The 144,179-nt window shown below is 44.3% G+C and overlaps 1 protein-coding gene across 1 annotated transcript; it reads left to right on the top strand.

Moving 5' to 3' along the window:
* Positions 1-50,867: 50,867 nt before the first annotated feature.
* SAMTOR (S-adenosylmethionine sensor upstream of mTORC1) lies at positions 50,868-143,564 on the top strand. The gene is made up of 5 exons (XM_073573306.1): positions 50,868-51,178; positions 101,057-101,198; positions 104,312-104,461; positions 139,373-139,484; positions 141,658-143,564. Exons 1-5 carry the CDS (start codon positions 51,001-51,003, stop codon positions 142,282-142,284), a joined length of 1,209 nt encoding a protein of 402 aa, XP_073429407.1. The 5' UTR covers positions 50,868-51,000; the 3' UTR covers positions 142,285-143,564.
* Positions 143,565-144,179: the final 615 nt, after the last annotated feature.

Below are 144,179 nucleotides of genomic sequence, written 5' to 3'. Positions count from 1 at the left end.
ACATTGGAGCAGGTGTAAAACCGCTGCGGATTCCGCACAAAGAAGTGACATGCTGTGGTTTTGAAACCGCAGCAAATCCGCGCGGAAAATTCCTCAGCATGTGCACAGCGTTTTTTGTTTTCCATTGATTTTAATGGTACTGTACAACGCAACAAAAACTGCTGTGGATCCGCAGGACAAAAATTGCTGCCGATCCGCAGCAGAATCCGCAGTGTGTGCACACACCCTAAGGCCGGCGTCACACTAGAGAGGAATACGGACGAATGAGAGGCGGTAAAAAAACGCATTGCCCATGGACCAATGATTCTCTATGGGGTAGCTCCCATCAGTCTTATTTTTCTCTCGTATTTTCTATGGTCCATGCCAATAGCAGCATGCTGCGATTGTCAGCGTATTATGACCGTAGTACGCCAATGCAAGTCTATGGGTGGGCAAAAAAAATCGCATTACACACGGACCACCCGTGTGACTTGCGAGAAATACGCAAGACTTTTCCTGGTCACAGGAAATGGACCAATCCATCATCAGGAAGCTTAGACATGAAAATTAGCTCAAATAGCACTCCAGACATCCAGGAAGTACGCCTCCACGGAGTCCTGCAGCGTCATGTCTGGCCACATTAATGTGGAGCTCCTAATTGTGTTGGTACAGGAAAGGCCCGAACTTTGGGACCAACGGGATGCCCATTATTCTGACTGGGGCCGCAAAGAGGTGGCATGGAGGTGCATCTGTGTGCACATGTTCCCAGACTATGCCCAACGACCACGTGAGGAGCAACAACACATTCGTAAGTAAATGTCATTTTTACCAATCAGCTTAAAGGCCAGAAGTGAGCTTTTTTAAATGTAGCCCCTACAATCCTAGACTGTGTATGTAGGTATCCCTGTTTGCTAAAGAAAAATTTACATCAAAACCACCCCCTATTAGGCCACGTGACTATGTGAAATGTTAGGAATATTGCTTGGCACAATTCCCAAAGGTTACAGTCCCTTTTCACTTCACATTGCAGTTGAGGATGTGATGAGACACTGGCGCAGCATCTGCGACCAGTACCGGTGGGAAAGACAGCAGAGGGCCTATTTTGACCGCTTGGCATTTTTGGCACCCAGTATGGATATCAGACCGTAAGTACAGACATCACATCACATAACACATATGCTTTTTAGGGTCAGAGCTACATTTGTTTTTTTGTACATTTCCAAACAGAACACAGTCCAACCTCACAGAGAGGGAGACAGGGTCGGATACTGAGCCCATTACAGACCCGGACGGGGGATGTGAAGAGGTTGCTGGCCCATCTTCTGACCAGAGCTTTTGCAACCCCCAAGCTCCACCAGCATCAGGCCCAGCATCAGGTTCTGCACCTGGCCCAGACCCAGCAGAGCCACCAGCAGCCAGCAACTTAGAAGACCCTGGCAACAGCAGCAGCCCTACTGGCCGTGTTGAGGGGTCCCCCCCAGCCTGCAGCCGTAGGCCGCCGTGGGAGACGGAGAAGGGACAACACTGCCACTGATACCCGGAGGCATGTAGACACATGTGTCCTAAATTACCTGTCCAGTGCTGCCCAGGATGAGGGTGAAGAAGCATATCCCCAAAGTCTGGCCCGGTACCTCAGTCCCCTACCCCGTGAGGTGTGCGCGGATCCATTCAGATCCTAATTGATGCATGCACACACGCCAATGACCCATATGAGTTGTTTGAGTATCTTGAGAGGTGGCAGCTCTCAACCCGTAACCATCTCCGCCTTGTCCAACAACCAGCTGTGCATGCTCAATTAGGATCTGAGTGTCCGCCTGCACGTGTGCCTACACCTCCACCCATTCCCCCCCAAACCAACCTTGGCCACAACAGGGCCAAATGGCAGTCTATAACCAACCTGCCCAATATGACCACTTGTACAGACCTGGTGTTGGAGGCTGGCCCCAACCTGGGTTTGTGGTCATATTGGGGGGTTATGATGGACGTGGCTACAATCAGCCACAGGATTATAATCGACAGTATCCTTATGATCTCTTTGGTGCGCAGCTGCAGGAACATGGCCACGTCTTCCCACAGGGCCAAGATCATCCACCCCAACAGGATGATGGTCAAGCTGGGCACCCCAACCCCCAACAAAGAGATGAAGGCCTCCCGCCATCACCTCCGCCAAGCTACCAGCAGTTATAAAATAACTAATTGATTTGTAAATTTTTTTTGTTGGTATTTATAATTTCTTGTTACCTCTTTGTGTGTCAAAAAATGACAATGTTATATACAGAAAAGGCTAAATGGCCTGGACAATATCTGCCATATGACAAAAATATGGTACACCGTATTATAAGCTATTTTTTTAATTTATAAAACCTTTGAAATGCATCTTTGGCCTTCTTCCTGAATTAATTTAGGCATTCGAATAAGTATGTCAACTTTATCACATATAAACAGACAACACAAATCAGAGAAGACCAAACATAAAAAATTATATACACACACATAAGAACATCACAACATAGATACAGCCTGATCTTGCCAGGTAGTAGAACCATGAGGTGGAACAAAATACTGGGTGAACACATCACGTACTTTGAGTCCTGAGAGAGGACGCCGTAAAGGGAGCACATGTGGCGTAGGCCTATCCCCATTGTCTACCACACCTTCAGTCACATCAGATGAGGAGCAATCATGCAGTCTAGTGAAGTTATGGAGGACCACACAAGCTTTGATGACCTCATTGATGTTGGCTTCACTCAGCTGAATGGCAGACTGGAGGACAAGCCATTTGGCACAAAGAATGCCGAAGGCGCACTCCACTAGTCTTCGGGCACGTGAAAGGCGCACATTAAAAATCCTGCACCTGTGGTCAAGGTTTCTACGCGGGTATGGCCTCATGACATGCCTGGTCAATTGGAAGGCTTCATCCCCCACTAGGACATAAGGCACCACTTCTTGATTTGAGCCTGGCAGCTGACGTGGTTGTGGTAGGTACAACAGGTTATTGCGCAGCCGCCGACCGATAATGGAAGAACTGAAGACTCTCCAGTTCTTCCATAAGCCCCAATGTCTACAATTATAAACCTGTAGTTGCTGTCAACCAGAGCCAACAAAACTACAGAAAAATATTGTTTATAATTATAGAATTGGGACCCTGAGTTTGGCGGCTTACGCACACGGATGTGCTTCCCATCCAGGGCTCCAATACAATTGGGGAATTGGCAGTGCAACTCAAATCCCCTGGAAATCCTCAACCAGTCTACCATCTTGGGCTCTGGTATGACCAGATGATGAACTCTGGACCAGATTTCCGAACATGTAGCATGAACGATGCCGGATATTGTCAATCGTCCAATCAAAAACTCCAGATGGAGTGCTGCATAAGAAAGGCCAGTTGAGAGGAACCTACAATTAAAAAAATGTAGAAAATATATACATTAAAATACATGCTCAAGGATGCACACATTACATATAGATCACCAGAACAGTGTGTAAGTAAGAAGCTAGGTGAACAATACATATACACATGTCCCACAGCTATGTAATGTGGAATAACACATCAAAGTGTTCTACGTTTCAGAGCATATATTTGGTACCAATACCTAATTTTTCTTGGCCAAAAAGGGGTTACTGAGTAAGAGAATTAGTTGAGAAAATAATCATCTACATACATTCTGTAGCTGAGAAATACATACCGTAACGTAAGGAGAAGGCGCTCCTCCGCAGAGAAACATTTGCGCATCCGGGTGTCCTGGAAGGTGATCCCTGGGTGCACTGTCTCCAACAAAGCATCAAAGGTAGAAACAGTCATCCGACAATAGAGGAAAACCTTGTCAGGATATGTCCTCAGAGCTGCATAAAGCCTGTGAAAATGGCCTTTATTGAGGCACTGTCTCAAATGCGGATGCACCCACATGCGTCTCCTCCTCCTCGGATCCACAATCACTGGGTATGGCCTGGACAAAATCCAGTTGAAGAGAACACGGTCAGTTGGGGTGAACTGAAGTGTGTCAGACATGTTTGCTAACAACCAGCAAGACACCCACACAAGCAGAGCACCAAAATGGGCAGATTGGAGGCTGCCACCTGATGTTGCGGCAATAAATAGGGTTGGTGCTGATTATTTAAATTATGTGCAGGCCTCAAAACCGTTAAATGTCCATTTTGTGTGTGACTCCAGCCTTACTCTAATTCTCCTTCTGTGGCTTCTGCCCTGACTAGCGCTGCTGTGTAATGAAAGACACAAGTGTGGCCACCATTGTACACAGATCCTCCATTGGTGAATAATACTAGATAACATCCACCTTAGACATCCTATACAATTACTATTAGTACCTGCTGATTTGGTCAACCATCAATGGCCAGTTTCAAAATTTGTTTTAGAGGTGTACATGACATATCTGTTTGTACTGTAAAAAAAATACTAAAACAGACACCTTTTCATTTACATAGAATTCCAGTAAAAACATATATGGAATGGGTATCAGTATGACATACAGTACATTTGGGAACTTATCCCTTGGTGAAAAAAAAAGTCTGCTGCGCTTTTTCATCCTTTAAAAAAAATCTGTGTAACACCCCTTCATGGCTACCACTGTACCCTGGGTGTTATGGGGGGTCTCCCCTCTTCTGTACGCAGTGCCTCCACCCGAATCTTGATCGGAGCTCTGTCTCTGGACTGCAGAAGGACAGTTATCTTCTGCCAGGGGCTGATTTGGGAAACCCCTGCCACAGCTCGGTACACACTCAGGAAGCAGGAGTAAAACAGTTTAACAGATTTATTGCTATAAAGCAGAATTAAAATGGATTTACAGGAATAAACATACAATGCGATTAACTGTGCTCTATAATAGTCACAGACTAATTAAACCCCAACCCTGCAAATATAATGTGGACAATTCCCCCTCTTTTGCATTTACTCAGTCCGACCATTGGGGCCCAGTTGCCGTGGATGTTGGCGCGCAAAGGAAGGTTGGCGCGCAAAGTAGAAAACGTAGGTGCACTTAAATGAATGTTGCTGTTAATAGTGTACTCACTATAAGTCGCGCTGATAGAATCACAAGTCTCAGCAGAACACTCACTGTGTCTCCAACAATCGGAGGATTCTTTAGACTCCAGCTGAGGGCTGCAGGATTTATCCGATGGGAGTGGCGGCAGAACTCTCTGGATCTTTGCTCTCTCCAGCAACACTGGTATCTCCGCGGGGTCCCCCACACTCTGCAACTTAGGGGAATCAAGATCCACACCGCTCTGTTTCTCATAACCAGCAGCAGCCACGTTTTCTCTCCTCTCCCTCTTTACTTTCACTTTCTCCTCAGAGTCCTCCCCCAAGTCCCTCCTACTCCCTTCTTCAATTATCTCACTGGAACAAGGATCCCTGGGAGTTGTAGTCTTCTGCCACTCAGGAGAAAAACGATTAGTGTCTGTAGGCCCCTGTTTAACAGCCACTGCAAAACTCTTCTTAGAGTCTGTAAGCTCCAGCATGCCGGTAGATGCTCTGACAGTTCCCTGTGCATGTGTTACACTTGTTTGTATAACATTGCAATTTATAGAAGACATATACAAATGTACAGGTTATGTTTGCCTCCTTTCTTTGAGCCATCTTTTTTTACCCATAAAACCAGTCACGTGATCTTCTGACACTCCTTCCTATGTATTAAAAAAAAGATCTCTTAAAATAAAAAGCAAAAAAACAAAACAAATGCAAATTGGTGCAATGTACATGTGGAATAAAACAGATATTTGATTCAAGGCACACCCCTTTAGATCAGTTTTACAACAGATCAGGTTATTTTTTTTTATTTACAATATAAAAATGTGTAGCTTCCAAATATTACAAAAACTTGGTGTGAAAGAGGAATAATATGCATAGGAACGACTGGGCTTCCACCCGATGGCAGATGTTGGAGTGGGATCAGGCTGTTAGATTACAACATGCTCAATCCTTTTATTGCCAGGAAAGACAAGTTGCCCTCAGAGTTGCCTGACAGTGGCTTATTTCACTCTCCACCTTCAGAAGACATGCAGACTCAGCCGAGCATGCAAAGGGCCCGACTCATCAAGGTGTTTTCTACAGTTTTCTGGAATCAGGCCGGGATAACACTACCGTGTGTGATGCGTGAAACTCGCACGAATCTCTCGCATTAACATCCGGCGCTACCGCTGGCACTCAGGACCGGAGCTGCGGCTGCATAGAAATACATGCATAGAAATACATGCAGCGGCAGCTACGGTCCTGAGTGCTGGTGGCAGCGCCGGGTGTTGATGCGAGAGAGTCGTGCGAGTTTCTTGCATCACACACGGTAGTGTGATCCCGGCCTTAACGTGATTTTTGGAACTTAAATATTGGATCAGCAATGCATCACTTATCTTGTGGCTATGTGATAAATTTCTCTTGTAGGATATTCCCCTTTATATTGTACACTCATGTTAGGTGGTGGTGTCCATGATTCAATGTCTGCTGTGATTCCCTCGTTACATTTCATTTGCCACTTCTCTTTTCAAGCCTTCGACTTCCCCAAAGTAATTTCTAATATAAGAATGTTCTCTTCTGGATTTGTTCTACACAGCATAATATTGTCTGCATACTTTTATATCTTAGGGTCCATTTATATGGCTGATCATAGGGGAACGCTTGTGTAGTGTAAACAGACTGCCAATTAGCAGATGAATGAGCAAAACATTCCTTCATTGGGCGAAATGATTTTAAAGGGACTCTGACAGCACCGAATTACTGTTCAAACCAAGTAAAGGCACTTGTTGCTTCACGACGGGGCCAATCATTTATTATACACCTTCCCACCTGCTTTGTTTCCATTTATCTCCACCGTTCTTTGGCCCTATGTAGCCAGAGCTGTCAATCAAAGAAGATGGGGGTTGGGAATAGAGGGGAAAACAAGCAGGTGGGGAGGTGTATTTAAATGATTGGCCCCGCCATGGAGCACTGAACAGCGGTACTTAGTTTGAACAGTCATTCTGTGCTGACAAAGTCCCTTTAAGCTTGCATAAAAATCATCATTCTCGAGAACATCAGCAGCCTATGCACACTGAACAAATTATACTGATTGTGTGCATGAGAAGTGCAAGTGGTCTGCATAAACAATCGGTTGTTTATCGCCCACCCTCAGTCATGGTAAAAGCAGTTTTACGCACCCTACAACATATGTGTCACGATTCCTCTGCTCAGAGTGTCTGGGACTCTGTGATGGACAGCTCTGTCATCCTATCCTGTGCTGGGGGCATGCTGAGCTGTCTGCCAGTGCTTTGATTGACAGCTCGGTTGACCCATCTGACTGGGAGGTGCAGAGATTTCCACAGGTGCTCCCTCTTCTTGGTAATTGCCCTGCTATTCAGGTGAGCTGTCTAGCCAATATCACTGCCAGTGAGCAACATTATTCTTTGGGTTTTTCTGTTTGGCTGCTGTCACACACTAAAAAACACTTTTTATTGCAAAAACTAATTTTTCCCTCCCCATATTTTGAGAGCTATAATTTCTCCATATTTGGCTGACAGAGTCATGTGAGGGCTTGTTTTTTGTGGGACAAGTTGACATTTTTATTGGCACATTCTCAGACACATGACATTTTTTCATTGCTTTTTATTCTGATTTTTTGGGAGACAGAATGAACAAAAAGCTACATTTCAGGAATTTATGTGGTTAAATTGATAAGGCAGTTTTATTCTTCGGGTCAGTACGATGACAGCGATAGCACAGTTATATCTTTTTTATGTATTGGCATATTTACACAATAAAAACTATTTTATAGAAAAAATAATTATTTTTGCATTGCTTTATTCTGAGAGTTATAAATTTTATATTTTTTTGGTGATGGAGCTATATGGCTTGTTTTTTGCGGGACAAGATGTCATTTTCAGCGGTACCAGGTTTATTTATATCCGTCTTTTTGATCATGTGTTATTCCACTTTTTGTTCGGCGGTATGATGAAGCATTGCTTTTTGCCTTGTTTTTTATGATCTTCACTAAAGGGGTTAGCTAGTGGGATAGTTTCATAGGTCGAGTTGTTCTGGACGCAACAATACCAAATATGTGTACTTTTGTTTAGATTTTTTTTCACACAATTATTTATTTAGGGTACAATATATTTAGATTTTTTATTATTTTTTTATATTTTTACAATTATTTAAAAACTTTTTTTTTACTTTTTTACTTTGTCCCACTATGGGACTATTATTTTTTGTCGGCTGATTGCTTTGTATAGCATGGGAATGCAGCAGCATCCCCTCTCTAGCTCTCTGGGCTAGTCCCAACTCTTAACTCTATCTATACTTACTACCTGCTGCTGGGCAACAGTTGTGGCAACAGTTTTATTGTCCTCTGATTGAGCTCTGGTCCAGGGTTCTGATGCCCCTACAGATCTGAGGAGCACATTCCTTTGAAATAAAAAGAAATAAATCCATGCAACACACTCATTCTTGCTCTCAATGTGTCAAAGCTCATCATAAGTTTGTACTCCTACACTCTTCTGTCTATCTGGGATATGAAGTTACCTTTTAAATGTCAGCAATTTCATGTCCATGATGCTGTGAACAGAGCTACAAAATGTTTGGCCACAGGTAGATCTACTTTTTTTCTCTTCAATTATGTGGAGATGAAAATTCATCGTTCTAAGTTTTCGTCCCGTCTCCTCCACATACAGACCCCCAGCTGGACATTTGGTAAGTATAATTATGCACACATTAGATGTGGTGCAACTGAAAGTACCTGGCATCTTGTGATCCTGATGTGAGTTGGGAATCTTGATCTGGTTCATTGCCATAAAAAATTGACTGGTTTTATTTTTTTTGTAAACAAAGCCAAAATCTGGCAACTTAGACAACTAGAGTTGAGCGAAACAGGTGGGTCAGATTCAAAAATCGCCGATTTTCGCCAAAGTCGGGTTTCGCCGCTCGAAACCCGACCTTAGCGTGAGGTCGGCCATGAGGTCGCCGATCAGCGCGCCAAAGTCGCGTTTCAAATGATGCTTTCAGCGCCTTTTCTCACCCAATGATGCAGGACACACACTGTGGGCAACACGATGACATGCGCAGCGGCCAGCACCATCTTAGAGAAGGGCATTGAAGTGATTGGCTGGCTTTGTGTGGCGTCACAGTGGGTATAAAAGGCTGTGAACGCCGACCGCCATCTTACTTCTGCCGATCTTACAATAGGGTGCAGTGCTGCTGCTGATTCTGAACAGGGAGAGCGTTAGGCAGGGAAGAAGAAAAAAAAACTGCTTCTGCTGATAGCGCTTTTCACTGTACAGTTGGTGTGCAGTGAAAGGGGAGGATTTTTGTTGTGTGCAGCAGCGCTGGTGGTGATTAGGCTGCCTTTTAAGGCTGCCTGCTAGCTGCATTGCTGTGTGCACACTGCTGTTCAAACTGCTTTTTTCAAAGCACTCCAAATTTTATTATTTTGTCTTGGTGAGTTACTGAGCGTTCATTTTTTCACACACCATCTAGCGGTGTACGCTCCTCACACACTACCGTGTACCGGCTGGTTTCACGGACAAATAGAAGCTATCTGGGTGTGACTCTGGAAGAAAAAGCCGAGGAGTCTGTCCGTTTTTCCAGACCTACACCTTAGAGTTGTGTCCGTTTTTCAAACAGTTTCGTATATCTGCTGTTTGATTACAGTCAAAACTAGACAGAGACAGCGTGTGTCAGTCCGTATACAAATACACGGAGCTTGACAATTTTCCATACAGACACCGTCTAGCGGTGTACGCTCCTCACACACTACCATGTACCGGCTGGTATCACGGACAAATAGAAGCTATCTGGGTGTGACTCTGGAAGAAAAAGCCGAGGAGTTTGTCTGTTTTTCCAGACCTACACATTAGAGTTGTGTACGTTTTTCAAACAGTTTCGTATATCTGCTGTTTGATTACAGTCAAAACTAGACAGAGACAGCCTGTGTCAGTCCGTATACAAATACACGGAGCTTAACAATTTTCCATACAGACACCATCTAGCGGTGTACGCTCCTCACACACTACCGTGTACCGGCTGGTATCACGGACAAATAGAAGCTATCTGGGTGTGACTCTGGAAGAAAAAGCCGAGGAGCTTGTCTGTTTTTCCAGACCTACACCTTAGAATTGTGTCCGTTTTTCAAACAGTTTTGTATATCTGCTGTTTGATTACAGTCAAAACTAGACAGAGACAGCGTGTGTCAGTTCGTATACAAATACACGGAGCTTGACAATTTTCCATTCAGACACCGTCTAAGCGGTGTACGCTCCTCACACACTACCGTGTACCGGCTGGTATCACGGACAAATAGAAGCTATCTGGGTGTGACTCTGGAAGAAATAGCCGAGGAATTTGTCCGTTTTCCAGACCTACACCATAGAGTCGTGTCCATTTTTCAAACAGTTTCGTACATCTGCTATTTGATTACGGTCTAACTAGACAGAGACAGCATGTGTCAGTCTGTATACAAATACATGGAGCTTGACAATTTTACATACACACACCGTACAGCGGTGTACGCTCCTCACACACTACCGTGTACCGCCTTCTAGCACGGACAAATAAAAGCTACCTGTGTGTGACTCTGGAAAAAAAAGCCGAGGGCTTTTTCCGTTTTTCCAGACCTACACCTTAGAGTCGTGTCCGTTTTTCAAACAGTTTCGTATATCTGCTGTTTGATCACGGTCAAAACTAGACAGAGACAGCGTGTGTCAGTCCGTATACAAATGCACGGAGCTTGACAATTTTCCTGACACACATCGTATAGAGCTGTCCGATTCTCCAACAGTATTGTATATCTGCCGTTCGCATTACAGTCACTTTTATACCTAGTCAGCGTGTGTGTGTGACACTCCGTAAATACATATATGGAGATTGTTAGTTGCACAAAAATCGTATACAACTGTACACTTCTGATGTAGTTCCGTATATCTGCTTGTTGGATTACAGTCCAATACATACTATGAGAGCGTCTGTTACTGACATAATATATACGTTGAATTAATTTGTTTAATACACCTTACACAGCTGGACCTTCCTCATACAGTACCATCTCTCTGCTGGTATTTTTGGTACATTTTCCCAAACATGAGGAATTATGGTGGAAGAGGCCGCGGGGGCACAGCTGGTACTGATGGTGGTGGTGCATCGACTGGTTCTGGCAAAAGCACAATAGCAACTAAGGCAGAAGGTGTTGAGCCTGCGTCATCCTCTGGCCCAAGAAGGCCTGTAAGGTTGCCTTTTCTTGGAGTAGGAAAACCGCTTTTAAAGCCGAAGCATGAGGAACAGGCTTTGGCGTACATTGCCGAAACAGCCACCAGCACTATTGCCTCCTCTTCTGAACGGTCGAAACCTGCAAGCACGGAGTCGTTAGTGCAGGGTTCTGGTCATAAAAAAACCCCTTTCCTTGTGTCGTTCACCCCCACCAAAAGTTAAGGATGCGGCAGGCAACACTTCAGATTACTCTATGGAGCTCTTTTCACATACCATGCCTGGGTTATCCAGTCAAATCCTGAATTCCCCTGTCCAAGATGAATTTTACAAGAAGTGCACTGATGCACAGCCACTGCTAGATGATTCTGCTGGTACATTGACCCACAGCACTACATTGCCCTCGCAGTCTATTGAGCCAGAATCTGACCCTGATGAAACCCAGGTGCCCCTTCCCGCATACTATACCACTTTCCACGGTGACACAGAGGAAGGTAAAGAGGAAGGTGCAGATGACTTTGAAGAGGAGGTGATGGATGACCCAGTTCTTGACCCGGATTGGCATCCATTGGGGGAGGAGGGTGGTGCTGGCAATAGTTCAGATAAGGAGAAGGATCCGCAGCAGGCATTGACATCGCAGCAGCGGTTATCTAGCAGGCCCGTAGCTGTCCTAAAACGTGGAACAAAAACTAAAAAAGTTGCAGGACAGCTTAACCAGACGGTCAACTTAGCACAGCGTGCAAGGCCAGAAAATGTTTACCATAGTAGGAAGAGTGCAGTGTGGCACTTCTTTGTCCAAAATCCTACTGATGAGGCAAAGGTTACCTGTAAGAAGTGCGGAAGGACCTTTAGCCGAGGTAAACAACTCAGAAATTTGAATACCAGTTGCATGCTTAGACATTTAATCAACATGTACTTGCAAGCGTGGACGGACTACAAAACCTGATGTAGCACATGTGCACCTGCTCCGACTGAAGGTGGCCAACCACGCTCCATCGCTACCCCCACTGTAAGACCACCTCCACCATTAAGCACACCACCAGCACTAAATGTGGAGGTGTTGTTGCAAGGCCAAAGCACTCGGAATCACAATGGTTTTGCAACACAACACTGAATCTAGGCCATCACCAACAAAACCATCACCAACCCCCTCTCACTCCATCCGCTCCACCGCTACTTCCCCCATATGCAGCTCTCCAGTCCAGCTCACCCTACCAGACACTCTGAGTAGGACAAGAAAGTACTCATCCTCTCATCCGCATACACTGTATTTGAACGCCTACATTGCCAAACTAATCTCATTAGAGATGATGCCCTACTGTTTGGTTGAAAGCAAAGCTTGTCACATCCTCATGGCCCACGCTGTCCCACACTATGACCTACCCAGTTGGCACTTCTTTTCTCGAAAAGCCATCCCTGCCCTCCACCGGCATGTGAAAGACCGCATTGTCCATGCACTAAAACAGTCAGTGAGTGGAAAGGTGCACCTCACAACGGATGCATGGACCAGTAGGCATGGCCAGGGCTGTTACGTGTCCATCACTGTGCACTGGGTTAATGTGTTGGATGCAGTCTCCACTGGGGACAGCGGCGGTGGAACAGTGCTGCCTAGCCCACGGTATAGGAAACAGTTGGCTGTAGGCTTTCGCTCCTCCTCCTCGTCTATCAGCGAAAGCTCATCCACAGAGCGCAGTCGCACGAGCACTACATCCGCAGCTGGCAGTGTTGCACACGAGGTGTCCCACTATCAAACAGCTAGTGGTAAGCGTCAGCAGGCTGAGTTAAAGATGATGACTTGGGCGACAACAGACACACCGCAGAAGTACTGGCCGACTACTTGCAGCGACAAACAGAGTCATGGCTGGGCAGTCTACATCTTGAGGCAGGCAAGGTAGTCAGTGATAACGGCCGTAATTTTGTGGCAGCCATAGCCCGTGCAAAACTCACACACATACCTTGCCTGGCTCACACTTTGAACCTGGTGGTGCAGTGCTTCCTTAATAATTATCCGGAGTTAACATCCCTGCTCCATAAGGTGCGAAGACTGTGCTCGCACATCCGTCGCTCGGCCGTACACTCCAGTCGTATGCAGAAGCTGCAGCGATTGCTCCACCTCCCCAAGCACTGCCTAATCATAGATATTGCAACAAGGTGGAACTCCACCCTGCACATGGTTGAGAGGCTGTGCGAACAGAGGTAGGCTGTAATGCATTTGTGGGAGGATACACGGGCAGGCAGTTTGAGGGAAGACATGGAAATGTCGGGTGTGCAGTGTCAAAGCTGAAAGACCTCTGTAAAGTCCTTCAGTGTTTTGAGGAATGCACACGGCTGGTAAGCACAGACGACGCCATCATAAGCATGAGCATCCCACTTATGCGTCTGCTCATGCAAAGTTTGACGCACATTAAGGATCAGGCGTCAGCAGTGGAGGAGGAGGAGGAGGGAAGCCTTGATGACAGTCAGCCATTGTCTGATCAGGGAACTGTCCTGGACGAGGTGGAGGAAGAAGAGGAAGAGGAGGAGGATGAGGGGGATGATTATTTTGGGCAGGAGGATGTTTCTCAGGGGGCAAGAGAAAATGTTGGCATTCCAAGGGACAGTGCTTGTGCATGACTGTAGGGATGTTTATTTGCCAGAAACTGCTCCTCCACCCACCACGAGCAGTGCATCATTGACACCTGGAACATTGGCCCACATGTGCGATTATGCCTTGCAGATCCTAAAAAGGGACCCCCGCATGGCCAAAATGATGAGGGATGATGACTACTGGCTGGCCAGCATCCTCGATCCTTCTACAAAGGCAAATTACACAACATCATGTCACAGGAGAACCTAGAGATAATTGTTGTGAGCTCATTTTCTCGTTCATCTTCGATGTCCAATAAACTCCCTCTGCTGGTGAAAGGAGGTGGTGAAACTGATTTGGAAGGGAGAAACCTGTCACCTGAACAGGTGGATTGCGATTGGACATTCGGAATCTCTGAGTGGATATAAGGCAGCCGACGCCCTGTAGGGTTGCTGGTGATTTCTCTGTTCTGAGCTCTGGCCTCCAGTTCAGTTCCTGTCTTCTAAAGCTAAGTTTTGCTCTGTTATTGTTCCATGAGATTTTGTCTGATTTGCTTAGTTTTGTGTTCTGACAGCCCCGGCTGGGGCTCTGCTGAATTTCCATTTTTGTCCCTGATCGGTTAAATCTCTTTTGCTCTGTCTTCAGAATATATCGGAGTGCTGATATAGGGATTTTGAAGTCTAGCGACTTCAGGGCCATTTTTCCTATCAGACGTGTTGGGACATTTTTGGTAGGGTTTTTGCGGATTGCAGCCAGCATCTTTTCTGTCCTTTCCTATCTAGTTAGTTTGGCCCCATCGTTTGCTCTGCCTGTCTTTCTGTCTGTGTCTGTGTTTTCATCTGTTTTCACCGACAATACATGTTGGGGGCTGTCTATTGCTTTGGGGTCTGCTCTGGGGCAGTTTAGATTTCCCCTTTCTTTCTTTAGGCTTATTTAGTTCTCCGGCTGTGAAGAGGCGTCTAGGACCACCGTAGGAATGCTCCACGGCTACTGTTAGTTGTTGTGAATAGGATCAGGGGTCTGCAATCCGCTAGCTACCAACCTCTCCGGTTTTCTGGACTTAGCTTGCATTTTTGTTTTTTCCTCCTCCGGTGACTCATTCATAACAGAATCACCAGCCATACCGCAGATTCTAGGGTACTCAATAGCAGGAAAGAATTGTAAAAAAAAAAAGTGTCAGAATTTTTTTTTTTAATGTATGTTTTTTCCTCTTTTTCTCTGGGGCCGTAGGAGGAATTTTTTCTTAAGGGAGGTTAAGCAATTGTCTGATCGTGTGGAGCAGCTCGCTGCTGAAGTGCAGGGAATTTCCGCCTATATTGCTCATTCACATGCTGCTGAACCAAAGATCCCTACTCCTGATGTGTTGTTTGGGGATCGGTCTAAATTTTTGAATTTTAAGAATAATTGTAAATTATTTCTTGCCTTGAAGCCTAGCTCATCGGGGAGCTCTGCGCAGCAGGTTAAAATTGTCATCTCTTTGCTGCGCGGCGATCCCCAGGATTGGGCGTTTTCTTTGACACCTGATGATCCTATTCTAACTAATATGGATGCATTTTTTCAAGCCTTGGGGTTGTTGTATGATGAACCTAATGCTATTGATCAAGCTCAAAAAGCCCTGTTGGCATTGAGCAAGGGTCAGGATTCTGCAGAGTTGTACTGTCAAAAATTCTGAAAGTGGGCGGTCCTTACTACCTGGAATGATGGTGCCTTGGCAGCTCTCTTTCGGAAGGGTTTGTCAAAAACCGTAAAAGATACTATGGTGGGATTTCCTGTTGCCTCTGGTCTTGACGATTCTATGTCATTAGCCATTCAGTTTGATCGGCGTTTACGTGAACGTAAAATTACACTAGAAATGTTGCCAACTGTTGAACAAATGTCTGAACCTATGCAATGTGATAGAGTTTTGTCTAGGGCGCAACGTCAGGAGTTCAGAAGGCGTAATAAGCTGTGTTTTTTCTGTGGAGATGCCTCTCATAATATTTCTGTCTGCCCTAAACGAGAGAAACATTTTGCACACAAATTTGGTGTGGGTGGAGTACAACCTAAGTTTCTTCTGGCAATTACTCTGATCTGCTCCCTGTCCACATTTTCCGCTAAGGCTTTTGTGGATTCCGGAGCGACTCTGAACCTGATGGACTTGGATTTTGCTAAACGTTGTGGGTTTCCTATGACACCTCTGCGGACGCCTATCCCTTTGAGGGGTATTGATGCTACTCCTTTGGTGAAGAATAAACCTCAGTTTTGGACCCAGGTGGTAATGCGGGTCGACCCAGACCATCAAGATAATTGCAGATTTTTGATGTTGCATAATTTGCATACCATTGTTCTGGGGTTTCCCTGGCTGCAAATCCATAATCCAGTTTTGGATTGGAAATCTGTGTCTGTGGTGAGTTGGGGTTGTCAGTGTGCTCTTAGTGACACTCTTGTTTTCTCCACCTCTCCCCAGTCGCATGATGTTCCTAACTATTTGGCTGATTTTTATGATGTATTTAGTGAGAGCAAGTCTGCGTCTTTGCCTCCTCATAGGAGTTATGACTGTGCAATTGAGCTGAGCCCTGGGTGTAAATTTCCCAAGGGTCGACTTTTCAATTTATCTGTACCCGAGCATGAGGCTATGCGATCTTATATTAAGGAGTCGTTGGAGAAGGGTCATATTAGACCATCCTCTTCACCCTTGGGTGCTGGGTTTTTTTTCGTGGCCAAGAAAGATGGTTCATTAAGGCCTTGTATTGACTATCGTTCCCTCAACAAAATTACTGTTAAATATCAGTATCCGTTACCCCTGATTTCTGATCTATTCTCCAGAGTTAAAGGTGCTTGCTGGTTTTCCAAGCTTGACCTCAGGGGGACGTATAATCTTATTCGCATTAAGCATGGGGATGAATGGAAGACGGCGTTTAATACTCCGGAGGGACATTTTGAGTACCTGGTGATGCCTTTTGGGCTCACTAATGCCCCTTCTGTCTTCCAGTGCTTCATGAATGATATTTTCCGGGACTTTGTGGATAAATTTTTGATCATCTATCTGGATGATATTTTGATCTTTTCCAGGGATTGGGACTCTCATGCGGAACATTTTCGGACTGTGTCCGGATTTTGAGGGAGAATTCCCTGTATGTTAAGGGGTCGAAAAGCCTTTTTGGTGTTCAGAGGATTTCATTTTTGGGATCTTTTTGTCTCCGTCAACTATTGAAATGGACCCGGCCAAGGTACAGGCCATTTATGATTGGGTTCAGCCCACTTTTTTGAAGGCCCTCCAGAAGTTTTTGGGTTTTGCTAATTTTTATCGTAAATTTATAACTAATTTTTCTGGTATTGCCAAACCATTGACTGATTTGACTAAGAAGGGCCCTGATGTGCTGAAATGGTCTTCAGGGGCTGTTTCTTCCTTTCAGGAGCTGAAGCAGAGGTTCACTTCTGCTCCGGTTTTGCGGCAACCTGATGTCTCACTCCCATTTCAGGTAGAGGTGGATGCTTCTGAGACTGGTGCAGGAGCTGTTTTGTCCCAAAAAGATCCGGTAACATCTAAAATTAATCCCTGTGCTTTCTTTTCCCGAAAGTTCTCCCCATCTGAACGCAACTATGATGTGGGGAATCGGGAACTGTTAGCCATGAAATGGGCATTTGAGGAGTGGAGACATTGGTTGGAGGGAGCTAGACATCAAGTCGTGGTCCTCACTGACCACAAGAATTTGATTCACCTTGAGTCGGCCAAACGTTTGAATCCTAGACAGGCTAGGTAGGCCTTGTTTTTCACACATTTTGATTTTGTGGTCTCTTTTCTTCCGGGCACTAAGAATGTCAAGGCAGACGCCCTCTCTAGGAGTTTCTTTGAGATTCTCCTATTGTGACCAAGCCTTCTACCATCTTAGGTGAGGGGGTAGTTCTTTCTGCCATCTCGCCCGATTTGAGACGTGCTCTGGAAGAGTTTCAGGAGGACAAACCTGAGCCTTGTCCCATTGGAAAATTGTATGTTCCTGACCAATGGAGGAAGAGAGTAATGTCTGAAGTTCATTGCTCCGCATTGGTTGGTCATCCAGGTATTTTTGGTACTAGAGATTTGGTGAGTCGGTCTTTTTGGTGGCCCGCCTTATCTCGTGATGTCAGGAATTTTGTGCAGTCCTGTGGGACTTGCTCCCGGTCTAAACCTTGTTCTCACTCTAGTGGGTTGTTGATATCTTTGCCGGTGCCCAGGAGGCCATGGACCCATATTTCAATGGATTTTATTTCTGATCTGCCTGTCTCTCAGAGAATGACTGTTATCTGGGTGATTTGTGATAGATTCTCTAAGATGGTCCATCTTGTACCACTCCATAAGTTTCCATCTTCCTCAGAGTCGGTGCCCTTGTTTTTGCAACAGGTGGTTCGCTTGCATGGGATTCCTGAGAACATTTTATCTGACAGAGGAGTTCAGTTTGTCTCTAGATTTTGGAGGACTTTTTGTTCCAAGCTGGGAATTCAGTTGTCCTTCTCCTCTGCATTTCACCCTCAGACCAATGGGCAGATGGAGAGAACAAACCAGACTTTGGAGTCTTATTTGAGATGTTTTATCTCTGCTGATCAGGATGATTGGGTCTCATTTTTGCCCTTGGCCGAATTTGCTTTAAATAGTAGAGCTAGTTCTGCCACTTTGATGTCACCTTTTTTTTGTAACTTTGGGTTTCATCCTCGATTCTCTTCAGGGCAGGTGGAGTCTTCTGCCTGCCCAGGTGTTGACACTGTGGTGGAGAGAATGCACAAGATTTGGGACCAAGTGATGGATAAGTTGTCTCTCTCCCAGGAAAAGGCCCAGCGGATTTCCAACCGGCATAGGACCATTGGTCCCCGGTTTAAGGTGGGTGATATGGTTTGGTTGTCATCAAAGAATATCTCTATGAAGGTGGCTTCTCCAAAGTTTAAACCTAGATTTATTGGACCTTACAAGATTTTGGAGATTCTTAATCCGGTCTCTTTTCGATTGGCTCTTCCTGTTACATTTAAGATCCATAACAAGTTTCATAAGTCTCTGTTGAAGAGGTTTGTTGAGCCAGTAGTTCCTGTGGTGGCACCTCCTGACCCTGTATTGGTTGAAGGTAATGTGGAATATGAGGTTGAGAAGATACTGGATTCTCGTCTGGCTAGACGGAGACTCCAGTATTTGGTTAAGTGGAAGGGTTATGGCCAGGAGGATAATTCTTGGGTCTCTGCATCTGATATTCATGGCGAAAGATTGGTTTGTGCTTTTCATCTGGCCCATCCTGATCGGCCTGGTCGCGTGGATGAGGGTTCGGTGACCCCTCCTTAAGGGGGAGGTACTGTTGTGAGCTCATTTTCTCGTTCACCTTCGATGTCCGATGAACTCCCTCTGCTGGTGAAAGGAGGTGGTGAAACTGATTTGGATGGGAGAAACCTGTCACCTGAACAGGTGGATTGCGATTGGACATCCGGAATCTCTGAGTGGATATAAGGCAGCCAACGCCCTGTAGGGTTGCTGGTGATTTCTCTGTTCTGTGCTCTGGCCTCCAGTTCAGTTCCTGTCTTCTAAAGCTAAGTTTTGCTCTGTTATTGTTTCATGAGATTTTGTCTGATTTGCTTAGTTTTGTGTTCTGACAGCCCCGGCTGGGGCTCTGCTGAATTTCCATTTTTGTCCCTGATCGGTTAAATCTCTTTTGCTCTGTCTTCAGAATATATCGGAGTGCTGATATAGGGATTTTGAAGTCTAGTGACTTCAGGGCCGTTTTTCCTATCAGACGTGTTGGGACATTTTTGGTAGGGTTTTTGCGGATTGCAGCCAGCATCTTTTCTGTCCTTTCCTATCTAGTTAGTTTGGCCCCATCGTTTGCTCTGCCTGTCTTTCTGTCTGTGTTTGTGTTTTCATCTGTTTTCACCGACAATACATGTTGGGGGCTGTCTATTGCTTTGGGGTCTGCTCTGGGGCAGTTTAGATTTCCCCTTTCTTGCTTTAGGCTTATTTAGTTCTCTGGCTGTGAAGAGGCGTCTAGGACCACCGTAGGAACGCTCCATGGCTACTGTTAGTTGTCGTGAATAAGATTAGAGGTCTGCAATCCGCTAGCTACCAACCTTTCCGGTTTTCTGGACTTAGCTTGCATTTTTGTTTTTTCCTCCTCCAGTGACTCATTCATAACAGATAATATTGGCAAACAAACAAGCAACTCTGGTAAACTGTTTGTTTGAGGCTTTCCCAGCACACAGCAGCAGTGCTGGTTCTCCCACGAGCCGTAGTGGGCACAATAGAGGAGGTCTTCGTGGTGCACACAGCAGAAGTGGCGTTGGAGACAGGGGTTTAATGACCACGTTGTGGAATGATTTCTCAAGTACTGCTCACACGACTGCTAATACTGCATCGATTAAAAGTGACAGGAGGCAGTAGTTGTCAACTATGCTTACAAACTACTTTTCCTCCCATATCGATGTTCTCCCTCACAGGTCATACCCTTTGACTATTGGGCCTCGAAACTGGACGCCTGGCCTGAATTGGCACAATATGCCTTACAGGAGCTCGCTTGCCCTGCTGCTAGTGTGTTATCAGAGTCTTCAGTGCTGCTGGATCAATCCTGACAGAAAAAAGGACCCGTCTGTTGACCCAAAATGTTGATGATCTAACCTTCATTAAAATGAACCATGCATGGGTTTCAAAGGATTTTGTCCCACCTTCCCCTGATGACAGATAGGTTACCAGAGAAGTGCCTCAGTTTTTTCCTCCTCTTCCTCGGACTTGCCCAATTACGCCCTCTGCAGCAGCTGAATGTCCAGCCAACACATCTACATATGCCATTTTTAAACCTCCCTAACTGGGCTGCCCACCCTCCCCCAACGGCTGGGGTCAAGACCTGGCGCACCCGGGCAAGTGCCATTGCTCTGAACAGGTGGATGGGCCCACTGATGGCCGACGGCCAAGGCACAGGGCCCCTCATAGTACAATACAGTGTCTCAGACGGTGAGAGGGCCCACTCGCCGTCAGACACACCAGCGTACTATGAGGGGCCCTGTGCCAGTACCGTCGACCACGATTGTGCCCCCCTGCTTGGTCATGGCCACAGCACTTGCAAGTTGCAATACTTACCTCTCCCTGCTCCACCGCTGTGTAGTCTGGGCAGTTAAATCCTTCACAGGCACGGCAACTAGAAATTTGGTGTATTGATCAATGATGGTTAAGATGTAGCTATGGCCTGTTCTGCTGGCCTCTACCTTCAGATGATCAATGGCTACCATTTGAAATGGACGTCAACTTACAAGCGGATGCAGTGGTGGTTTATGATCACCTTTCACAGTTGTGATAGTCACAGACATGTGACATTCCTGCCACCATTTTTCAATGTCTCCTCTCATGCCAATCCAATAGAATCGCCTGCGGCCTGTGGCTTCTGTCTTTTGCACTCCAAAATGACCAGACACATCATGATAGGTAGTGAGGACCATGGGTACATCTCTCCCTGTGATCACAATTTGATGGAGACGAGTAACGGTGATGTGATCTACGCTACTGCGATAAAGCAATCCTTTCTTCACAAAGAACCGTTTTCGCTTTCTCCACAGACACAGTAATTGAGGGTCTGCATCGCCTCTGCAACATCTACCGGGAGGTTTTCCCACGATGAGTAATTCCAAAATTTCTGCTAACACTCGACTTTGCATCTATACTTGTATCCATGCAGTTTCCAGAAGCGGAGACTCTTGACTGGCTTACTGAGATTGAAATATATACGAAGATTTAAAAGTACCACAACACTGTATACTGGTGTATGCCTCGAATACCTTTCCCTTTTTCTACTTTTTTAATTCTGGTGTAATACATAGTGAGCCTGTGAGTGTCTGTGTCTGACTCCGGAAGTATAGACAGAAATTTAACCCTAGACTGGACACACCTGGTATGTGCTGATACAGTACCTTGTTTCGAAAATTTGTATTAAGGTATCATCTGTAGGATAACCAACTGTTGGGGGGGACATTCTTCTTGCAGCAGACAAACACGAGACTGAGACAGAGTTTGTATTGAACAGGTCCGTTTTTTAGTGCCCATCCTTCTGTCGACAACAGCAATTCACCACAGCCTTTTCACATTTCTCTGTACACAGGTCCCGGTACCTTCACTTCCTTTGTAACTATAATCATGGCATCCTCTGTGGCTCTTCCACTGTGGCTGACCTAGGCCCAACCACCACAGTGCTGCACCAGTCTGAGCACACCGTCCGTATAATAGCCCCAGGCCGTCTTCGTCTGCGGCTACGGTCCTCTGGGCCACCCCCCTGTGACCGCCTCAACTGTCAGTCCTCTCTGGAGCCTTTCCACTGTCTCTATTTCCTCAGCAGAACTTCCTCTTTACTGTGCTCCCTTCGCTGAATGACTCTTCCAGAACCTTCCCTCAGCCTTTTATACTTCAAGTTCTGGTAACTCCGCCCACCATCACCTACCAGTTTCTCTGACCAATGGCAGTTATTCAGTCCCACTCCTACACTCTCCACTGCCCTCCAATTGGCAAGCTAAAACACTGCACACTTTCTCTTTATCTTAGTGGTTTCACACCTATACTGCGCTACACCTCTGCTTCTCACTACAGGCTGGTTTGTCTGTCAGTCCACCTTCCCTACATCATCCATAGTGAGTGAGCGTGTGTGGGTTACGCCTTCTATATATACGGTGAATTGGAGAAACAAATTTTTTACACTATACTCAATACAGCTTGTATCTTGTTATACAGTACCTTTGTTCGACATTTAGCATTACGGTCAAATCCATACTGTGTAAGCGTCTGAGAGTGACTACGGGACTTTTTATATGGAGATTTCAATTGTACCCTAAAAAATATATACTTGCTATCTTGTTATCCAGGACCTTTTTTACAACATTTTTTATTATGGGCAAACCCAAACTGAGTGAGCGTCTGAGGGTGACTACGGAAATATATACCAATATTTTCAATTTGGCCAACACTGTATACAGCAGAACGCTTCTGATACAGTAACCTTTTTAGCTATTTAGATTCTGGTGTAATCCATAATGAGCCTGTAAACGTCTGTCTGTTACTCCGGCAATATATTTGGAACTTTAAGATTACCCCAACACTGTATACAGCTGTACACTTGTGTTACATAACCCATTTACAGCTTTTCATATTCTTGTGTAGTCCATACTGGGCCTGAGAGCGTTTGTGTCTGCCTCCTGAAATGTATACGCAGAATCAGAATGTTCACACTATACTACACTCACTGGCCACTTTATTAGGTACACCATGCTAGTAAGGGGTTGGACCCCCTTTTGCCTTCAGAACTGCCTCAATTCTTCGTGGCAGAGATTCAACAAGGTGCTGGAAGCATTCCTCAGAGATTTTGGACCATATTGACATGATGGCATCACACAGTTGGCGCAGATTTGTCGGCTGCACATCCCTGATGCGAATCTCCCGTTCCACCACATCCCAAAGATGCTCTATTGGATTGAGATCTGGTGACTGAGGAGGCCATTTGAGTACAGTAAACTCATTGTCATGTTCAAGAAACCAATCTGAGATGATTCGAGCTTTATGACATGGCGCATTATCCTGCTGAAAGTAGCCATCAGATGTTGGGTACATTGTGGTCATAAAGGGATGGACATGGTCAGCAACAATACTCAGGTAGGCTGTGGCGTTGCAACGATGCTCAATTTGTACCAAGGGGCCCAAAGAGTGCCCAGAAAAAATTCCCCACACCATGACACCACCACCACCAGCCTGAACCGTTGATACAAGGCAGGATGGATCCATGCTTTCATTTTGTTTACGCCAAATTCTGACCCTACCATCCGAATGTCGCAGCAGAAATCGAGACTCATCAGACCAGGCAACGTTTTTCCAATCTTCTACTGTCCAATTTCGATGAGCTTGTGCAAATTGTAGCCTCAGTTTCCTGTTCTTAGCTGAGAGGAGTGGTACCCAGTGTGGTCTTCTGCTGCTGTAGCCCATCTGCCTCAAAGTTCGACGCACTGTGCGTTCAGAGATGCTCTTCTGCCTACCTTGGTTGTAATGGGTGGCAATTTGAGTCACTGTTGCCTTTCTATCAGCTCGAACCAGTCTGCCCATTCTCCTCTGACCTCTGGCATCAACATGGCATTTCCGGCCACAGAACTGCCGCTCACTGGATTTTTTTTCTTTTTCGGACCATTCTCTGTAAACCCTAGAGATGGTTGTGCGTGAAAATCCCAGTAGATCAGCAGTTTCTGAAATTCTCAGACCAGCCCTTCTGGCACCAACAATCATGCCACGTTCAAAGGCACTCAAATCACCTTTCTTCGCCATACTGATGCTCGGTTTGAACTGCAGGAGATTGTCTTGACCATGTCTACATGCCTAAATGCACTGAGTTGCCGCCATGTGATTGGCTGATTAGAAATTAAGTCTTAACACACAGTTGGACAGGTGTACCTAATAAAGTGGCCAGTGAGTGTATATGTACCTTGTATCTGGTGATACTGTACCCTTTTTCAACTTGTTATTTTATTGGGTAATCCATACTGAGCCTGTGAACATCTGTATGCCTCATGAAAAAAAAAAAGATTACTGTTATCCATAGACTGTATAGAGCTGTACGCTTCTGATACAGTACCATATATCTGCTGGTATTTTGGGTCCATTTTCAAAAACATGAGGAAGTATGGTGGAAGAGGATGCGGATGTGGGCGTGGAGGGCCACCTGGTACTGATGGTGGTGGTGGTGCATCTGCTGGTAGTGCTAAAAACACAATAGCAGCTAAGGCAGGAGGTGTTGAGCCAGCGTCATGTTGTAGCTCTGGAAGGCCTGTAAGGCTCCCATTTCTGGGAGTAGGTAGAATGCTTTTAAAGCCGGAGTATCAGGAACTGTTTTTGGCTTACATTACTGAAACAGCCTCCAGCTCTATCGCCTCCTATTCTGAATTTGTAAAAAATGCAAGCACTGAGTTGTAACTGCAGGCTTCTAGTCAGGAGCAACCCCCTTCCTTGTGTCCTTCACCCACACCAAAAGTGAAAGATGTGGAAGCACACACCTCAGATTACTCCATGGAGCTCTTTTCACATACCATGCCTGGGTTAATTAAAAATAGGGCCCATCATGTACAGGAGCAATGTAAATGGGGCAGATCAGACACTGGAGCAGCATCTAAGGGGCACATTATACACTGGAGCATTACAAATGGGGCCCATTATATATGGAGCATAATTGGAGGCCATCATACACTGGAGAATCATCCATGAGGCCCATCATGTACTGGAGCATTGTAAATGGGGCAGATCAGACACTGGAGCAGCATCTAAGGGGCACATTATACACTGGAGCATTACAAATGGGGCCCATTATATATGGAGCATTATTGGAGCCCATCATACACTGGAGTATCATCCATCCATGAATACATGAGGCCCATCATGTACTGGAGCAATGTAAATGGGGCAGATCAGACACTGGTGCAGCATCTAAGGGGCACAATATACACTGGAGCATTACAAATGGGGCCCATTATATATGGAGCATTATTGGAGCCCATCATACACTGGAGCATCATCCATGAGGCCCATCATGTACTGGAGCAATGTAAATGGGGCAGATCAGACACTGGAGCAGCATCTAAGGGGCCCATTATACACTGGAGCATTACATATGGGGCCCATTATATATGGAGCATTATTGGAGCCCATCATACACTGGAGCATCATCGATGAGGCCCATCATGTACTGGAGCAATGTAAATGGGGCAGATCAGACACTGGAGCAGCATCTAAGGGGCCCATTATACACTGGAGCATTACATATGGGGCCCATTATATATGGAGCATTATTGGAGCCCATCATACACTGGAGCATCATCCATGAGGCCCATCATGTACTGGAGCAATGTAAATGGGGCAGATCAGACACTGGAGTAGTATCTAAGGGGCCCATTATACACTAGAGCATTACAAATGGGGCCCATTATATGTGGAGCATTATTAGGGCCCATGATACACTGGAGCATCATCCATTAGGCCCATCATCTACTGGAGCATTATAAATGGGGCAGATCAGACACTGGAGCAGCATCTAAGGGGCACATTATACACTGGAGCATTACAAATGGGGCCCATTATATATGGAGCATTATTAGGGCCCATGATACACTGGAGCATCATCCATTAGGCCCATCATGTACTGGAGCATTGTAAATGGGGCAGATCAGACACTGGAGCAGCATCTAAGGGGTACATTATACACTGGAGCATTACAAATGGGGCCCATTATATATGGAGCATTATTGGAGCCCATCATACACTGGAGCATCATCCATGAGGCCCATCATGTACTGAAGCAATGTAAATGGGGCAGATCAGACACTGGAGCAGCATCTAAGGGGCCCATTATACACTGGAGCATTACAAATGGGGCCCATTATATATGGAGCATTATTGGAGCCCATCATACACTGGCGCAACATCCATGAGGCCCATCATGTACTGGAGTAATGTAAATGGGGCAGATCAGACACTGGAGCAGCATCTAAGGGGCCCATTATACACTGGAGCATTACAAATGGGGCCCATTATATATGGAGCATTTTTGGAGCCCATCATACACTGGAGCATCATCCATGAATCCCATCATGTACTGGAACAATGTAATTGGGGCAGATCAGATACTGGAGGAGAATCTAAGGAGCCCATTATACACTGGAGCATTACAAATGGGGCCCATTATATATGGAGCATTATTAGGGCCCATGATACAGTGGAGCATCATCCATGAGGCCCATCATGTACTGGAGCATTGTAAAAGGTGCAGATCAGACACTGGAGCAGCATCTAAGGGGCACATTATACACTGGAGCATTACAAATGGGGTCCATTGTATATGGAGCATTATTGGAGCCCATCATACACTGGAGCATCATCCATGAATCGAGGCCCATCATGTACTGGAGCAATGTAAATGGGGCAAATCAGACACTGGAGCAGCATCTAAGGGGCACATTATACACTGGATCATTACAAATGTCACCCATTATATATGGAGCATTATGTGGAGCTCATCAGATACTGTATGGAACATTATATGTGACTAATTATTTAGTATGGAGAAATATATGGGGCTCATTATTCTGTATGGCGCACAATGTGGTGGCCATAACACTGTATGGAGTAATATACTGTCCTGTTTTTGAGCTATTGTACAATTTAAAATAGATCAGTCATGTCATGTAAGCAATGAAGTATGTGTCATTTTACTATACCTATATTTCTGTGGCGTATCGGAGCATCATGAGCTGTGGTATGTGTTAAAGGGGCGCACTGACACTCTTTGGCCCAGGGCACACGAAAACCTGGAGCCGGCCCAACCCCCCACAACTTTAGCCAAATAACCCCCAGTTTTCAATGCGTAACTATTATTAGGAAGTAAATTAAGGTTGACAAGCTTCAGTTATAAGAATTGATGTTTTTGGCATTGAAATGGGCACTGTAGGTTTGTTTACTGTCTTCCACTCCCTGCTGACTTTGCTTCCCCATTGACTTGGGTTTCGTGTTTCAGTCGGCCTCCGACTTTTCCCTATAGTCGGTCGATTTCGTTCGACCCGACTTTTGCGAAAGTCGGGTTTCATGAAACCCGACTCGACCAGAAAAAAGGCAAAGTCGCTCATCTCTATAGACAACTACTCCATTCCAAAAGCATCTGTGTCATCAATCTCTCAGATTATTTAACTAACACAGTGGAACTTAATGTGCTTTATAGAGGACTTGCATTTTGTCCTACTAAGACTCTAAATCAATGGTCCTCAACCTTTCAAACCTTGAGAGTCACAGTCAGCTCTGAAAGGGGATGCGAGCCATATCCGGCTCCCTCCCCCCTCTCAGTAGTGGCAACCAAAGCCCCCATTATGGGCATAATGACAGCCAGAAATCACCCCGAGCAGTATACTAAGATCCAGAGGTTCTCTCAATACCCCCAGAGGCGTAGCTTGGGTTTTGGTTCGGGGGGGGGGGGGGGCAAAACTTCTGAATAGGCCCCTAAGCAGGTAACCTTGATAACAACTGGTTGATGTACCATAATAGTGGATGTAGGAGAACCTCAACAGATGACTGTGCTGTTACTGAAAATAATCTCAACATAAAGACCAACACTGATATTACTGCCATATGGTCAGTGGTAATTACCAGTCCTACAGTACATATAAGTGATTACTGCACAGTTATAGATGGTGACTTACCGCTGACGTTCTTTCTGATGTAATCGTTCACTATTCACATCTTTTCCACCTGGCCCAGACCGACATGACAACTTCTTCCAGCCAGGAAGGCTGCCAAGATCACAACAAAGACACATTTCACATCTCATATTTTCAGCACTGTCCCCAATTCCCAACCTGCACAAACTCCTTATCCTGCTGATACCCCAATGCTGAGCCCCTGCTGCCATATGTGTCCCTATTACTGCACCTGCTGTTTTTCTCTGTGTCTTCTAAATTCTAAAGCAACCCTCTAGAATATAGTAATGCCGGGTGCAAGTGCCATAGAAAACAGTGCACACAGTGAGCAGGCGTCGGGAAAGGTCAGAGAGGCCCAGCGCCTGCGCACTGCAGTACTTTACTCTGCCCTCAACAGGGCAGATCAGTACGCCTGCACAGGAACGCAATGCAGAGCAGATTGTGTGCGTCATCCACACATAGCAAGCAGGAGCGTGGTGGAACGAGAAACTTTTCCTGTCAGACTAATCTGATAAGCTTTTATGAAGAGGTAAGTTCCGGACTGGACCAAGGGAATGCAGTGGACGTGGTGTACATGGACTTTTCAAAAGCTTTTGATACGGTGCCACAAAAAAGGTTGATACATAAAATGAGAACAATGGGGATAGGGGAAAATATGTGTAGGTGGGTTAAGAGCTGTCTCAGGGATAGGAAACAAAGGGTGGTTATTAATGGAGCACACTCGGACTGGGTCACGGTTAGCAGTGGGGTACTACAGGGGTCAGTTTTGGGCCCGCTTCTTTTTAACATATTTATTAATGACCTTGTAGGGGGCATAGAGAGTACAATTTCAATATTTGCAGATGACACTAAACTCTGCAGGGTAATTAATACAGAGGAGGACAATTTTATATTACAGGAGGATTTATGTAAACTAGAAGCTTGGGCTGATAAATGGCAAATGAGCTTTAATGGGGATAAATGTAAGGTCGTGCACTTGGGTAGAACGAACAAGTTGTATAATTATGTGCTTAATTGTAAAACACTGGGCAAAATAGTCACTGAAAAAGACCTGGGTGTATGGGTGGACGACAAACTCACATTTAGTGGCCAGAGTCAAGCAGCTGCTGCAAAGGCAAATAAAATAATGGGATGCATTAAAAGAGGCATAGATGCTCATGAGGAGAACATAATTTTACCTCTATATAAGTCACTAGTGCGACCACACTTAGAATACTGTGTACAGTTCTGGTCTCCGGTGTATAAGAAAGACATAGCTGAACTGGAGCGGGTGCAGAGAAGAGCGACCAAGGTTATTAGGGAACTAGGGGGTCTGCAATACCAAGACAGGTTATTACACTTGGGGTTATTTAGTTTGGAGAATCAAAGGCTTAGGGGTGATCTTATTACAATGTATAAATATATGTGGGGACAATACAAAGACCTTTCTAATGATCTTTTTACTCTTAGACCTGTGACGGGGACAAGGGGGCATCCTCTACGTCTGGAGGAAAGAAGGTTTAAGCATACTCACAGACGCGGATTCTTTACTGTAAGAGCAGTGAGACTATGGAACTCTCTGCCATATGATGTTGTAATGAGTGATTCACTACTAAAATTTAAGAAGGGACTGGATGCCTTTCTTGAAAAGTATAATATTACAGGGTATATACACTAGTCTCCTTAATATTGCGTTGATCCAGGGAGCTAGTCTGATTGCCGTATGTGGAGTCGGGAAGGAATTTTTTTCCCCAATGTGAAGCTTACTGTTGCCACATGGGTTTTTTTTGCCTTCCTCTGGATCAACATGTTAGGGCAAGTTAGGATAGGATATGGGTTGAACTAGATGGACTTAAAGTCTCCCTTCAACCTTAATAACTATGTTACTATGTTACTATGTTACCTCTCGGACCGGAGAAGTTATGTTTCTTTTCTTACAAGTTGGGTTGGGGGCTTAAATACAGCATTTTAAAATGCTGTATATAAAAGCTCTCATTTCATATCGGTCTAACCTGGTGACAGGTTCCCTTTAAATATAAAGGTACATAAACATAAATAAAAGCATTTATCAAAACACAGTAATCATATAGAAAGAGATGGGTAGAAAAAACGTGGGTCTCTCAATCTGGGTCTCTCAATCTGTATCTAATAGAGAGGTTGGGAGGAGCAGTCCTCAAAAATACATAAGTCATTTCAAAAGTGCTAGTTCTTTTTGTACATATGGAAAAACAATACAAGTGCAAAAGTGCAGAGCCAGAATGGCCATGTTTTGCCCACAGAATGGGGACTATGAAATGCTCCAATTTTATAAAACGCACCTTATACTAACATATATCCATAAGTCATGAATTACGCTTACCCACGATTCCCCAGGAGAGACACCACGAAGACAGCCCCAACGTGCGCTTCGTGTTGGCTTCTTCAGGTGGCCATGTTACTGCCAATACAGTAACAGTAGTGTAGCTCCGGGTGGGCCCCCTCAGAGCCCAGGGTGACCACCCCCTCTGCCCCCCTGTAGTTACGCTACTGAATACCCCCATCTCGTATTCTCCCATCAAGCACTCCCAACACACTGTCGCATCCATCTTCAAGCACCTCCTGTGACAGGTAGTATCATCCTGTCTCCAGCGTACCATACTTAAATTATTTCTAAACCTAAGACCAGTAAATGTGCATCCAGATCTGCTCTTCTATGCAGGGCTACTCACAAAATTCAACATTTTGAGATGTGCTCCTCATACCTGTTTGCTTAACCTGGAGCTAATGCATCAAGCTGGCAGACACCCGCAAGCCACAATTCATGGGACCTACAGCTTGGGGACCCCTGCTCTACATAAAACTGAACACTGCAGTGATATGCAAAATTACTTCAGACTACGCATGAGGGAATATTTCGATGACACAGACGATTCAGAACCCACCCGGACTAAAGGAAGAAGGATCTTGACAACAAAGAAGAGGTCAGATTGGACACTTCCACCTAGCCACAAACCTCATTTGGATAAATATATAAACCCGTTCAGATATTTGGTAAAAGCCACTATCTTAGACACAAACAGGAGGCAACCATCCACCAGCAGTGTCCAGGAGAGAACGGTCATACAATCTTTGAAAACCAACAAAGAAATCATAATTAACCTCTTAAGGACCAAGCCATTTTGTAGGTTAAAGACCAGGCGTTAATTTTGAAATCGGACCACTGTCACTTTATGTGCTTATAACTCTGGAACGCTTCAACGGATCCCGCTGATTCTGACAATGTTTTTTCGTGACATATTGTACTTCATGTTAGTGGTAAAATTTCTTCGATATGACTTGCGTTTATTTATGAAAAAAATGGAAATATGGCAAAAAATGTTAAAATTTTGCAATTTTCAAACTTTTAATTTTTATGCCCTTAAATCAAAGAGATATGTCACAAAAATAGTTAATAAATAACATTTCCCACATGTCTACTTTACATCAACACAATTTTGGAACCAAAAATTTTTTTGTTAGGCTACTTTCACACTAGCGTTTTTTAGCGCTGCGCTTCGTGTGCAATAGAAACGCATGCAAAAAAACGCATCAAGCATTTTGCATGCGTTTGCTTTTTTAGGTGCATGCGTTTCTAGCCATGTTAACTCTTAAAATGCATGGGTTTTTAAACGCAGGTGTGCGCATGTCCATGCGCATGCCTGCGTTCCCATAGACTGTAATGTGTTATTTTGGCTCATTCCGTGCGCATGCGTTTTTTTGACACAGGTTGGACGGACCAAAAATGCAACAGGTTGCGTCCGGCGCGCCTAGGCGCACACTACAAAAAACACATGCGCACGAAAACGCGTGCAAACGCTAGACCATGCGCCCCCATGTTAAACATAGCGGCGCATGGCGCATGCGCATGGACGGCACGATGCGCTGCGCTAAAAAACGCTAATGTGAAACCAGCCTTAGGAAGTTATAAGGGTTAAAAGTTGACCAGCGATTTCTCATTTTTCCAACAAAATTTACAAAACCATTTTTTTAGGGACCACCTCCCATTTGAAGTCACTTTGAGGGGTCAATATTACAGAAAATACCCAAAAGTGACACCATTCTAAAAACTGCACGCCTCAAGGTGTTCAAAACCACATTCAAGAAGTTTATTAACCCTTTAGGTACGTCACAAGAATTGAAGCAATGTGTAAGGAAAAAATTAACATTTAATATTTTTCCCCAAAATTTTTCTTTGAACACAATTTTTTTTTATTTTGTCAAGGGTTTCAGGAGAAAATGAACCACAATATTTGGTGTGCAATTTCTCCTGAGTACACCGATACCCCATGTGTTGGAGGAAGACTAATCTTTAGGTGCACGCCACTGCTCAGAAGAGAAGGATCATCATTTGAGATTTTGAATGTCAAAATGGCTGGAATCGAGAGCGGAAGCCATGTCGTGTTTGGAGAGCCCTTGATGTACCTAAACAGTGGAAACCCTCCATAAGTGACCCCATTTTAGAAAACAGACCCCCCAAGGAACTTATCTAAATGCGTGGTGAGCACTTTGAACCCCCAAAAGCTTCACAGAAGGTAATAACGTAGAGCCGTAAAATTAAAAAATCATATTTTTTCCACAAAAATTATCTTTCCATCCCCAATTTTTATTTTCCCAAGGGTAAAAGGACCCCAAAAGTTGTTGTGCAATTTGTCCTGAGTACGCTGATACCCCATATGTGGGGGTGGAACCACTGTTTGGGCGCATAGCAGAGCTCAGAAGGGAATTACTTTTTCAACGCAAAATTGGCTGGAATTGAGATTGGACGCCATGTCGCGTTTGGAGAACCCCTAATGTGCCTAAACAGTGGAAACCCCCCAAAAGTGACACCAGTTTGGAAACTAGACCCCCCAAGGAGCTTATCTAGATGTGTGGTGAGCACTTTGAACCCCCAAGTTCTTCACAGAAGTTTATAACTAGTGTTGAGCATTCCGATACCGCAAGTATCGGGTATCGGCCGATACTTGCTGTATCGGAATTCCGATACCGACTTCCGATATTTTTTCAATATCGGAATTCGGCATCGGAATCGGAAGTTCAGTTGATTGACGGCCTGACGTCATCATGATGCGCGGTGTGTGCGCATCATGATGCGCCGTCATTTCGGGCCTTCCGGGGGTCTCTGCCGGCCTGCCGGGGGGCTGTGCCGGCCTGCCGGGGGGCTGTGTGGACTGCCCAGGGTCTGTACCGGCCTGCCGGGGGGCTGTGCCGGCCTGCCGGTGGTCTGTGCACCCTGTGGGGGTCTGTACCGGCCTGCCGGGGGGCTGTGCCGGCCTGCCGGGGGGCTGTGCTGATGTCCGGGGGTCTGTGCAAGCATCGTCCGATGGGACTACAAGTCCCATCGGGCGATGCCTGCTACCATGACAGTGATTGACACATTAGCCAATGATGGGACAGTAGTAGTCCCATCATCCGGCTAATGTGTTAAATGTTAAAAAAAAAAAAAAAAAAAAAAAAAAATACTACATACATACTACATGCATGCTACATACATACTACATGCTACATACATACTACATATATACTACATACATACTACATACATGCTACATACATACTACATGCATGCTACATACATACTACATGCTACATACATACTACATGCATGCTACATACATACTACATATATACTACATACATGCTACATACATACTGCATGCTACATACATACTACATACATACTACATACATACTACATGCATGCTACATACATACTACATATATACTACATGCATGCTACATACATACTACATGCTACATACATACTACATATATACTACATACATACTACATACATGCTACATACATACTGCATGCTACATACATACTACATACATACTACATGCATGCTACATACTACATGCATGCTACATACATACTACATGCATGCTACATGCATGCTACATACATACTACATGCTACATACATACTACATATATACTACATGCATGCTACATACATACTACATGCTACATACCACATACATACTACATACATACTACATACATACTACATGCTACATACATACTACATATATACTACATGCATGCTACATACATACTACATGCTACATACATACCACATACATACTACATACATGCTACATATATACTACATGCATGCTACATACATACTACATATATACTACATGCATGCTACATACATACTACATGCTACATGCATGCTACATACATACTACATACATACTACATGCTACATACATACCACATATATACTACATACATACAATACATTCATACAATACATACATAGACATACAGTACATATAACATAGAGTAACATACTTACCAATACTTGTCACATTGTTCCCCGAAGCCATTGTCTTTTCCGGAATAAATATTAACATAACAAACCACAAAAATACTCACCCACGATCCGAAGCAGTCCACGAGTGTGTCCCACGACGATCTTGGGTAGAGAACTGCAGCATCAGATGATGCTGCCGTTCTCTATGGGCTGCAGGAATCCAATGACGGAAGGTAGGTATCCTTCCGCACTGTATTCCTCCGCCACTTAAAAAAAAAAAAGTCCCTAGTCTCACTTTATGCCATTGCTGCGTGGGAATTTCCCACACAGCAATGGCATAAAGTGAGACTAGGGACTTTTTTTTTTTTTAAGTGGCGGAGGAATACAGTGCGGAAGGATACCTACCTTCCGTCATTGGATTCCTGCAGCCCGTAGAGAACGGCAGCAACAGCTGATGCTGCAGTTCTCTACCCAAGATCGTCGTGGGACACACTCGTGGACTGCTTCGGATCGTGGGTGAGTATTTTTGTGGTTTGTTATGTTAATATTTATTCCGGAAAAGACAATGGCTTCGGGGAACAATGTGACAAGTATTGGTAAGTATGTTACTCTATGTTATATGTACTGTATGTCTATGTATGTATTATATGAATGTATTGTATGTATGTAGTATATATGTGGTATGTATGTAGCATGTAGTATGTATGTAGTATGTATGTAGCATGCATGTAGCATGCAGTATGTATGTAGCATGCATGTAGTATATATGTAGTATGTATGTGGTATGTATGTAGCATGTAGTATGTATGTAGCATGCATGTAGTATGTATGTAGCATGCATGTAGTATATATGTAGTATGTATGTAGCATGTAGTATGTAGCATGCATGTAGTATATATGTAGTATGTATGTAGCATGTAGTATGTATGTAGCATGCATGTAGTATGTATGTAGCATGCATGTAGTATATATGTAGTATGTATGTAGCATGTAGTATGTATGTAGCATGCATGTAGTATGTATGTAGCATGCATGTAGTATGTATATGGTATGTATGTAGCATGTAGTATGTATGTAGCATGCATGTAGTATATATGTGTTATGTATGTGGTATGTATGTAGCATGCATGTAGCATGCATGTAGTATGTATGTAGTATGTATGTAGTATATATGTAGTATGTATGTAGCATGTAGTATGTATGTAGTATGTATGTAGCATGCATGTAGCATGCAGTATGTATGTAGCATGCATGTAGTATATATGTAGTATGTATGTAGCATGTAGTATGTAGCATGCATGTAGTATATATGTAGTATGTAGCATGTAGTATGTATGTAGCATGCATGTAGTATATATGTGTTATGTATGTAGCATGTAGCATGCATGTAGCATGCATGTAGTATGTATGTAGTATATATGTGGTATGTATGTAGCATGCAGTATGTATGTAGCATGCATGTAGTATATATGTAGTATGTATGTTGCATGTAGTATTTATGTAGTATGAATGTAGCATGTATGTAGTATGTAGTATGAATGTAGCATGTATGTAGTATGCATGTTGTATGTATGTAGCATGTAATTTTTTTTTTTTTTTACATTTAACACATTAGCCGGATGATGGGACTACTACTGCCCCATCATTGGCTAATGTGTCAATCACTGTCATGGTAGCAGGCATCGCCCGATGGGACTTGTAGTCCCATCGGACGATGCCTGCACAGACCCCCGGAGCCTGCACAGACCACCGGCAGGCCGGCACAGCCCCCCGGCAGGCCGGCACAGCCCCCCGGCAGGCCGGCACAGCCCCCCAGAGCCTGCACAGCCCCCCGGCAGGCCGGCACAGCCCCCCGGAGCCTGCACAGACCACCGGCAGGCCGGCACAGACCACCGGAGCCTGCACAGACCCCCTGGCAGGCCGGCACAGCCCCCCGAAAGGCCCGTACAGACCCCAGAGAGGCTGTACAAGGGCAGGAAAGGGTTTTTCTTATTCCGATACTGGAAGTCCCATAGACTTGAATGGGACTTCCGGTATCGGAATCGGCGATACCGATACTTTTTTTAAAGATCGGCCGATACCATCCGATACGATACTTTGAAGTATCGGACGGTATCGCTCAACTCTATTTATAACGTATAGCCTTGAAAATAAAAAATAATAATTTTTTTCCACAAAAATGATCTTTTTTCCCCCAAATATTTATTTTCACAAGGGTAACAGGAAAAATAGGACCCCAAAAGTTGTTGTGCAGCTTGTCCTGAGTATGCTGATACCCCATATGTGGGGTGGAACCACTGTTTGGGCGCATGGCAGAGCTCAGAAGGGAAGGAGCGCCATTTTGGAATGCAGACTTTGATGGAGTGGTCTGCAGGCATCATGTTGCATTTGCAGAGCCCCTGATGTGCCTAAACAGTGGAAACCCCCCACAAGTGACACCATTTTGGAAACTAGACCCCCCAAGGAGCTTATCTAGATGTGTGGTGAGCACTTTGAACCCTCAAGTGCTTCATAGAAGCTTATAACGTACAGCCGTGAAAAATAAAAAAATCATTTTTTTTCCACAAAAATGATCTCTTTGCCCCCAAATTTTCATTTTCACAAGGGTAACAGGAGAAATTAGACCCCCAAAGTTGTTGTGCAATTTGTCCTGAGTACGCTAATACCCCATATGTGGGGGTAAACCACTGTGATCGCCTTACTGCGTTCCTTGGGAGGCAGAATGCACAAATCCACAAAAGGTGAAGAATTGGTTTTATTTTTTACGTTCCTCGTGCAGTATTAGTGATTAGGAGACTTTATTCCTCGGGTCAGTATGATTACAGCGATACCAGATTTATATCATTTTTTTATGTTTAGCTTCTGTCACACACTAAGACACTTTTTTTTGGGAAGAATTTTTTGTAAGAATTTTTTGCAACGCCGTATTTTGAGAGCTAAAATTTTTCCAAATTTCGGCTGACAGAGTCATGTGCGGGCGTGTTGTTTTGCAGGACGAGTTGTCGTTTTTAGTGTTACCATTTTTGGGCACATAACGTTTTTTGATCGCTTTCTATTACGATTTTTGTGGAGGCAGGATGAACAAAAACCAGAAATTCAGAAATTGTTTTTTTTTTTCCCCCTCCATTCCGCGTGTGGTAGAATTAGTAAGGCAGCTTTAGGCTGTGTTCACACACATTTTTAGCGGTTTTTTACCGCGGTTTTCACTATAAAACCGCTATAAAACCGCTAAAAATAAGCTGCCCAGTCATTTCTATGCATTTTGCACTTTTTGTGCACATTGATGCGTTTTTTACCGCGAAAAAAACGCATCGCGGGAAAAAAAAACACAGCATGCTAATTAATTTTGTGGATTTTTCCGCGGTTTTGGCTTCTTCCATGCGTTTTGAAACCGCTGCGGAAAAAAACGCATCAAAAACGCATCAAAACCGTGCAAAAACCGCCGCGGAATAACAGGTGCGGTTTCTGGGAAGGGAGTCAGGTTTTCAAGCAGAAATTTTCTGCTACGTGTGCACTTAGCCTTATTCTTTGGATCACTACGATTACAGCGATACCTCATTTATATCTTTTGTTTGTGTTTTAGTGTTTTTTACATAATAAAAACTTTTATAGAAAAAATAATTACAGTATTTTTGCATCACTTTATTCTGAGAGCTATAACTTTTTTATTTTTCCGCTGATGGAGCTGTATCACAGTTTGTTTTTGCAGGACAAGATGACGTTTTCAGCGATACCATGTTTATTTATATCCGTCTTTTTGATCGCGTGTTATTGCACTTTTTCCAAGCGGTATGATGATACTGCTTGGAAAAAGTATAATTTGCTACTTTTTTGTGTTTTTTTTTTACAGCGTTCATTGAAGGGGTTAACTAGGGTGACACTTTTATAGATGGGAATTTTACGGATGTGGTGATACCAAACGTGTTTTTTGTTTTTTTTTTTACATAAAAATTTGTTTTTTTTAGTGGAATTTTTAGGGGATTTTATTATTTTTTAATTTTTTTTTTTTAAATGTTTTTTTTTACCCAGTTTCTTTACGGGACTTTCACTTTCATTTCTGGTATAATACATTGCAATGCTCCAGAACTGCAATGTATTATACCCTATGGAGAAAGCTGCTGAAACCATGCTGTAAGCATGGTCTCAGCAGCTTTCCTGTTATGAATGGGTCACCGAGGATGATGGCAGGAACAGGCTAAGCCACCAGAAGACCAGAGAGGTTGGTAACTAAGCAGATTGCAGACCCCTGATCCTATCCGCACAACTAGCAGTAGCCGTGGAGCGTACCTACGATGCCCTAGACGCTTCGTCACAGCCGGAGGACTAACTAAGCCTAAAGACAGAAAGATGAAATCTAAACTGCACCGGAGCAGATTCCCAAAGGAATAGATAGCCCCAAACATATATTGTCAGTGAGACAAGATGAAACACAAACACAGGCAGAGAACAGACTGAGCAAACGGTGGGGCCCAAGCTGTCTTGACAGGACAGGACAGAAAAGATACTGTCTGCAATCACGCACAAAACTCTGAAAAAGTCCAACACTACTGATATACAAAAAACCTAGATCAGCACTCTGGTATAAACTGGCAGCAAAGCAAAAAGATACTAACATAACAGGGGACTGAACAAGCTGCAACATATGAAGCAGGGCCCTGCGCTGCCCCCCAGCAGGGAGCACGCTGAACCCTACCAGCAAAACAGAAAGCAAATAAGACACAACCAGTTTAGATGCAAAGGATTAGCAAAAGAATCACTTAGCTGAACCATGCAGATCAGGCAGAGGACAAAAGAGCTCTAAATGCACACTGAGGAAATCAGCAGCAACCTCCAAGAGCAGCCAGCTCAATTATATGCTCCCAGCCAGTAATCCCAGGTTTCCAATTATCGTTGTCAGGTGGGGAACTTCCATCCTCCTGGCCAGCTCCACTACTCTTAGCAACCAACAGAGGGAGCAGAGGGAGCTTCGGCTCAGAACTCCGAGCAAGAGAATTCACAACAGTACCCCCCTTGAGGAGGGGTCACCGAACCCTCATCCACGCCACCAGGCCGATCAGGATGGGCCCGGTGAAAGGCACGAATCAATCTCTTGGCATGGATGTCAGAAGCAGAGACCCAAGAATTATCCTCCTGGCCATAACCCTTCCACTTGACCAAGTACTGAAGTCTCCGTCTGGCCAGACGAGAATCCAATATCTTCTCTACCTCATACTCCAAATTACCCTTAACCAGTACAGGGTCATGGGGCGCTGCCATGGGAATGACTGGCTCCACAAACCTTTTCAACAAAGATTTATGAAAGACGTTATGAATCTTAAATGTAACTGGAAGAGCCAAACGAAAAGAAACCGGGTTAAGGATTTCCAAAATCTTATAAGGTACAATAAACTTTGGCTTGAATTTTGGAGATGCAACCTTCATGGGAATATTTTTTGAGGACAATCAAACCATATCACCCACTTTAAACCGGGGACCAATGGTCCTATGCCGGTTGGAAAACTGTTGGGCCTTTTCCTGAGAGTGGGACAACTTATCCACTGCTTGGTCCCAAATCTGCTGCATTCTCTCTACCACAGAATCCACACCTGGGCAAGCAGAAGCTTCTACCTGCCCCGAAGAAAATCGAGGATGAAACCCAAAGTTACAAAAGAAAGGAGACATCAAAGTGGCAGAGCTAGCCCTATTGTTTAGCGCGAATTCGGCCAAGGGCAAAAATGAAACCCAGTCATTCTGATCATCAGATATGAAACATCTCAAATAGGACTCCAACGTCTGGTTTGTTCTCTCAGTCTGCCCATTGGTCTGAGGATGAAATGCAGAGGAGAAAGACAACTGAATTCCCAGTTTGGAACAAAAAGCCCTCCAAAATCTGGAAACAAACTGGAACCCTCAGGAATCCTGTGCAAACGAACCACCTGTTGTAAAAACAAGGGCACCAACTCAGAAGAAGATGACAACTTTGGGAGTGGTACAAGATGGACCATCTTAGAAAATCTATCACAGATCACTCAAACAACAGTCATTCTCTCAAAGACAGGGAGACCAGAGATAAAATCCATTGAGAAACAGGTCCATGGCCTCCTGGGCACCGGCAGAGGCATCAACAAACCACTAGCACGAGAACAGGGCTTAGACCGAGAACAAGTCCCACAGGACTGCACAAAATTACTGACATCACGAGATAAGGCAGGCCACCAAAAAGACCGACTCACCAAATCTCTGGTACCAAAGATACCTGGACGACCAGCCAACATGAAACAATGAATTTCAGACATTACTCTTAGGCAGAAATTCCCCGCATTTCAGCAGCGAGCTGCTCAACACGATCGGACAATTGCTTAGTCTCCATTAAAGAAAAAATCCTCCTACGGCCCCAGAGAAAAAGAGGAAAATATATAGAAAAAAATTCTGACTTTTTTTTTTTTTTTTTTTTTTTTACAATTCTTTCCTTCTTTTGAGTACCCTAGAGTCTGTGGTTTGGCTGGTGATTCTGTTATGAATGGGTCACCGAGGGGGATAGCAGGAACAGGCTAAGTCACCAGAAGACCAGAGAGGTTGGTAACTAAGCGGATGGCAGACCCCTGATCCTATCCACAGAACTAGCAGTAGCCGTGGAGCGTTCCTACGATGCCCTAGACGCTTCATCACAGCCGGAGGACTAACTAAGCCTAAAGTCAGAAAGATGAACTCTAAGCTGTCCCGGAACACATCCCCAAAGGAATAGACAGCCCCCAAACATATAATGTTGGTGAGACAAGATGAGACACAAACACAGGCAGAGAACAGACTGAGCAAACGGTGGGGCCCAAGCTGTCTAGACAGGACAGGACAGAAAAGACACTGTCTGCAATCATGCACAAAACCCCAACACTTCTGATATACAAAAAAACCTGAGGTCACAAAATCTCACCCCCGCTAGATCAGCACTCTGGTATAAACTGGCAGCAAAGCAAAAAGATACTAACATAACAGGGGACTGAACAAGCTGCAACATATGAAGCAGGGCCCTGCGCTGACCCCAGCAGGGAGCATGCTGAACCCTAGCAGCAAAACAGAAAGCAAAAAAAAGACACAACCAGATTAGGTGCAAAGGATTAGCAAAAGAATCACTTAGCTGAACCATGCAGATCAGGCAGTGGACAAAAAAGCTCGAAATGCACACTGAGGAAATCACCAGCAACCTCCAAGAGCAGCCAGCTCAATTATATGCTCCCAGCCAGTGATCCCAGGTTTCCAATTACCGTCGTCAGGTGGGGAACTTCCATCCACCTGGCCAGCTCCACTACTCTCAGCAACCACCAGAGAGAACAGAGGGAGCTTCGGCTCAGAACTCCGAGCAAGAGAATTCACAAAACACAACACTTTCCGTAGCTGAATGACCCGAAGGTTGTCATGACAACCTCTGGGTCATCATGGCACAGATCGGGGCCCGCGATTACAATGCGAGGATGCCGATCTGAGGCAGAGGGAGCCCCCTACCCTCTACCTCCCCCCTGAACGCTGCGATTGCGCTCGATCGCAGCACTCAGTGGGTTAACAGCCAGGGGCGGCGGGGACGCCGCTCCTGGCTGTCAGTGCAGGATGCTCAGCCACTGCAGTGCTGAGCTCAAGCACTGATCGGGCAGGAGAGGCGGAAATTTAAGCCTCTCCTGCCCGATTGCTGCTGTGTTTGGTCAGTCAGATTGACTGTTCAATCACAGCGCTTGGGGTGCAGGGACCGACTGCAAGGGTCCCTGAACCCCTTGCCATGCCTGTCAGCTGTCATAGACAGCTGTCGACACTGAACTGTCACTGTGTGTTTACACGCAGTGACAGTTCAAAGGCAGAACGTGCACAGTCCGTCCTGGTGCGGTCAGTACAACCGCCCATGACGGACTGTGCACGTCTCTAGACGTTAAGGGGTTAAGCCTGCAGACAAGGGTGGTGCAATAGTCATGATGAACACATCGGACTACATGAAGGAAGCAAACAGAAAACTGATGGACATACGCTACTATACAAAATTAGCATTTGACCCTATCCAGGACTACAAGGAACTAAACAATAGAAACCAATATAGTAGACCAGCACCCACACAAGACATTTAGTAAAAATGAGTGCACAGATGTATAGAAGAGCCAACGTGCAAAGCATAGAAAATCACAGCTCATGCAAAAAATCCAAAAATACAAAATTTATTGAAGATATATATGACACAATATACAGAACCATATGATAAAAGCAAGAATGACAGTAGTAAAGACAACTAAGGAGAGCCACAGTTGAAAAGGTTAGGCAAACCGATTAAGGCAGATCTATAATTGTAAATAAAGTCCGCTATAAAAAGTGCAAGTGCATTGTGCTGACAAAAGGACCTTATGCTGAGGGTAGGGACACAATGTTATCCATATTAACCAGCACTAGAGTTGCAATGAAAGGACCCAATGGGGTGAAACACAATAAAAGTAAATAATCAAGACAAGTGTATAAAGCAAGGTATGAATGCCCAAAGGGTTTACACCTTAAGTGACCGTGGCTTCACCCACCCCGACGCGGTCTACCTTAATCAGTTTGCCTAACCTTTTCAACCGTGGCTCTCCTTAGTTGTGTGTACCACTGTCATCCTTGCTTTTATCATATGGTTCTGTATATTGTGTCGTATCTTCAATAAATTTTGCATTTTTGGATTTTGTGCATGAGCTGTGCTTTTTCTTAATTTCATTTTCTAAGGAACTAAACAAGTTGGTCTCTTGTCTTCCTGAAACATCCATAAGACACCAGAGTCCAAGAATAGAGAGCCACCATGTTTGTGTGACTCCTATAGAATGTAATGAACATTACGAGAACAGCACAGTCAGCTACCATGTTTGAGTGACTTCCATAGAAATGAATGGACATTACGGGACAGATAAGTGATCCACCATATTTGTGTGACTCCAACAGAAATGAATGGAAATTAAGGGAATATCACAGTGAGCTACCATGTTTGAGTAATGCCCATAGAAATAAATGGACGCTATGGAAACATCACAGTGAGCTACCATGTTTGAGTAACTCCCATAGAAATGAATGGACATTAAGGGAACATCACAGTGAGCAACCATATTTGTGTGAGTCCCATAGAAATGAATGGACATTAAGGGAACATCACAGTGAGCTACCATATTTGTGTGAGTCCCATAGAAATGAATGGACATTAAGGGAACATCACAGTGAGCTACCATATTTGTGTGAGTCCCATAGAAATGAATGGACATTAAGGGAACATCACAGTGAGCTACCATATTTGTGTGAGTCCCATAGAAATGAATGGACATTAAGGGAACATCACAGTGAGCTACCATATTTGTGTGAGTCCCATAGAAATGAATGGACATTTAAGGGAAGATCACAGTGAGCTACCATATTTGTGTGACTCCCATAGAAATGAATGGACATTAAGGGAACAGCACAGTGAGCTACCTACAAGAGAAAGGGAAGCCAATGCCCAATTGAATAAAATACTGTATGTAAATCTTTATTACATTTCAACAAAGAACTATAGACACACATAAATATTAAAAAGATAATCAAATGCATAGTATGCGAAGTCACTCAGAAAAATAATAGTGAAGATCCTTCCTAGATGTACTTCACAAATAGTGCCATGCATAAAAAAAGATATTTCAATATAAAGATGTAGACACCACGCTAATGTATTGAAAATACTGTGCAAAAAATGGCCAACAATAAATACCATAAGAAAATTATATATTTTTTTTTAAATACCATAATCAATTCATGATATCAAGTGGTCAATAAATAAGGTATGGCATACACAATAATATATCAAATGGTCTACAATAAATATAACAGGCAAAGAGTCCTTCATGTTTTGACATATCACAGATATTTAGTCATATGAATAATGTAAAGGCTGGGTGAAGTGCAATGCACAAGGAAATGTAGATGGTCAGATATGGTAATCTAACAAATATTCAAAAAAATACATTCAACATCATAAATAAAGTGCAATGCAGACATTGATAGAGTAAAATATCTAGAGACAACAACTCATGAAAAAATGACAGACACAAAATAAGGCCTCTTTCACACATCAGGTTTTCGCCGTCAGGCGCGATCCGGCGCTTTTGACAGAAACCGGATCCGGCGAAATGCAATGCCGGATCCGGTTTCACCCCCATTGACTTGCATTTGCGCCGGATCGCGCCGGATGGCCATGCGTTTCATCCGGTTTTTTGGTCTGAGCATGCTCAGTAGCTCTGCCCACAAGACATATATAAAAGCAAGACAGTGGGACCCACAGCCACACCCAACATGCCACCCAAGAAAGCAACCAAGCGAAGCAGGAGAAGGCAGGAGACCACTGCAGCACCATCAGCACCACCACCACCCCAAATGGAGCAGCAAATAGAACATGCTGAGGAGGGGAGGCCAGCAGCAGATGAGAGACGGTAATTATCAAATCCCCCATTCCTCCAAACTAGGGCCATGGAATATCAAGATATTCATTGGCCCTTTGTTTCTCTTTATTCAACAGCCGCCAAAGAGATGCAGCAGCAGCACCATCAGCACCACCCCAAATGGAGCAGCATGCTGAACGGGAGGGGAGTCCAGAAGCAGATGAGAGATGGTAATTATCAAATCCCCCATTCCTCCAAACTAGGGCCATGGAATATCAAGATATTCATTGGCCCTTTGTTTCTCTTTATTCAACAGCCGCCAAAGAGATGCAGCAGCAGCAGCAGCAGAAATGGCATCACTGGCAGCAGCAATACCCACAGCCATGGAGTCTGGCCATCAACAGGACAGCACATCTTCTTCTGGGAGCCCTCCCTCGCATCATCAGCGTTTGACGGTAAGTTTTTATTTCCAAAATCCATCATCTCTGTAATATATGTCTATTCATTGCCTTTTATTTCAAAACAGGAATCACAAGATGAAGAGGAGCTCCCAGAAGAAGAAGGAAGGGGTGGACAGACGCTTGGAGTGGGCTCACAATTCGTAAGTTTTTTGCATCAAACGCAGAAACACAACATCACACTACACACAACACATAGAAAACAATGTTCTGCAGACCACACACAGCAAACAAATGCCTACATCCAAACTCATAACATTTTTTGTTTTCTTCTCTAGTCTTCCCAATCTGGTGCTCGGCCAAGAGGTCCTCGCAGTGCCTCCCAGGGTCGTCGGCGACAGCAACGCGGCGGTCACCAGCGTGTAAGTATAAATATTTTTGCTTTGTTTTTTTGCACTTTTTATTTCATTTCTTTTGTGGAGGCTAATTATGTTATTTTTGTCTTTTTCTTTAACAGCCTTCACAGCGTGCTCCCGACTCTGACGGTGAGGATGGAGGGATTGATGTGGACCGCCTCATCGATCTCGTCAGAGAAAGGGAGCCGCTCTGGAATATGGCTGACCGCCGCCACGCTGACATGATCATTACCCGACGACTCTGGGAGGAAATCTGTTCTCTCCTTGTGGGCCGCTGGGAGGACCTCGAAGCTCGGGACCAGATTAAAGAGCGTAAGTATATACAGTAACGGTTGCTTGATGTAAACCAGTGTTTCCCGAACTCCAGTCCTCGTGGTCCCCACGGATCATGTGTTCAGGATTTCTATTTACTATTGAAATCCTGAAAACATGACCCCTGGGGACCATGAGGACTGGAGTTTGTGAAACACTGATGTTGTATACTAACCACTCCTTTCTCGTTTCAGGGAACAGAATTGTGAATCGGTGGCGGTCTGTGAGGGATCGTTTCAAGAAGGAGTTCAATAAAGAGATGCGGGCCCCGAGTGGATCTGGAGGACGCAGGAGCAAGTACAAGTACGCACAAGCCCTGTCGTTCCTCCGGGAAACAATGCTCACCAGAAGGTAAATATTACACAACACATGTGAAAAAAATGTTAGATGTAACTTTTTTTTTTCAGCCAGGGCCATACCATGTCAGTATTTTAATTGTTTTTTTTTCTCTTTATTCCACAGCACGGTGAGCAGCACTCGGGAGCCTGCACGATTGGACCCTTCTGAGGCGATCCCTGAGGAGACCGGCACCGAGGGACACTTCGACCGCCCCGGTACATCTGCACCTTCCCTGCCTTCCCACACATTCGACCCATCTGTCCCATCCACCAGCACAGGAGCATCGTGGCCGCCTACATTACATGAAGCTGCTGGTGAGGAGATCGCTTTCCCTTTACCCCACCCTTCTGCCCCTGCCGCCTCTAGTACACCTGCGGGTACTGGGCGACAGCGGCAGAGGGGTCAGGAAAAGAGTTATGCGCAAGAGTTATTGCATCTGAATGCATCTTTCCAGAACTGTCTCAAAGTCTTGTCAGAGCAAATCTCCGCAGGCTTTCAGCAGATCAACTCCAGCATTCTGGAGGTGAAGACACTTCTGCAAACCATGCATTCAGAAGCAAGATCTTCGCCAAACCACACCTTTTTCAGGTCTGTTGTGGAGCGCATGGAAACGCTCTCTCCTGCCCAGCAGATGCATGTAATGCATTCGTGCCACGGTGCTCTACAGCAGGTTACCTCCCAACCTCCACCTCCCACCACTGTAGTTCCTCCACCTGCACCCCCTCCAGCCACTTTCCATCCTCCCCCTCCTATTACATCTGCACCCCCTCCAGCCACTTTTCATCCTCCCCCTCCTACTACATACCAGCAACCTGCCCAGTACCAGCAACCTCCCCAGTACCAGCAACCTCCCCAGTACCAGTCATCTCCCCACTTCCAGCAACCTGCCCCGTACCAAACTCCTTCCCCGTACCAAACTCCTTCCCCATACAACTTTCCATCAACATCATCTGCTCCTACAGTCCCTGCCCAACCCTCCACTCCACCACCCACCACCTCTTCTGCTTCCCACATGTCCACCCATTCTGTAGTTTTTTCCACACCTTCACCTCTAACTGTTCCTTCCCCACCAAGATCCCAGTCCTCTCTCCACACACCCAGTGTCGAAGTGTCCCGCAGCCCCTCCAGCAGTATTTCCACCCCACAGTACACAGAATTGTAATGTGTGTTTTTTGTAATAAAAATGCCCATTGGGTTTAAAACCTTTCTAAAAAAGTTTTTTTGCACTTTAAAAACATTTTACAAAAAAAAAAAAAATTTAAATAAAAGTTAAATTATCGTTTCACAATGGTTGTCTGTCATTTCTTTCTGCGGCGAACTATGTTTTAAAAAAAGGTTAAATACAGGGTATTTCAAAGTTAAAAAGGTATTCAAAACCAGGTATATAACTGTGGGTAAATTTTAGCTTTTTGCCACAGTTGTGTTCCTGGTTGTGTTTGAAGCAAAGTATTTCACTTAAAAAGTTGTGTTTATTGTTGGTGATTTCCTACCAATGTACACAACTTTTGTTAAAAGGTGAAATACTTTGCATAAAACACAACCAGGTACACACCTGTGGCCTAAAGGTAAAAATAGTAAGACCATGACAAGATAGCTAACTTTGGTTGGCAAAGGTATATACTGTTGGTCCAGAAGGGGCACAAGTTTAGGGCAAAAATCTCTCACACTCTGTCATCCCAGTGTACTCTGCCTTGAGGTGACATAAAGTATAGTGGAAAATTGTCCCTGAAACCGTCACAGAACTTCTAGTGGTAATATTTCCAATGACAACATCCATCTTCGCCAGTAACTTGCTCTTCTCTCCAACCTGCACTTTCTTCTCTACAACCTGTCAAAGAAGGGCTGTAGGAACATGCTATATCTAGTTTTCCAGTAGCCAATCCCGTTCGGAAGGCCACAAGGGTCAATTTTAAAAACCGGATCCGGCGTAATCCGTCGAAAAACGGATAGAAAAACAGATGAACCGGATGAGACGGATCCGGTTTTGTCTGTCAAGAAAAAGACGGATCCGGCAGAAAACCGGATCCGGCACTTCAGGTTTTACAAAACATTTGCCGGATCCGGCGTTCCGGCACGACGCCGGATCGCGCCTGACGCCGAAAACCTGATGTGTGAAAGTAGCCTAAAGGCGGATCATAGCATATACAATGGCATGTAAAAGTTTGGGCACCCCATGTAATAATTACTGTTATTGTGGCCAGTTAAGCAAGTTGAAGATGAAATGATCTCTAAAAGTGCTAAAGTTAACGATGACACATTTCCTTTATATTTTAGGCCAAAATTTCTTTTTTTTTTTATCTTTTACACTTGAAAAATTACAAAAAGGAAAATGGGCCGATGCAAAAGTTTGGGCACCCTTGGAGATTTGTGTGCTCAAATAACGGTCATAGCTTGTTCACTGTCATTGTTAGGAAAGGTCAAGTAATACAAATTTCCCAGTTTTTTTAAAAACCCAGCCACCGATAACCTTGTACCAAAGAACACCAGTCATGGGTTCTTCTAAGAAGCTGCCTAGCACGCTAATGATGCAGGCCCACAAAGCCAGAGAATGCTATAAAAAGATAGCAAGCGTTTTCAAGTTGCCTTTTCCTCAGTTCAAAATGTAATTAAGAAATGGCAGTCAAAAGGAACATTGGGGGTCAAGATAAGGTCTGGAAAAGCAAGCAAAATTTCAGTGAGAGCTGCTCATAGGATTTCTAGAGAGGCAAATCAGAACCCCCCCTTGACCGCAAAAGACCTTCAGAAAGATTAAGCAGACTCTGGAGTTATGGTACTTGTATGGCCTTCATGGAAGAGTCATCAGAAGAAAACCTCTCCTGCATCTTCATAATAAAACTCTGCATCAGAAGTATGCAAAAGAACATCGAAACAAGCCTGATGCATTTTGGAAACAAGTCCTGTGGACCAATGAGGTTAAAATAGAACTCTTTAGCCACAAAGGTATGAGTGGAGAATAGAAAAAAGGGCATAGAATTTCAGGAAAAGAATATCTCGCCAACCATAATGCATGGGGTGGATCAATCATGCTATAGGGTTATGTTGCAGCCAATGACACGGGGAGAATTTCACAGGTAGAAGGAAGACTTGATTCAATTAAATTTCAACAAATTCTTGATGCAAACTTAGCACCATTTGTAAAAAGGCTGAAGTTGAAAAAAGGATGGCTTCTACAAATGGATAATGATGATCCTAAGCACACGTCAAAATCCACAATAGACTACCGCAAGAGGTGCAAGCTGAAGATTTTACAATGGTCCTCACAGTCCCCTGATCTGAACATCATTGAAAATCTGTGGCTAGCCCTCAAAATAGCAGTGCATGCAAGACGACCCAGGAATCTCACAGAAATGGAAGAATTGTCCAAGGAAAAATGGGTGAAAATTCCTCAAACAGGAACTGCAAGACTCTTGGCTGGCTACAAAAAGCGTTTACAAGCTGGGATACTTTTTCAAAAGGGGATGCTACTAGGTACTAACCATGCAGGGTGCCAAAACTCTTGCATCTGTCCATTTTGTATTTTTTTAAAATATAAAAGATGAATATATAATTTTTTTGCCTAAAATAGAAAGGAAATATGTCATCTGTAACTTTAGGCCTTTTAGAAATCATTTCACCTTCAGCTTTCTTAACTGTTCACAATAACAATAATTTTAACCAGGGGTGCCCAAACTTCTACATGCCACTGCGCCACTTGAGTGGCATTAGCAAGAACCCCAACGTGCGTTTCGCGTTAGCCTTTTCCAGGGGACTGATGTTTGTGTGACTCCCATACAAATGGACATTACGGGAACAGCACTGTGAGCCGCCATGTTGGTGCGCTCACGAGAAATGCCGTTGGCCGACAGGGATTCTGTCTGCCCTTAGTATATTCAGGCGGCAATAAAAGGTTGGCACCGGCGTGGGGTCGAGGGCGGCTCATTTTCTCCTATTGGATTACGGCTCATTGCTTTCTGAGGTCGGTGGTCCGGGCATTTCTCCTCGTGTCCTATGAAGCTGCCGGTGACCGATGCTTTTTCTACTTCACTGGCCCAAAGTCATATAACCCCTTAAAGACATCAGTTACTTATTCAAATAGCGAAAATTGACGGTCTGCCCACTTTGATGCCAATTCTGATGCCCAGAACCCTTTTGGGCCAGGCTGGAGGGTCCTGGGTTTGAGGTGAGGCTCCCGGGTCTATGTCTGCAGTGTGAGAGCAGTGGCCCAAAGTCATTTAACCCTTTCATTAACACCCTTTGGTGCCAGTTTTATACTTTTTGTAGCTGTTTATAGCTGTTTGCATATCAGGGCGCCTCGCTGCATTGTATGTTATTATTGTGATGCTGATTTTTTGTTGTTAAACCTATAAAAAAAACATAAAAGAAAAAAATGCCGAGTAAGAAACCAACTTCAGCCTTGTCAGGAAAAGCAGAGATGGGAATATCCCTTTAAATTTTAGAGACAGACCAGAGCCTCCTGCTGGGTGACCACAGGGCAGTCTCTGCACAGACCGTCACCTCCCAGGCCCTGTCCGCCTCCTCCACCAGGGGCCCAATAGTCACGCTCACAGCCTGCACTGCTGCCGTGAGGAGCCGCACTGCCCGTGACCTAGACCAGGACTGGAGCCAGCTCACACACTGCCAGCACGTACGTCCACTGCCAGATGCCCGGTACCAGACAAAGAGCAGCAGTGTGCAGAGCTGAGGGGCGGCCCGAGGCGTCCTATTGGCGGAGCCAATAGTCATTCTCCCGACAGCCCCGCCCCACTCACGGGGTTCTTCTTTCTGCTAACATTTCAACAAACAAGTTAAAAATCCCTGAGTAGAACAAAACAAATTGTGATTGGCTGATCACCGGCCTGTAAAACGAGGGAGACTTTTCATTGGTCAGGCCAGGCAGCAGCTGCTGTGAGTCTAGCCTATGGGAAGCTGCTCTTGCGGTGACGCGCCTGTTGCTGGCGCTGTTAGTTAAATCGAGGGGGTGTGGAGGGCTGTTGTTTGTAGCCGGGGAGCAGAGATGGAGCCGGGCAGGACGGAGCAGAGCGGCGGGTATATGCTCTCCGGTTACAGGGCAGAGAACACCGGCACACCGCCAGTGCCAGTGCCGTCAGCCCGGGACATGAGGGTTGAGCAGGAGAAGCTGTCCGGAGTGGTGAAGAGCGTGCACCGGAGCCTGCGGAGGAAGTATATGGAAGGTACGGGGCAGGCCTAGACACAGCTCGCTGCATGCTGACTGTAGCCACTGTTCGGGCGGCATCACTTACATACAGTGCAGCCCTGGTGACGTCATAGTACTCTGGTGATGTAATAATATCCATGCAGTGCGCTTGTGAGGTCATAGTGCACGTGCAGGGCCGTACGGGTGAGGTCATAGTACCATTTCCATCATAATGCTATGGTGATGTAATAATATCCATGCAGTGCGCTAGTGAGGTCAGGGCGGCATGGGTGAGGTCATGGTGCGCGTGCAGGGCCGCACAAGTGAGGTCATGGTACCATTGCTATCATAGTGCTATGGTGATGTAATAATATCCTTGCAGTGCGCTAGTGAGGTCATGGCGCGCGCAGGGTGGCACGGGTGAGGTCATGGCACCATTGCCATCATAGTGCTATGGTGATGTAATAATATCCTTGCAGTGCGCTAGTGAGGTCATGGCGCATGCAGGGCCGCACGGGTGAGGTCATAGTACCATTGCCATCATAGTGCTATGGTGATGTAATAATATCCATGCAGTGCGCTAGTGAGGTCATGGCGCATGCAGGGCCGTACGGGTGAGGTCATGGTACCATTGCCATCATAGTGCTATGGTGATGTAATAATATCCTTGCAGTGCGCTAGTGAGGTCATGGCGCGCGCAGGGTGGCACGGGTGAGGTCATGGTACCATTGCCATCATAGTGCTATGGTGATGTAATAATATCCTTGCAGTGCGCTAGTGAGGTCATGGCGCATGCAGGGCCGCACGGGTGAGGTCATAGTACCATTGCCATCATAGTGCTATGGTGATGTAATAATATCCATGCAGTGCGCTAGTGAGGTCATGACGCACGCAGGGCCGTACGGGTGAGGTCATAGTACCATTGCCATCATAGTGCTATGGTGATGTAATAATATCCATGCAGTGCGCTAGTGAGGTTATGGCGCTCGCAGGGTGGCACGGGTGAGGTCATGGTACCATCACCATCATAGTACTCTGGTGATGTAATAATATCCATGCAGTGCGCTAGTGAGGTCATGACGCACGCAGGGCCGTACGGGTGAGGTCATAGTACCATTGCCATCATAGTGCTATGGTGATGTAATAATATCCATGCAGTGCGCTAGTGAGATCATGACGCACGCAGGGCCGTACGGGTGAGGTCATAGTACCATTGCCATCATAGTGCTATGGTGATGTAATAATATCCATGCAGTGCGCTAGTGAGGTCATGACGCACGCAGGGCCGTACGGGTGAGGTCATAGTACCATTGCCATCATAGTGCTATGGTGATGTAATAATATCCATGCAGTGCGCTAGTGAGGTCATGGCGAGAGCAGGGTGGCACGGGTGAGGTCATGGTACCATTGCCATCATAGTACTCTGGTGATGTAATAATATCCATGCAGTGCGCTAGTGAGGTCATGACGCACACAGGGCCGCACGGGTGAGGTCATAGTACCATTGCCATCATAGTGCTATGGTGATGTAATAATATCGATGCAGTGCGCTAGTGAGGTCATGGCGCACGCAGGGCCGTATGGGTGAGGTCATAGTACCATTGCCATCATAGTGCTATGGTGATGTAATAATATCCATGCAGTGCGCTAGTGAGGTCATGGCGCGCGCAGGGTGGCACGGGTGAGGTCATGGTACCATTGCCATCATAGTACTCTGGTGATGTAATAATATCCATGCAGTGCGCTAGTGAGGTCATGACGCACGCAGGGCCGCACGGGTGAGGTCATAGTACCATTGCCATCATAGTGCTATGGTGATGTAATAATATCCATGCAGTGCGCTAGTGAGGTCATGACGCACGCAGGGCCGCACGGGTGAGGTTATAGTACCATTGCCAGAATAGTGCTATGGTGATGTAATAATATCCATGCAGTGTGCTAGTGAGGTCATGGCGCGCGCAGGGCCGCACGGGTGAGGTCATAGTACCATTGCCAGAATAGTGCTATGGTGATGTAATAATATCCATGCAGTGTGCTAGTGAGGTCATGACGCACGCAGGGCCGCACGGGTGAGGTCCTGGTGCGCGTGCAGGGCCGCACGGGTGAGGTCATAGTACCATTGCCAGAATAGTGCTATGGTGATGTAGTAATATCCATGCAGTGCGCAAGTGAGGTCATGGCGCGCGCAGGGTGGCACGGGTGAGGTCATAGTACCATTGCCATCATAGTGCTATGGTGATGTAATAATATCCATGCAGTGCGCTAGTGAGGTCATGGCGCGCGCAGGGCGGCACGGGTGAGGTCATAGTGCGCGTGCAGGGCCGCATGGGTGAGGTCATAGTACCATTGCCATCATAGTGCTATGGTAATGTAATAATATCGATGCAGTGCGCTAGTGAGGTCATGGCGCACGCAGGGCCGTACGGGTGAGGTCATAGTACCATTGCCATCATAGTGCTATGGTGATGTAATAATATCCATGCAGTGCGCTAGTGAGGTCATGGTGCGCGCAGGGTGGCACGGGTGAGGTCATGGTACCATTGCCATCATAGTACTCTGGTGCTGTAATAATATCCATGCAGTGCGCTAGTGAGGTCATGACGCACGCAGGGCCGCACGGGTGAGGTCATAGTACCATTGCCACCATAGTGCTATGGTGATGTAATAATATCCATGCAGTGCGCTAGTGAGGTCATGACGCACGCAGGGCCGCACGGGTGAGGTTATAGTACCATTGCCAGAATAGTGCTATGGTGATGTAATAATATCCATGCAGTGTGCTAGTGAGGTCATGACGCACGCAGGGCCGCACGGGTGAGGTTATAGTACCATTGCCAGAATAGTGCTATGGTGATGTAATAATATCCATGCAGTGTGCTAGTGAGGTCATGACGCACGCAGGGCCGCACGGGTGAGGTCATGGTGCGCGTGCAGGGCCGCACGGGTGAGGTCACAGTACCATTGCCAGAATAGTGCTATGGTGATGTAGTAATATCCATGCAGTGCGCAAGTGAGGTCATGGCGCGCGCAGGGTGGCACGGGTGAGGTCATAGTACCATTGCCATCATAGTGCTATGGTGATGTAATAATATCCATGCAGTGCGCTAGTGAGGTCATGGCGCGCGCAGGGCGGCACGGGTGAGGTCATAGTGCGCGTGCAGGGCCGCATGGGTGAGGTCATAGTACCATTGCCATCATAGTGCTATGGTGATGTAATAATATCCATGCAGTGCGCTAGTGAGGTCATGACGCACGCAGGGCCGCACGGGTGAGGTCATGGTGCACGTGCAGGGCCGCATGGGTGAGGTCATAGTACCATTGCCATCATAGTGCTATGGTGATGTAATAATATCGATGCAGCGCGCTAGTGAGGTCATGGCGCGCGCAGTGCCGTGCTGATGTAATAATATCCATGCAGTGCGCTAGTGAGGTCATTGCGCGCACAGGGCGGCACGGGTGAGGTCATAGTACCATTGCCATCATAGTGCTATGGTGATGTAATAATATCCATACAGTGCGCTAGTGAGGTCATGGCGCGCGCAGGGCCGCACGGGTGAGGTCATAGTACCATTGCCAGAATAGTGCTATGGTGATGTAATAATATCCATGCAGTGCGCTAGTGAGGTCATGGCGCATGCAGGGCCGCACGGGTGAGGTCATAGTACCATTGCCATCATAGTGCTATGGTGATGTAATAATATCCATGCAGTGCGCTAGTGAGGTCATGGTGCGCGCGCATGGCCGCACGGGTGAGGTCATGGTACCATTGCCATCATAGAGCTATGGTGATGTAATATCGATGCAGTGCATCGGTGAGGTCACAGTGCCCATGCAACAACAGTGCCGTCATAGTGCCCATGCAGAGCACAACTAGTGAGTTCATAATGCCCAGGCAGCACAGCAGCAGTGAGGTCATAGTCCCCTTGCAGCATCGCACCAATTATGTCATAATGCCTGTGCCGCACCAGTGAGGTCACAGTACCCGTACAGCATAGCGTTGCATTGGTGAGGTCATAGTGCCTGTGCAGCACCACACCAATGAAGTCATAATGCCTGTTCAGCACAGCACCAGTGAGGTCATAATGCCCGTACAGCGCCGCACTGCTGTAGAGACGTCATAATAACCATACAGTGCAGTGCTCTTAATGGGGGCCTAATACCCATAGAGTGCAATGCTGTACCGGTAACCTGAGACCCATGCAGTGTTGCTGATGTAATAACACACTAGTGACCTAATATCCATGCAGTGTAGTGCTGCTGATGTAATAATACACTGGTGACCTGATATCATACAGTGCAGTGCTGCTGATGTAATAACACACTGGTGACCTGATATCATGCAGTGCTGCTGATGTAATAATACACTGGTGACCTGATATCATACAGTGCAGTGCTGCCGATGTAATGATACACTGGTGACCTGATATCCATACAGTGCGGTGCTGCTGATGTAATGATACACTGGTGACCTGATATCCATACAGTGCGGTGCTGCTGATGTAATAACACACTGGTGACCTGATATCATACAGTGCAGTGCTGCTGATGTAATAACACACTGGTGACCTGATATCCATACAGTGTGCTGCTGCTGATGTAATAACACACTGGTGACCTGATATCATACAGTGCAGTGCTGCTGATGTAATAATACACTGCTGACCTGATATCATACAGTGCAGTGCTGCCGATGTAATGATACACTGGTGACCTGATATCCATACAGTGCGGTGCTGCTGATGTAATGATACACTGGTGACCTGATAGCCATACAGTGTGGTGCTGCTGATGTAATAATATACTGGTGACCTGATAGCCATACAGTGCGGTGCTGATGTAATAATATACTGGTGACCTGATATCCATACAGTGCGGTGCTGATGTAATAATATACTGGTGACCTGATATCCATACAGTGCAGTACTGCTGATGTAATAACACACTGGTGACCTGATAGCCATACAGTGTGGTGCTGCTGATGTAATAATATACTGGTGACCTGATATCCATACAGTGCGGTGCTGATGTAATAATATACTGGTGACCTGATAGCCATACAGTGCAGTACTGCTGATGTAATGATACACTGGTGACCTGATATCCATACAGTGCAGTACTGCTGATGTAATGATACACTGGTGACCTGATATCCATACAGTGCAGTACTGCTGATGTAATGATACACTGGTGACCTGATATCCATACAGTGCAGTACTGCTGATGTAATGATACACTGGTGACCTGATACCCATACAGTGTGGAGCTGCTGATGTAATAATATACTGGTGACCTGATACCCATACAGTGCGGTGCTGCTGATGTAATGATAAACTGGTGACCTGATATCCATACAGTGCGGTGCTGCTGCTGATGTAATAACACACTGGTGACCTGATATCCTTACAGTGCGGTGCTGCTGATGTAATAACACACTGGTGACCTGATAGCCATACAGTGTGGTGCTGCTGATGTAATAACACACTGGTGACCTGATATCCATACAGTGCAGTGCTGGTGATGATGTAATAATGCATAGATGACCTAATATCCATCCATATCCATAAAACACTGTTGGCGGAGTAGTTTCTGACTGCAGTAGTGTTGCTAGCGCAGCTGTTCACTGTATGAGTAATAATGCACTGATGACCTAACGCCAATTCAGGACTAGTGTTGAGCGATACCGTCCGATATTGAGAAATATCGGATTGGATCGGCCGATACCCAAAAAGTATCGGGTATCGCCGATTCCTATACCGGAAGTCCCATTCAAGTCAATGGGATAGAAATATCTGAATTTAAAAAAAACCCTTTCTGTACTTGCACATCCTGTTCGGGAGGGGGAAGAGAGTGGGCGCACACTGTGCATGTCTGTGTGTGCGGGCCTGCCGGGGGTCTGTGTGTGCAGGCATCGTGCGATGGGACTACAAGTCCCATCGGGCTATGCCTGCTACAGTGACAGTGATTGACACATTAGCCAATGATGGGACAGTAGTAGTCCCATCATCTGGCTAATGTGTTGAATGTAAAAAAAAAAAAAATATATACATACATCATATATACTACATTCACGCAACATACATATATACTACATTCATACATATATACTACATTCATACAACATACATACTTCATATATACAACATTCATACTACATACAAACTTCATATATACTACATTCATACAACATACAGGCTACATACATACTACATACAATACATTCATACAATACATACATATAGACATACAGTACATATAACATAGAGTACATACTCACCATCACTTGTCACTTTGATCCCCGAAGCCAGTGTCATCTGTGAAAAAATATGAAAATAACAAACAACACCGATATACTCCCTGATCCACAGAAATCCACGAGTGTCCCACGCCGATCTCCCGTGGAGAACAGCAGCATCAGCTGATGCGACAGCTCTCTAGGGGCTCCAGGAATCCAATGACGGGAAGTAGGTATCCTTCCGCACTGTATTCCTCCGCCACTGTAAAAAAAAAAAAATAGTCCCTAGTCTCACTTTTGGCATTGCTGTGTGATAAAGTTCCCGCGTAGCTTTTGCCATAAAGTGAGACCAGTGAACGATAGTAACCTCTCAGTGATGCAGTGCAGCAGATCGTCGTGGGACACTCGTGGATTTTTGCGGATCGGAGTATATTGCTTGTTTTTTTTTTTTTTTTCTATTTTTTTTCATAGATGACACTGGCTTCGGGGATCAAAGTGACAAGTGATGGTGAGTATGTACTCTGTTATATGTACTGTATGTCTATGTATGTATCGTATGAATGTAGGAATGTATTGTATGTAGTATGTATGTTGTATGCCTGTAGCATGTTGTATGAATGTATCGTATGTATGACTGTAGTATATTGTATGACTGTTTGTGTGTGTGTATGTATGTATATATATATATATATATATATATATATACACACTCTCTCACTGGCCACTTTATTAGGTACACCTGTCCAACTGTGTGTTAAGACTTAATTTCTAATCAGCCAATCACATGGCGGCAACTCAGTGCATTTAGGCATGTAGACATGGTCAAGACAATCTCCTGCAGTTCAAACCGAGCATCAGTATGGGGAAGAAAGGTGATTTGAGTGCCTTTGAACGTGGCATGATTGTTGGTGCCAGAAGGGCTGGTCTGAGTATTTCAGAAACTGCTGATCTACTGGGATTTTCACGCACAACCATCTCTAGGGTTTACAGAGAATGGTCCGAAAAAGAAAAAAAATCCAGTGAGCGGCAGTTCTGTGGCCGGAAATGCCTTGTTGATGCCAGAGGTCAGAGGAGAATGGGCATACTGGTTCGAGCTGATAGAAAGGCAACAGTGACTCAAATTGCCACCCGTTACAACCAAGGTAGGCAGAAGAGCATCTCTGAACGCACAGTGCGTCGAACTTTGAGGCAGATGGGCTACAGCAGCAGAAGACCACACTGGGTACCACTCCTCTCAGCTAAGAACAGGCATCTGATGGCTACTTTCAGCAGGATAATGCGCCATGTCATAAAGCTCGAATCATCTCAGATTGGTTTCTTGAACATGACAATGAGTTCACTGTACTCAAATGGCCTCCTCAGTCACCAGATCTCAATCCAATAGAGCATCTTTGGGATGTGGTGGAACGGGAGATTCGCATCAGGGATGTGCAGCCGACAAATCTGCGCCAACTGTGTGATGCCATCATGTCAATATGGTCCAAAATCTCTGAGGAATGCTTCCAGCACCTTGTTGAATCTCTGCCACGAAGAATTGAGGCAGTTCTGAAGGCAAAAGGGGGTCCAACCCGTTACTAGCATGGTGTACCTAATAAAGTGGCCAGTGAGTGTGTGTGTATATATATATATATATATATATATATATATATATATATATATATATATTTTGTATGTATGTGTTTTTTTTTGTGTTTTTTTCATTCAACACATTAGCCGGATGATGGGACGACTACTACTGTCCCTTCATTGGCTAATGTGTCAATCACGGTCATTGTGTGTGTTCAGGCTATGTCTGCTACAAGACCCCCGGCAGCTGGCACAGGCCTGTACAGACCACCGACAGCCTGTACAGACCCCCGGCAGCCGGTACAGACCCTCCGCAGTCGGCACAGACCGCGCATCATGATGACATTTCAGCAGCCGATCACAGCCACAACAGTGGCTCATTGCATTATGGGAACTTCCGATTCCTGTATCCGATATTGAAAAAAATATCGGTACTCGGTATCGGAATTCCGATACAGCGAATATCGGCCGATACCCGATATTTGCAGTATCGGAATGCTCAACACTATTCAGGACTGTGCTGGTGACATAATACCCTGTTGACACTAATGTAATGGTGATGTAATAATGCCCATAGAGCAAACACTGTAATGATGATGTAATAACATTCCTGGCTCTGCCGGTGACCTAATAAAACCCACACTGTGCTGCACAAGTTATACATTTTATCCCGAAGCCTGTGACTTCCATTGCCCACCTAGACTGTGTTCGCATGTTTTGGATTGGAAATCCAGCTTATATTTCCAAGCGGATTTGTGGCAGAAAGGTTGGGGATTGCTGCGTGGATGTTCCTGCGGATCCACATGAGGCTTGGGCCCCATGCAGTGGGAACGATGTTCTGCAATGTCTAAGGACTTGTGAGCCTTGGTTTGTTAATCCATGAAATAGATAATAATCTGCAACTTTTTTTTAGCATTTGGATGGAATGTTATATACCCCGTTCTAGTGTGAAAAGTCCAATAAATTTCATGACAACTTGGGTGCACAATCTGGTCTTATATCATCATTATACTGTCGTTTAGCAAAATGATTTGCAGGACCTTGGTTCAGCAGCCACGTCTATAGCTCCTGGACCAAAGCCCGGTGGTTGTCCTAATGCCTACCTGTGACCTCTCTGGCTCATCTTTTGATTAGCAGGTTCACCGTGACGTCATCACTGTAGTACAGTACACACGACGTCTCTTCAGGCCTGTTAATTGGAAGAGGCATAGGGAATGGCAGCAGGAGGATGATTCAGGGCGCTGCTGGACCAGGTTCCTGTAAGTCATTTTGCTGCACTCGATCCTTTTAGGACCGGTCATCAGTATCAGATTGGTGGAGGTCCAGCACAACACACTCCTACCTATCGGCTGTTTTTGCCAGTAAACCTAGCCAAACATAACAGCTTTCTTCACTGTGTAGTGGAGATACCCAGATTCTGCTGCTCAGCCCCTATTCCCTCTAATACACCTGAGACCAGGACTGTGCCGTCTTCACTGTGTACATCACCCATTGCTGAAAACAGCTGATCAGTGGGGTGCAGGGTGTACTTTGCTTCTTTACTGCATAAATATCTTATCTAATGTCTGCTTTCAGTGGATCAAAGACGATTTATGACCCGCTGGCTGGGGTGCTAATACTATTTTACATGCATTAGTCTGTTTTTCAAGATAATGGCAGTCTTACAACATCGCCAGTATATTTCATGTGTGGCTGACTTTTTTTTTTTTTTTTTTTTTCCCCCCTTATCATCATTCTAGTCATTTAAGGTTCTTTATATATAAAACAGGTCAAAGTTTGAAAACTCTGAATAATGTATTATATTACAACACTTGGGAAACAAACTGAATCTGCAAGAAATTAGGGAACTATGGGCCATTTTCCACTTGCTGACCGGCAGTGGTTTAATGGCCTGTTTAGACAGGCCAAATGCACTTATGATGAGCACCGAACAATCAGTAATTGTTCTCTGCACTAACTGCCATTGTTCTCTGCAGTGCAGATCCTGTTTACACTGAAGATGTGCTGCCGAGAACGATTTTTTTTTTTTAAACATCACTTCCCCCAAGGAGCGTGTCTTGCTTATTCATTGGGAGATCGGCTGTTTGTTTAGACTACGTGATTAGGTTGGTTTTACACTTGCCGTGTTTTTGCGGCCCCAATGCATTTCTATGGGGCCGCAAAAATTAGTAGGAGAGCCGTATATACGGCCATGAAAAAATATCAAGCTTGCTCGATATTTTTCACAGCTTACGGACACGGCTGCAATGCATTTTAATGGTACTGCAAAAACGTCAAATTGTATTTGCAGTACACCGTATTTGCATGCTGCCGTCTCTTTCCATGCTATTTGTTATAACAGGGAAAAACGGCAATCCGAGAAGGTTTTTGCGGCATTCCTTGAAAATTACGGGCCGCAAAATACACGGCAAGTGTAAAACCAGCCAAGCGTTCTTGTTTCCATGTGCAAATGATAATAAGGATGATCCCTCTATACTATGACCTCCCTTCAGCGATTTGTAGACAGCTATTAAGTCTCCTCTTGTCCTTTTTTGCAAGCTAAACATTCTCAGGTCCTTTATCCATTCCTCATAGGACATACTTTGCCGTCCGCTTACCATCCTGGTAGCTCTTCTCTGAACTTGCTCCGGTTTTTCTTTTTTTAAAATGTGGTTCCCAGAACTGGACACAGCATTCCAGATGAGGCCTGACCAAGGAGAAGTAGAGGGGAATAATTACTTCACGTGATCTAGACTCTATGGTTCTCTTACTACATCCTAGAATTTTATTTGTCATTTTTTGCTGCTGCATCACACTGTTGACTCATGCAGCCTGTGATCTATTAGTAGTATACCCAAGTCTTTTTCACACGTGCTGTTACTAAGTTCTATTCCTCCCATTCTATAGATGTAATTTTCGCTTTTATTGCCCAGATGTAGAATCTTTCATTTCTCCCTGTTAAATGCCATTCTATTAGTCGCTGCCCATTGTTCATGCTGGTCTAGATCCTTCTGACTCCTTTCTCTGTCTTGTCTAGTGTTAGCTATCCCTCCCAGCTTTGCATCGTCTGCAAATTTGATTAGTTTACCTTCAGTTCCCTTATCTAGATCACTTATAAAAATATTGAACAACACTGGGGCCAGGGCAGAGCCTTGTGGTATCCCATTTGAAACACACTTCCAGTTGGATGTGCAACCATTTATTACCACTCTTTTGAGTATGATCACTGAGTCAGTTATGAATCCACCTAACCGTAGCCTTGTCAATCCCATACTTGATCATTTTTTCAATAAGAATAGTATGAGATACTTTATAAAATGCTTTGCTGAAGTCGAGATATACTAGATCTACCGCATTTCCCTGATCCACCCAGTTGGTGATTCCATCATAGAAGGAAATTAGATTAGTCTGGCATGACTTGTTTGCTACAAACCGATGCTGGTTCTGGTTAATTACTGTGTTCTTATCCAAGTAATTGCATACATGTTGTTTAATAATTTGTTCAAAGATCTTTCCTGGTATAGAAGTAATGCCTGTAATTTCCTGGCTCCATCTTCTTTCCTTTTTAGAAGATGGGGACAACATTTGCCCTTGTCCAATCTTCTTGGACTTAACCTGTTTTCCAGGATTTTCAAAGATTCTGGCTAGTGGTTCTGCAATTTTCTCTATCAATACCCAAGGATATTTTTCATCTGGTCCATCAGATTTAAATTGCCGTATATACTCATGTATAAGCCAACCCCCCCCCCCTTATACACAAGTCCCCTTATTGACTCGTGTATAAGCCTAGGGTGAAAAAGCAGCAGCTACTGGTAGATTTAAAAAATAAAAAAAGATACCAATAAAAGTAAAATTGGGACATCAGTAGGTTAAATGTTTTTGAATATCCATATTGAATCAGGAGCGCCATATAATGCTCCATACAGTTCATGATGACCCTGTAAGATGTTCCACACAAAATACCCCCCATATAATGCTGCACAAAGGTTAATAATGGCCCCATAAGATGCTCCATAGAATAATATGCCCCATATGCTGCGCCATAAAGTTTATGGCCCCATAAAATTCTCCATAGATTATGCCCCCATAAGATGCTCCACAGATTATGCCCCATATGCTGCTGCAAATAAAAAAAAAAAAAAAAAGACATACTCCCCTCTCGTCGCTGGGGGCCAGGTGCCGGTGTCGCCGCTGGCTCAGGGCACCGGCACCTGTGATATACACCTGTCACCCCGGTCCATCACTGCGCCCGCTCTGTCTTCCGGGTCCTCTGTCAGTGACGTTCAGGCAGCAGAGGGCGTGGCGTGCACTAACTACGTCATCGCGCCCTCTGCTGCCTGAATATCACTGACAGAGGATGCGGAGGACAGAGCGGCGCGCAGTGATGGACCGGGGACAGGTGAATATCGCATATACTTAACCCCTCATGGCACAGACTCTGAGCCCCTGTGTCTCCGGCAGCTCTGGTCACATGGTACCGCTCATTAAAATCATGAGTGTGCGCATACTCATGACTTTAATGAGCGGTACCACGTGACCGCTGATGGAAGGCGTGGGAGAAGCGGGGGGCCGCAGAGACGCGCCAGTGGGGTGGGTAAGTATTATCTCTGACAACCCCGTTCCCCCACCATCTCTCTGTTTATAGATGGTGTAGATTCTCTTCTATTCCTTTGATGGCACTTGACAATCAGTTGATGTTACAACTGCTTTCTTGGAGAACACATGCAAAATAGGAATTTAAAAGTTTGGCCTTCTCAACATTAGTTTCTATTTCTTCATCCTTTTCACCCTGAAAAAATCCTGTAGCATCTTTGACTTTTTTCTTTTTGACATACCCACAAAATCCTTTTTTACTGCTTTTGGTCTCCCTTCATTACTGGATTTAGCTCTTCTATCTCTTGCCCTGCATTCCCTGCAAGCGGCATTAGATTCTTCTTTAGATATGCCTCCTCTTTCCGAAAATTTAACAATTTTTTTTTTTTTTTTTTTTTTTTCCATTTTAGAAAGTATTTTAAGTTTTGTGTTCATCCATCTTGGACTCTTAAAAACATTCCAATTTATTCTTTCTTTTCGGAATTGTTAGGGTATGTTTCCACGATCAGTAAACGCTGCGGGTTGGATGCTCCGAACCTCCACAGCGTCAAACCCACAGAAGCCAGATATTACAGCATAGTGGATGGGATTTCATGAAATTTCATCTCCACTATGCGTCCTGAGACTCCTTCGGCTTTCTTGTCGAGAGGCACGTGCGGCGCGTCTTTCCAGACCGCAGCATGTCAATTTATGTAGTGGAGATGCCCCTAAATTACCCATTCACTATCATTAGATGTGGTAAAACTGCATTATCTTCTTAGGCACATGCGTATTAAGTGTGGTAACGCATGTGTACTAATTTAAATAATGCATACTGTGTTTCAGCTGGAAGTTCATGTACACTGCAGTTCTTGTGGGGACATCTCCAGTCATCTTCTTCAAGCTCCGCTGTGTGTGGATGTTATGCTGAGTGGTGGCATAACGCCACCGCTCAACCAAAAGGCATCCAGATGTAGCAGAGCTGGACTCATCGTGGGACAGTATGTATAGCTTCTCGGCAGACAGGTATGGTATATTGTTGCTTTTTTATTTTATTTCTTACAAGAGAGCGAGGGCGTCGGTGGAATAGGCGTTTATGGAATATGGTTTAATTAAGATCTATTAAAGGAGGCTGAGATTACTTCAATTTAAAAGTCTTTATTCAGGCTGTGTGTTTACCATGTAACTATAGGATTAGTGATGGATAGGTGTCTTATAGACACTTCTCCATTACTAAGCTGTGGGCTTGAAGTCACCTGATAATACAAAGGTGATATTGCCCCCACTTGCCAATGCTACAGGGCAAGGGGAAGAGCCAGGTAAAGGGCCACAATTGGCACATCTTTGGATGCGCCAGTTGTGGGGCGGCTGCGGGGTGCTATTTTTAGGCTGTTGAGGGCCAAAATCCATGGGTGTCGTCATCCTGAGAATACCAGGCTGCAGCTGTCTGCCTTCCTTGGCTGGTTAACAAAAATAGGGGGACCTCATACTATTTTTTTTTTTTTTTTCTTTGGAGGGGAATCCCACTATTTTTGCTAACCAACCAAGTTAAGCAGACTGCTGCGGTCTGGTATTATCAGGCTGGTAAGGGTCATGGATATTGGATCCTTACCAGCCTGAAATACCAGTCCCAGTAGTTTGCTTAAGGGTATGTGCACATGTTGCGGATTGGTGTGGATTTTTCCGTGCGGAATCCGCAGGTCAAAATCCCCGCGTTTTTTATGCAAATTTTGTGCGGATTTGGCATGAGTTTTTACACCTGCGGATTCCTATAATGGAATGGGTGTAAAAACGCTGCAGAATCCACACAAAGAATTGACATGCTGCGGAAAATAAACCGCTGCATTTCGGCGCGGATTTTTCCACAGCATGTGCACAGCGGTTTTTATTTTCCATAGGATAACATTATACTGTACATCACTAGCAGATCTGCAGCGGATCCGCAGGGGCAGATCAGCTGCGGATCCGCACACCAATCCGCATCGTGTGCACATACCCTTACTCTGGCTGGTTAACAAATATAGGGGGACCCCATGCTATTATTTTTTTTTTTTTTTTTTTCATTTATTAAAAAAGGAGGGGACCTCTCTATGTCCTTTCCTCCACTTTCTTTCTCGTGTACTTCTGGCTGTGTCACAAGATTCACATTATTGAAATTAGTATACATGCGTAGTAAGCTGCGTTCCCGCACTTAATACACGTGACTAGGAAGATAATGTGGTTTTACCGCATCTAATGATAGTGACTGGGTAATTTACGCCACTACATAAATTGACATGCTGCGATCTGGAAAGACACACCGCATGTCCGTCTCTGCGGGTGAGCCGCGGGCATCGGTGCACGCATAGTGGGCATTCAATTTCTCAAAATCCCATCCACTATGCTGTAACAGCTGGATGCTGCAGGTTGGACGTTGCAGATGTACGCAGTGTTCTACCCACAGTTTTTACTGACCGTGGGAACATCCCCCAACATATCTGCAAACAAAAAAAAAAAAAAAATTATTTCCTTTTTCCTTTTCCAGAAGCCAACCTTCAATTATCTTTATTTAAAGTGACAGTTTAAACGCTAATAAAACGCATCCCATACAGTCCTATGGGATTCCGCAGTTGCTGTGCCCATGCTGCGGATTTTACCGCTGCGGAATCGCATAGCAGTAAAATCCGCAGCATGTTCATCATTCCTGCGGAATCGCAGTGATTCCGCACACACAGGAATGCGTTGAAACGCTCACTTTACGCATGTGGCTATGCCCACCATGCGTAAAGTGAGCGTTTCATGTACTGATGGTACCCAGGATCTGGAGGAGAGGAGACTCTCCTCCATGCTCTGAGTACCATATCCCTGTAAAAAATAGAATAAAAAATCGGTCTATACTCACATTCTGATGGGGCCCCCCCCGGTGTCCTTCCCGCCTCTCAGCCACTCTGCCAGCATCTTCCGGTCCCAGGGATGCATTGCGCAAATCACCTGAGATGACGTCGCGGTCTCGCGAACGTGATGTCGTCTGGGGTGATTCTCGCAATGCATCCCTGGGACCGGAACCTACCAGTAGCGTCGCCAAGGAGATTGGGGGCCGTCGGAAGGTGAGAATAACAATATATATTTTTTTTTTATTTTTTTTTTTTTTTTCCTTCTTTTACTATTGATGCCGCATAGGAAGCATCAATAGTAAAAAGGTGGTCACACTTGTCAAGCACTATGACAGGTTGGTCACACTTGTTAAGCAATCACCTTTCATAGCGATGCCTCAAATCGCTTGGAAAGCGGAAGCATTCTGCAAGTTAAAAACGCTTGTGTTTTGCGGGAAAACGCATGCTAATTCCACATGTGTTTTACCCGCGGCAGCGAGTTGCGGAGATGCTGCAGACAATTCAGCAGCATTTCTGCAACGTGGGCACATAGCCTGCCAGGTTTTCTGTAATGTTCCCAATATGCAGTAGTTGGTACTTTAAGTGCATTGCTATGAACGCTGAACAGTCATAACATGGTTTGCTTTTTCTTTTACATAATGTGTTTCTCGCCTGGGTAACAGAGGGCACCATGATGTATTATGGTAAGAAGACGAGCTGGCGGGGGCGGAATGGTGCTCTGGGCAATGTTCAGCATGGACAATATGGGTCCTTATTGAGATTTTACTTTGGTACATGCCACCTACCCAAACTTTATTGCAAACTAGGTTCACCACTATAAACAAATTATCGGAGAGGTGTGTGTGTGTGGGGTAAAAGGTTTGCTATACCAGGCACAGGCATGATTTCTGGTCTGAGTGCTGTCTGTTAAAAGAAAAAAAAATGTACGTGGAGCAATGCTGACAGCTAGGTTTCTTTCTGACCTAATCTGTATTTGGGGGGGGGGGGAACCAGCATGTACAAATTGTGTCTTCAGACTCGCCGTTTCTAGTCTATGGTTAAGCAAAGGGAAAAAAATGGATTATGTACAGTACAGACCAAAAGTTTGGACACGCCTCATTCAAAGAGTTTTCTTTATTTTCATGACTATGAAAATTGTAGATTCACTCTGAAGGCATCAAAACTATGAATTAACACATGTGGAATTATGTAACTAACAAAGTGTGAAACAACTGAAAATATGTCTTATATTCTAGGTTCTTCAAAGTAGCCACCTTTTGCTTTGATTACTGCTTTGCACACTCTTGGCATTCTCTTGATGTGCTTCAAGAGGTAGTCACCGGAAATGGTCTTCCAACAGTCTTGAAGGAGTTCCCAGAGATGGTTAGCACTTGTTGGCCCTTTTGCCTTCACTCTGCGGTCCAGCTCACCCCAAACCATCTCGATTGGGTTAAGGTCTGGTGACTGTGGAGGCCAGGTCATCTGGCGTAGCACCCCATCACTCTCCTTCTTGGTCAAATAGCCCTTACACAGCCTGTAGGTGTGTTTGGGGTCATTGTCCTGTTGAAAAATAAATGATGGTCCAACTAAACGCAAACCGGATGGAATGGCATGCTGTTGCAAAATGCTGTGGTAGCCATGCTCGTTCAGTATGCCTTCAATTTTGAATAAATCCCCAACAGTGTCACCAGCAAAGCACCCCCACACCATCACACCTCCTCCTCCATGCTTCACGGTGGGAACCAGGCATGTAGAGTCCATCCGTTCACCTTTTCTGCGTCACACAAAGACACGGTGATTGGAACCAAAGATCTCAAATTTGTACTCATCAGACCAAAGCACAGATTTCCACTGGTCTAATGTCTATTCCTTGTGTTCTTTAGCCCAAACAAGTCTCTTCTGCTTGTTGCCTGTCCTTAGCAGTGGTTTCCTAGCAGCTATTTTACCATGAAGGCCTGCTGTACAAAGTCTCCTCTTAACAGTTGTTGTAGAGATGTGTCTGCTGCTAGAACTCTGTGTGGCATTGACCTGGTCTCTAATCTGAGCTGCTGCTAACCTGCGATTTCTGAGGCTGGTGACTCGGATGAACTTATCCTCCGCAGCAGAGGTGACTCTTGGTCTTCCTTTCCTGGGGCGGTCCTCATGTGAGCCAGTTTCTTTGTAGCGCTTGATGGTTTTTGCCACTGCACTTGAGGACACGTTCAAAGTTTTCCCAATTTTTCGGACTGACTGACCTTCATTTCTTAAAGTAATGATGGCCACTCGTTTTTCTTTACTTAGCTGCTTTTTTTCTTGCCATAATACAGATTCTAACAGTCTATTCAGTAGGACTATCAGCTGTGTATCCACCAGACTTCTGCACAACACAACTGATGGTCCTAACCCCATTTATAAGACAAGAAATCCCACTTATTAAACCTGACAGGACACACCTGTGAAGTGAAAACCATTGCCGGTGACTACCTCTTGAAGCTCATCAAGAGAATGCCAAGAGTGTGCAAAGCAGTAATCAAAGCAAAAGTGGCTACTTTGAAGAACCTAGGATATAAGACATATTTTCAGTTGTTTCACACTTTTTTTGTTAATTATATAATTCCACATTTGTTAATTCATAGTTTTGATGCCTCCAGCGTGAATCTACAATTTTCATAGTCATGAAAATAAAGAAAACTCTTTGAATGAGAAGGTGTGTCCTAACTTTTGGTCTGTACTGTACGTATAGCATCCAATTTTTATGGCTACTTTGCAGTTATTTAATGTAGGAAACTGTAATAATGGCTGCTGTAAAAAAAAAAAAAAAAAAAAAAAAAAAAAAGTACACGGATGACCAGTGGGAAAGCAAATCGTCCCACTTTTCTGGATAAAACTGACCTTTTTCTTGTGTGAACCTACCCAAAGTGTGCAATGTGCACGTATTTAGTATTTGGTCAGTATTTTACCTCAGTATTTGTAAGCCAAATCCAGGAGTGGGTGATAAATGCAGAAGTGGTGACGTGTTTCTATTATACTTTTCCTCTGACTGATCCTCTCCTGGTTTTGGCTTACACATACTGAGGTAAAATACTGAGTGTTTGGTGAGGTTTTTTTTACCTCAGCATTTGGTCAGTATTTTACCTCAGTATGTGTAAGCCATAACCAGGAGTGGGTGATAAATCCAGAAGTGGTGACATGTTTCTATTATACTTTTCCTCTGACTGTTCCTCTCTTGGTTTTGGCTTACACATACTGAGGTAAAATACTGAGTGTTTGGTGAGGTTTTTTTACCTCAGCATTTGGTCAGTATTTTACCTCAGTATCTGTAAGCCAAATCCAGGAGTGGGTGATAAATACAGAAGTGGTGACGTGTTTCTATTATACTTTTCCTCTGACTGATCCTCTCCTGGTTTTGGCTTACACATACTGAAGTAAAATACTGAGTGTTTGGTGAGGTTTTTTTTACCTCAGCATTTGGTCAGTATTTTACCTCAGTATCTGTAAGCCAAATCCAGGAGTGGGTGATAAATCCAGAAGAGGTGACGTGTTTCTATTATACTTTTCCTCTGACTGATCCTCTCCTGGTTTTGGCTTACACATGCTGAACGTGTGAACATGGCCTAACCGTGTGCAATGTGCACAGTCAGGATTGCACTTGTTACCTGCTAAAGTGGGCATCATATGCATTTGCATACCCCCAGTCATGTTCCATCTAGCTTCTACTTCTCTAAAGAGAACCATGACACAGCAGGAAAAGAAACTAGTCAGCCTGTGACCACAAGTATACAAATCACGTATGAGCAGCTAGGTGACAACCACTTCAGCAAGCAGACGAAACCGATCCAGACACCATGTACAGTGCTCAGCATAAATGAGTGCACCCTTTTTGAAAAGAGATTTTATTCTATATCTCACGGACTACAAGAACAATTTCCAACATTTTGGCAATACTGTGTGTTTTTTTTTTTTGTATCCCACAGCTTGAAAGTCGGGTTAATATAACTTTCATTACAAAATCCTCAATTATATTCAAATTAGTTAATAGAAAAATGCATTACAAATCACATACAAAATACTGGATAATAGTGTTTGATGACCTACAAGATTTTTAAGTACAGCACCAAGTCTTCTAGTCATGGAATGAACAAGTTGGTGACATGTTTCTGCATCTCACTTTTTCCGTTCTTCAACAGCAACCTCTGTAAAGCCTTAACGGCGGTCATTAAGGGGCCTTATTCCTCAGTGCCGCTTTTTAACAGCACTGAGGAATAAGAGAATAGCGCCAGCTGACACCCTGCATTATCGGCCCTGACCGGTTTTGAAGCCAATCGGGGCCAATTACACCCTTATGTACCACTGTCAATCGTGACAGCAGTATTTAAATGGTTACTGTCGGACCCATGCAATGGCAATTGTGGGTGCTGATGGTTACCATGGTACCCTGAGGTCATGTGATGACCCCAGGGTACGGTGACCTGTGAAATTCGACCATAAGCTGGGTCTGACAGGCTGAGTGAATAAAACGCGATCAAAAAGTCGTATGTTGGGGGGGGAATTGTATAAATGAATGCCAAACCGTCCTGCTAAAAACAAGCCCCAATATGGCTCCTTCAGCAAAAAAAATAAGTTGCTGCTCTCAAAATATGGTGATGCAAAAACATTCATTTTTGTAAAATATTGTTTGGTGTATAAAAATAGCAAAGCATAAAAAAACTAATATAAATCTATAATCATACCAACCCAATGAACAAATCAGTCTCATTACTTTTGCCACACTGTGAATTGCGCAAAAAATAAAAACTATAAAATGAATTTGTGGGTTTTGTTCATTCTGTGTTTTTGAAAAATCTGAATAAAAAGCCATCAAAAAATATGTATTCCAACATGGTGCCCAAAAAATCTGCAACTCGTCCCACACAAAAAATAAGCTCTCATACAGTTCTGTTCGCTAAAAATAGAAAAAAAGTTACAACTCTCAGAACATGGCAACAAAAAGACTTTTTTAATTAAAAAAAAAAAGCATCTTTACTGTGTTTTTTTTTTTTTTTTTTTTTTTTTTTTTTTTTTTTTTGCTATGTAAAAATGGTGTCGCTGTAATCGCACCGCTCTTAAGAATAAATCTACCATATCACTTATGAACGGTGAACAGCGCAAAAAAAAAGGAATATTTTGGTACTGCTGTCTAATTGTATATTCTACCTCCCACAAATTGGAATAAGGCTCTGCTGACGTTTTATCCTGCGCACTCCGCTGAGCGCTCATGTCTGGGTTTCCGTGTAAATTCCCCAAATCTGCGATTTGGGCAACACACCTCCCCGAAACAACCACTCATTTGAGGCAGAAGGAGTCACACTGGACTGGCCTGTGTTCTGGTGGTGTCCCATTATTTTATTCTTATTTATTTTTTTTAGTGCACAAGTGTGGGCGACCACAGTTCTGTGCATGCATAAAAAGATAGATATCACGTGAGCCAGACTCCAAACCGAGTACGAAGTATCTCCATTTGCCTCAGCGTGGTGGGTGGTTCCGTTATGGCTTTTGTCTGAATTGCTTTTTGTGGAATTTACACGGAAACCCTGACGTAAGTGCTCAGTGTAGAACACAAGAATGTGATCCAGCCTTATACGGAAAGTGTTCAAAAAATATTATGTACCCCAAAATGTTAACAATAAAGACCCTAACTTATCCCGCTCAAAACCAGCCCCTGCTCATCTGTCACTGGAAATGAGGGGTTTCCACATTACTGGCAGAACAAAGACTTTATAAAAGCGACAAGACTCCTGTCCCCTCAGATAAAATTCAGTGAATTCCATCCTCCCAAATCCATACGCCCCACTGTGCCTAAACCACTGTAAGCGGTCACATGTTTAGCATTATTGTAGTGGGGAGAGAGCACTTAACAATTTAACAGTGTTAGCGTGGATGGTCTGGAGCCGGAACTCCCGGAGTGGACCCTCTGGACCGTGGCACCGAGGGGCCCCGGGCAAGCTGCCAGGTGGAACCGACCCCTATACAGGGACCGTTAGGAGCAGGCCCAGGGGTTCGAGTACCACGGTAGCCGGTACCGAGAGAGGCAGCTCAGGATGGACTGGAGTAGGACTGTGGGACTGAAGTGTAGATGACAGAACAGAGCTGGAACACAGGAGACGGGAATGGAGTTTGACTGTAGAGTGGTACGTGGAGGGACTGAAGTGTAGATGACAGGACAGAGCTGGAACCAGGAGACAGGAATGGCGTAAGACAGTAGACTGGAATGTAGAGGGATGGCTGGAGCAGGAGCACAGGAGAAAGGGTCAGAGGAGAACGGAAGGACTGGAGCAGGTGGAACAGGAACACCGGAGGCAGGACTGGAGCAGGATGGGACAGGAAAACCGGAAGCAGGACTGGAGTGCGGAAGACAGCAGGGAACACGGATAGCAGGATTGAGAGGCTGCTGCAGGAAACAGGCGAGGACGGGAATGCAGGACTGCAGAGAGCACATAATGCAGTGAGGCCCAGTGTGCTAGGAAACACAACGATCAGGCACCTCCCTCAGGGTGAAGCGGCCTGATGTGCTCCTGTCTGGTCTGCCATTGGTCAGGGAGGTGCTTCCGGGTCAGGGCATAGCCGGAGCACAAGAAGCAGGAGGTAGGCGCGGCCTATGACGCATGCGCATTGCATGCAGAGACGCTGCCGGCCGTGATCCTGTCAGCGGTGACCTCCGTGGATGTCAGGCGGCGGGGACCTGCGGCGTGGGAGTGGTGGCCAGGTGAGTATGCAGAGATGGCGTAACATACAGGTTGTGTGTTGCTAGAATCTGTGCTAAATATATGGGGGCACTACGCTGTATGGGAGCAAAATGTATTGCAATTCTCCAGAAAAAGCCTGGCACGGATGTTACAAAATAGTTACTGCAGCCGTAGATGAATTAATTGAGAGGTGCAATTTCTACAATGGGGTCACTTTTGAGGGTTTTCTGCTGTTTTGGAATCTTTGGGGCTCTGCAAATGTCACCTGCAAACTATTCTAGAGAAATCTGTGCTCCAAATAGCGCTCCTTCCTTCTCGGCCCTGACTTGTGGCGTAAAGCCCCCGTCACACATAGCGATCTCGCTAGCGAGATCGCTGCTGAGTCACAAGTCTTGTGACGCAACAGCGATCTCATCAGCGAGATCGCTGTGTGTGACACTGACCAGCGACTGGCCCCCCTGCCGGTTATCGCTGATCGTTCTGGAATGGCCAGGACTTTTTTTTTTTTTTTTTGATCGCTGGTCTCCCGCTGGCCAGCACGCATCGCCTGCATGTGACAGGCGGGAAACCAGCGATCTGGCACTAGTAACTAAGGTAAACACAGGGTTTCTAAGCAGCGCTTAGAAACCCGATGTGTACCTTAGTTACCAGCGCGCTGGTGCAGGGAGCTGGTAACCAAGGTACACATCGGGTTTCTAAGTACCAGCGCGCTGGTAACTAAGGTACACAGTGGGTAACTAAGTGACATGCGTCGCTTGTTACCCAAGTGTCACTGGTGCTGATCGCTGGTGAAGCTGCCTGTTTGGCAGCTCACCAGCGATCATGTAGCGACACACCAGCAATCCTGACAAGGTCATATCGCTGTTGGGATCGCTGGTGCATCGCTATGTGTGACGGGGCCCTAACAGTAACTTCTGACAATGTATGGGACATCACTGCATTTGGGAGAAATTGCGCAATAAATTATTGGGTTCAGTTTCCTCTATTAACCCTTGTGTACCTGACAAATTTGCAGCAATTACATTTTTAACACTAAAATGTCATATATTACTCTTCGCCACGACAGCACCCACTGGAGGTATCGGATCCGCCCATTTGGAACAGGAAACCCTACAGGAAAGATAAAAGGGGCGGGCCGCCTTTCCTCCTCAGTTTTGGTTTCCTGTTCCAAATGGAGCGGGATCCTGCAGGATCTTACCCGGGCAAAGCATCCGCCTGTGCGGTCTCCTCGGGAACGGCAGGGGCTGCGGTCCGGAAGCAGCGTCGGGGAAGATTCCGTTTGACGGCTCCCCCCTCGTCTGGTGGCATAGTGGTAAAGACCGGGTCCGGGGACGGCCGCCCGGTCTTACCAGGGAGCGGGCCGGGCCGGTCCGGCATCCGGGGGATCCCCCCCCCCCCCCAATCGGTGGGGATATAGCTTGGAGGTGAGGCCATGAGCGCGCGAGCCGCACGTGTGAGTAGCGGTGGCGCGGAAGCCGGCCGGCACCCGACGCTCCTATACCCCGGAAGTAATGGTTGAACTTCCGGGGTAGGATGGCGATGACGCGGCGCATGCGCCCTGTGACAGGGCGACTTCCGGGGGCACGACAAGAAGAAAGATAAAACAGCGCTGCATCGTTGGAACCATGTCGTCCCCCGCAGAGTCGCAAACCCCAGCAGGGGATTCAGCTGGGGGCAACTCCACCAGGGACCGCAGCGCCAGGACAGAGACTGCCCGCAGGAGCGAGGCAGCAGAAACCCGATCCAGACCGTCTCAGCCATCCGACCCGGTATTAAGCTTCACTGGGTGAGTGTGCAAAGTATATACTCTACCTATTAAGCTAACCTCCTCCCTCCCCCCCCCCCCCCTCTTTCTTTACCTTTGACCTCTCACTTCAGTCAAAGAAAAAAGAAAAAACTAAACATAAAGAATGCGCATTATGTTCAGATCCTCTCCCTGACTCCTACCCCAAAAAACTCTGCAAACAATGCATGAAAGAGACCAGGCAGGGGTCGACGATATCTTCCAAAGATATCCGAGCCATAATTAGGGAGGAAATACAAGCCATCAACCGCGCCAGCACTCCCGCAGAGTCCAGTCATAAGAAACAGGTCACTGTTAGTTCAGAGTCAGAGGAAGAACAGGAGTTAAACTCAGGCTCCGCATCCACGTCCTCATCGTCATCCTCGGAGATGGAAGGACGCGCATGTTTTCCACTGGACAGCGTAGATAACCTTGTAAAAGCGGTTAGAAATGCTATGGGATGTGAAGAAGAAAGGGGAGCCCAAACCGCGCAGGACATTATGTTTGCGGGATTGGCAGAGAAAAAGAGGAGATCATTTCCGGTGATACCGGCAATTAAGGACCTCATCAAAAGAGAGTGGGAGAAACACGACCAGAGGGGTTTTCTCCCATCAGCTTCAAAACGGAAATACCCGTTCACTGATGAAGATCTATTAAAGTGGACTAAAGTACCAAAGGTGGATGCCGTCATATCCTCCACTTCCAAACAGACCTCGATCCCGGTCGAGGACGCAGGATTGTTAGCAGACCCATTAGACCGAAAAGCTGAATCTTCGCTCAAAAGGTCCTGGGAATCCACCACCGGGGTATTCAAACCCGCAATAGCCAGCACATGTACTGCTAGATCAATGCTGGTATGGCTAGATCAATTAGACCAGCAGATTGAGCAAAGAGTGTCAAGGGAGAAACTGCGTGCAGCCATCCCGTTGATAAGAGGTGCAGCTGCCTTTATGGCAGACGCTTCAGCGGACACCCTAAGACTGGCAGCGAGGTCGGCAGCCCTGGTGAATAACGCCAGACGCGCGCTGTGGATAAAGAGCTGGAAAGGGGATGCACAATCAAAATCCAAAATTAGTGCAACCCCATGCGAGGGTGAGTTCCTCTTTGGAAAAGCCTTAGACGAAATTCTCGCCAAGGCAAAAGAAAGGAAAAAGGCCTTCAGTGATTCTCCCATTCCGTTTTATAGGAAAACCTTTAAAAGACGGCCATTCGGGAGAAGAAGGCAATCGGACAGAACGAACAGATGGGCCACGAAAGACGAAAAGCAGAAGGGTACCATCTTCAGAGGGCCAACATATAGGAGAGATAAAAATTAAGAGTTTAGACCCACCAGTTGGGGGTAGATTAAAATTTTTTTTTTTTTACCAAGTGGGAACAAATTACGTTAAACCCATGGATTTTGAACATAATCAAGGAAGGAATAAAGATTGAATTCCTTCGGATCCCCTATGAGTTCTTTGTTATAACTCGCCTTAATTCCTCACTTCAGCAAAAGGCTCTCGAAGACGAGATTCGAGTCCTACTAGCTAAAAAAGTTTTAGTTGACGTCCCTGAGGAACAACAGGGTAGAGGCTTTTACTCTCCCCTGTTTTTGTTGCCTAAACCAGACGGTACGTTTAGAACCATTATTAATTTAAAGAAGCTAAATTCATTTATAAAAAATTATAATTTCAAAATGGAATCAATTAGATCCACTATAAAGCTTCTTTTCCCAAATTGCGTAATGGCAGGGATTGATTTAAAAGATGCTTATTATCATCTCCCTATACACAACAGATTCCAGAAATACCTAAGAGTCGCAGTGGAAGTCGAGGGAAGGATTCGTCATTTCCAATACGCGGCAATGCCCTTCGGGCTTTCCACGGCACCAAGAATATTTACCAAGGTGATGGCAGAAGTGATGGCCTACCTTCGCCAAAAAGACACACTAATTGTGCCATATCTAGACGACTTCCTAATAATTGGGAATTCAGTCAAACAATGTACTGAACGCGTAACTGACGCAATCTCCTCTTTTCAGAGCCTTGGCTGGATCATCAATATCCAAAAGTCCAGACTCGATCCGCAATCTCTCCAGACATTTCTAGGATTTCAACTAGATTCCTTGACCAAGAGATGTCTACTACCTCAGGTAAAAATCACCCTCACAAAACAAAAAATACAAGCAGCTATAGATAAACCACGTGTATCCTTGAGAGAAGCAATGTCACTATTAGGATCACTAAATTCTTGCACCCCTGCAGTCCGGTGGGCCCAGTACCATGTCCGTACGCTACAACACCAGATCCTCCAAGAGGATAAGCGACATAGTGGTCATTTGCAGAGCAAAATAACCCTGTCACAAGAAGTCTTGACTTCCCTAGAGTGGTGGTTAGACGATAACCATTTATGTTCAGGAGTTCCATGGGTTATAGTTCCATCCTGTATCGTAACCACCGATGCCAGTCCCCAGGGCTGGGGAGCCCACATGGAGAATGGGTTTCGTCAGGGAAGGTGGAATAAAGAGGAATGCGATTACTCATCTAATTTAAAAGAACTGACTGCAGTGTTCTATGCTCTATACAACTTCCTTCCGCAGCTCCAACAGAAGCATGTAAGGATCCTGTCGGACAACACCACCACAGTGGCATATATAAACAGACAAGGAGGAACTCGATCAGAGACTCTGATGTCTTCAGCGGCAAGAATTTTAAACTTAGCCGAAAACTATTTTTTGTCCCTCTCGGCCCTTCATATCAGAGGCGAGAGCAATCAAAAGGCAGACTTCCTAAGCCGACACACTCTACGACAAGGAGAGTGGTGCCTCAATCGGAAGGTCTTCAGGGACATAGTAGCCTCATGGGGACAACCCGAGGTGGACCTTTTCACCACAAAGGAGAACAGGCAGATAAAAACATTTGCCTCCCTATCTCCGTCAGATCACCCAGACATACTGGACGCCTTTCTAGCTCCATGGAATTTCAACCTGGCGTATGCGTTCCCTCCATTGATCCTCCTACCTCAAGTAATTCGGAAGATCAGAGACGACAAAGCAAGAATAATCTTAATAGCACCGTTCTGGCCTAAAAGACCGTGGTTTTCGTGGCTGCAGATTATGTCAATAACAGATCCTTGGATCCTTCCGACTGCCAATCTACTCTCCCAAGGCCCCTTTTTCCACCCTCAAGTGCTCAGCTTGCACTTGACGGCGTGGAATTTGAGAGGCAGTTATTGAGGACAAGAGGATTCTCGGAGTCCTTAATTACTACACTACTACAAAGTAGAAAACAGTCCACAACCCAAATTTACACTAGAATATGGAAAAAATTTCTTCAATTCCATACAGTACCTCATACAGCAGAAGTTCTGATAATCCCAATCTTGGAATTTCTGCAGAAGGGGAAAGACTTAGGCTTAGCAGTAAATACACTGAGAGTACAAATATCGGCATTAGGAGCACTATATGGCCATAATATAGCAGGCAACAAGTGGATAACTCGTTTCATTACAGCATGTGAACGAATAGCTCCAATCCACATACCCTCCGTCCCTACATGGGATCTAAATCTGGTTTTAGACGCCCTAACGGTAGACCCCTTTGAGCCGATCGACACAATACCCTTCAAATACTTAGCACTTAAAATGGCCCTCTTAGTATCACTGACCTCAGCTAGAAGAGTGGGTGATATCCAGGCCTTGTCAATAGATCCACCTTTTTTCCCAAGAATACCAAGACAGATTGGTATTAAAACCAGACCCTGCCTACCTGCCAAAATACCATAGATCTCAGGAGATACTCCTCCCAACCTTCTATAAAAATCCCTCTACTCCGGAAGAGCAGAAGTTCCATACTCTGGACGTCAAAAGAACTGTCCTAAAATGTATTGAGAGGTCCAACAGTTGGAGGCAGAGTAGGGCCCTATTTGTTTCATTTCAGGGCTGTAAGAAGGGGTATGGAGTCACGAAGAGCACCATTTCCCGGTGGATCAGAGAGGCCATTCGTTTAGCCTACTCCGCAAAAAACGAAGATCCTCCAGGGAACATCAGGGCGCATTCCACCAGGGCAATGGCAACCTCTTGGGCGGAAAAGGGAGATGTTCCGATTGAAACTATATGTAAGGCGGCAGTTTGGTCATCCCCTTCTACCTTCTATAACCACTACAGACTTGATCTTTCATCAACCTCTGACTTAAGCTTTGGCAGGACTATCCTTGGCACGGTGGTCCCACCCAGGTGATGGTCTCTGGAATCTCTCCAGTGGGTGCTGTCGTGGCGAAGAGTAAAAAGCCGGATTACTTACCGGTAATGCTCTTTTAATGAGTCCACGACAGCACCCGTTCTCTTCCCCCCCTAAGGATATCAATAGTTAAAGTATATTAACCAAATAATGGATAAGAAAGATGTTAAAATAAGAGAACATTGCCTAATCCTTGGCGGTCCTTCTGGTACTCTGAAACGAAAAACTGAGGAGGAAAGGCGGACCGCCCCTTTTATCTTTCCTGTAGGGTTTCCTGTTCCAAATGGGCGGATCAGATACCTCCAGTGGGTGCTGTCGTGGACTCATTAAAAGAGCATTACCGGTAAGTAATCCGGCTTTTCCACATCTCAATGTTCTAAAATTCTATGAGGCGCCTATGGGATTGGGATCAAAATACTCACTACACCTCTTGATGAATTCCTTAGGTAGTGAAGTTTCTAATAAGTCACCTGGGATGGGGGGGGGGGGGTTGTTCTGCCACCCCAGGGGATCAGCTAACGGAGCCCACAACCTATTCAAACAGAATCTGCATTTTAAAAGCTAAGTAGCGCTCCTTCCCACCTGATTCCCGCCGTGTGCTTGAACAGTATTGTACAATCACATATGGGGTACTGCCACATTTTGGAGGAATTGCATAACAAATTGCGGGGTCCAATTTCACCCATTATCCCTTGTGTTCATTATAAATTTGTTACTAAAACAGAATTTCACTGAATAAAAATATTTTTTATTCTCACTAAATGTTAAAAAGTTTTGTGAATTACCTGTAGGTTAAAATTGCTCAGTACTACTCTAGATGACTTGGGGTACCGTTACACTTAGCGATGCACCAGCGATCCCGACAACGATACGGATCGCTGGTGCATCGCTAAGTGGTCGCTAGTGAGCTGCCACACAGGCAGATCTCACCAGCGACATAGCAAGGGTCGGGGGTCGCTACTTACCTGTCAGACGCGGCGATCCTGATCTCCTCTCGTCGGCGCCACAGGAAGCTCAGCAGGAAGCGCCCGATGAGAAATGGTCCAGTACCTTCTCGCGCGATCAGCAGCGGGGGAACGGTCAGAGGTAAGTATCAGATATAGCGATATCGCTAGCAATATCGCTATAACGTCACAAAAACCAGTGACGTTACAGCGATATTGCTAGCGATATCGCTATGTGTAACGGGGGCTTTACTTGAGGGGTCTAGTTTCCAAAATGGGGTCACTTGTGGGCGTCTGCTGTCTTGCATGTCAGGGTCTCACAAAATGCATTCCCAATATATTCCAGACATATAGTACTCTTTCCTTTCCTAGCCCTGTCATGTGCCCAAACAGAAGTTTTTGACCACATATGGAGTATCATTGTGTCCGGGAGAAAATGCGTAACAAATTATGTGGTCCGTTTTCTCCTATTATCCATTCTAAAAATTACAAATTTGTGGAGTGTGTTGCACAACAAACTGTGTGGTATCTTGTTATCCTTGTGAAAATAAAAAAATTTGTGGCTAAAGTAAAATGTTAATATTATTTTTTTTTCCTTGTGATGTGGTCTCCCCCCAACCTTTAAAAAAAAAAAAAAAAAAAAAAAAATTATGCAGATGTAAAGTAGACATGTGGGAAATGTTTACTATCTATTTTGTGTGATGACATATGTTTCCGGTTTAAGGGCATAAGAATTAAATGTTTGAAAATTGCATAATTTTCAAAATTTTCACCAAATTTCCAATATTTTCACAAACGCAAGTCATATTGATCAAATGTTACCACTATAGTGAAGTGTAATATGTCACTAAAAAACACTCTGAATCAGTGGGATACGTTAAAGCGTTTCAGAGTTACCATATATACTCGAGTATAAGCCGAGGCCCCTAATTTTGCCACAGAAAACTTACTGACTTGAGTATAAGCCTAGAGTGAGAAATGCAAAATTAAATTTAATTGAGCCATCAGTAGTAGGTTAAAGGTTTTTAATATCCATATTGAATCAGGAGCCCCATATATTGCTCCATACAGTTCATGATGGCCCCATAAGATGCGCCATACAAAATATGCCCCATGTAGTGCTGCACAAAGGTTAGTGATGGCCCCATAAGATGCTCCATGGAATAATATGCCCCATATAATGCTCCATAAAGGTTGATGGCCCCATAAGATGCTCCATAAAATAATATGCCCCATATGCTGCTGCGATTTAAAAAAAAAAAAAAAGACATACTCTCCTCTTGTCGCTGGGGACCAGGTGCTCGTGTTGCCGCTGTCTCAGGCCCCCGGCACTTGCGATATTCACCTGTTCCGCCGCCGCGCACTGCTGTGTCTTCCGGGTCCTCTGGCTGTGACTGTTCAGGCAGAGGGCGCGCACTAAACACGTCATCGCGCCCTCTGACCAGAACGTCACAGCCAGAGGACACGGACGACGCAGCCCGGCGGTGGAAGGGGGACAGGTGAATATCGCATGGCTCACCCTCGCCCCGTCATACTCGCCCTCCTGGCACGGTCTCTGCACTTCCTACTTCTCCGTTGTCCCGGGGCGGCAGCTCCTTCCAGTGCTGAGCCATCACTTGGTACCACTCATTAAAGTAATAAATATACACTCCATGCCTATGGGAGTGGAGACGCTTGCATATTTATTACTTTAATGAGCTTTACCACGTGATCGCTCAACACAGGAAGAAGCTGCAGGCCCTGGGACGGAGATAAAGGGATGGAGACCAGCGATGGCGTGGAGGAGGGCGAGTATGATCTCTTCGGCGTCTGCAGCTGCTCCCCCGCTACATCCCCCCCCCCCCCCCCTCGCTGGCATTCTGGCATATCACTCGTGTATAAGCCGAGGGGGCGTTTACAGCACACACAAAAAGTGCTGAAAATCTCGGCTTATATACGGTTCCTTGGTTTGGTCATTAATGAGGTCAAAATTGGCTCTGTCACTAAGGGGTTAAGCTGTGCTGTGGTTGTCCCAGAGTAATGGGGTGGAGTGCATGTAATATCTGATTACTCATTAAGCATTTCACCTGACATTCAGTAATTTTCCCCCTTCTAATACATTTGTTTGCTCTGTAAGCTGGATGACTAAACCGATTGCATAAACATGTTTGTAGTGAAGTCCTTGTGACTGGTTTAATTGGAGCCCTTTCACAGTAAACACTGAAAGAAGCAGTGTATATAATCTTAGGAATTGGTACTCCTAATAATCATACAGGCATTATGTTCTGCCACATATGTTGGGGAGGCTAAATTACAATGTAATAAAAATGTAAAGATTTGGCTGATAAATTCTCAAACAATTGAATGAGGAGTGTGGTGTTGGTTACCGTATATACCCGCGTATAAGCCGAGATTTTCAGCCCATTTTTTGGGGCTGAAAGTCCCCCTCTCGGCTTATACGCGAGTCATATAGCCAGGGGGTAGGTGGGGGAGCGGTGGTGTCACATCATACTGACCCCCCCCGGCGTGGTCTCTGCAGCCCCCCTGCATGTCCCACGGTCTCCTTTCCTTCCTACAGCGGTCACATTAAATTCATGAATATGCACATATTTATGACTTTAATGAGCGGTACCACGTGACCGCTGAAGGAAGGGAGACCGTGGGAGAACGGGGCTGCAGAGACACGCCAGGGGAAGGTAAGTATATGCTATATTCACCTGTCCCGGTTCCAACGCTGCTCGCCGCTGTCTGCCCGCCGGGTCCCTCTGTCAGTGACGTTCAGACAGCAGAGGACGCGATGACGTAGTCAGTGCTTGCCCTCTGCCTGAACAGTCACTGACAGAGGAACCCCGGCGGGCAGACAGCGGCGAGCAGCATTGCAACCTGGACAAGTGAATCTCAGGTGCCGGGTCCTGAGCCAGCGGCGACACCTGTCCCCCATGGCGCGCCGGTGTATCCTCCTGCTCAGCACACCGGCACCTGGCCCCTAGCGATGAGAGGTGTTTTTTTTTTTTTTTTTGGTATACCTGCAGTAGCGGCAGCAGCAATATATGGGGCCATATTCAGTGGAGCATCTTATGGGGGCATATTCAATGGTGCATCTTATGGGGCATATTCCATGGAGCATCTTATGGGGCATAATCTATGGAACGTCTTATGGGGTGTGGTGTGACTGTTGGTTAATGACCGATATGTATCACAGGGTGGGTGGCCCTGTGATGGAAGCTGGAACATGTATTGATCATCAGATCTACTGCTGAGGGTTTAAGGGTCCGTTACACATAGCGATATCACTGTAATGTCACTGGTTTTGTGACGTAGCAGCGATATTGCTAGCGATATCGCTACATGTGATACTTACCTCCGACCAGCTCCCCCGCTGATTATCGCTGATCGCGCGAGAACGTCCTGAACCATTTCTCGTCGGGCGCTTCCTGTGGCGCCGACGAGCGACGCGTGGACGCGGGCGGGAGGATGTCAGGATCGCCGGGTCTGACTGGTAAGTAGCGACCCCCGACCACTGCTATGTCGCTGGTGAGATCTGCTTGTGTGGCAGCTCACTAGCGACCACTTAGCGATGCACCAGCGATCCATATCGTTGTTGGGATCGCTGGTGCATCGCTAAGTGTAACGGTACCCTTACTGTGTATTAGGGAAGCTTCCAGGTGACTTGGTGAGATGGGTGGGACCAGTCACCTACAAACCCACCCAGGGGCGTGAGTCTAAACGCCCAAAGTAAAGCCTATGTGTGTGGCTGTGTGGAATAGGACCTTTAGTGAGGTCATGACCATGTGATCCATACCTCACCTGTGAGTGTGGTTATGAACCATTTAATGTGACCAGGGTGGGTCACATGGAGAGAGTGTGTGTACCTGAATGGTGCAGACTGCAAGGTCCTGAAAGGTCTGTGTTAGGGATCCGATCCTCCTTCCAGGATCTCCCAGAGCACATGGCGAGACTTTGTAACCGGTGAGGCCAGTGTGTGTTGGACGGTCCCAAGGAGGGGACTGACGTCCTGAATAAGAAGCAACTAAGAGGTAACCCCAGACAGGGGGAAATGACTGTGTTTAGGCTATGGAGCCTGTTTGCTGGACATGGCACCGCCTGTGTGACCACAGGGATAAGAGAAGCGGAGCTCTACATTGAACATTCATCTGTCTGATATAAGACTTGCCTTTTTTGGATTATGCTGTATAATAAACCGTATGGACTATTTGTGTGAAAAACCCGTGCCTTACCTTGTTAATCTGCTGCCAAGTGAGTATCCCCCCAACACGAACAATAGGTGCTACCTTACAATGGCCATAACCTTTATGGAGCAGCATATGGGGCATATTCTATGGAACATCTTATGGAGCCATCATGAACTGTATGAAGCATTATATGGGGCTCCTGATTCAATATGGCTATTAAAAAACATTTAACCTACTGATGTCTCAATTAATTTTACTTTTATTGGTATCTATTTTTATTCTTGAATAAAAAAAATGCTGCTGCATTTTCCACCCTAGGCTTATACGCGAGTCAATAAGTTTTTCCAGTTTTTTGTGGCAAAATTAAGGGGGTCAGCTTATAGACGAGTATATTTGGTATTTGCTGGACTAGTTGTAGTTTTCAATCACCTTATTCATTTTAATCTACAATGGGTGGGAAAAAAAGAAAAGGAAACTACATTTTGTGGTACAGTGGGGAGAATAAGTATTTGATACACTGCCTATTTTGTAAGTTTTCCCACCTACAAAGAATGGAGAGATCTGCAATTTTTATGGTAGGTACATGTCAACTGAGAGAATCTAAAAATCAGAAAATCACACTATATGATTCTTAAATAATTAAGTTGTATTTTATTGCATGAAATAAGTATTTGATACAATAGAAAAACAGAACTTGATATTTGGTACAGAAATCTTTGTTTGCAGTTAGAGGTCAGACGTTTCCGGTAGTTCTTGACCAAGTTTGCACACACTGCAGCAGGGATTTTGGCCCACTCCTCCATACAGATCTTCACCAGATCTTTCAGGATTCATCGTTTTCACTGGCAGGGCTGTGGAGTCGGAGTTGGAGCTCCATTTGGTGGAGTCGGTATAAAATGGTCCAACTCCGAATATATATATATATATATATATATATATATATATATATATATATATATATATATATATATATATATATATATATATATATATAAATATATTACACACACACAGTGGGGAAAAAAAGTATTTAGTCAGTCAGCAATAGTGCAAGTTCCACCACTTAAAAAGATGAGAGGCGTCTGTAATTTACATCATAGGTAGACCTCAACTATGGGAGACAAACTGAGAAGAAAAAATCCAGAAAATCACATTGTCTGTTTTTTTTTTTTTTTCATTTTATTTGCATATTATGGTGGAAAATAAGTATTTGGTCAGAAACAAAATTTCATCTCAATACTTTGTGATATATCCTTTGTTGGCATTGACAGAGGTCAAACGTTTTCTGTAAGTCTTCACAAGTTTGCCACACACTGTTGTTGGTATGTTGACCCATTCCTCCATGCAGATCTCCTCTAGAGCAGTGATGTTTTTGGCTTTTCGCTTGGCAACACGGGCTTTCAACTCCCTCCAAAGGTTTTCTATAGGGTTGAGATCTGGAGACTGGCTAGGCCACTCCAGGACCTTGAAATGCTTCTTACGAAGCCACTCCTTCGTTGCCCTGGCGGTGTGCTTTGGATCATTGTCATGTTGAAAGACCCAGCCACGTTTCATCTTCAATGCCCTTGCTGATGGAAGGAGGTTTGCACTCAAAATCTCACGATACATGGCCCCATTCATTCTTTCATGTACCCGGATCAGTCGTCCTGGCCCCTTTGCAGAGAAACAGCCCCAAAGCATGATGTTTCCACCACCATGCTTTACAGTAGGTGTGGTGTTTGATGGATGCAACTCAGTATTCTTTTTCCTCCAAACACGACAAGTTGTGTTTCTACCAAACAGTTCCAGTTTGGTTTCATCAGACCATAGGACATTCTCCCAAAACTGCTCTGGATCATCCAAATGCTCTCTAGCAAACTTCAGACGGGCCCGGACATGTACAGGCTTAAGCAGTGGGACACGTCTGGCACTGCAGGATCTGAGTCCATGGTGGCGTAGTGTGTTACTTATGGTAGGCCTTGTTACATTGGTCCCAGCTCTCTGCAGTTCATTCACTAGGTCCCCCCGCGTGGTTCTGGGATTTTTGCTCACCGTTCTTGTGATCATTCTGACCCCACGGGGTGGGATTTTGCGTGGAGCACCAGATCGAGGGAGATTATCAGTGGTCTTGTATGTCTTCCATTTTCTAATTATTGCTCCCACAGTTGATTTCTTCACTCCAAGCTGGTTGGCTATTGCAGATTCAGTCTTCCCAGCCTGGTGCAGGGCTACAATTTTGTTTCTGGTGTCCTTTGACAGCTCTTTGGTCTTCACCATAGTGGAGTTTGGAGTCAGACTGTTTGAGGGTGTGCACAGGTGTCTTTTTATACTGATAACAAGTTTAAACAGGTGCCATTACTACAGGTAATGAGTGGAGGAAAGAGGAGACTCTTAAAGAAGAAGTTACAGGTCTGTGAGAGCCAGAAATCTTGATTGCTTGTTTCTGACCAAATACTTATTTTCCACCATAATATGCAAATAAAATGAAAAAAAAACAGACAATGTGATTTTCTGGATTTTTTTTTTTCTCCGTTTGTCTCCCATAGTTGAGGTCTACCTATGAAGTAAATTACAGACGCCTCTCATCTTTTTAAGTGGTGGAACTTGCACTATTGCTGACTGACTAAATACTTTTTTTCCCCACTGTATATTATATATTTTAAATTGGGTACAGTAGTTCAATGCAGAATGTGCTGAATATTTTTCCATAGGAATTTGGGAAAGTTATGAAATGTCTTATAAATGGCTGTTCTATTCCTGATCTAAGGCTACATTCACACAGCGTTTTTGCTGTGTTTTTTGAGGATACGTTTTTCAGCTGCAAAAGCAGATCAGCTTTTTAAAAAAACACATCCCACATCACCTGAAAGGTTTTTGAGCTCATAGATAATGTTTTCAATAGCAAAAGCAGATTAGAAATCTGCTCTATCCATTTATCCATATCTGGCTATCCATATCTTATCTGTACCAAAAAGATTGAAAGCCTGGTAGAACACAGACTAAAGCCCCCCGTTACACACTGCGATATCGCTAGCAATATCGCTGTAAAGTCACCGATTTTGTGACGTTATAGCGATATTACTAGCGATATCGCTGCATGTGATACTTGCCTCCGACCGGCTCCCCCGCTGATTATCGCTGATCGCGCGAGAAGCTTCTGGACCATTTCTGGTCGTCGGCTTTAGTGGCAGCTCACTAGCGACCACCCAGCGATTCACCAGCGATCCTGACCGCGTCATATCGCTGGTCGGGATCGCTGGTGAGTCGCTAGGTGTAACGGTACCCTAACACTTTTTTTTTTTTTTTTTTTATAGCACCAGTCAGGTACACCTTTATAGCTGCCGAAAAGGACGCCCAAGTCAGGCATTGCTCGTCTTCAGTAACACATCAACATCAATTGATAGTTGGAATAAATAGACTGCATTCACCACATCTTAAGGTGCAGGCTTTATTTTCAAGTGTAGTGGTGTGCAGTATAAGGTTCTGCAGCAGCTGAGGTGTGCAGTATGAGATTCTGTGGAACAGTATGAGGTTCTGCCCCCCCCCCCCTTAGTTTTGATCCTGGCTAAAACCGTTTCTTATAGATATGGCGAACCCTCAGGTAACCCTAAATGAAGGTCAATGGACACAGGTGGCTGAATTGAAGGAATTGCTTAATCACCTATTTACCGTGACTAAAAAATTACAAGCTGAGGATTTAACTCCTGGCATTTTCATAAGGGAGTGGAAGAACTTGCTATTTTGCCTGTCCCAAAAAGGAGATTTAATCGCAGATGGCATTTCTGCTTCAATGAAATGGAGAGACACAGCTATTGGAAAATAAAATTTTTCTGGCAGCTGTTTGTGGACCCAAGTCATCGTGTATTGCTTGATGATCAACAGCTTACTAAAGGAAAAGCTCTGACTGAGGTAGCAGTTAGGATGAGTGGCCTACAGAAGGACTGCCAGGCGCAAGAGGACTTTGGTCCTGACAGTGCTACTGCTGCCATATCTTCATCCTCATCAGATGAGGAGTTTGACTTTGACAAGTATTTGGATGATATGGAGCAGGCAAAGCGTTGCTGCAAGGAAAAAGATTTCACTCCATCTCCTATAGCAAGCAGATTGACCATATTTCAGCAAAATGTTACACTTGCTCTCAAAGAAAGAAAAATTCAACCGGTCATCAAAACTGACTGTGCATGAGGCAATTCCTTTATACTTGGAAATTGTTAGAGATGTTGCTCATGTGGTTACGGCTTTGCTTCCAACCCAAGTTAGTGTAGAGAGGTTGTTCTCTGGCCTTAAAATTATTAGGTCAGATTTTAGGTCATCTATGAAGGAGGATCTGATAGAGGCAATTCTATTTCTTAGAACAAATTCTTAGACTGCACAAATGTTATTTAGTATGTTTTTGTTGAAAACTGTTTTGCCACTCACATAGTTTATAATATATATATATATATATATATATATATATTATAAACTATTACATAGTGTATTACATATTTACAATTTATTACAGTTTTTTGTGTTCTAAAGTTGTATTCCAATAAATATATCTTATGTTGTATCTAAATGTCTTGATTATTGTATCATAAAAATGATTAAATGTCTGATGTTCACATTGTACTACAAAAATTTTTTTTACTTAAATATAAGCAATATATGTCGGAGTCGGTGGAAGGGAAATTGAGGAGTCGGAGTCACAGGTTTGGCTTACCGACTCCCTGGTCACTGGGCAACATTGAGTTTCAGCTCCCTCCAAAGATTTTCTATTGGGTTCAGGTCTGGAAACTGGCTAGGCCACTCCAGAACCTTGAAATGATTCTTACGGAGCCATTCCTTAGTTGCCCTGGCATTGTGTTTCAGGTCATTGTCATGCTGGCAACCCATCTTCAATGCTCTTACTGAGAGAAGAAGGTTGTTGGCCAAAATCTGGCATTGCATGACCCCATCCATCATGTCCTCTTTGCACAAAAGCATCTCCAAAGTATGTTGTTTCCCCCAACAGGCTTCATGGTTGGGACGGTGTTCCTAGGGTTGTACTTATCCTTCTTCTTCCTCGAAAGACGTCGAGTTGATACCAAAAAGTTCTATTTTGGTCTCCTCTGACCACATGACCTTCTCCCATGCCTCTTCTAGATGATCCAGATAGTCATTATCGAAGTTCAAATGCAGCTGGACATGTGTTGGTGTGAGCAGGGGGACCTTGTGTTCTCTGCAGGGTTTTAAGCCATGACGGCGTAGTGTCTTACTAAGGCCGGGATCACACATGTGAGAAACACGGCTGAGCCTCTCATGTTAATACCCGGCACTGCCGGGTATTAACATGCAAGACTCGGCCGTGTTTCTCGCATGTGTGATCCTGGCCTAACTGTAATGCTTCAGGTCATTGATCAGGTCTGGGCTGATTTCTGACCTTTTTGAGAATCATCCTTACCCCATGAGGCAAGTTCTAGCATGGAGCCCCAGACAGAGGAAGATTGACAGGCATCTTGTGTTTCTTCCATTTTGTAATAATTATGCTAACAGTTGTCTTATCAAGCTGCTTGCCTATCGTCCTGTAGCCCATCCCAGCCTTGTGCAAGTTTACATACTTGTCCTTGGACATCTTTGGTCTTGGCCATGGTGGAGAGGTTGGAGTGTGATTGTGTGTGGACAGGTGTCTTATACAGGTAACGAGTTCAAACGTGCTATTAATACAGGTAATGAGTACAGAGTAGGAGGGCTTATTATAGAATAGCAGGACAGTGGTTGCTAGGTGATGAAATACTTATTTCATGCAATAAAATGCATTTTAATTATTTCTCATACAAGGTGATTTTCTGGAATTTTTGTTTTAATATTTTCTCACAGTTGAAGTATGCTTACAATAAAAATTAGACCTCTACATTCTTTGTAGGTTTGAAAACTTACAAAATCGGCAGTGTATCAAATACTTATTTTCCCCACTGTATGTGTGTTTATATGTATTAGTACCGTAAAAAAAGTATTTAAACCCGTTAGCTTTCTCACACTTTTTTCATTTTACATCCACAGTTAAATGTATTTTGTGATATGAATACAAAGTAGCAAGTATTTGTGAAGTGTAAATGAAATGATGCATGTTTTTATTTAAAAATTGTGATGTCCCTTTTTAGTCTGCCCTTTTGAATGAATACTTTGTAGCGCTACCTTTCTCTGCAATTCCTGCTGCAAGTCTTTAGGGTTATGCCTCTATCAGCTTTGCACATCTAGAGACTGAAGTTTTTGCCCATTTCACTTTGCGTTCCAGCTCCGTGAGATTGCATGATGAGCGTCTGTAAACAGCAATTTCCATGTCTTGCCACAGATTCCTAATAGGATTTAGATCTGGACTGTGACTGGTCCATTCAAACACATGAATATACTTTGCTCTAAACAATTCCATTGTAGCGCTGGCAGTGTGTATAGGGTCGTTGTCCTGCTGGAAGGTGAACCTGTGCTGAAGTCTCCAGTGTTGCAGCCTCTAAACAGGTTTTCCTCCAGGTTTTCCCTGAATTTGGCTCCATCCATCTTGCCATCAATTCTGACCAGCTTCCCTGTCCCTGCTGACGAAAGCATCCCCACAGCATGATGCTGCCACCAACATGTTTGACGATGGGGTATGATGTTTCAAGGTGATGTAGTTAGTTCTCCACCACACATAGCATTTTGCATTTAGCCCAAAATGTTTTTACTTTGGTGTAATCTGACCAGAGCACCTTCTTCCACATTCTAGCTGTGTCCCCTACTTGGCTTTTTACAAACTGGACTCCATACGGCTTGCATTCAAACATTGCTTTCATCTTGCCACTTTTCAATAGAGGTCATATTTGTGGAAATATTCTTCCACCTATGCTATGGATCTCTGCAGCTCCTCCAGAATGAACAATTGGCCTCTTGGCTGCTTCTCTAGTGCTCTCCTTGCTCAGGATGTCTGTTTAGGTGGACGGCCATGTCTTTTTACGTTTGCAATCGTGCCATACTCCCTTTTCATTTTTGGATGATGGATTTAACTCTGGTCCATGAGATGTTCAGAGCTTGGGCTATTTTTTATAACCTAACCCTGCTTTTACTCTTCTCCAGAATAGCACAATTATGTCCCTGACATCTGCTTTATTCCTTGGTTTCATAATGCCATTTGATCCCTAATGTTCTCAAGCAAACCTGAGGCCTTCACAGAACAGCTGTAGTTCTATTGAGACTAAATTATACCAGGTGGACTCCATTTACGAACTGTGTCATCTTGGGGCAATTTGGTCACTCAGGATTTTATTTAAAGATATCCGACTACAGGAGGCAGAATACAAATGCACATCATAATTTTCAGGTTTTATACTGTTGACAAAACTAGAAAACCCATGTATCATTTCCTTTATAGTTCCCAAACAGTTTTCAACTTTGTTGTTGGTATATCAAATACAATTTCAATAAACTACATTTACGTTTGTGGGTGTAACCTGAAAAATGTAGAAATGTTCACTGGATATGAATACTTTTTCAAGGCACAATATAATATATGTGTGGTATTACATAGTGGGGGGTGGGAATAAACCCTAAAATAAATCGTATTCATTTTAGTGTAGTTGTATGATGACTTGCTTACAAGGAAAGCTGGTGGTTTTTATTGATACATTACTATTGTAGCGTAGATACACCCCTTATTTCTTTTTATTTTTGGTGTAGTTGCGGCATCTGGAAAACTGTGTACTTTTTCATTTTTTTTTTTTTCTTTTTGTTTTCACAGCTTCTACCAAATGGATTAACCCCTTCTGGTGCTTTGCCCAGCTCCTCCCACTTTCCCTCTAGCGGTGGCAAGTGGGGTTTATGTCACCTTTGTGTTGTGACATCAAGCCAACGGCTTAGTAATGGAGACGCGTCTTATCAGACACCCATCAATTACTAATCCTATATTGTATGGTAAATAAGCACACAGCAAGTATGAAGTCCTTTATTAGAAATAAAACAAAACGCACTTTTCTATTTTTATTTAAAAAAGCCACACCGGCTGAGAACCACTGGTGAATGAGCTTCTGGGAGCGCAGCATCATTGACCAGCGGTGACATCATCTTGGTTACCGCCGGTCAGTGAGGTTATGTTCCCAGCCAGGCTGAACTGTGGTGACCTCAGCACCATAGGGGAAAAAGTCCATGATGAGGTCAGCTCAATGATGTCACAGCAGATTACCGTGAGAATTTAATTGACCTTGAACTGCGGTGATCTCACCAGTGGTTCTCAATCTGGACGGTCGCATCTTGGCACCGTCAAGGTTGAAAACCATTTATCCCCCCAGACATGGATTACAGCGTGGGACAGAACGACAGACAAATGAGGGATATTGTTTTTTATTTTTGTTTTATTACAGGAGACGAGGGATTCAGTGGAATGGGGCATTAGCCCCTTAATGACCGGAGCTTTTTTCGATTTTTCGCATTCGTTTTTCGCTCCCCTTCTTTCCGGAGCCATAACTTTATTTTTCCGTCTATATGGCCATGTGAGGACTTATTTTTTGCGGGACAAGTTGTACTTTTAAATGACACCATTGGTTTTCCCATGTTGTGTACTCGAAAACGGGAAAAAAATTCCAAGTGCGGTGAAATTACAAAAAAAGTGCAATCCCACACTTGTTTTTTGCTTGGCTTTTTTGCTAGGTTCACTAGATGCTAAATCTGACCTGCCATTATGATTCTCCAGGTCATTACGAGTTCATAGACACCAAACATTGTTGTATCTGTTATATATTATGTTGCCTCTTTGCCACAAAGAATTCCTTGTATAGATGTAATATGTACTTGGCGATAATAAATTTGATTGATTGAACATGTCTAGGTCCTCTTTTATCGAAGTGGTGAAAAAAAATTCCAAAGTTCGCTTAAAAAAAAAAAATTGCGCAATTTTCTGAGACCCGTAGCGTCTCCATTTTTCATGATCTGGGGTCGGGTGAGGGCTTATTTTTTCCGTGCTGGGCTGATGTTTTTAATGATACCACTTTTGTGCAGATAAGTTCTTTTGATCGCCCGTTATTGCATTTTAATGCAATGTCTTGGCGACCAGAAAAACGTAATTCTGGCGTTTTTGAATTTTTTTTCTCGCTACGCCGTTTAGCGATCGGGTTAATGCTTTTTTTTTTTATTATTGATTGGGCGATTCTGAACGTGGCGATACCTAATGTGTATTTGGGAAATTTTTTTTAAACATTTTTTTTTTTTTTACCTTTTGGCATGCGTCAATAGCCTCCGTAGGAGGCTAGAAGCTTGCGCAACCTGATCAGCTCTGCTACATATGGGCGATGAGCAAATCGCCCATATGTAGCAAATTTACTCCTGTGCGTTCAGCGCCGACCACCGGGTGGCGCTGAAAGCCATATGCCTGGAACAACCATAGAGGTCTCATAGAGACCTCTGGTTGTCTAGGCAACATGACGCCGACCCCGATCACATGACGGGGGTTGGCGATGAGGTCATTTCCGGCCCAGCGGCCGGAAATGCTATTTAAATGCCCGCTGTCAGCTTTGACGGCGGGATTTAACTAGTTAATAGGTGCGGGCGGACAGCGATTCCGCTTACGCCTATTGCGGGCACATGTCAGCTGTTCATAACGGCTGACATGTCCCGGCTTTGATGCGGGCTCAGCGCCGGAGCCCTCATCAAAGCAGGTGAGATGTCTAAAGACGGACTGTGTCCGTCATTGGACATTAAGGGGTTAGGTGAGTATAGCTGTGTTTTTGTTTTTAAATAAAGCAAGACACACTTTTCAATTTTTATTTCTAATAAAGGACTTTATGCTGGCTGTGTCTTAGTTATCATTCAACTATAGGATTAGTAATGGCGAGGTGTCTTACAGACACTAGTGAACAATTAGAGAAAAAGATCCATGCACAAAAAAGTGCACACCCATGAGTAAAAATATGTATAGACCATGATACGTAAGAAAGTGTATATACAATTTTTATTAGTAGACAAAACAAACCACAATAAAATCAATTAAAAAGACAAAACACATCACATAGGTCCCATAAAGCCTCAATATAGCACACCACAATATAAAATGAGTGAAACAAGAATTCCCATGACAAAGTAGTGTATGTGTGTGTGTGTAATATATACTGTTTATAAAAATATGAATCCTGAATACTTGCAGAAATAGTGCCAATCTGGGCGTCCCCAGAAGGCAAAAAGAGAGACAGAGCCCTGTTTGAGATCAGAGTATTTGCATGAGATGCCTGTAAAGAATGTGCCCCTATGAAAAGGGAGTACCCCCTAAAATGAAAATAACCTACATAGAAGAAAGCACCAAGGTAAGGCTAAAATAGCCAGCAAGTCACCAACCAGGAGAGCACATGTCAGGGATAGCAAGGCAAATGGGACAGTAGTCCTGGGACCAAAGGAGATGTGGGGAGCCCCACGCGTATTTCTGCTGACCGCAGCTTCGTCGGAGGAAGTGTCAGGAGGGGGAACAACAGTCATTAAATAGCCATTCAATTAGGTAGGATAGCTAAACGGTGTGTAAAAAGCAACTCTTAGCGGTACATACCAGAGAGGTTATCCTGGCCAGGATAAACGCAGGCGCAGATGGAGGTCACTGGTTGTTATACTGCGCTGGTGTCACTTTATGGTCTGTCCACTGATGCGCTGTGTGTGCCTGTTTTCACAAACTATTGCCTTTTCCCCCCCCCTGCACTGGTCTCATTACACCTGCACTGACTCATGCTAATTACTCCTTTTTCTCCAGTGACCTCGACGCAAGTATTCAAGATTCTCATATATATATATATATATATATATATATATATATATATATAAATTATATACCACTTTGTCATGGGAATTCTTGTTTCACCCATATTATATTGTGGTGTGCTTTATTGCTGCTTTATGGGACCTATGTGATGTGTTTTGTCTTTTTAATTGATTTTATTGTGGTTTGTTTTGTCTACTAATAAAATTGGTTTATACACTTTCTTACGTATTATGGTCTATACATATTTTTACTCATGGGTGTGCGCTTTTTTGTGCATGGATCTTTTTCTCAAATTGTTCTATGTTTCTTTCTGTGCGTTATGCAGCACCCCTGTTTATTTCATCTCTGATGTTCTATGCCCTTTAGCTGTGCCCCTTACCTTTTGTCCTTTTAGAGACACCAGTGTTGATCGAATAGCTGCCTCGGGAACCTGGATACCTGGAACGCTCCCGATAATCAGCTGTTGGGCTCCGCAGCTGCATGTGTTTCGGCTGTGTGACAGTCATAACACATGCATGGGAACCCAACAGACAGGCATCCCTGTACTACTGCATCCCTATACTTTCACCTTTTCATATTAAGCCCCTTTGTGAATTAAATGCCAATGTCTTCAGCTCTACAAGAGTTCCTGCACTCACACTGTCCGGTCCTCTGCGGCACTTTCATGATGTCTGCAGCATGATGAGATGACCTAATCATGCTGTATGTCTGGCAAAGAGAAGATCTTGGAAGTGCATTTTCATTTGCGTTCACAGCTGTAAAAATGCAAACAAATGCCTGCTGAACGTACGCTACCTACAGTCATGGCCAAAAGTTTTGAGAATGACACAAATATTAATTTTTACAAAGTCTACTGCTTCATTTTTTCTAATGGCAATTTGCATATACTCCAGAATGTTATAAAGAGTGATCAGCTTAACAGCAATTACTTGCAAAGTCAATATTTGCCTAGAAAATGAACTTTAGCCCCCAAAACACATCTCAACATCATTGCAGCCCTGCCTTAAAAGGACCAGCTAACATTGTTTCAGTGATTGATCTCCAGCCCTGTCCTCATCAATACCCACACCTGTGTTAATGGAGCAATCTGTCATGATTAAGTAAGAATGACACCACTGGACACTTTAAAAGGAGGCTGGTGCTTGGCATCATTGTTTCTCTTCTGTTAACCATGGTTATCTCTAAAGAAACACGTGCAGTCATCATTGCACTGCACAAAAATGGCCTAACAGGGAAGAGTATCGCAGCTAGAAAGATTGCACCTCAGTCAACAATCTATCGCATCATCAAGAACTTCAAGGAGAGAGGTTCCCTTGTTGCCAAAAAGGCTCCAGGGTGCCCAAGAAAGACCAGCAAGCGCCAGGACCATCTCTTAAAAGTGTTTCAGCTGCGGGATCGGGCTACCAGCAGTGCAGAGCTTGCTCAGGAATGGCAGCAGGCAGGTGTGAGTGCATCTGCATGCACTGTGAGGCGGAGACTCTTGGAGCAAGGCCTGGTCTCAAGGAGGGCAGCAAAGAAGCCACTTCTCTCCAGGAAAAACATCATGGACAGACTGATATTCTGCAAGAGGTACAGGGAGTGGACTGCTGAGGACTGGGGTAAAGTCATTTTCTCTGATGAATCCCCTTTTCGATTGTTTGGGACATCTGGAAAACGGCTTATTTGGAGAAGACCAGGTGAGCGCTACCACCAGTCTTGTCTCATGCCAACTGTCAAGCATCCTGAAACCATTCATGTGTGGGGTTGCTTCTCAGCCAAGGGAATGGGCTCTCTCTCAGTCTTGCCTAAAAACACAGCCATGAATAAAGAATGGTACCAGAATGTCCTCCAAGAGCAACTTCTCCCAACCGTCCAAGAGCAGTTTGGCGATCAACAATGCCTTTTTCAACATGATGGAGCACCTTGCCATAAAGCAAAGGTGATAACTAAATGGCTCAGGGAACAAAACATAGAGCTTTTGGGACCATGGCCTGGAAACTCCCCAGATCTTAATCCCATTGAGAACTTGTGGTCAATCATCAAGAGACGGGTGGACAAACAAAAACCTTCAAATTCAGACAAAATAAAAGCATTGATTTTGCAAGATTGGACTGCTATCAGTCAGGATTTGATCCAGAAGTTGATTGAGAGCATGCCAGGGAGAATTGCTGAGGTCCTGAAGAAGAAGGGTCAACACTGCAAATATTGACTTGCTGCATTAACTCATTCTGTCAATATAACCTTTTGCTACTCATAATATGATTGCAATTATATTTCTGTATGTGATAAAAAACATCTGACAAACACGCATAAAAACCAGAGGCCAGCAGATCATGTGAAAATATAATATTTGTGTCATTCTCAAAACTTTTGGCCATGACTGTACGCTACCTCCCCCATCCTCTGACGGCGAGTGTAATATAGAATGCTGTATATCAGGACAGAAAGGTGGGTGGCCTTATCTCATATGGGATAAACGGGGTGACAAGGTTCCCTTTAAATGTATTTTTGAGACGTCTGTTTTATCAAATTTCCATATCATATTAAAAAAAATTCAGAGATCTTGCATTTTTCTTTACTCACTTCTTGCTCTAAAAAAGAATACTTTTCAACATTCTCACTATCCTCACAGGCAGTATTACAATGCTAGATGACACCACTAAGCAAAGTAGCTAACAAACGTTGCACTATTGGCTATAGGTGATGGTCACTGCTCATCGCCTCCTCCTACTATCAAAATGGTCTTGTGGCTTTCTGAAAGGGGTCAAGTCTTGTAAGAGTTTGTCCACTACCCTGACTTAATTTGTGGCAAAACAAGTAATAACGTTTATGGAGATCTTTTGGGGGCGTTATCCGTTTTATGTTGGTTTTTCTACCTTTCTGCTTCGCTTCCTGTGCCCTGGCATCAGCTCTGCTGTCAGTCATCACTTCCTCTTCTCCATTCTTACTACATTTCCCATCATGCCCTGTGCTGGGCTGCAAGCCAGCAATGAGCACCTGCCTATAATTCTGTGTCAGCGCCCAGTGTCACACATGGCATCAGCATGATCTCCTTTACTGGACACTGTTACAGGGAATAGAAGTAGTGTACAGAGCATCAGAACATCAGCCTTGATGATAAACATTATCCCCCATCTCTGAATCACGGAATAATATATACATACATACATGTTGTATTATGGTGTGTGTACTTGCATATGCACCCTCCTTTACACGTACAGATACAATGGGAGGTGCTGGGTCTGCAGACTGATGTGACATCACAGGAAGCCCAGAGGGTCTCCGCCAAGATCATGTGCCAGAAGAGCAGCTCAGACAGTGCCCACGCACCTTAGACCACCAACAATCTTTCTCAACTCCTCCCATGTGCATGACTTCTGGGTCAGCTTAACATTTATGTATTTTCCGTGAGGAGAGAGGAGAAAAGTACTGGCAGACCTTTCAGTCACTTGGCGACTGCAGACTTTCAAGAGAAGACCAGGCTGCCCCTTTTGTATGGCTGCATCTTTTAGTTTTATGGAGGTTGATCCAGCTTTCAGTTTCCCTTTAATGAAGCGTAAGGGGCCTTAAAATTTTCTGTGCTGAGAGAATCTTTTACATGTGTCCCCTGCTGTGTAATGGCTGTGTCTGACCGTGCAGGGACATGGTCTGATCATAGCACAGCTCCTGGGCAGGGGAGGAAATAAACTATAGACAGGACAACATGGGATCACGGCTGATTCTTTTTGTGAGATAAAACATGCCGGTTTTTAAACAATATTTTACCTTTTTAAAAAAATAATTGATTGTGATCCCGTGCTGTCATTTGTGTAGTTGTTGTTGTTTTTTTTTTTTGTTTTTTTTGGTTTCCTGCTCAGTATCTGATATGATCAGACCATGTTCCTGCACGGTGAGACACGGCCATTACACAGTGCACTTCAGGGACACATTCTAAGATTATCTCCGCACAGGAACATTTATTTAAAAGCATCCAATGGTGGAAGTTGCTATTCTAAGATCTATTAATTAAAATGAACTTTCATTAGTGGGAACCCCTCTTTAATATGTAGATGCCCCATGATGCTTTGCCGCTTCATTACATAGAGGTGATCTAAGCACCCCTTTTACATTCCTAGTTGGTTGGAGTATGTAAGTTGCAGCCACTGATTGTCTGTAGCTGTCACCTAACATTGTTTATGCCGGAGGACAATAATGCCGAAACTCCCAGGATCCCAAGAGTCAGACATCCTCCATTATATTACGCTGCTAAACGTGTCCAAAAACCTGCAGTATGTTGCCTGTGTATTTAGTAGCTTGTTTGACCAGCATTAACAGAGCAAGCTATTTGTTGGAACGGAATTATGTAAATGAGTGTTTCAGTATTTGTTGGCACACCTTTTTTTTTTTTTTTTGGGGGGGGGGGGGGGTAAGGAGCATGTATGGTAGTAGCCCTGCTAGTATCATCCATGCATCTATGACCTCATTAATCATTTCAAATGCCAGATGTTTTGGACTATACTGTAGATGTAATGAGCCACAATATGCCCGTGTGTGTGCGGAACACCAGATGAAGTACAGCGATGCCTTTCATAAGCTAAGTCTTTAAGGCTACTTTCACATTAGCGTTTTTTAGCACAGCGCTTCGTGCTCAATAGAAACGCATGCAAAAAACGCATCATGCGTTCGTTCTCCCCGCATGCCTCATTTTTTCTGCCTGTCCTATGCTGTATGACCCTTAATGGCTGAATAAAGCAATATCGCACTGCAAATTGAGTGAGTGCCGCATCTTTTTCATGCTTAACTCTTAAAACGCATGCGTTTCTAACGCAGGTGTGCTCATGTCCATGCGCACGCCTGCGTTCCCATAGACTGTAATGCGTTATTTTGTCGCATTCCGTGCGCAATTGTGCGCATGCGTTTTTTTTTACGCAGTTGTACGGACCCCAAAAATGCAACAGGTTGCGTCTGGAGCGCCAAGGCGCACACTACAAGAAATGCATGCGCACGAAAACGCGTGCAAACGCAAGACCATGCGCCCCCATGTTAAACATAGGTGCGCATGACGCGTGCGCATGGACGTGCACGATGCGCTGCGCAAAAAAGCGCTAATGTGAAACTAGCCTAACACGTAAATTAAGAATTGTCAAATGCCTCCACTAAGATATGGGGCAAAATCCAGCATGCCTTAAAGTGCCTCCTTATATCTCATCGCTGAACAGAATCATAGAATCATAGAATCGTAGAGTTGGAAGGGACCTCCTGGGCCATCTGGTCCAACCCCCTGCTCAAAGCAGGATTCGCTAAATCATCCCAGTCAGATGTCTGTCCAGCCTCTGTTTGAAGACTTCCATTGAAGGAGAACTCACAACTTCTCGTGGCAGCCTGTTCCACTCATTGATCACTCTAACTGTCAAAAAGTTTTTTCTAATATCTAATCTGTGTCTCCTCCCATTCAGTTTCATCCCATTGCTTCTAGTCTTTCCTTGTGCAAATGAGAATAAAGTTGATCCTTCTACAATGTGACAGCCCTTTAGATATTTGTAGACAGCTATTAAGTCTCCTCTCAGTCTTCTCTTTTGCAAACTAAACATTCCCAAATCCTGCAACCTTTCCTCATAAGACAGGGTTTGCAGACCGGTCACCATTCTGGTCGCTCTTTTCTGAACTTGCTCCAGTTTGTTGATGTCTTTTTTAAAATGTGGTGCCCAAAACTGGACACAATATTCCAGATGAGGTCTGACCAAAGAGGAGTAGAGGGAAATAATGACTTCACGTGATCTAGACTGTATGCTTCTGTTAATACATCCTAGAATTGCATTTGCCTTTTTTGCTGCTGCATCACACTGTTGACTCATATTCAGTCTGTGATCTATTAGTATACCCAAGTCTTTTTCACATGTGCTGTCACTTAGCCCTATTCCTCCCATTCTATATATGCTTTTTTCATTTTTATTGCCCAGATGTAGTACTTTGCATTTCTCCCTGTTAAAAACCATTCTGTTAGTTGCTGCCCACTTCTCCAGTTTATTTAAATCTTTTTGAATCCTCTCTCTCTCTTCTCTAGTATTAGCTATCCCTCCTAGCTAAGACCTCTGCCAGGTGTTGGGTGCAGCGACGCTGCTCTAATTTGTCATTGCAAGTTTGGCGCCATTGCTTGGATCTGCTATTAAAATTGTTCGACTTCGCCTGTTTGCACTTCCCATGAAAAGCAGATTTCTAACACTGTTAATTGTTTCAGCCGGTGATTTCGATAAAATATGGAAAGAACACTGCAAAGATGAAGGAATACTTTGTGAATATGCTGTTGCAATGAAAAACTTAGCAGATAATCACTGGTCGAAGAAGTGTGAAGGAGAAGGCCGGATAGAGTGGTGCCTCGGGTAACTATCGGTTCTTGTGTACATTAGTATTGAATTTAATATACTGTCATTTTTTAAACTGTGTGCCTGAGGCTGTGTGCCCACGTAGCGATTTTTAAGCGTTTTTGCCGCGATTTTCGCAGCGAAAACGTTTAAAAATCGTGAGAACGCCCCCCATGCATTCCTATGGCATTCCGCACATGCTGTGCTAATGCTGCGCTTTTTTCCACGGCGGAATCGCATCGCGGAAAAAAATCGCAGCATGCTCATTTTTTTTGTGCGGAATCGCAAAGAATTGCCGCGATTCCGCACCCATAGGAATGCATGAGAATCGCTTACTTCCCGCATGTGGCTATGCCCACCATGCGGGAAGTTAAGCGTCTCATGTGCGGTTGGTACCCACGGTGTGGAGGAGAGGAGACTGTCCTCCAGGCCCTGGGTACCATACCCCTGTAAAAAAAAAAAAGAATAAAAAATCAGGGTATATTTACCTTCCGGCGTCCCGCGCTGCATTCCCGGCCTCAGCGTTCCCAGTAATGCCTTGCAGCAAGGCCCTGTGATGACGTAGTCTCGCGTGACTCTAGCGGTCTCGCGAGATTGCTATAGCAACGCAAGACCAACGTCATCACAGGTCTCGCAAGGCATTACTGGGAACGCTGAGGCCCGGGAATGCAGCGCGGGACGTCGGAAGGTAAATATACCCCGATTTTTTTTTTTTTTTTTTTTTTTTATTTTTTTTTTTTAGCATTTTAACATTCTATCTTTTATTATTGATGCCACATAGGCGGCCTCAATAGTAAAAACCTGCTCACACTTGTCAAACACTATGTTTGACAAGTGTGACCAACCTGTCAATCACTTTCCAAGCGATGCTTCAAATCGCTTGGAAAGTGCTTGAATATCGCACGCTAAAATCGCGATCATAATCGCGGTAAAATCGCAGTGAAATCGCGCGGAAAAAAACGCACGATTTCTGGGAAGGAGTCCGGTTTTCTGTGTGCGTTTTAACATGCAACGTGGGCACATAGCCTAAATTGTATTTTCTAGTGAGAATTATGCTGTATAATAGTCATGATGTGAAAAAAGACTGGGGGAAAAGAAATTGCAATAGGGTTTTATCCAATGTCAAAGGGGTGTCAGGAAAAGGGGAGAATACTCCCCTTCATTAGTTGTTGAATGGCAACACATAACAGGCATTTAACAAATGCTGCACAGATACTAGTCGAGAAGACAACCACAGATACAGAGGTATCACTTATGCGCTGCTGAAATCGAATATTCAGTGAAATTTGAACTTTGACATGCCTTGTGCCCGGTTTGGCGGTCTTTTCAACAAACACCGCATAAAAGACAGCTATGCCATACAGTCTCACCAGATTTGTCCTGATGAAGAGGTCCTGTGACCTCCGAACGTGTTGACTTTTAAACCTATTTAAATGTTTTAATTTCACAGAATATTCAATTTCAACAGCGCATAAGTGATACCGCCGTTCGTTTCCTTTTGTAGAGTCATGATATAACATTAGGAGTTGGCTTTGGACCCATCCTGTATCTCTAAGACTGATTTTATTTCTTCATATATATTTTTCTATACAGTAGACTGTGCTACCATTTTTTTTTATTCATTTCATACATAATTTTAAGTAGGAAGACGAGCAAAAAAGCAAAAACATTAAAGTGTAAAATTCATAGCTTATCCTAAATGCATGGCATATTGTCCTCTATTCAGAGTAATAATGCTAGAGGAGAATACAGTGAGTCATTTAAGGGGAATCTGTCTGCTGGTTTTTGCTATGTAATCTGAGGACAGCTTGAAATGGGGGCTGAGACACAGATTTCAGAGATGTCACTTATTAGACTGTGCTGTTTCAATACAACAAATGTTTTAACACCAGGAGATTATCACTGCCTGGACTACAGCTCTTGTGAGCCCTAGTCTGAGCACGCCCTCTCCCATGATAAGCAGCTCACTGTCAATAGACTATGTACACAGAAACCTGTAGTGTGAGCAGGGTCAGCTTTCTCCGCTCTGCTAAATCCAAAAATTCTTATCACAACTGCTGCAACCAATAAGCTAACAGATGCATCGTTGGCATCAGTCTCTCTTTACCTAGTTTATGCTGCTATCAGATGAGGTAGCAAAAGCCTGGTGACAATTCCCTTTTAGAAGGGAACTGTATTTTCAACAAACGTTGCATAAATCAGTACTGCAGGGATATAAAATAAAATTTGTAATCTAGCTGCTTAGGGAAGTCCTCTTCCTACCCCATTAGCCACCTCTCTTTCCCGTTCCTCCTGAACTCACCATTTACTCTGAAGAAATCTTTCAAATCCGTTAAGATGGACTGCCTGCTCGCTTTGGTGTCATCTGGCAGCCCATTACGCTCTATGGAGAGGGACACTGGGATAGAAAACAAGCAGAGGGAGAGAGAATCGTGCTAAGCTTTTTAACAAGTATTTTACCTTGCCACAGAGCTGGATTCACATCCACACAGCTCAATATTGCAGTATAACTTCCTCCATACCTCTGCTGCTAAAAAAAGATGACTTGCAGGAATTTCTGTATTGTGTATGGGAGAGATCCTCCCACCACCTCAGAATGTATTTCAAATTACAGATAGAGCCTGCAAAGGGGAAAGCTGGGGAAATGCAGGAAACTATACATGTAATGGTGTTATTCCTCATGAACACACGACTGTATGTATTACTTGAAAATGCAGTTGCCCTTTTAAAGACAAAGCTGGTCCTTGGTGATAGGTTTTAGCCACTGCTTGGACTGGTTGGCAGCAGACGCCTATGTAAAACTAAAATGAGGTTGTGTTATGTGAATCACCTTTCCCAAAGTTAACCATGACCGAAAATGACCCCACGTCTGGCTGTAGATAAACTACTGTCTGATCGCTCTTCAGGTTCTTTATTCTTCCTAATGCCTAAAATCTTCAGAAAGTCATACTGTATGAGTCATTCTAACAGCTTCTGGAGCTTTTTACTTTATGGGCCTAAAACTACACGTTGTGTTTGCATTGTAAATGTCTCCTAAATTTTTCCCAATTATTATAAAACTTTGATATTTTGTACCTTTTTTGTTTCATTTTAATCAATTACTTTAACAAATTAAATATTATATTTTTCAGTGTTTGTCAAGAATATTTCTACAATGGAGGCAAAAGAAAAGCAATTGAAAAAGATGCAAGGAGAGCCGCCTTAAGTAATCCCCAGCCTCCTAGCTCTAATGGTTCACTTCTACCGGACCTTGATTCAAATGCCACCACATCAAATCAAAAGTATGTATATCTTTGTGCGGAGAGTGTATATGTGTATATATATATATATATATATATATATATATATATATATATATATATATATATATATATATATATATCATATCTCTGTATGTATGTATGTGTGTATCAACAACCAATCCCGAAGCATCTTTCATTTCACCAGAGCTGTTCAAAAGAAGCTGAGCTGTGATTGGTTGCTATGAGCAAGTTTTCCCACTTGACAACACCTCAGCAGACACTGACCGGGTGGGAGAAATCTAGCATCCCTAGGAACATAAGCTGCCAGCCATTGTCTGCCCCCAATAAAGGAGCAGCAAGCACATGACAGAAATGAATCCCCCCCCCTCCCGTGCCTATATACCCATCACACATCCTCCATACCAAAACGTCAAAGTGTGAAAAAACGGATCCGTTGCAGATTTGCAAAAAACTGATGCGCCCGTATCTGATTTTTGGACGGATCTGTCGCAGCAGCCAGTGTATGAAATTTTAAGGAACAGAACTCGGGAAAAGGGGAGAGAGAGAGAGACCCCAGGCCTCTCTTAAAGGGATCTTCAGTATGCAAGTCAGGGCAATTGCCTTCAAATGCTCTGGTACTGACCCCAGGTTCTCTTAAAGGGATCTCCTATACTGAAGTTAGGGCAAATCCCTCAGCGCTCTGATTCTGACCTCAGAGTTCTATTAAAGGGATCATTGGTATGCAAGTAAGGGCAAATCCACTCAGCGCTCTGGTTCTGATCCCAGGCTCTCTTAAAGGGATCCCTGGGATGGAAGTTAGGGCAAATCCACTCAGCGCTCTGGTTCTGATCCAAGGCCCCTCTTAAAAGGATCCCCGGTATGGAAGTGAGGGCAAATCCACTCTGTGCTTTGGTACTGACCCCAGGCCTCTCTTAAAGGGATCCCCGATATGGAAGTTAGGACCGTTCCACTCAGTGCTCTGGTTCTGACCCCAGACTGATGGGATGATGTGGGATATTAGGGGTAGTAGTCCAGTGGCTCAGCTGATGGGATGATGTGGGATATTAGGGGGAGTAGTCCGGCGGCTGTGACGGGATGATGTGGGATATTAGGGGTAGTAGTCCGGTAGCTCTGGCTGACGAGATGATGTGGGATATTATAGTGAATGTGGCTTTGAGGAGTGGGCGGGGCTCTACACTCAGAGAGATAGATATTTATTATAATTTGTTAGAACTAACTGTAGTTAGTTACTATGCCTGGGCAGCATCGGGCTCTTCAGCTAGTTTCTAATATAAGCAAAATAACGTGTCTGAAATTTTTAGGGTATTACATTGTAGAGGGGCACATTTCACAGTTAACGGACATAGTGGTAAATGGTTTTACCTCTTAGCGATAACCCCTTCTGTATGGAGCTTGCTCTGTACATATCCAGCACCTGACAGTTACTGATTTGATAAGACCTACCGTATTTTTCGCTTTATAAGACGCACCCCAAATTTTGAGGAGAAAAATAGGAAAAAACGTTTTTTTTAATAAAATGGTGGTGCTTCTTATAATCCAGGCGTCTTATTGCTTACCGCTCTGTCCCCGGGGTGCTGTCGCCCACTCTGTCCCCGGGGTGCTGTCGCCCACTCTGTCCCCGGGGTGCTGTCGCCCACTCTGTACCTGGTGCTGCTGCCACCGTGCTGGGTCCCCCCGGTGCCTGCCGCCGGGCTCTGCCATTCCATCCATGCCTGTGCGGTGGATTGCTTCCTGGAAAATGGCCGCCGCGCAAGCGCAGATGGAGGTCTCTGCACTGTAATCTCGGGAGATGAGACTTCAGGGCTGAAATCTCATCTCCCGAGATTTCAATGCCGAGATCTCCATCTGCGCTTGCGCGGCGGCCATTTTCCAGGAAGCAATCCACCGCACAGGCATGGAAGGAACGGCAGAGCTCCCGACGCAGCACAGGACAGAGCCCGGCGGCGGCAGCACCCGGGGGACCCAGCGCGGTGGCACAATAAAAGGTACATTTGCATTGTAAGACGCACCCCTATTTTCCCCCCAAATTTTGGGGAAAAAAAGTGCGTCTTACAAAGCGAAAAATACGGTAGCTCCAATTTGCATCAGTTTACCCTCTTAAATCTATCTGTTAATATGGTGGCATTTAAAGGGTCTAAAACATGGCAACGAAGGGACACCTAAAGCTCCCTTGTCTGCTATGGTATTCCTATAAAGTCCAACCTTTAGCTGGGCTTGATAGATGAGCAGTTTACAATGCAGTGCATTAATGAAGTATGTGTGTGTGTGTGTGTATATATGTATACAGTGGGGAAAATTATTAGATACACTGCTGATTTTGCAAGTTTTCCTACCTACAAAGAATGGAGAGGTCTAATTTTTATCGTAGGTACATTTCAACTGTGAGAGTCAGAAACTAAAAATAAAAAACAGAAGATCACATTGTATGATTTTTAATTAAATTGCATTTTATTGCATAGAATAAGTATTTGATCACCTTCCATCCAGCAAGAACTCTGGCTCTCACAGACCAGTTAGTTTTTCTTTAAGAAGCCCTCCTACTCTGCACTCATTAGCTGTATTAATTGCCCCTGTATGAACTTATCTGTATAAAATACACCTATCCATGCACTTAATCAATCACTTTCCAACCTTTCCACCATGGCCAAGACCAAAGAGCTGTCTAAGGACACCAGGGACAAAATTGTAGACTTGCACAAGGCTGGGATGGGGCTACAGGACAATGGGCAAGCAGCTTGGTGAGAAGACAACAACTGTTGGCACAATTATTAAAAAATGAAAGAAACACAAGATGACTGTCAAACGTCCTCTGTGTGGGGCTCCATGCCAGATGTCGCCTCAAGGGGTAAGGATGATTCTGACAGAGGTCAGGAACCAACCCAGGACTACATGGGAAGACCTGGTCAATAACCTGAAGAGAGCCGGGACCACAGTCTCAACCATTACCATTAGTAACACCCTACGCCATCATGGATTAAAATCTTGCTGGGCGTGGCCGGCACGCAATGTGAGTGGACGTGTTCCTGAGAGCTCAGTCTCTTATCCTGATTAGATCCCCTATGGCTAAGACAAACTTGCCAGTCAGCTTCTATCTTTATTGCCAGCATTCTCTGAGACCAAATAGAGGGTCTGGAGACATTCCTCAGTGAGGAAACCTGAGAATGAGGAGAGGAAAGGTCACTAAAGGCATCAAGCCGGAAAATCAAGATGGCTCATCTGCCGGCCATTGTCTCAGCAAAGTGCAGCTGAACATCAAAGACAAACTGCAGCCAGATTAGATTTGCTGGCTGTAAATCTGCAGAGGATGGTGGAAGCCTGGGGAAGGAGGCAGCTTGCACAGAGGGGTATGACACACTCCTCACATAATGCTGCTAAAGTCTCAGATAACAGGCATGATGCAACCCTGCAGGCCCATGTCTCCTCTCCAGGAGAAACTGTGTAGGAGACTTCTCAGCCTGCAGAACCCACTCTTACATGTGATGAAGGCTTATTATTTATTTATATAGCACCATTGATTCCATGGTGCTGTACATGAGAAGGAGTTACATACAAATTACAGGTATCCCGTAAGTGGCGAACGGCGGTTCGTGCTGTTCGTCACATATTGGTGGCAGAGCGGTGGGATAATCCTAGAGCATTAGTGATTTGGTTTGAGCAATCATTCCTCTCACTAAAAACCTGCACGGTTCCTGCGAGAATCCTGCATCATAGGTTTTGGAGAACAGACTCAGTGGTTATTAGTCCTGAGACATTAGTGTGTACTTGCAAGTATTCCCTCCGTTTTTCTCCGTTTTTCTTTTCTGTCTTTTATTTGGCAACCATGGCTACGATGGGAGCAGAGTGGTATAAGCAGCATAACAAGGCATCTGTTATTGCCCTCTGCGGGGTGTGGCGGATCGACACCACGAACAAAAACAAAGCCCAAATGATCGCGGCTCTGGTGCAACGGGAAAACGACCAGAGCCCAGCGAACGCAGAAGCGGGCTCGAGTAACAATGGGGCTGCAGCAGAGGCTCCACTCATGAGCGCTGGCCCCACATTCAACCAGAACGGGGTGGACCCCTATCTGCAAATGGCCTTGGACGAACTCCCCGCCGAACACAGTGATGGACGGGTGAGGCTGATCCAGCAATATCGGCAGGAGGCCCGAGCCGAACGTGAGCGCCAAGCAGAGGCGGAGAGATAAGTGTGCGTGTGTAGCCCATTCACTATCTCCATCCATCCTTCACTCCCGCAAGATGGCTGGACCTTCATTGTAAATACACCATTGTAAATACACACCTGTACTTTGTATCTCCCTCACCTCATTGTAGATTGTAAGCTCTCACGAGCAGGGTCGTCTTATTTCGTCTTATTTTGCTTTAATTATTGTATTGTTAGCGTTGTTACTTATGACTTGTGTTTTGAAACTGTTAAACTGTAAAGCGCTGCGGAATATGTTGGCGCTATATAAATAAAGATTATTATTATTATTATTATTATCACTTACAGTAAACAATCTAACAATGACAGACTGATACAGAGGGGAGAGGAACCTTCCCTTTGGGGCTTACATTCTATAGGATGGTGGGGAAGGAGACAGTAGGTTGGTGGGTTGCAGCAGTTTCGGTATTGGTTGAGGCGATATCTCCGGTAGTGGTGATATCTCCGGTAGTGGTGAGGAGGTTGCGGGGTCATTGCAGGCTGTAAGCTTTCTTGAAGAGGTGGGTTTTCAGATTCCGATCAGAAAGATCAGAATGTGGTTGATAGTTGGACGTGTAGGGGCAAAGAATTCCAGAGGATGGGGGATATTCGGGAGAAGTCTTGGAGGCGGTTGGGTGAGGAGTGAGTAAGTGTGGAGGAGAGAAGGAGGTCTTGGGAGGACCAGAGTTTACGTGAGAGAAGGTATCGGGAGATTAGTTCAGAGACACATGGGGGAGACAGGTTATAGATGACCTTGTAGGTCAGTATTAGTAATTTGAACTGGATACGCTGAAGGAATGAGAGCCAGTGAAGAGATTTGCAGAGGGGAGAAGCGGAGGAGTAGCAAGGAGAGAGATGAATTAGTCGGGCAGCAGAATTAAGGATGGACTGGAGAGGTGCGAGGGTATTAGCAGGGATGCCACAGAAAAGGTTGTTGCAGTAGTTGAGGCGGAAGATGATGAGGGCATGCACAAGCATTTTAGTAGAATGAGGGTTGAGGAAAGGACGGATTATGGAAATATTTTTGAGCTGGAGGCGACAGGAGGTGGAAAGAGCTTGGATGTGCGGTTTGAAGGACAGGGCAGAGTCAAAGGTTACTCCGAGGCAGCGGACTTCCAGTATGGGGGAAAGCGTGATGTCATTAATTGTGATAGGTCAGGTAAGGAAGATCTGTGAGATGGAGGAAAGATGATGAGTTCAGATTTGTCCACATTGAGCTTGAGGAAGCGAGAGGAGGAGGATATGGCTGATAGACACTCCGGGATTCTGGACAGCAGAGAGGTGACGTCTGGGCCAGAGAGGTAGATCTGAGTGTCATCAGCATAAAGGTGGCACTGGAATCCGTTGGACTTTGAGTTGCCCCAGGCCAAGTGTATAGATTGAGAAGAGTAGGGGTCCTAGAACGGAGCCTTGGGGGACTCCCAACAGAGAGGGTGGGATGAGGCGGTAGTGTGGGAGATGCTGAATATGTGGTTGGAAAGGTATGAGGAGATCCAGGATAGGGCGAGGTCTTTGATGCCAAAGGAGGAGGGGATCTGTAGTAGGAGGCAGTGGTCAACTGTGTCAAAAGCAGAGGACAGGTCTAGAAGCAGGAGTATAGAGTATTTTCCGTTTGCTTTGTCTGTAAGTGGGTCGTTAGTAATTTTGGTCAGGGCTGTCTCAGTGGAGTGGTGGGGGCGGAAACCAGATTGTAGATTGTCAAAGAGCAAGTTAGATGAGAGGTGGGAGGAAAGGTCAGCGTGGACGTGCAGCTCCAGGAGTTTGGAAGCGAATGGGAGTAGCGATATTGGGCGATAGCTGGACATAGCGGTTGGGTCGAGGGTTGGCTTTTTAAGGATAGGTGTGATTGTGGCATGTTTGAAAGCAGAAGGGAAGATACCGGAAGTTAGTCATTGAAGAGGTGGGTTAGGGATGGGATAAGTGTGGTGGTGAGGTTGGGGAGGAGGTGGGATGGAGTAGAGTGCACAGGTTGTGAGGTGCGATTTGGAGAGGAGACAAGACAATTAAGCTCACCTTCAGTGATGTTTAAGAGGGAGGTTATGTGGTTTCGGCATTGGTCTGGTATACAAAGGAGTTTTGGTGGTTGAACAATGAACACTTTCCTTGTTTGGTCAATCTTATTTTTGAAATGTGTGGCAAAGTCCTCAGCAGAGATGAGGGAGGTTGGAGGGGACAGTGGTGGGCGGAGGAGGGAGTTAAAAGTTTTGAATAACTGTTTGGGGTTGGAAGATACAAGGGTTGTGAAGTAGGCCTGTTTAGCAGAGGGGAGGGCAGATTTGAATGCGTGTGTTGCCTATTTGAATGCAGTGGAGTCATCTTGCGAATTTTTCTTATAACGACGCTCTGCAATCCTGGACTCTTGCTGGAGCTTTTTAGTGGTGTTATTGTGCCAGGGGTGCCTGTTGGTACGTCGCATTCTACCTTGAATGAGAGGGGCGACCGTGTCAATAGCTGATGCGAGAGTGAGATTGTAGAAAGCAGTGGCACGGTCTGTCGTGCAGTGAGGATATGGATGCCAGTGGTAGAATAGTCAGAGGGTATGGGTATCCTAGGTGTGCAAGGTTTCTGTGCGCATGTTGCTGGTCATGGGTGACAGGAGAGGACAGGGATGGAGAAAGTGAGTAGATGGTGGTCGGATAGAGGGAGAGGGGAGGTGGCGAAGTTAGAAAGAGAGCAGAGGCGGGTGAAGACCAGGTCTAATTTATGTCCATCTGTGTGGGTGGCTGAGTATGACCACTGAGTAAGTCCAAAGGATGAAGTAAGGGACAGGAGTTTGGAGGCTGCTGAAAGGTATTAGTGGGGATGTTGAAGTCACCCATGATGATAGTGGGGATGTCAGTTGAAAGAAAGTGAAGAAGCCATGTAGAGAATTGGTCAATGAAAGCAGTGGTCGGGCCTGGAGGTCGGTATATGATGGCCACTTGGAGGTTGGAGGGAGAGTATATGCGGACAGAGTGGACTTCAAAAGAGGGGAGGATTAGGGAGGGAAGAGGTAGGATTGGGTTGAAGGTGCAGTTGGAAGAAAGAAGACTCACTCCTCCACCGTGTCTGTTGCCAGGGCGAGGAGTGTGGGTGAAGTGGATGCTGCCGTAACAGCGCAGCAGGGGAGGTGGTGTCAGCCAGGTTTCTGTGAGGCAGAGGAAGGCAAGTTTGTGAGAGAGAAAGAGGTCATGAATCACACGAAGCTTTTTGCAGATGGAGCGGGCACTCTCAAGTGCTCCAAAGAGAGGGAACAGCGGGGTGGGTGTCAATGGCAGGGGTTTTACGTTGGAAAGATTGAGGTAGTTCTTATTAGATGGGGAGCGGTAGGAAGGGGTAGAAATGGGGGGGGGCGGGGGGTATGAGCTGTGGGGGTCAAGGATTGGGAGATATGTAGCCAGCAGTGAGGAGAAGCAGAGAAAGGGAGAGCAGATGGGAGAAGGAGGGTGGGCGGCTTGTTTTATGATTCATTAGGACAAATTTGAGGTTGAGGAGCAGGTCAGCAGAGGAGGTCAGGTGGGGAGAAAAGAGGGAAGGGGTAACGATTATTTGGTTAGAGGGAGCTGGGGTTTGGGGATAGCGAAGGAGAGTGAGGATTAATGGCGCAAACATTGTGAGGGCATATTTAAACATGGTGAAGGAGTAAGAGGGTTAATAGAAAAGCTAGATCCAAGTAATAAGTGCTTACTCGGCAGACATACCCAAAAGAGACAGGTACATAGTTTGGGGTCCTGACTCCTGCCGTTGAAATAACTGCAGCTTCAAAATACTTATGCTGCAGAAGTGTGCGTGCCAGACCCCACACGCGTGCACCACTTAGGATGCTACTAAATATATAGGACTGAGTAGAGGATCAGGTCTGGGAACTAATTTGGGATAAATTAGCATTTGGCTAGCACACCAGGGGAGGTTAAACAATCAAAGGCACAGGGCCTACATCCATATGCTGGTAATACCTTGCACCTGATAACATCTCTACTGGCCCTGATATGGATATACAGCAGTAAGTATGGAGTACAATGCAACAAATGAATTTAGAAAACATTCAGCAGGCACGGTTATATACCATTAAAGGAAATGTTGCAGCAGATGACAGCAAGCAGGGATTGTAGCTATCTCTCAATACAACAAATCCCTGGTCAATATCACAGTACAAGTTGGCGTACTAAGGAAGAAGTGACCATTGTTAGACAGGACCTAAGAAAATTAGCTGACAGAACTACTGATAAGGAAGAGAGACTGAGTGAAATGGAAGATGTGTTGTGGCCCGTGATGAGGTATGTGCAGCAGCCTTGTAGAGCTCTGGACGCAATTAAAGCTAAACAGGACGACCTGGAGAACCGGCTGTGCAGGAATAATGTCCAGATAGTGGGTGTACCTGAGGAAAGTGAAGTTTACAAGGCCCAGAGAATTTTTCGAGAACCGAGTGCTGAATAAGTTTGGCATGGACACTCTAACTCCGTTCTTTGCAGTTAAACTGGCCCATTGGGTTCCAATCAGACCACTTTCTCCAGGCAGCCAGCTACGCACAGTTTCTTATGAAAATCTTGCACTTTAGAGACCGAGACGCCATACTGCGCAAGGCAAGAGACATTCCTGATCTGTCTGTGGATGGATACAAGGTCTCATTTCCAGACTTCTCCATGGAAGTACAAAAGAAAATGTTATGGATACTAATGTAGACTTTTCCAGATTTGTCCTATTCTATGCTATATCCTGCAAGACTATGGATGGCTGCCATGAACACTGCTCATGTCTCCGACCCACCTAAGGAAGAACTAACTTGGCTGGAGCAGAATGAGAGGGTGTTAAGTGCCTCAGGAGATTGTTTCATTTATCTGGGACAGGTTAACATGGGCTGTATGGCCTCTCCATAGGTTCTGGTTATTAGTTAGCAACGTGTCATTTAATCAGTGGGCCTGTTGGTGGCTGCTGATTATTGCGGTTTTAATATGATGCTCTCTTCTCGTGCTTCTCGGATAGAGAGAAATATCTATGCCTAAGGGTGTGTGCACTCTGCGGACTTTGCTGCGGATCCGGTCGCTGCGGATCCGCAGCAGTTTCTGCTGCGGTGTACACTACCATAATATCCTATGGATATCAAAATCCGCAGTGCAGACGGTGCAGATTTTTTTTGCGCGGATTTGCTCCGGTTTCTAAACCGCAGAAAGAATTGACATGTCAATTCTTTCTGCGGATTCCGCTGCGGTTTGCCATCTCCTCCTTTGCAGAGATGATAAACCGCTGGGTAAAACCGCAGAGAAATCCGCAGGTAAAACCGCAGGTCTTTTGACCTGCAGATTTACCTGCGGATCTTACAAAATCCGCGCGGCCAAATCCGCAGAGCATTCCGCAGCGTGTGCACGTACCCTAAGTGTTCCCTTGCACGCACGCGCACAGTCTGTGTTTTTTTTTGTTTTTTTTTTTTCCTTGTATTTGTCACTCTCATTTTTCGCACTCTGAGATGTTGGGATATTTTGCAGACTGTTTATTACTTGATGCATTTAAACCCCCCTCTATTTTACAATACAGGCAATGACATTGGTCTTGGCTTCTCTAAGTCAGGGGATATTTGGTAGAGACCCCGCTGCCCCTAAACACTGTTTTGGTTGGGAAGTTTGGATATTGGGGGGAGCGGGCTGGTTTGGGGCTAGGTAGCAAAACGATTGTAGATATTGCTGCCCGAGGAGTAGAATGATAATTGATCCCATTTCACTTTGGGCCCCAAGTAGGGGGCTTCTTTTTTTTTTTTTTTTTTTTTTTTTTTTAAATTTGGACGCAACAGTACCCTGCCCTGGACATTCAACCCGTATTGGTTACATATTTTACCCAGTCATCTAAAATCCCTGACTTGCTAAAAGAATTCTTTGTTATAAACAATGGATCGGCCTCAGTTGAAATTTTGGGATGCAATGAAAGCCTTTTTGAGATGTCTTCTAATTAAGGAAGTAAACAAATTAAAAATGACAAATCATTTGAACAGACATAGCGGTCTGATGTACATAGGGCAAAGGAGCGTTACATAGCTAATCCCTCTGACATACATCAAGGACTACTTAAGGAGGCAGGCCACCAACTAACACAACATATGTTCACAAAAGCGAATAATAAAAAATGTTTTGATAAGTAAAAATACTTCAGTGCGGAGAGGGCAAGACATCTCTTGGTGGTTATAGTGAAAGCTCAACGTTTTATTAAAGAGATGGAGAGAAAAGATGTTACATTAGTACAGACTCCGTCAGATGTTCTGAACACTTTTCATGATTTTTTTTTTTTTTTTGTTTCACTATGAATCTAAAGCCTCACCCTCTGATGAGGATCTTAATGCTTTTTTTGACTCCCTGAAGACTACTTAAATTGACAAATGGAAGTATTAAGCTGCTAGATGCCCCCTTAGAGCGGGATTTGGCCCTTGGCTCAATGGCTAATAAACCCCTTGAATTGATGGTCTGCCAGCGGAAATATTTAAACATTATAGTGACCTCTTGTTACCTCAATTACTAATCGTTTTTAGCTCTGCACTAGACAAGAGGAGACTACTGTGGGTGGCATGGTGGCTCAGTGGTTAGCACTGCAGCCTTGCAAAGCTGGGGTCCTGGGTTCAAATCCCACCAAGGACCACACCTGCAAGGAGTTTGTATGTTTCCCCGTGTTTGCATGGGTTTCCTCCGGGTTCTCCGGTTTCCTCCCACACTCCAAAGACATACAGATAGGGAATTAGATTGTGAGCCAATAATGTCTGTAAAGCGCTGTGGAATTAATGGTGCTATATAAATGAGAAAAAAAATAAAATAAATACTACTCTCTATTGTTGGAATCCCAAAACAGGATAAAAATCCCCATCTCCCAGAATCCTATCGACCGATCTCCTTATTAACAACTGATGTCAAAATACTAGCGAAAGTCCTTGCTAATCGTCTCACCAGTCATCACTTCATTTATTCATCCAGGTGAAACAGGATTCATGCCAATCAAGTCTACGGCAGTGAACATTCGCCGTCTATACTTAAAACCACGTTTGTCCGATGGCAATGTGGCAAAGTCCGTAATTTACCAGTTTACATCCCTTTCAGGCCTCTTTAAATTGTGACAAATCCACTCTTATGACTATAGGCCTCACTCCTCCTGAAGTCAATGATTTTGGCTGACCAGTTGAAAGTGGTGTCGTCGTTCAAATATCTTGGAACTCAAATTTGAGGATAGAATAAGAGATTTTGAAATGTTAAATATGCTTAACCGATTCCACCAAAAAAGCCTTCCTGGTGCAAGTTGCCAATTTTTCCAATTAGGCTGGGTTCACAATGTGCTGACTGCATCCATTACATAGCGGCACTAACGCTATGTAACGGATGCGTTAGGCTAGTTTCACATTAGCGTTTACGGCCGCAGCTAAGCCCCGCCCCTGCCGCGCCTCCGCCGGTAGCTCCGCCTACAGGCGCATGACGCTGCATGCGTCCTGCGTCCCCTATCTTTTCCGCTGGGGACGCAGGCCGAGCGCAGGTATGCGTTTGGCGGCGGATGCTTCCTTTTGACGGTGCGCCGACCAGCACCAAACGCAACCTGTAGCAATTTGGTGCGCTCGGCGCGCCGCCAAACGCATACCTGCGCTCGGCCTGCGTCCCCAGTGCTAAAGATAGGGGACACATGACGCATGCAGCGTTATGCGCCCGTAGGTGGAACTACCGGCGGAGGCGGGGCTTAGCGGCGGCCATGCGCAGCCCGACGCTGCGGCCGTAAACGCTAATGTGAAACTAGCCTTAGCGCAGCCGTAGACCACCATTATGTAGCGCATCGTTAACGCATGCCATAATCTGCATGCTTTCGCGATGTGCCGTCATTCTGTGACGGACCCTCGGACACGGGCTGCAGCGTTCGGGGGTCCGTCACCGCTAGCGTGAACACAATATGACAGTAGCGTTAATGCAGTCCATCAACACTATGCGTTGAACGGACTGCATTAACGCCATGTGAACCTAACCTGAGAAGGGCCAATTAAAAAGGTTCTGATTCCACAAGCTTTAGAAGTGCTGCATAATGCACCAGTCTGGTTTCTCCTGTGCATATTTCATAAAATGAATAATAGTATATTTTGCAATTTAATTTAGAAAAAAGAATTTCGAGGATTACGTTAAAAACGCTGTATAAACTTAAAGCTGGGGGAGACTTGGCTATTCCTAAATATTTCTTGTATATCCGCACAATTACAGCACTTGATTGAATGGGGAAGATGGCTCCCTCCCGCTCCTCTTACATGCAGATACTGAGATATGTGTTTAAATAGTAATAATCTTACCTAAATGCTTGACTCTGTAAGATTCATATCAACCATGAACCCTACCCCTGAAATAATGATTTGTATTGACAAAATTTGGAACAAAGTCAGTGTTCCTAAGATGGGGTGACTGACTATGCTCTAACGTGGAGAAACTTGGGATACCCTGATTTGACTATGCTAAATGGATTTGAATTATGGGAAAATGTAGGTGTGAATAGAATCTCTCAGCTTTATGCAGGCCATTTTAAATATTTTGAAATTCTTAAACAGGAATTTGGCCTGCCGAATAGTAGGGTGTTTTTTTTTTTGTTTTTTTTTCAATATTTTACAATTAAGACATTCATGTTTTTGGTGCAGTCCAGATCCCACCCATTGATCCCAATAGCAAATGCTCCACTCCTAGACATGGTGGTGAATGGAGGAGGTACTAAAGGAGTTATCATTAGACTATAAATATCTCCTGGAAGCTAGAGTCAAACAAGGGTCTTGTTCTGCAAAAGAGAAGGGCAAAAAGATATTGGCCCTATAAATGATATATGGGATGAAATGGAGAAAGAAATTCCAAAGGCAGACTTAATTCATGTGAAATTGTCCTCGTTTTGAAACCCTTGGGGAGGTGTGCTATGGCTTATTAATACATTTTTTTAAATGACAGATCCCAGATGATCCTAAAGTATGTATTCTTGGTTATATGGCAGAAATCTCTGTTAGGAGAGTCGCCAACTAGCTATCTCCCGAATACTGTATGCAGCTCAGAAAAGTATAGCTTCTCACTGGAAAACGCCAACGTTGCCTTCTATCAAAGAAATTATACATGCTATAAATGGTACTATACGTCTTGAGAAATCCATATACCAAAAAAAGACCAGTCAAAAATTGGAGGAAATTTTGGGCACCTTGGTTAGATGGGCATAACCTACTACCCTTTGACTTTAACTTGGTCAATGATATTATGTGTGTTCTGAAGGAGTGGATTGTTGCATTCTATATAGGCATATTTAGTCAAATGGCATAATACAGTGGGGCAAAAAAGTATTTAGTCAGTCAGCAATAGTGCAAGTTCCACCCCTTAAAAAGATGAGAGGCGTCTGTAATTTACATCATAGGTAGACCTCAACTATGGGAGACAAACTGAGAAAAAAAAATCCAGAAAATCACATTGTCTGTTTTTTTTTTTTCATTTTATTTGCATATTATGGTGGAAAATAAGTATTTGGTCAGAAACAAAATTTCATCTCAATACTTTGTGATATATCCTTTGTTGGCAATGACAGAGGTCAAACGTTTTCTGTAAGTCTTCACAAGGTTGCCACACACTGTTGTTGGTATGTTGGCCCATTCCTCCATGCAGATCTCCTCTAGAGCAGTGATGTTTTTGGCTTTTCGCTTGGCAACACGGACTTTCAACTCCCTCCAAAGGTTTTCTATAGGGTTGAGATCTGGAGACTGGCTAGGCCACTCCAGGACCTTGAAATGCTTCTTATGAAGCCACTCCTTCGTTGCCCTGGCGGTGTGCTTTGGATCATTGTCATGTTGAAAGACCCAGCCACGTTTCATCTTCAATGCCCTTGCTGATGGAAGGAGGTTTGCACTCAAAATCTCACGATACATGGCCCCATTCATTCTTTCATGTACCCGGATCAGTCGTCCTGGCCCCTTTGCAGAGAAACAGCCCCAAAGCATGATGTTTCCACCACCATGCTTTACAGTAGGTGTGGTGTTTGATGGATGCAACTCAGTATTCTTTTTCCTCCAAACACGACAAGTTGTGTTTCTACCAAACAGTTCCAGTTTGGTTTCATCAGACCATAGGACATTCTCCCAAAACTGCTCTGGATCATCCAAATGCTCTCTAGCAAACTTCAGACGGGCCCGGACATGTACAGGCTTAAGCGGTGGGACACGTCTGGCACTGCAGGATCTGAGTCCATGGTGGCGTAGTGTGTTACTTATGGTAGGCCTTGTTACATTGGTCCCAGCTCTCTGCAGTTCATTCACTAGGTCCCCCCGCGTGGTTCTGGGATTTTTGCTCACCGTTCTTGTGATCATTCTGACCCCACAGGGTGGGATTTTGCGTGGAGCACCAGATCGAGGGAGATTATCAGTGGTCTTGTATGTCTTCCATTTTCTAATTATTGCTCCCACAGTTGATTTCTTCACTCCAAGCTGGTTGGCTATTGCAGATTCAGTCTTCCCAGCCTGGTGCAGGGCTACAATTTTGTTTCTGGTGTCCTTTGACAGCTCTTTGGTCTTCACCATAGTGGAGTTTGGAGTCAGACTGTTTGAGGGTGTGCACAGGTGTCTTTTTATACTGATAACAAGTTTAAACAGGTGCCATTACTACAGGTAATGAGTGGAGGAAAGAGGAGACTCTTAAAGAAGAAGTTACAGGTCTGTGAGAGCCAGAAATCTTGATTGCTTGTTTCTGACCAAATACTTATTTTCCACCATAATATGCAAATAAAATGAAAAAAAAACAGACAATGTGATTTTCTGGATTTTTTTTCTCCGTTTGTCTCCCATAGTTGAGGTCTACATATGATGTAAATTACAGACGCCTCTCATCTTTTTAAGTGGTGGAACTTGCACTATTGCTGACTGACTAAATACTTTTTTTCCCCACTGTATATGTTTTCATATGGCTGGCCTGTCTAAGATGTCTCCAGTGTAACCTCTAACGGTTTATGGTTTGCATTTTACTTCCTGGAAGACAATTGTTCTTAAAATGCTACTAGCTGAAAAGCCCGGCGCTGCCCCGGGCATAGTATCTAACTGTGGATAGTTATAACAAATTATAATTATCCTGCATCCCATAGTCCCGTGCCCATATACCCATCATACATATCGTCCATCCCATAGTCCCATGCCCATATACCCATCATACATATCCTCCATCCCATAGTCCCATGCCCATATACCCATCATACATATTCGCCATCCCATAGTCGAGTGCCCATATACCCATCACACATCCTCCATCCCATAGTCAACCAATATGACATCATAATGAGCGGCGGGGCTTGCAACCTATGATGACATCAGCATCACCATGGCAACCATTATGACATAATGTGGGGTGGGGCTTGATACACACACACACTTTTTCCCCATTATGTAGATGGGGGCAAAATTGTTTGGTGAATTGGAACGCGCGGGGTTAAAATTTCGCCTCACAACATAGCCTAGGACACTCTCGGGGTCCAGACGTGTGACTGTACCAAATTTTGTGGCCACACACACACACACTCTCCTCAGCGGCGATCCCAGTCCTCATCGGCGCTGGCAGCAACTTCCGTTCCCAGGGATGCAATGCGCGAATGACCTCTGATAACGTAGCGGTCTTGAGAATCCGCTACGTCATCGGAGGTAATTCGCGGGAATGGAAGTTGCTGGCAGCGTCGCTGAGGGCGGTGAGGTTTCCGGGGGCCGACAGTGGGTGAGTATATCCCGATCTTTTATTTTAATTCTATTTTTTACAGGGATATGGTACCCAGGGCATGAAGGAGAGTCTCCCCTCCTCCAGACCCTAGGTACTATCCGCACATGAAGTGCTCACTTTACGCATGGTGGGCAAGTGAGCGTTTCAGTGCAATCCTATGGCAGTGGAATCTCCGCGATTCCACTGAATTAATGGACATGCTGCGGGTTTTACCGCTATGCGATTCCGCAGAGGGAAAATTCGCAGCATGGGCACAGCAACTGCGGAATCCCATAGGATTGCATGGGAATGCGTTTTTTAAGCGTTTCTGCAGCGGCAAAAATGCGGCAGAAACGCTTAAAAAGCACAACATGGGCACACAACCTTAAGGTCGACTAATGAATATTTGTCTTCTCCACAGCAGTACATGGATGTTGGGGTGTTTTTTGCTCTGAATTTTGATTTTTGTAAAATGTTAATAAAAAGGTATCCTGCAGGACTCACAAGGTCCACTTACTCACGCCAGCATATCTCCAGGCCCATATGAAGTTTGACCATCTAGATGAACCAGAGGAAGCATGGGAGAAGCTTATGTGGTTAGATGAGACCAAAATAAAACTTTTATATAGCGCCAACATACTCCGCAGCGCTTTACAGACATTACCATCGCTGTCCACGATGGGGCTCACAATCTAAATTCCCTATCAGTATGTCTTTGGAATGAAATTGGAGTACCCGGAGGAAACCACGCAAACACGGGGAGAAGATACAAACTCCTTGCAGATGTTCTCCTTGGTGGGATTTGAACTCGGGACTCCAGCACTGCAAGGCTGCAGTTCTACCCACTCTGCCACCATACTGCCCCCATCTTGAACAAAACGAGTCACTGACTGCTACAGAAGGAGAGGTCCTTTCCCGTGAGGGCTCACAATCTGCAAATCAACTCCACTCTGTGTTTGGAGGAAGAAAAATGAGGAGTACAACTCCAAGAGAACAGTCCCAACCATGAAGCATGGTGGGTGAAACCTCATACTTTGGGGGTGCTTTTCTGCAAAAGGGACAGGATGACTGCACCGTATTGAAGGGAGGATGGATGAGGTCATGTATCACAAGATTATGGCCAGCAACCTCCTTCCCTCAGTAAGAGCATTGAAGATGTGTCGTGGCTGGGTCTTCCACCATGACAATGATCTGAAACTTACAGCCAAGGCAACTACAGAGTGGCTCCGTAGGAAGCATTTCAAGGTCCTGGAGCGGCCTAGTCCGCTTCAGACCTGAACCAAATAGAAGATCAAGCAGTATAAAATGGACTGACTCCTAAAATATATAATTGGGTTCAGTAGTTCAGTGCAGGATGTGCTGTAAATGTTTTTCATAAATTGGGAAAGTTATGAAATGTCTATTCCCCATTCCTGATCTAGACTTTTAGTCGAGATGAATTTGTGTTGCAGTTAATGTACATGCTCCGTGGTGGGACTGTTCTGTTGAGTCAAAAGTCATTATGGAAATTAAGGACTCTGAGTCGTTGGTTTGGCTTACCGACTCCACAGCCCTGTAGAAAATGTTTCAATGGAGGTGAAACTCCATGTTGCCAGCAACAGCCATGAAACCTGAAAGATCTGGAGAAGATCTTTGAGTGGGCAAAAATCCCTCCTGCAGTTTGTGCAAACTTTGTCAAGAACTACAGGAAATGTCTGACCTCTGCAATTGCAAACAAAGGTTTCTGTACCAAATATTAACATACATGGTAAAAAAGTATTTAAGGTTGAAGGAAGACTTTACGTCCATCTAGTTCAACCTATAGTCTAACATGTTGATCCAGAGGAAGGCAAAAAGAAACCCGTGCGGCAAAGACTAAGCTCCACATTGGGGGGAAAAAAATTCCTTGCCGACTCAATATAAAGATCAATGACCTATCAAGGAATCTACTGTATGTGTATGTGTATGTGTGTGTGTATATATATATATATATATATATATATATATATATATATATATATATATATATATATATATATATATATATATAATATAATATATATATATATATATATATATATATATATATATATATATATATATATATATATATATATATACACTCACTGGCCACTTTATTAGGTACACCATGCTAGTAAGGGGTTGGACCCCCTTTTGCCTTCAGAACTGCCTCAATTCTTCGTGGCAGAGATTCAACAAGGTGCTGGAAGCATTCCTCAGAGTTTTTGGACCTTATTGACATGATGGCATCACACAGTTGGCGCAGATTTGTCGGCTGCACATCCCTGATGCGAATCTCCCATTCCACCACATCCCAAAGATGCTCTATTGGATTGAGATCTGGTGACTGAGGAGGCCATTTGAGTACAGTAAACTCATTGTCATGTTCAAGAAACCAATCTGAGATGATTCGAGCTTTATGACATGGCGCATTATCCTGCTGAAAGTAGCCATCAGATGTTGGGTACATTGTGGTCATAAAGGGATGGACATGGTCAGCAACAATACTCAGGTAGGCTGTGGCGTTGCAACGATGCTCAATTGGTACCAAGGGGCCCAAAGAGTGCCCAGAAAAAATTCCCCACACCATGACACCACCACCACCAGCCTGAACCGTTGATACAAGGCAGGATGGATCCATGCTTTCATGTTGTTTATGCCAAATTCTGACCCTACCATCCGAATGTCGCAGCAGAAATCGAGACTCATCAGACCAGGCAACGTTTTTCCAATCTTCTACTGTCCAATTTCGATGAGCTTGTGCAAATTGTAGCCTCAGTTTCCTGTTCTTAGCTGAGAGGAGTGGTACCCAGTGTGGTCTTCTGCTGCTGTAGCCCATCTGCCTCAAAGTTCGACGCACTGTGCGTTCAGAGATGCTCTTCTGCCTACCTTGGTTGTAACGGGTGGCAATTTGAGTCACTGTTGCCTTTCTATCAGCTCGAACCAGTCTGCCCATTCTCCTCTGACCTCTGGCATCAACATGGCATTTCCGGCCACAGAACTGCCGCTCACTGGATTTTTTTTCTTTTTCGGACCATTCTCTGTAAACCCTAGAGATGGTTGTGCGTGAAAATCCCAGTAGATCAGCAGTTTCTGAAATACTCAGACCAGCCCTTCTGGCACCAACAATCATGCCACGTTCAAAGGCACTCAAATCACCTTTCTTCCCCATACTGATGCTCGGTTTGAACTGCAGGAGATTGTCTTGACCATGTCTACATGCCTAAATGCACTGAGTTGCCGCCATGTGATTGGCTGATTAGAAATTAAGTCTTAACACACAGTTGGACAGGTGTACCTAATAAAGTGGCCAGTGAGTGTATATATGTGTGTGTATACATATATATATATATCTATATATATATCTATATATATATCCTGTAAGATTGTAATTTTTAAGAAAGGCATCCAGTCCCTTCTTAAATTTTAGTAGGGAATCACTCATTACAACATCATATGGCAGAGAGTTCCATAGTCTCACTGCTCTTACAGTAAAGAATCCGCGTCTGTGAGTATGCTTAAACCTTCTTTCCTCCAGACGTAGAGGATGCCCCCTTGTCCCCGTCACAGGTCTAAGAGTAAAAAGATCATTAGAAAGCTCTTGGTATTGTCCTCGCATATATTTATACATTGTAATAAGATCACCCCTAAGCCTTCATTTTTCCAAACTAAATAACCCCAAGTGTAACAACCTGTCTGTACTGGTTAAGTTCTGTTTTTCTATTTTATCAAATATTTATTTAATGCAATAAAATGCAAATGAATTATGTAAAAATCGTACAATGTGACTTTTTTTTTAACCCCTTCATGACCGGAGGTGGTGTTTTTCGCTCCTCTCTGAGCCATAACTTTTTTTTTTTTTCTATCAATAAGGCCATGTGAGGGCTTGTTTTTTTTTCTTGCGGGACGAGTTGTACTTTTCAACGGCACCATTGGTTTTACCATGTCGTATACGAGAAAACAGGAAAAAAAAATTCCAAGTGCGGTGAAATTGTAAAAAGAGTGCAATCCCACACTTGTTTTTGTTTTGGCTTTTTTACTAGGTTCACTAAATGCTAAAACTGACCTGTGATTATGATTCTCCAGGTCATTACGAGTTCATAGACACCAAACATGTCTAGGTTCTTTTTTTTTTTTAATCTAAGTGGTAAAAAAAATTCCGAACTTCGTTGAAGAAAAATAATAATTGCGCCATTTTCCAATACCCGCAGCATCTCCATTTTTCGTGATCATGGGTTGGATGAGGGCTTATTTTTTTTGCATGCTGAGCTGACATTTTTAATGTTACCATTTTGGTGCAGATACGATCTATTGATTGCACGTTATTGCATTTTAATGCAATGTCGCGGCAACCAAGAAAAGTGTTTCTGGCATTTTGACTTTTTACTCGCTACACCGTTTAAAGATTGGGTTAATCCTTTTTTTGTATTGATAGATCGAGCGATTCTGAACGCGGAGATACCAAATGTGTTTTTTAATTTTAATTTTTTTTTTTTTAAATGTGGTGAAAAGAGGGAGATTTGAAAACTAATATATTTTTATTACTACTATTTATTATTATTACTATTATTATTACTACTATTATTATTTCTCCATGGGAGAGACTAGAAGCTACCATAACCCAATCGGCTCTGCTACATACAGGTGATGATCAGATCACCTCTATGTAGTAGAATTACTCACTTACTATGAGTGCCGACCACCAGGTGGCGCTCACAGCAAGCTGACATTGACAACCATAGAGGTCTCCAGACCTCTAGTTGTCATGCCAACAAACCAGTGACCCACGATCACGTGACGGGGGTCACCGGTGGGTGGATTTCCGGCCCGATGGCCAGAAGCGCGAGTTAAATGTCGCTGTCAGCATTTGACAGCAGCATTTAGTCGGTTAATAGCCACGAGTGGATCGCGATTCCACTAGCGGCTATTCCGGGCACATGTCAGCTGTTCAAAACATCTGACATGTCAAGGAAAAGATGTGGGCTCACTGCTGGAGCCCACAACAAAGGGAGGGAGTCTGACGTCGGGTAAATATACGCCTGATGTCGGAGAATTAAAGATTTTTTTTTTTTTTGTTTCACAGGTGAAGTGTACCTACGATAAAAAGGACAGACCTCTATTCCATGTAGGTGGGAAAACGTGTAAAATCAGGAGTGTATCAAATACTTATTTTCTCCAATGTATACAGCTCTGGCTAAATTTAAGATACCACTGCAAAATTTGGGGGTTGCATGTGGGAGAGGGGATGTGTGTGGGGTGGTTTTATTTCTTTTATGATTTCCTCATTCATGGCTGAGCCCAGCCTTATTGTAATAGAAGAGATTATCCATGGTGTTGCGGAGGGACAGCTGCTCTCGGCCTGCTGCTGCCAGGTAAGGTAGTTGCTGTAGGTCGTACTGCCACAGACGAACAGAGTTATTCATGCTTCAGTACAGCATGCTAGCTAACACTTGATCAATTAGAAAACTTATTTTGGCTTCATTAATTGCTTTGTCCAGTGGATAAATGATTGGAGATGAACTGCCATATGCTTTTGTTTGCTTACATATAGAATGTGTTTCAGTGGTCTAATGAATTTACATTCCAATTATTTACCTTGATTAGCTTTGTATGTGTTGGCCTGAAGAGTGTGTGTGGCATTTTTTGGGATAATTTGTCATTTTATATTCTTTTATAAAAGGGAGTATATGCGGCTTTAATGTTTGACTAACAAATGCCCCAATCAATGCAGATTCATACCAGTTTATTGATCTTGTAAAGGTATGTGCACATAGTCTCTTTTTCAAGTTGATGTTGCCTGAAAAAGCATTAAAAATACCTAAATATAAGCACTAGTGATGAGCAAGCGTGCTTGGATAACGTCCTTTCTGACCACGCTCGGACGTTGTTCCAGTATCTTGGGCGTGCTTGTATATTATGTCAGTCCCTGCAGCTGCATGATTTGCGGGTGTAAAGGCCCCGTCTCACTAAGCAATCTCGGTAGCGAGATCGCTGCTGAGTCACAACTTTTGTGACGTAACAGCGATCTCACCAGCGAGATCGCTGTGTGTGACAGCGATCAGCGAGCGGCCCCCCTGCCGGTATCGCTGATCGCTGCAAGAAATCTCTGGACATTTCTTTGGTCGCTGGTCTCCCACTGGCCAGCACGCATCGCTGTGTGTGACAGCGGGAGACCAGCGATCAGGTGTAAAAAATAATAAAAAAAATAAAAAATATAGTTATTCTCACCTTCCGACGTCCTGTTCAGCCATCCGGCCTCTCTCCACGCTCCGGTCCCAGTAAGCCTTTGCACGAATGACCGCGAGACTTTGTTATCCCGCGAGACCGTGACATCTCGCGGTCATTCGTGCAAAGGATCACTGGGACCGGAGCGTGGAGAGAGGCAGGATGGCTGAACGCGACGTCGGAAGGTGAGAATAACTATATTTTTTATTTTGATTCTATTTTTTACAGCGATGCCGGGCGCTCGGCATCGCTGTGCTGATCGCTGGTGAAGCTGTCTGTGTGACAGCTCACCAGCGATCACATAGCGACTTACTAGCGATCCTGACACCTTGATATCGGTGTCGGGATCGCTGGTAAGCCGCTTAGTGAGACGGGGCCTTTAGACCGCCTCAAGATGTGAGGATTGCGTAACAAACAGGCAAAACCCACGTGTTGAAGCTGTCAAAACGACGCATGCGGAGGCATCCACATACATCTGCACAACCTGCGTACCTATTGTTAAAGATAGGGTATGCAGGCCATAGGCAGAGCTGACCGGAGGAGGTGCAGCAATGGGCGGAGCTTCACGGAGGAAGTCCGCAGCTCGCCCATCCCCAAATGTGAAGCTAGCCTAACACCCGCAAATCATGCAGCTGCAGGGACCCTGACATAATATACAAGCACGCCCAAGATACTGGAATAATGCCCAAGCATGCTCAGATAAGATGATATCCGGCCACGTTCGCTCATCACTAATAAGCACAGCAAGTCATTTTGATATTGCTGTTCATATGTTCTGTCTTTTGTAACTTATATTTATTTTTTTTATTTAATTTTTATCTGTTTCAGTCTTGATTTGATGGCCGTGAACCTACTGAAACAAGTGACTTGACAATACTTTAGGCGGCTTCCACTATATTAGTATACCATCTATGAAGTTTAGAGGAAAATAAAAACTAGCATTTGCAGCAAAGCCACCCCAAAAGTGAGAGAAGGCCCAGTGTGCACATACCCATATTGCTCTAGTGCTGAGGAGTAATGTTTTATTTGTGTCATCAGTGGGATTAGTAAGAGAATGCAGTTTACTGAATTTTGATTTGCTGCATATAATAACAATCTGCAAGCTAATATTCTTACTGAAGAAAAGTGATTTGGTTACGTGAAAAAAAAAAAACAAATGTTATGGGTTTGTTCCATGTAGGGCTGCAGTCACACATCTGTGTCCGTTTACCAGGTTCTGAAAAGATTGATTTTCCTAAATGGGTATCTGCTGATTAAAAAATATCTTGGCCAGCACACTGATATTTCACATGGATGTGTGAATGCAGGCTAAAGAAATACTCTGCAGAAGAAAATCTCACTCACTCAGCCTGCAGTATGTCTATTTTATGCTACAGATTTCACACATTCTCAGCATTTCTGCAACAAAGTCCCATGGGGATAGTCATTCAATGTATATTTTTATTTGTTTATTTTACTCATTTATATAGCGCCATTAATTCCACAGCGCTTTCCAGACATTATTCTATATGAAATCAGGGAGCCATGAAGGCAACATATGAAATCTAAATACATGTGAATTGAGTTGTGTTTTTTTTTTTTTTGTTTTTTTTTTTTAACTAGGTTGCCATACATGTGAAATATTGTATCCATCCCAAAGGTATCTACAGATTGTTTTTTTTTTTTTTTCTGTAGACCTCCATCTGTTAGGATTAGCTCCTAAACTGTCCCTTCGTTAGACATTTTTCTTATGAATATTCAGCCCCTAAAAATCAATGCTACATCTGTACTTGTCAAGCTTTAACAAAGTAGTTGTAGCACTAGATTGATGGGGGGGGGGGGGCACCAGACTCTACCAAAGTTCGCAAGTTGCTTAATTGTACTATGTATCGAGAAAAAGCCTGAGCACAGCAAGGATGAAATTTGTCATCACCAATACTAAGCTAAATGCATAACTAACCTTGACAGTGCTTTAGTTTGTTGGAAGGCTGAGTTTTCAAAGAGCTCCTGACAAATGAGATGTTGGTTGTACTTGGGCAACTACATTCAGTTCCTTTGCGCTAGTGTTAATACATCTTCCCCTAACATGATGTGACAGTCTTAAAGGGAAGGTGCCATGTTTTTTCATTATTTAATGTAAAAAAAAAAAGAAAATAGTATAAAAAAGATATTGTTCCCTAAGCTTGACTCAGTGGTGTGTATGGATTTTTTTGTTTTCTGTAGTAATGCAGCCACTGGGGGCTGCCATCTTACCTCTCTGGCTGCTGAACGACACTTTCCATGCTGATTTACGGCAGTCCCTGGGCATAAGAGACAAGAGTCGGCTGCCAACCCTATCTCTTTCATTGCAGCTGCATCAGGAGTGAACTGGGCACGCCTCTGTGGGCATCTCAATTCACAGCTGTAGGTGTGGCCAGGCGCCATCTTATTAGAGCCCAGTGCTTTCCTTTTAGCTCCATTTAGACTCTATTTTAAGCCCTGTTATGTCGGATGCTGTACTGTGGATGTTCTCTGCACATACCAGCTGCAGGAGAGAGATACAGGACGAGCTCCTGGAGACCGAGCTGCTCTTTCCAAAACACCTGACCAGCTGCTGCCCCTGCTCTTGCAAAACATAGAAGGAGCTGCTCCCTGCTGTTTCAAAACACTTCGCAATCTGCTGTACATCTTAAGGTACTGTCACACTTAGCGATGTACCAGCGATATGACGCGGTCAGGATCGCTGGTACATCACTAAGTGGTCGTTAGTGAGCTGCCACACAGGCAAATCTCACCAGCGACATCGCTGGGGTCGGCGTCACCCGTCGTCGCAGCAGGAAGCAGACGACGAGAGGTCCAGGACGTTCTCGCGCGATCAGCGATAACCAGCGGGGGAGCGGTCGGAGGTAAGTATCAGACATAGCGATATCACTAGCAATATCGCTGCTACGTCACAAAATTGGTGACGTTACAGCGATATTGCTAGCGATATCACTATGTGTAACGGACGCTTAAGAGAGAGTCTGCAAGAGGGACATGCTGGAAATTTGATTGGAAAAGTGAGGAAAGTGGTTATTGCCACCAGAACCCCTAAAATTGATTCCATCTTGAAGAGACGTGCTGGGAAAGGGGCAATTGTTGATCAAGCCACTCGGTGGGGCAGCACTTATTTAATGATTGCGCGATTGCTTGAACTAAAACCGTTTCTGACTGACCGTTTCTGATACTGACTGCTGAGACGTGTATCTAATCCTCTCCTGTGTGATGCTGACTGCTGAGCTGTGTGTCTAAGCCTCTCCTGTGTGATACTGACTGCTGAGCTGTGTATCTAATCCTATCCTGTGATACTGACTGCTTAGCCGTGTATCTAATCCTCTCCTGTGTGATACTGACTGCTGATCTGTGTATCTAATCCTATCCTGTGATACTGACTGCTCAGCCGTGTATCTAATCCTCTCGTGTGATACTGACTGCTGAGCCGTGTATCTAATCCTCTCGTGTGATACTGCTCTCCTGAAATACTCTGTGCTGCTGTCACCCTATTCCTCCACCATATATCTCCCTCTGTGCCCCCCATAGACCAGCACACTGCTCTCCTGAAATACTCTGTGCTGCTGTCACACTGCTCCTCCACCATATATCTCCCTCTGTGCCCCCCATAGAGCAGTACACTGCTCTCCTGAACTACTCTGTGCTGCTGTCACCCTGCTCCCAGAATCCTTGCTGCCTGCCATCCTCGGTGACCAAATACTCCATTCCTCTCCTCAGATCCTGTCCTGTCGATGTGTGAAAGCGAGGTGACGGGCCTGATATATGGTAGAAGGAGCAGGGTGACAGCAGCACAGAGTATTTCAGGAGAGCAGGGTGCTGGTCTGTGGGGGGCACCCTGTTCGGTGCCAGGGATTGTACATAGAGCGCTGTGTTATATACACATGGATGGACCGTCTTGTCTGCTCCACAGAAATCCAGGGAACATTTCTGCAGATTGATGGCCTGTTCTGATGCAGACTTTGCATGCTAAGACTGTCAGTAACTTTGCAGGCCCCATCAAAATTACTGCTCACTGTGCTACTAAATGTCATCCTCGCTTTTCCCTTAGCAAACACCCAGAAGGGGAGGAGAGGAGTGACACCACACCCATGTCAGCAGATTCCACCCATAATTTCTGCAGGGCAGTAATGTGAGCTAGTTGTACACTAGGTTTTTGTGCCAAATTTCAGTAGCTGCTCCCCCTAGTGTTAACAAGTGGAAATGCCAAACTTTTTAAAATTATTTTTCATATTTTACAAAATTAAAAACAAATGATATTTTTTTTAAAAAATGTAAACATTAATTCTTCACATTTTTTCAATTGCTGAAAAAAAAATTTTTGATGGCACCTTCCCTTTAACTGTAAAGCAGAATTTGCAAAAATAATGCAGTATAGTCAATTAAAGAAGTGCCCAAGTTCTTAGCTTTATAATTACCTAGTTCTTGTAAAAACAAGGAACTTTGCAATTTATCGCTTATTAAAAATACTCTCCATTCTCGAGAACAAAATAATTTTTAATTCGATAATTTACCCCTCATTGCCAATTTTGGGCCATGTTCACACAGTCAGTATTTGGTCAGTATTTTACATCAGTATTTGTAAGCGAAAAACCAGGAGTGGGGTGATAAATCCAGAAATGGTGACAGGTTTCTATTATAATTTTCATCTGACTGTTCCACTTAATCTTTGGTTTACAAATACTGATGCAAAATACAGAAATTGTAAATGTGATCTAAAAGGGGTTATCCAGGACAATTTTTTTTTTTTTTTTTTTTTTAAGTGCAGCTCAAACCAGTCAGTGTCCGCTCCTGCTATTGATTCTGTTGCTTTATGTCAACAGAGCAGCTCGTCTTCTTCCGGACTGCTCTGTCGATGAGACATGACTACCGATGTCATGCTGATTGACTGCATAAAAGGCAGGTAGGTAGCAACTACCTGCCTGTCAGTCCTTGGGCCCATAGTAAAAAAAAAAATAAATAAAATGGTCCTGGATAACCCCTTGACTTGCTACCCTCTGCAGTCTCAGAATGACTGACTTGCCTAGCAAGAGCTGCTCTGACTTTTAGTGCTCCTGCTCTTCTTCTATACTTCCTCCTGCTGGTGATGAGTCTCTTGCTGTCAGCACTTGAAGCTGCATTTTAAAGAATTGAAATTTTGCACAAAGAACTTATAGTTACAGTCAGTGTGAGTTAGGGGAGGTTTTTAACTGTGCAGTTAATCATTGTATGTACACCTCTACTATATAAAGCTGAAATGACGAGGCAGATTTATATAAAAAAAAAAAAGTGTTCTTTGAGACCATTTCCCATAGCAAACATTCAGTGTGGCTTTAATGTTTCAAGGGCATAATGCAAAGTAAAGGCTGCACAGTGATTAGTTCCTATAAGCAGCAAAGACAGGTTTTTCTGTTGAGATTAATTAAATGGCCTAATGCTTACTGTGTATATATAGCCATTGGAACATGAGGAAGGGCAAAGGAAAGAGCTGGGTACAGAAGACGGGGGTGTTAAAGATGCTAGGATGGATTTGATAGGTGATGTCACCTCAGGTGACTCGCCTGTAGTTCACAGGAAGACAAAACTGACTACTTCTCTACATATGCGAGCATGTGCTGGATTATTAGTCAGGCTGGACTGCACATAACTGTCTATAATGAAGGATAGACAATCTACGTAGCTGCTGGGATGAAACAAATTGTGCAGCTAGAGCAAACTCTGGTCCGCGGGCCAAATCTGGCTTATAGGGTGTGTCTATTTGACCTGCGACACCAGGTGAGTTCTCCACCTGGCATTACACTTTCAACTGTATTGGCATCCGAAATGCCGGTACAGTTTAAAGCCATAATTGAGGATGGAGCGTCAGCAGATGGCCTCCTCTCCCATCATTTTCCTTCTGTGTCTGACTCCTTAGGCAGTGGGCATGATGGCATCTAGACAACGTGTCCGCTGTGCAGAGTATCAGATGACGCCATGAAGAGACCGAAGCAGTGGGGTAAGGCGAGTATTTTTTTTTTTTTTTTGTTGGGTCCACTATACTGTGTGGTTCCATTATACTGTATGTATCACTGTGGGGGTCAGTATACTGTAAGGAGCACAATGCAGGCAATGTTACTATATGGAAGGAATCTATGGGGCCCATTGTACTGTAAGAGGCTATGTAAAGATTACAGTTGGGGAATCCTATGATGGGGTCACTATACTTTGCCGGAGGGATTGAAGGAGGGGGTGTTGCAGTAGGGTCTTCATACCGTGTGTGGAGGATTCTTTAAAAGAATTCACTGTTTGGGTGTCTTGCTGTGTTGAGAAGGGGAGGGTTGCACTTTCGTTGGCATCATACTTTATTATCTGTATTATTCAAGGTTATTACATATTATATTTAAATTGGGCCATATGCTTTTTACTTCCCTTACATAACATTATTATAATATTCCGAAATTTTACTCGAAGATCTATTAATTAAAATGTACTTTGTTCGTGTAACAACCACTTTAAATATGTTCAATATTTGATAAGGAAAATCTTCAATTGTAGACTTTTTTTTTTAATAAATATTAATGTTGGCCTGCGACAATGTCCAGGCTTTTAATTTTGTCCCTCTATGATTTGAGTTTGATATAGCTGAGCTGGTTATAGCAGGTATTACACTTGTATAATTTACTCCATTTCCAATATGCTTGTTTTCATTATTTTCAAGATCTCTGCTTTCTTCATTCAATAGGAACGTACATTATTTCCGCCTTGGAGATGCAATCTCCTGAAGGTGTGATTGAGTTGAGCGAAACAGGTCGGTCAGATTCAAAAGTCGCCGACTTTCGCCAAAGTCTGTTTTCATGAAATGAAACCTGACCACAGTGTGAAGTTGGCCATGCGGTCGGCGACCCAAGCGCCAAAGTCGGGTTTCGCCAAATGCTTGCACGTGACTTTTTTCAGCCAATGAGAGGAGCGTAGCGTAGCTGGAGAGGGAGATTTCGCCGCCTCTAGGGTTAAAATTCATGCCAGGTGTGTTTACAGTCCTCCACTCACTGCCGACTTTTCTCCCCATTGACTTGCATTGGGTTTCGTGTTTCACGACTTTTTCCTATAGGCGACCGATTTCGTTCGACTCGACGTTTGAGAAAGTCGGGTTTCATGAAACCAGACTCGACGCTAAAAAAGCAAAGTCGCTCATCTCTAGTGTGGACTGTGTCCTCATTACATGATGAAGACAGATGGTGTTGTGTGAATCACTACAAGCAGAGATTTTAAAGGTGATATCCGGGACTTTAACCCCTTCCTGCCATCCGACGTACTATCCCGTCCACGGTACCCGGGCCCGTATGACCGGGGACGGGATAGTACGTCGGCGCGATCAGCGGCGCCCACGTGGTGAGCGCCGCTGATCGCGGCCGGGTGTCAGCTGATTATCACAGCTGACACCCGGCACTATGTGTCAGGGGCGGTCACGGACCGCCCCCGACACGTTAACCCCTTGCACACCGGGAGTTAAAGGGAAGCATCGGCAGGGAGGGGGCTCCCTCCGTGCTTCCCTGAGCCCCCCACGGCAGCGCAATGTGCAGCGCTGCTGCGGGGGGCTTCTATCCTCCAGGCCCCCGAATCCAAGATGGCGACGGGGGCCTTCGGGGACCTGAGGAAGCTGGCTTCCTCAGTGCCTGCAAAGCGCAGGCAAGAGGAAGTCTGCTTCAATGCCTGTGACAGATTGCTGATCTGTCACAGTGATCTGTGATGTGACAGATCAGCGATCTGTCACAGGACAGTGATGTCCCACCTGGGACTATGTAATAAAGTAAAAAAAAATGTAAAAATAAATAAAAAAAAATCGCCAAATAAATTAGTAAAAAAAAAAAAAAATATTCCCCAATAAATTCATTTTTTGAAAATAATAAAAAAAACAAAACAATAAAAGTACACATATTAGGTATCGCCGCGTCCGTAATGACCCGCCCTATAAAACTGTCCCATTAGTTAACCCTTTTAGCGAACCCCTTAAAAAATAATAAAAAACGAAGCAAAAAATAATGATTTATTATCATACCACCAAACAAAAAGTGTAATAACGCGCAATCAAAAAGACGCATATAAATATCCATGGTATCACTGAAAACGTCATCTTGTCCCGCAAAAAACGAGCCGCCACTCAGCATCATCAGCGAAAAAATAAAAAAGTTATAGCTCACAGAATAAAGCGATGCAAAAATAATTATTTTTTATATAAAATAGTTTTCATTGCATAAAACCGACAAAAACATAAAAAAACGACCTAAATGAGGTATCGCTGTAACCGTACTGACCCGAAGAATAAAACCGCTTTATCAATTTTACCGCACGCGGAACGGTGTAAACGCACCCCCCCAAAAGAAATTCATGAAACGCTGGTTTTTGTTCATTCTGCGTCCCAAAAATAGGAATAAAAAGCGATCAAAAAATGTCACGTGCCCGAAAATGGTACCAATAAAAACGTCAACTCGTCCCGCAAAAAATAAGACCTCACATGACTCGGTGGGTCAAAATACGGAAAAATTATAGCTCTCAAAATGTGGTGATGCAAAAACTATTTTACAATAAAAAGCGTCTTTTAGCGTGTGACAGCTGCCAAAAATAAAAACCGCCATAAATAGTAAATCAAACCCCCCGTTATCACCCCCTTAGTTAGGGAAAAATAATAAAACTAAAAAAAAAAGTATTTATCTCCATTTTCCCGTTAGGGTAAGGCCGTGTGCACACGCTGCGGATTAGGTGCGGATTCATCCGCGCGGATTTTGTAAAATCCGCAGGTGAAACCGCAGGTCAAAAGACCTGCGGTTTTACCTGCAGATTGCTCTGCGGTTTTGTCCTGCGGTTTTTCATCTCCTCAATAGAGGAGATGGCAAACCGCAGGAGAATCCGCAGAAAGAATTGACATGTCAATTCTTTCTGCGGATTGAAAACCGCAGATAATCCGCGCGGAAAATTCCGCACCGTCTGCACTGCGGTTTTTGATTCCCATAGGGAATCATGGTACTGGTGTCCGCAGCAGCCAAAACCGCTGCGGAACCGCAGCAAAATCCGCAGCGTGTGCACACAGCCTTAGGGTTAGGGTTAGGGCTAGGGCTAGGGTTAGGGCTCAGATTAGGGTTAGGGGTGTGTTGGGGTTAGGATTGGAGTTATAATTGGGGGTTTCCACTGTTTGGGCACATCAGGGGCTCTCCAAATGCAACATGGCGTCTGATCTCAATTCCAGCCAATTCTGAGTTGAAAAAGTCAAATGGTGCTCCTTCCCTTCCAAGCTCTGCCATGCGCCCAAACAGTGTTTTACCCCCACATGTAGGGTATCAGCCTACTCAGGACAAATTGCAAAACAATTTTTGGGGTCCAATTTCTCCTGTTACCCTTAGGAAAATAAAAAATTGGGGGCAAAAATATCATTTTTGTGGAAAAAAATGATTTTTTTATTTTCACGTCCGAGTGTTATAAACTTCTGTGAAGCACTTGGGGGTTCAAAGTGCTCACCACACATCTAGATAAGTTCCGTGGGGGGTCTAGTGTCCAAAATGGGGTCACTTGTGGGGAGTTTCAATAGTTTAGGTACATCAGGGGCTCTCCAAACGCACATGACACCCGCAGACCATTCCATCAAAGTCTGCATTCCAAAACGTCACTGCTTCCCTTCCGAGCCCCGACGTGTGTCCATACAGTAGTTTTCTCCCACATATGGGGTGTCAGCGTACTCAGGCCAAATTGGACAACAACTTTTGGGGTCTAATTTCTCCTGTTACCCTTGGGAAAATGAAAAAATTGGGGACTAATTGATCATGTTTCTGGAACAAATACGATTTTTTTATTCTCATGCCCTGGCATTATAAACTTCTGTGAAGCCCTTGTGGGTTCAAAGTGCTCACCTCACATCTAGATAAGTTCCTTAGTGGGTCTAGTTTTCAAAATGGGGTCATTTGTGGGGGGGTTTCCACTGTTTAGGTACATTAGGGGCTCTCCAAAGGCAACATGACACCCGCAGACCATTCCATCAAAGTCTGCATTCCAAAACGTCACTACTTCCCTTCCGAGCCCCGACGTGTGCCCATACAGTAGTTTTCTCCCACATATGGGGTATCAGCATACTCAGGACAAATTGGACAACAACTTTTGGGGTCCAATTTCTCCTGGTACCCTTGGGAAAATAAAAAAATGGTGACTAAAAGATCATGTTTGTGGAAAAAATACGAATTATTTATTTTCACGCCCGGGCATTATAAACTTCTGTGAAGCACTGAGGGGGTCAAAGTGCTCACCACACATCTAGATAAGTTCCTTAGGGGGTCTAGTTTCCAAAATGGTGTCATTTGTGGGGGGTTTCCACTGTTTTGGTACATCAGGAGTTTTCCAAACGCGACATGGTGTCCGATCTCAATTCCAGCCAAAAACGTCAAATGGCGCTGCTTCCCTTCCGAGCTCTGCCATGCGCCTAAATAGTGGTTTACCCCCACATGTGGGGTATCAGCGTACTCAGAACAAATTGCACAATAACTTTTACGGTCCTGTTACCCTTGGAAAAATAAGAATTGAGGGTGAAAAGATCATTTTTGTGGAAAAAATATGATTTTTTAATCGTATGGCTGTATGTTATAAACTTCTGTGAAGCCCATGGGGGTTCAAAGTTCTCACCACACATCTAGATAAGTTCCTTAGGGGGTTTAGTTTCCAAAATGGTGTCATTTGTGGGGGGTTTCCACTGTTTTGGTACATCAGGGGTTTTCCAAACGCGACATGGTGTCCGATCTCAATTCCAGCCAAAAACGTCAAATGGCATTGCTTCACTTCCGAGCTCTGCCATGCGCCCAAATAGTGGTTTACCCCCACATGTGGGGTATCAGCGTACTCAGGACAAATTGCACAATAACTTTTAGGGTCCTGTTACCCTTGGGAAAATAAAAATTGGGGTGAAAAGATCATTTTTGTGGAAAAAATATGATTTTTTAATTGTACCGCTGTACGTTATAAACTTCTGTAAAGCCCTTGTGGGTTCAAAGTTCTCACCACATATCTAGATAAGTTCCTTGGGGGGTCTAGTTTCCAAAATGGGGTCACTTGTAGGGGGTTTCCACTGTTTAGGTACATCAGGGACTCTCCAAACGTGACATGGCGTCCGATCTGAATTCCAGCCAATTTTGCATTGAAAAAGTCAAACGGTGCTCCTTCCATTCTGAGCTCTGCCATGCGCCGAAACAGTCGTTCCCCCCCACAAATCAGGTATCAGCGTACTCAGGACAAATTGCACAATAACTTTTGCAGTCCAATTTCTCCTGTTACCCTTGGTAAAATAAAAAAAATTGAACCTGAAGTATTTTATTTGTGAAAAAAAGTTAGATGTTCATTTCTTTTTAAATATTCAAAAAAATTCCTGTGACGCACCTAATGGGTTAATAAACTTCTTGAATGTGGTTTTGAGCACCTTAAGGGGTTCAGTTTTTAGAATGGTGTCACTTTTGGGTATTTTCTATCATATAGACCCCTCAAAGTGGCTTCAAATGTGATGTGGTCCTAAAAATAAAATGGTGTTCTAAAAATGAGAAATCGCTGGTCAACTTTTAACCCTTATAACTTCCTAACAAAAAAAAATTTTGGTTCCAAAATTGTGCTGATGTAAAGTAAACATGTGGAAAATGTTACTTATCAAGTTTTTTGTGTGCCGTATCTCTGTGATTTAAGGGCATAAAAATTCAAAGTTGGAAAATTGCGAAATTTTCAAAATTTTTGCCAAATTTCCATTTTTTTCACAAATAAACACAAGTTATTTGAATGAAATTTTACCACTAACATGAAGTACAATATGTCACGAGAAAACAATGTCAGAATCATCGGGATCAATGGAAGCGTTCCAGAGTTATGACCTCATAAAGGTACAGTGGTCAGAATTGTAAAAATTGGCCCGGTCATGAACGTGCAAACCACCCTTGGGGGTGAAGGGGTTAAAAAGAAAAAAAAATAAGAAAATGTGCCTAAGCAATAATGGGCAAGTAGTTGCTATCTACCTCACAATTGTGCCCGGCGCCGTCACAGACGTCTGCTGATGTCACCTCAACAGAGCAGCAGTTTCTTTTCTTGTTGATAGAGCGGGACTACTAGTGTCATGCTGATGGCCAGCCGGCTCTCCACTGCCCATCAGCATGACGCCAGTAGTCACACCCTGTCAACAGGAAGAGAAACTGCTGCTGTTGACAGAGAGCAGCTAAATCTTGGGCAGGAGCGGTCAATGACTGGCGCCGGGTACAGCAGGCAGGCAGAAGCCTCTGTTAGCAACTACATGCCTGTTAGTGCTCAGGCACTTTTTTTTTTTTTTTTTTTTTTAAAGTCCCAGATATCCTTTTTTAAAGTGTGAATTAATATGATGCAGAAAGTATATTGGAAAATTGTATAACTTCTGCAAAAAAATAAAATTTGTTGAATCTAAGAGAACCGATTCAAGCTACCGTACATTCTGATAAGATGACTGCCGTGTGAGTACAAGCACACACTGATTGATTTAGGGTGTGCTTGGGAAAAGCTGAAATCCTTATCTCCATCATAAACTGGACTGTCAGCTAAATGGTCAAAATGAATCTACCTTGTGCATCAAAACAGGCGTGTCGTAGCAGCAAATCTCAATGCAGCATACTTGGATAGATCTAATTATAATAGAATTTATTTATATGTTACATACACGCACACCGCGCCTACCTATGCTGTTCTGGTGAAATGAAAGCTGCACTTTGATTGGTTGCCATTGGCAACAGACAGGTTTTCTTTTCAATAGTTGTAATAATATGCAGTAAAGAGGCGAGGACGTCAGTTTCACGAATTTTCTCTTTCTTTTCTTGGATAAACTAATACCATTTGTGTCTTTTATTAGCTTTCATCTTCCTGGAAGGATCCGGTTGCTTGATGTTGGAAGCTGCTATAATCCTTTTATGAAATATGAAGACTTTCTGGCTGTTGGTATCGATATTGTGCCTGCTGTTGAGGTAATGTATTTAATTCCTGAATGAGGACCATCATAGTGACTTTTTGTTTTGTGGCTAAAGTGATGAAATACTGTATATCTATTGTATAGAAGCACTGCAGACCAAGTTAAAGCTGACCATCTACGGAAAAGGTGTAGTGCGCATATACTTGTCTGTAGTTTTTTCTTTAAAACCTCCTGGGAGATGTCTGTAGTTACACTATCTTCTTTAATATTAGTATTTACACATTAATAAAGCCCCCTGCTCCACTCACCCTTGAATATAAGCACAAGAGGTAGTCTGTCACCCCCCAAAACGCAAATTAAACTACTTGTACAGTTTTATGTAGGGGATACGCACCCTATAAAAAAAAAAAAAAAAAAAAAAAAAAAAAAAAGAATCTTGCCAGCTGTATATATTCGTGGCTGAGAAAAAGCATTTAATTTCATATGTTAATTAGGCTATGGTGGTGTATTTCTGGCAGGGCCCAGGGCTCGGTGCGCTGTTATGCCCCTTCTGTTTACGTTCTGTACAATTCCCCTTAAGCCCCTCGCACATCCCTATAAGTGCAGTCACATGTCATCAGGGGTTTTGGTTCAGTGTTTTTCTAATATGGCAAAATAAATGACCACGCTTCTCCTATACTCCATCCGTGTGCTGTACGTGTTTTACACAGACCCATAGATTTGTATTGGCTCTTGACAGCTTTTACTGGTAGCAAAATGACATCTCCATGTGGTTTATGTGGGCACACTGTCCATGTAAAAATACAGAGATGTGCACAGTAGCATACGTTATGGCAGCGATCTCCAACTTTTCTGCCTTGAGAGCCACATTAAGCTTTGAGAAAGGGTTGCGAGACAAATTTAGGTCCAAGAGAGTCACGAGCCACATCCAGTTCTCGCCCACCTCACACTAGCGAGACACAGTGCCCCCATTACTGGTATAGCGACAGCCAAAGTTTTTTTCACTGAAATTACACAAAGGCAGTGTACCAAGAGCAAGGGGTTCCCACATTACCCCCACTCAGTATTCTCGCATCAACCACCCATCCAGCTTTAAGCATCTCCTCTGGACACTTCACATCATTTGGTCTCCACCTTACCATACTTAAATTATCTTCAAACCCCCAAGGCCAGAATATGCACCTTCAGATCTACTCTTCTGTACTGGGCTACTCACAAAATTCACCTTCTGGAAAACTGCTCTTCATGGTTGTTTGCTAGACCTGATGCTAATGCACCAAGCTGGCAGCCAGTCGCGAGCCACAGGTTGGGGACCCCTGCATTATGGGTATGTGTGACATGCGTGAAAGAAAAAAAAAAAGATGCCACACTTATTGCAAACGCTGACATGTGAGGAAGACCTTATTTTAATGGACAGTGCTGAGCCTGAACTTAATCTGTGGCACGTTGACTGTAAAGGAGCCCAGCGATGTGTGTACTCTCACACCCTTAGGTGTATGGGTGTCACGAGCACCAGCCACATACAAGAGACAGAACGTGCTGGCACCCACACCAATAAAAAATCATACCAAGTTTTGGGGGTGACAGACTCCCCTTAAAGGGGTTTTGAAGGTGTTTTGGGTTTTTTTTCTTCAATACATATAATAAACCAGTATGTAAAATAGCGGGTCAACAACCACAAGACGGATTTCATTAACCCAGGTATCATTGTAATCAGTATAACGCCGCCGACCTGACACTGTCTGTAGGACACTGTGCACAATCCTGCTGACCGGTTCCCTTTTAAGTTTCATGACGTGTATAAATGAAGAGTAGTGAACATTTTCTAATTTGAGAGATGCATTCAGGGGCTATGGATGGTGACCTATATTTGCTATTTACAGAAGAGTCTGTCAAAAATATGACTAGGGACAAAAATGTTAATTAACAGTCACAACCACCAATTATCCAGATGGACTTATCCCAGGATGTAAGTGACAGTGATGAGCTGTCCACTCCCAGATATAAGGCAGACCACATTGCCAGATTCCCCTGATGGCTGTGCATAATAGTACAGTACCTGGAGCTGGCGACTGTTGTTGATTCATATGTGACACCCAAGCAAATTAATTGGGAAACTCTAAATTTGGGTCCTTTAATTGCATCCTTAACTTCATTTTATTAAACATTTGGGGACTGTTGTGCGAGGCTATGATGGAACTGATATACATTCTATTTCTTTTTTCTAGACTGTATATAAATGTGACTTCCTGAACTTGCAGATCCAGAGGCCACTTCAGCTTGCACCTGATGCTTTTGATGCCTTCCTGAAGCAGCTGAAGAGTCCCATAGATTACTTACCTGCTGAACTATTCCATGTCGTAGTCTTTTCTCTCCTCCTTTCTTACTTCCCATCACGGTACCAACGGTGGATTTGCTGTAAAAAAGCTCATGAACTCCTTGAACTCAATGGCTTGCTGCTTATTATAACCCCAGACTCTTCTCATCAGAATCGCCACGCAATGATGATGAAAAGCTGGAAGATTGCTATTGAGTCTCTAGGCTTCAAACGAATGACCTACTCCAAGTTTTCTCATATGCATCTTATGGCATTTCGGAAAACCTCGCTGAAAACAACAACCGACTTGCTTACAAGGAACTATCCAGATATGCTCTACATCCCTCAAGATTTCAATACTGCCGCAGAAGAGGAGTCTGCAAGCCCTTGCGGCACGCGATCAGAAGTGGAAGATGAGCAGGTAGCATATACTTTTTCTGAGTTGCCAGACGCTCCTTATGATTCAGATTCTGGAGAAAGTCAGACCGGCTCATCGGCATTTTATGAGTTTGAAGATCCTATACTCCTCATGAGCTAAGATGGGCCAATGCTGATAACTGGGCAGAGACTTGAATCAAGATATAAAAAGTTTACAAAGTTTGCTATTTTTCCTACTTCTGTATTTTAGAGATTTTTACTGTAGTGGAGAACTGGATAATTGTTTGTAGTACCTGCTATATGGTTAGAACATTTTCTTTTAGTTTTAATAAGAACACAAGGTACTTTCTACCTGTTGGTGGTCACCTGAAGCATGGCTTCTCTACATGCATATCTTCTCTGATCACATTTTGTACACCGTTATTATGCTCAGAGTGGTGCAGCGAAAGAATGAGAACATTGCGTTTTAGATTTCAGAAATGCCGACTTGTAATTTCTTGTTTCTGAATTATGTTTGTTAATGTGCACTAGTCGGTTGTAGAAAAAAATACATGGTCTACCCATTTTGGGTAATGCTTTTCAATGGGATTTATTTCCAGATGATCAAAGAATATACTGTATGGTGTACACAATGACTTGTGTAAATTCCTAACAGAAGTGATAGCTTTCACGAGTGAATAATATTGCACAGACAAGTAGGTGTAGTTTGGGGATGATGTATGTTGCACACAATGGTTTTTATGCTCTGGGAGGGATTTTGGACATGTTTTGACTTATGAGGCTTTCTGTTCTGTTTTGCCTCGTTTTGTAACTGCACTAAGAAAAAAAAAAAATGATTTGCTAAATGTTATCTTTAGTGTTTTTTTTTTCTCTTTTTTTCTTAGTAGTTTTGAAGAATTCTAGAGATGCTTGATTTTTTTTTTTTTTTTTCCTTTTGGGGAAGAGTTAAGAATTATTAAAGTGTACTTCCAAATATATGGAAAAGGGTTATGGTGCACAAGTACAGAGTAATTGCTTTTCTAAATTGCATGCATTGCAGATTCTGCTTCTAAATAGCAGCACGGACTGCCTGCCGGCTGCTCCTATCTATGCGCACTGAGAGACAATCCGGCGCCATCGCCTAGGCTGCCATATCCAGTAGGGAAGCCAGCACTGGCTCCCATACCGTGCAGTAGGAGACCGAGCAGGAATCTTTGACTCCACGGCCGGCTTGTACCGCAGTTTGGAAGCAGAAAGTGATATGCCGTTATTTGGAAAAACTAAAAGCGCACATTCCTGCGCTATAATCATTTTTCTCTGTAATTGGATATACACTTTATTAATTGGTACCACAATATAGAAAATATCGTCATTCATATTTTCATTGATCAATGCCAATACTAGGCTTTGCTAAAATATTGTCTTCCTAATAAAACATAAGACTACGTTCAGCAATCAGAACACTGTGTTTGAGTATTTTTTTTTTTTTTGTCTGTGGATAATTTGGTGTGACAATTCGTGTTAATTACACAGAGCTGTGATTTTTACAAGAAATACATTGTCTGAAATGTACAACATATACAACAAATGTGAATTGGAATTTAAAGCTTTTCTAACCGAATACACAGTCCTAATACGATCTCTTATGCTTTGCTTATATAGCGCCATCATATTCCGCAGCACTTTAGATGTCAGCATCTCTGTCCCCATTGGGGCTCACAATCTAGATTCCCTATCTGTATGTCTTTGGAGTGTGGGAGGAAACTGGAGAACCCGGAGGAAACCTGTGCAAACACAGAGAGCACATACAAACTCCTTGCAGATGTTGTCCTTGGTGGGATTTGATCCTAGGACCCCAGTGCTGCAAAGCAACCATACTAAAATATAAATTTTAATGAAATGCATATAAAAAAATCAAAATATATACAATTGTAAGGGAGGTTTTAGGTGAAGGCTCAAGAGAGATACACACAACACAGGTTTTGGGGTTGTGAGACATGCACCATAAAACATGGGTTAGGAACTCCTGGCTATTTAACTATGATTATGTTCCATATGCATGTAGTGCACTATACA

Source organism: Dendrobates tinctorius, unplaced genomic scaffold (genome assembly GCF_039654945.1).
Source record: "Dendrobates tinctorius isolate UK_male_01 unplaced genomic scaffold, ASM3965494v1 ptg000035l, whole genome shotgun sequence".
In the NCBI taxonomy this organism is placed as follows: domain Eukaryota; kingdom Metazoa; phylum Chordata; class Amphibia; order Anura; family Dendrobatidae; genus Dendrobates; species Dendrobates tinctorius.
This window is presented reverse-complemented; position numbering and strand designations above follow the sequence as displayed.

Coding starts and splice junctions, on each gene's coding strand:
- SAMTOR (XM_073573306.1), top strand. CDS start 51,001: ATGGAGCCGGGCAGGACGGAGCAGAGCGGCGGGTATATGCTCTCCGGT. Junction 51,179..101,056: donor GCGGAGGAAGTATATGGAAG/GTACGGGGCAGG, acceptor TAATTGTTTCAG/CCGGTGATTTCGATAAAATA. Junction 139,485..141,657: donor ATATTGTGCCTGCTGTTGAG/GTAATGTATTTA, acceptor TCTTTTTTCTAG/ACTGTATATAAATGTGACTT.